This window comes from Trachypithecus francoisi, unplaced genomic scaffold (assembly GCF_009764315.1).
Source record: "Trachypithecus francoisi isolate TF-2019V2 unplaced genomic scaffold, Tfra_2.0 Lachesis_group2, whole genome shotgun sequence".
In the NCBI taxonomy this organism is placed as follows: Eukaryota; Metazoa; Chordata; class Mammalia; order Primates; family Cercopithecidae; genus Trachypithecus; species Trachypithecus francoisi.
This window is the reverse complement of record NW_022681465.1, coordinates 102,056,861-102,201,039: the sequence shown is the minus strand read 5'-3', so window position 1 is coordinate 102,201,039 and position 144,179 is coordinate 102,056,861. Positions and strand designations below refer to the sequence as shown.

The 144,179-nt window shown below is 40.6% G+C and overlaps 1 long non-coding RNA gene across 2 annotated transcripts; it reads right to left on the bottom strand.

The window, feature by feature from the left end:
• Positions 1-53,379: 53,379 nt before the first annotated feature.
• LOC117064514 lies at positions 53,380-122,751 on the bottom strand. 2 transcript variants are annotated; one of them, XR_004429505.1, is made up of 6 exons: positions 122,573-122,751; positions 60,927-61,047; positions 57,357-57,622; positions 55,085-55,189; positions 54,358-54,586; positions 53,380-53,553 (listed from the first exon to the last, which is right to left on the bottom strand). It is a non-coding gene; the product is annotated as an uncharacterized LOC117064514 (long non-coding RNA). The 2 variants fall into 2 exon arrangements; XR_004429506.1 differs by lacking the exon at positions 55,085-55,189.
• Positions 122,752-144,179: the final 21,428 nt, after the last annotated feature.

Genomic DNA, 144,179 nt, shown 5'->3' with positions numbered 1-144,179 from the left:
CAAAGAGACTGGCTTATAAAACTTATTTGTGGAAGGAGACGTGTAGTAACTTTACCATGGAGAAACCTGGCAAATATCATCTGAACAAAGTGATCAAGGTTAACATCACCAGTGTTAGGTCATGTTGATATCCACTATCCACTGATATGATGAGATGAGAAAGGCACTTCCCCCTGTGGTATTCTTCCCCCAAATCCACAACCTTAGTCTATGAATGAGAACATGTCAGATCAACCCAAACTGAGGGACATTCTACAAAATATCTAATTCCTACTATTCAAAGGTTTCAAGGTCATGAAAGTCAAAGAAAGACAGAGGAACTGTCATCGTTTGGGGGAGCCTAAGAAGACACGATGACTAGATACAATGTGGTATCCTAGGCCAGGACCTGGGACAGAAAAGGACATTAATGGAAAAACTGAGGAAATCTAAATTAAGTCTGTAGTTTAGTTAATGTTATTTTATCAATGTTAATTTCTTGATTTTGATTAATGTACCACGGTTATATAAGCTGTTAGCATAAATAGAAGCTAGGTAATGGTATACATGAACTCTCTGTATTATCTTTGCAACTTTTTGTGAATCTAAAGTTATTTCAAAATACAAAGTTTTAAAAAAATGCTCTTACTAGAGGCTCTCAGTTCTAGGCAAGATGGAATATGGCTTTCTGCAGTTTTATCTCTCCTGCTGCTTACAATAAAACCTTGAACAAAATAGAAAATACAGCCACTTGAAGATTCTAAAAAATAAAAGTAAATCATAATAGTTGAAATTGGAAGGCAAATCAAAACTTGAAGAACTACCAGGACAGCCATGGTGAGTTTCCCGGTTTCTGTTTCCTTCCTTTATCTACTAGGTTTGACCCAAGGACAAGCCAAATCAAGAAAATGTGCCATGCCATGAAAAGCCCAACCCCGAGGAAAGCCTGTGTCTCTGGCCAGAGGACTGGGAAAAGCAGCCCCTGTGAGCTGGAGACTGTGAGGAGAACCCAGGCTTTGTTTTGCTTTGTTTTCTCTTTTCTCTCAAAGCCCTTCCTGGACGCCAGTCTCTGCCCCATAGTAGCACAATTGCCAAATGTGGCAGTGTGGTGAGCATCTGAAGTTCTGGGAGAAGAGTCACCCCTCCAGGCATAGGAGCTCAGGAGAGGTGCCCCAGTCGTGCAAAGTGTAGGGGGACTTCCTATTATTTCTCTCTCACTTATTTCCTGCTTCAATGAATATAATTCAGAGGCAAACTCCATCTTTCTAGTGAGAGGATGCCAAAAAGGAGACTCCAGGTGCTGGAAAGTGCAAGAAAAATCATTCGGAGGAGTGAGCAGAAATAGGAGATCCCCCATTTTCGTGAGCTGTCACAAATCCTGAGCTCACAGACAATTTTGCATATGTAGAACACACACCAAGAAGTATAGCAAAGGCTCTGAGAACTAAGCTCCAGTGGCTTCCCCAAGAAGCACAGCTTTTAAACCTGTATGGGCATTGGTACCACCACCAACAGAAGGTGAAGCAGAACTCACAGCCTAAACCTGACTGGTGTAATTTCCTGCCAAAACACAACCTCTACATTCTCCAGCGGAGAATCTCAGGGCCCAGAGATTCACAACAAAATATAACAGGGCCCAGAGTCTCACAACACAATATACAAACCATCTTGGCTATCACCGAAAATAGTCGACATGCCGAGAGCCAGAAAAATCTAATTCTTGAGGGAAGAGTCAATCAACAAATGACAATTTTGAGATGACCCAGATATTGGAATTATCAGATAAAGACCTTGAAACATCCATTATGACCATTCTCCATGAGGAGAAAGGGAGCACTCTTGAAATGAATGAAAAGTTCTCAGAAAAGAAACAGAAATCATAACAAGATAACCAAATGGAATTTTAGAATAAATACAATACCTGAAATAAAAAATTCACCAGATAGACTCAAAGTTGCAGTGCATCTTCAAAAAAGTCTATATGACAAAAAAAGTCCATTAACTTAAACTAGTTAGAAACTATACAGTCTGAAGGACAGGGAGAAAGCAGGTTGAAGAAATGATCAGAGACTCAGGACCTGTGGGACAATATGAAAAGTTTAACGTGCATGTGACTGGAGTCCCTAAAAAATAGGAGACACAAATTGGTGCAGAAAAAAAAATTTGAAGAAATGATTACAGCAATTTCCCAAATTCAGCGAAAGACAAATTTGTTGATAATAAGAAGCTCAGGGAACCGCAAACAAGACGAATCCAAATAAAACCATCAGGAGAAAACTGTGAAAACCAAAGGCTGAAGAAACATCCAAACCAGCCAGAGAAGATGACACATTGCATATAGATTAACAATTAATTGACTCTGTAATTTTTTTCAAGCCAGAAAGAAAAGAATTGTCAACTCAGAGTTCTACATCCCATGCAATCAAGACACTCTCAGACAGAAAAAAACTAAGAAATTTCATTGCCAACAAATCTACTTTACGCCAGGTGCAGTGGCTCACGCCTGTAATCCCAGCACTTTTGGAGGCTGAGGCGGGTGGATCACTTGAGGCCAGGAGTTCGAGACCAGCCTGGCCAACATGGTGAAACCCCATCTCTACTAAAAATACAAAAGTTAGCTGGGCATGGACGTGCACACCTGTAGCCCAGCTACTTGGGAGGCTGAGGTGGGAGAATCACTTGAACCGGGAGACAGAGGCTGCAGTGAGCTGAGATCACACCACTGCACCCCAGCCTGGGCAACAGAGCAAGATTCTGTCTTTAAAAAAAAAAAAAAAAAACTTAAAAGTTACAGGAAGTTCTTCAGATTCAAGGGAAATTACCCCAGAGGGAAAATCAGAACTTCGGGAATGAAGGAAGAGCAACAGAAATTGTAAACATCTGTGTAAATATAATAAACCATTTTGTCCTCTAGAAATACGTATGACTGTTGGAAGCCAAAATTATAACATTGTTGGAAGGGAGAGTTTTCAATGTATATAGGTGTAATATATAAGGCAATTATAACATAAAGGGAGGAGGAGGGTATTGAACATACATGGTTGTATGATTTCTACATTCTACTTGAAGTGGTAAAATGCGAAATTTAAATAGAATGTGAGAAGTTAGGTAGGTATATATAATGATACATAACCCCTAGAGCAACTACAAAAATAAATAAATACAAGATGATACCAATATGAGCCTGGCTGCCTGCCCCTTCCCAAGTCTGGACTAAACACCCCCATCTGAGGCTCTTCACCCATTGCTCACCCAAACTTTACCTCTGGGGCTCAACTAGACCCCCCTCCTATTGTCACATTTTCTTTTTTTTTTCTTTTTTTTTTTTTTGAGACGGAGTCTCGCTCTGTCGCCCGGGCTGGAGTGCAGTGGCCGGATCTCAGCTCACTGCAAGCTCCGCCTCCTGGGTTTAGGCCATTCTCCTGCCTCAGCCTCCCGAGTAGCTGGGACTACAGGCACCCGCCACTTCGCCCAGCTAGTTTTTTGTATTTTTTAGCAGAGACGGGGTTTCACCATGTTAGCCAGGATGGTCTCGATCTCTTGACCTCGTGATCTGCCCATCTCGGCCTCCCAAAGTGCTGGGATTACAGGCTTGAGCCACCGTGCCCGGCCTGTCACATTTTCTAACCCCCCCCACAGCTATGGAGACAGAGGTGACTCAGCTCAGTCACATCCAGGATGCTATAGGGCAAGGAGAAGTGAGGAAATCCAGACCTTTTCAAGGGGAAAATTGCTGCTTGCCCAGGGGCCCACAGCAAGCCACTGTTGGAACAGTGTCCTGGAAGCAGATATTCCAGCACCACATGCCATCATGAAACTGGAGGTTGGGGCTCCTTCCCCAGCTCCTCTGCCCCATCCGGGAGCAAGTGCTTGTGTCCAACTATCCTCCAGGACTACTAGCAATGAATGCATACATACACATTCTATGTGCCAGGCACTATTTTAATTGATTCTATTTCTGTCTACCTGCTTACTCATCCATCCATCCATCCTTCCATCCATCCATCCATCCATCCATCCATCCATCCTTCCATCAATCCATCCATCCATGCTAAGCCTCAGATTGCCCCAATTAAGATAGGTACTATTATTCTCTATCTTTTATAGCTGGAGAAAATCAAGCATTGGGAGGTTAAGAAACTTGCCGCAGATGACAGAGCTAACAAGTGTTGGCCCTGGAATTTGTATGCAGGTCTGGATCTAGCGTCTGAGTTCCTAACCACAGTTAGCAACCCAAAGCACAGCTCTCTAAGACGTTCCGTGGTCTGGAGGCTCCCCGTGACTCACAGCCCCAGGAGCATTTCTGCTCAGGTGGAATTTGCTGAAAAGGCATATGGAGGGTGGCTTTGAAGGGAGGAACTGGGGGGTAGGAGCTAGTAAGAGGCCTCATGCTGCTGACAGGCTGGTGGAGGGAGGCGCTTGGGTACTGTTGCTAGGCAACTGCCTCAGGCCTTTGGTCCTCTCAGCGCTGGAGCCTTCCTCTTGGACTCCTCCATTCTTCCCTAACAATGGCTGAGGACACCAGCACTTCCTCTCTTCTAGCTTGCTGTTTCCTCTGAGTCACTACCATTCCCAGTTACATGGTGAAACAGCTTGGCTTTGCCCCAAGACCCTGGTGGGGGCAGATAAGGAGCCTCCCATCATGCTTGAGTCCAGCCTCACTCTCTGGAAAAGTCCAGCCTCCTGTGGCAGCCAAGCCTGGTGGGCCTCTGCGACAGGAGTTAAGCCAAGCATCCTCAGACCATGTCCCAGCTCCAACTCAGTCTGACCTGCGTGCAGAAATTAGCAGTCAGCTAGTGGAGTGAAAAGGGATCTCCTCATCTTGCTTCCCTTTTGCCTTCCTCAAAGGTATTTGCTTCGTCATTTCTGTCCAAAGATCAACAAAGTGTTGCTGCTGGTGACGCATCACAAATTTGCCCCTTGGACTTACCAGGAAGTCCAAAAGGAGGCCAATGAATCTCATTACTCTCCTATACTCCCTGTTTGCTTTAAATGTGATTCATTGAAGGTGAAAGGCTATTTTCACAGCCAACTATAAAAAGCCAAAAAAAAAAAAAATGAAATCACAGTGACCCAGCCAAGAGGGTCGGACACTATCCACTTCCCCAGGAGAGCATCCAACATTCAGAGGACAGGGGCATCTCCCTTCTCTGCCAACAAGCCCACCAGCATTGGCATGAGTCACAGTTCAGTCCCCTCCATGGCAGCCTCCCTTGGCTTCCTTCCCTAGTGACATAACAGAGAGGTCCCTCCTTCCCATCACACTGCCCCATTCAGCTCACAGACCATGTAGCCACCTTCTAAAACACTGAATTGTACCACTTTCAGTAAACAGCTTTGCTGGATACCTTTCATGGGCCAGATTCTTGACTTTCATAACTTATGTACGTGACAGCCAATGTCATGCTTGAAATCATTCTTTAATAACTTAACATCATTAGGAAACATGCCAATTTTTTTTGTATAAGAAGAACTAAGAAGAGGAGGCCAGGAAACAGCTCCCACCTTAAGTGCATCTGATGACAAATGACTCAAATACCACTTTGCAGAGGTAAAGGTGCTAGGCTGAGTCTTTATAACAACTGGACCCAGAAAGGCACTGAGAAACACACAGCTGCTTTCTGTTGAAGACTAAAAGCATCCTTCATCTCCTCTAACATTTTCCCCCAGGCATTTCCAAAAGTGGGGTTCCAATGCCAAGGTTACTAGGGAATACTAAGTATCAAGTCCACTTCCTGCTTGTTTCTCTTGAGCACACTCTAGAGTAGAACCCAGACCTCTCCTTTAGGCCTTCCTGTGGTTCTTTCCCCCAAAGGAAGGGGGAAGATACACAGGTTGAGGAGGCAGAGGACAGGGCACACGAAGCTTTCAGAACTGTAAAAGTCTACGTGATGCTAGAGAGAGCTGTGCATCTAACATACTGTCCTTTTTCCAGAAACCAACAAGTATCTGTCTGCCCATCCCCTAGGCTGGGTTCCCAGATTTGGACACCTGCCCCAAGAGAGATGGGGTCATCTTCAGGATCTAGCCTATGAAGTTCCCAGAGGAAGGGAGTCAGTAGCTCATTACTGTTTCATCCTTCTGGTAAAACACCTAGAAAGGCTAGTTTGTCTTGTGAATAAAACATGGAGTTCTTTCTCACTTATCTCAGGACCCCAATTCACTATGCCAAAAGAAGAAAACATGAAGCTGAAAGCTGAGTCATGCAAGAATCTGCCTTTCCTTTGGTTCCTAAGCAGAGAGCTACAGATAGAAGGTTAAATATCTCTACAGGAGATAACTCTATGTTCACCTTACCTTATGTAAGGTGCCAATTTACCGAGCATGAGAGGAAAACATAGTTGACTGTTTCCCTACCTGCTCCTTTTCTCTTACAACGTGTGGATTAGCATACCCTCCCTCTTTCCCCTCCAGCCTGCTTTTCCCCTTTTAATATCAAAGCCCTCAAATTCATCTTTGGAGAAAGGCACAGACCACAGACTCTTTCTGTGATTTCTGTGTTCTCTTCTTCTGGGCATGTCCTTACTCTTGGTAAAATAAACTTCTAAATTGATTGAGACCTGTGTTAGATAATTTTTGGTTACAAGCCCTACTTACCCCTCAAGAAGATATCTTGTTGGGCCGGGCACGATGGCTCACACCTTAATCCTAGCACTTTGGGAGGCTGAGGCGGGTGGATCATGACGTCAGGAGTTCAAGACTAGCCTGGCCAAGATGGTGAAACTCCGTCTCTACTAAAAATACAAGAATTAGCCAGGCGTGGTGATGAGCACCTATAATCCCAGCTACTTAGGAGGCTGAGGCAGAGAATTTCTTGAACCCGGGAGGTGGAGGTTGCAGTAAGCCGAGATTGCACCACTGCACTCTAGCCTGGGTGACAGAGCAAGACTCTATCTCAAAAAAAAAAAAAAAAAAGGAAGATATATTGAGATATATTGGTGGATTTAGTCATCTGTGGCTCTGAGTGGTCACACTGGATAACTTTCCAATGGGGCTACGTAAAATGGATCTGAACAACTACTGCTCTCAGGAAAAAGAGTGGGAAGTTCTTTAACTTCTAATCCCAGTAGCACTCCTTCTCCCGCTCCTTCTATCACATACATGGACAGACACACAGACATACCATGTATGCACAATTATGGATATAACAACTCTGTTTGCTTTGTTAAGAAAGGCAAAAATCTTCTTCAATTCATCATCAGACTCTGTTCTCTATCCTCACCTTACATTCTTCGAAACCATAAATGAGGTATGAAGGAGTGAATAAACTCAAGAGGAAAAAAGGCCTTTTATGTGATGGGATTCAGGACATGCCAGGCCAAAGTATGACCAGAATATGCCACCCTCAAATATGCCTCTTTGGCATAAGGATTATTTAAAGCGGTTCTTTTGACAAACTGCAGATATAGCAGTGGCTCTGAAAAGTTGTCTTTTTGTAAGAGAAATTTACATTTACAAAAGAAATCCCCATTTTTAAGGGTGACTTCCTCTCTGTACTGGGAGGAGAAAGATTGCCAAATTATCAGAGACTCTTAATCAGTGGAGAAGGCATCCACTTAAATCTGCATAGCAAATCTTACCCTTGGTTTATATGGTGCTTTTCCTGGCCATTGCAGCTTAACAGGGCCTTTTCCTATACACTCCCTTTTTTTTTGTTTCAGAGAAACAAAATATTTAAGCCTAAAGTCTAATTTGAGATCTATAGGAAGTGTGCATGTTATTAAACATCTGTTTGCTTTTCTCTTGTTAACCTGTCTTTTATTAGAGGGAGTCCCAGCTAAAAACTCATGTAGAATGGAGGAGAACATTGTTTTTTCTTCCCACATATGTCTCACACTCACGGCACAAAGCAAAGAAGAAGGGAAGGGAAAAATAACACTGGAGTATGTGCTCTTGGAGAACCTTGTTCACAAGTTTCAAGAAGTCCGTCAGGCCCTGGAATTAACCTGTTCCCAAAAGAGGTTGATTGAACTATGTCCCCAGATAAACCCTCAGATTCCTGAATTTCCAGTCATCACATCCTCAACCCGTAGTGGCTTTTGATCATTTTCTCCAGATACACAGAAGAATCACAGGAAATCTGGCAAGAAGCTGCAACATTTCCTACTGTGTCTGGTTTTCTTCTTGGTGTTGATGATGAGACTTAAGAGATGATATACGCAGAAGGAGAATTTCTTTCTGGAGATTAATAAAAACAATATTGAACCATTGCTGCATAACAAGCTGTCTTAAAATTTAGTGGTTTTGTTACTGGAAAGGAATTCCAATCCAGACCCCAGGAGAAGGTCCTTGGATCTCATGCAAGAAAGAATTTGGGGTGAGTCCACAGAGCAAAGTGAAAGAAAGTTCATTAAGAAAGTAAGGGAATAGGCTGGGCGCGGTGGCTCAAGCCTGTAATCCCAGCACTTTGGGAGGCTGAGACGGGCGGATCACAAGGTCAGGAGATCGAGACCATCCTGGCTAACACGGTGAAACCCCGTCTCTACTAAAAAAATACAAAAAATTAGCCAGGCGAGGTGGCGGGCGCCTGTAGTCCCAGCTACTTGGGAGGCTGAGGCAGGAGAATGGCGTAAACCCGGGAGGCGGAGCTTGCAGTGAGCTGAGATCCGGCCACTGCACTCCAGCCTGGGCGGCAGAGCGAGACTCCGTCTCCAAAAAAAAAAAAAAAAGAAAGTAAGGGAATAAAAGAATGGCTGCTCAAAGAACAGAGCCACCCCAAGGGCTGTTGGTTGGCTATTTTTATGGTTATTTCTTGATCATATGCTAAACAAGAGGTGGATTATTCATGAGTTTTCCAGGAAAGGGGCAGGCAATTCCCAGAACTGAGAGTTCCTTCCCTTTTTAGACCACATCAGGTAACTTCCAGACATTACCATGGCATTTGTAAACTATCATGGCCCTGGTGAGGTGTCTTTTAACATGCTAATGCAATATAATTAGTGTATAATGAACACTGGGGACAACCAGAGGTCGCTTTTGTGGTCATCTTGGTTTTGGCAGGTTTTGGCCAGCTTCTTTTTTTTTCTTCAAAATTAAACTTTATCAAAGCACTGTTAGAACAGTGAAAAGTCACAGCATGGGAGAAGATATTGGCAATATATATTTTTATTTCAATAGTTTTGGGGGAACTGGTGGTTTTTGGTTACATAAATAAGTTCTTTTTTTTTTTTTTTTTTTTTTGAGACGGAGTCTTGCTCTGCCACCCAGGCTGGAGTGCAGTGGCCGGCTCTCAGCTCACTGCAAGCTCCGCCTCCCGGGTTCACGCCATTCTCCTGTCTCAGCCTCCCGAGTAGCTGGGACTACAGGCGCCCGCCTCGTCGCCCGGCTAGTTTTTTGTATTTTTTAGTAGAGACGGGGTTTCACCATATTAGCCAGGATGGTCTCGATCTCCTGACCTCGTGATCCGCCCGTCTCGGCCTCCCAAAGTGCTGGGATTACAGGCTTGAGCCACCGCGCCCGGCCCATAAATAAGTTCTTTACTGGTGATTTCTGACCGCGATTTTGGTGCACCCATCACCCAAACAGTGTACACTGTACACTCACCCCACTACCATCCTTCTCCACAAGTCTCCAAAGTCCATTACGTCATTCTTATGCCTTTGCATCCTCATAGCTTAGCTCCCACTTAAAAGTGAGAACATATGACGTCTGGTTTTCCATTCCTGAGTTACTTCACTCAGAATAATAGTCTCCAACTCCATCCAGGTAGCTGCAAATGCCATTATTTTGTTCCTTTTTAGGGATGAGTAGTATTCCATAGTATATGTATGTGTATATGTGTATGTATGTATGTGTGTGTGTGTATATATATATATATATACATACACACACATATATGTATACACATAAAACATTTTCTTTAGCCACTTGTTGGTTGATGGGCATTTAGGCTGGTTCCATGTTTTTGCAGTTGCAAATTGTGCTGCTATAAACATGTGTGTACAAGTGTCTTTTTCATATAAAAACTTCCTTTCTTCTGGGTAGATACCCAGTAGTGGGATTGCTGGATCAAATGGTAGTTCTACTTTTAGTTCTTTAAGGAATTCCACATTGTTTTCCATAGTGGTTGTACTCATTTACATTCCTACCAGCAGTGTAAGAGTGTTCCCTTTTCACTACATCCATGCCAACATCTATTATTTTTGATTTTTTAAATTATGGCCGTTCTTGCAGGAGTAAGGTGGTATTTCATTGTGGTTTTGATTTGCATTTTTCTGATAATTAGTAATGCTGAGCATTTTTTCATATGTTTATTGGCTATTTGTATATCTTCTTTTTTTTTTTTTTTTTTTTTTTTGAGGCGGAGTCTTGCTCCGTCGCCCGGACTGGAGTGCAGTGGCCGGATCTCAGCTCACTGCAAGCTCCGCCTCCCGGGTTTACGCCATTCTCCTGCCTCAGCCTCCCTAGTAGCTGGGACTACAGGCTCCCGCCACCTCGCCCGGCTAGTTTTTTTTTTTTTTTTTTTTTGTATTTTTAGTAAAGACGGGGTTTCACCATGTTAGCCAGGATGGTCTCGATCTCCTGATCTCGTGATCCGCCCGTCTCGGCCTCCCAAAGTGCTGGGATTACAGGCTTGAGCCACCGCGCCCGGCCTTGTATATCTTCTTTTGAGAATTGTCTGTTCATGTCCCTAGGCCAATTTTTGATGGTATTGTTTGTTTTTTTCTTGCTAATTTGTTTGAGTTCCTTGTAGATTCTGGATATTAATCCTTTGTTGGATGCATAGTTTGTGAAGATATTCCTCCCACTCTGTAGGTTTTCGGTTAACTCTACTGATTATTTCTTTTACTGTACAGAAGCTTTTTAGCTTAAATAGGTCCCATCTATTTATCTTTGTTTCTGCTGCATTTGCTTTTGGGTTCTTGGTCATGAAGTCTTTTGGCCTGCTTCTTTACTGCATCCTGTTTTATTAGCAGGGTCTTTGTGACTTGTATCTTGTGCTCACCTCCTATCTCATCCTGTGACTAAGAATGCCTAACCTCCTGGGAACCAGCAGGTCTCAGCCTCATTTTACCAAGCCCCTGTTCAAGATGGAGTTGCTCTGGTTTGAATACCTCTGACAGTTTAAAATGTCATTGATCATTTGTTTTGCTCATTAATCTGCAATTTGAACAGGGTTCAGTGCAGCCAGCTTACTTCTCTCCACTCAGCATCGACTGGAGTAGCTTGCCTGGAACTGGAGGTTCCACTAATAGATGGCTCATTCATATGGCTGGCAAGTTAGTGTTGTCTGTCAGTTTCTCTTCAAATGGCTGGCAAGTTAGTGTTGTCTGTCTTTTCTCTCCAGAGTGTGGCTTGGGCTTCCTCACAGCATGGAGGCAGGGTTTCAAGTGTGAACATCCCAAGATAGGCAGGAAAAAGGTGTATCATTTTTCATGACCTAGCCGCAGAAGTCACAAAGTATCACTTGCCTCATAGCCACATGTCTTTCTACATCCAAATAAAGAGAACATAGACCCCCCCCCACCTCTATTGGAGGGGAGGAGAGTTATAGTTACATTGTAAAAACAGTATATTGAATGGGAAGATGCTGTGGTAGCCATTTCGGGGGAAATACAACCTCCCACAAACATTAGCTATAACTAATATATGCTGAGTCCTTACTCTCTTCTAGACTGTAGCCTGAAGTGTTTAATATGGGTTCTGATATTAACTCTCACCAGAAGCCTATAAGGTAGATCATAGTATTATCCCATTTAACACATAAGGAAACTGAGGCTGAGAGGGAGGTTAATTATTTATCAGCTTGAAAATGGTAGAGCTGGACTTTGAATCCAGGTCCATTTGGACCAAGTGGCAGAGCTCACAATTACCATACTACATGCCTCTCAGCACTGATGGGTGGTCCTGATTTGGGATGTATTAAAGTGAAACAATGGAACTGGAACAGAACTGGGGACAGGAGTCAAATTTTGGCTCTAGCTCTACCACTCATAATTAGAAATGTCATTTGTTATATGTATCCTCTCACATATTCCTTGACATTATGCTTTGCAGGAGTTATTATAGGATGCCCATTGAACAGGTCAGAGAATTCAGGCCAAGAGATGAAGTAACTTGTCCAAGTTATGCAGATGTTAAGTAACTGAACTGAGATTTAAAACTAGGTCTGTCTTACTCCAAGACTCTTAATTCCCTCAATCCGTGGCCTGGGTCCATGGACAAGCCACTTCACTCCCTGAGCCTCAAACACTTCACCTGTAAAAAGGGAGAGAACTATGATGTCCAAGGTCCTCTTGGTTCCAGTGACTCTACTGGATGGCCCTGGGCACTGGACACTGAGGCCTCTGGTGTTAAATCCCCTTAAGGCATGGTTTCCCAACCTCAGCACTATCAATATTTTGGGCTACATTTTGGGATAAGATTTTGCTGTGGGTGCTGTCCTGTGCATTATAGGAATTATAGCAGCATCGTTAGCCTCTACCCACTGGGTGCCAGTGGCACTCCCTCCCCTCAGTTGCGACCACGGAAGTGTCTCCAGGTGTTGCTAAATTTCCCTTGCGGGGAAACCTTGCTCCACTCCTTTGTCTCTTGTCCATTGAAAACCTCTGCCTTAAGTAGTCCAATTATAAGTCTTTACAGAGATCCTCGTGGTCAGTGCCTCCTTCCTGAGAAGTCCCTGTGTCTTTGCTGGTAATATCACCAGCTGGGAGAATCGAGGAGGGATCTCAATGGTATAACAAACCCATATTTTTCCTCTTGTTGAGTTATTCCTTTGCTTTGGACTCCAATCAACAATTTAGAAATTGGTGGCGCTCAGATGCCAACAAATAGCCAAATGCTAGACCAAATGCAGAGAGGCAGGCTCTTTTCCCCTCGCCTCTCCCTGCCTCTCTCCTTCCCTCCTACCCTGACTCTGTTCTCTCTCTTTCACCCTCTGTTTTCTGTGTGTGTGTGTGTGTGCGTGTGTGTGTGTTTGCCTCTCTCTCTCTCTTTCTCCCTCTCTGTCTCTCCACCTCTCTCTCTCACCAGACATTGGCAGGGCAAAGGAGATCACTGTTGCCAGGAAAGTGTTTGCATTCCTGGGCCTTTCTGGCAAGCCCTTCCTCTGAGTGGAGTCTGACGTAAGCCAGCCACCCATCTCCCAGTAACCAGGCAGCCTGGCACCAAGGGTCTAAGCTAAAAAGGGATCCTTCTAAGCTTTGCCTCCAATAGGTACTTGAGCCTGTGGGGCTAACTCCTTTACAGACAGACACTCCTTTCTCCTAATGAATTGTCTCTTCTATGATTCTACAGGGTATTAAGAGCATTGGATTTTTAAAAACAAACTTAAGGAAAAATCAAGAGATTTGCTTGCCTCTGGTCATTTGGCACCTCTTTCTCCATAGCCCTTAAAGATAACCAGTAACCCTTCTAACTCCAATGCCAATTTAGGGTGCTCTGTGATGTAATTCTTCTGGTCTTGAAAGTTGCACTCACTGTGCACATAGATCTTCTTTACCAAGCCCCACCTTCATCTTTGGATTACATTTTCCTTAAGAAATGTTTATTCTGTAAATTTTCAGCTTGGAGATCCTTCTCCCTGATGGAGTAGAGAAGAAAAACAGGAAATGAGCAGTGCTGCTTGTCTTGCTGTCTGTCAACATTACATCATCTGCTCCTGGCCTTTATTTCTTCGTTGTTCTTAATCCCTGTGTAGCTTCCTAAGAACGCTTGGTTTTTGCCCTTACCACTTTTCACGAGCCTCAGCTTGTTCTGAGATTTTACCTTTTTGGCATGATTCTTTCAGGTTTGTGTCACTCTTTTGTGTTTGTCTGGATTATATGCCCATATTTTTTTCCAGAAGAATAATATTACACCACTAACATTTTATTTAGCAGCTTCTTCTATGCCTCTTAACTGAAGCATTTTCCCTCTTAGAGCCTCTGGCTATTAGATGTTGCCTGTGTTTTACTGGTTTTAGTCCTGAGCCTTCATACGCACAGACCATACACTAGCAGAGCAGTTCTAGAAGTGCAGAGAACAAAAGAGCATAGCTGATAAAAGAAATCCCAATCCCAACAGGGTGTGAGATTAAAACAAAACATAAAAGGAAAAAGAGAGTAATAAGGAAAATTAAGGCACTTACAAACTCAAATTTCCCTGATCGCCTGAGACGTTTATAAAAAATGCAGATTCTTGGCCTCACCCCAAACCTCTTGGCTTTCTAGGACAGAAGCCAAAGCATTCGTTTTTAAACAATTCCACCGGCTGTTTTTTATGTATACTAAAGCTCAACAACAACTTCGCTAGAGGCCAAAGAAAGGAGAGCAGAATGAGGTTTGATGGCTGAAACAGACTGAAAAATCAAAGCCTATACGTTTCTCTGTACTACTGAATCACTCTGAATCGAAGCTCTACTAATTACAAAGGAATACTTCAGCCTAGGTCAGAAGGTAGTTGAACATTAGAAGAAAGAAGACTCCAGTTGAAGTATTTAGAGAGAAAGTTCAAGGGCTCAGTTGTAGAACTAAAACTTCTTGTTGACCTTAGAATAGTCATTCTTGCATTGTCTTCTTAAACCATCTGAATTTAGTAGGAAGATAACTCACACTCTGTGATAGACATCAGGGCATCTGACAGTGGAAACACGAGTTTTGAAGCCCAGCAGGTCACATTTGAGTACTATGTCTTCTACTTAATAGTCAACTGATCTTGTTCAACTTGCTTAACTATATATGCAAAATGAAAATAATAACACCAACTTTGATATTTAAGAACATCAAGTGAATAAATAGTATCTATAAAGCACCTACTGCATATTAGTTGTGCAACCTACATTCCTTTGACTTCTTCCCTAAGGAAGATGTACTCCCAAGTATTAACCATTCTTCCCATTCCTTGGAAATTCTTAAGGAAAACTGCACATCCAATTTAGCTCAATACAAAACTGCTGAAAACAGCCAAAGCTCCAGGACAAGAAGGACTGATTCTTTCTTAAGGGGAATTCTAATTTATTGACTTCAATTAATCATGCATTACCTGTTCAAATCAATTGCTGCTTGGTCATAACTTCAGAATGAATAATGATCTGAAAATCAGAAACTTCTCTGTTTTGAAATTTATCCTGGAATTCTTTTCAAGAAAACCTGCTTTGGGAATATGAAGGCTATGGGATTTTGGAATTTCCTTCATACAATTTTCTTTCTTTTGAATAATATTTTAATCTTTTCAAGTACAGCGTGGATTATAGTGGAGTACCTTGGGAATCTGTGTCCTTAACTACAGAACTACCCTTAATTCTAGTTCTGTTTTTCAACTAACAATGCCTACTCATTGACAATCAAAGGTGCTAGCTAGTTATCTACACATCTACCATGAGCTACATAACATCTAGTTTGAATTGATAGGTCACAACCTCCAAGCTCCAGAAATCCCTTCATACTCCTTCCTACACATGTTTTGGCAGAACTATTCTCAGAACTCTCATGGAAAGCTTTAGTGAACTCCATAAGGAGTTTTGGTTTGTATTCACACCTTGAATGTGCATAATATATTTACCGTTTTGGTCAGTTAAGGCTGCTATAATAAATTATCATAGACTGGTACAACAAACATTTATTGTATCAACAAACATTTGTTTCTTACAGTTATGGAGGCGGGCAAGTCCAAGATCAAGGAGCCAGCAGATCCAGTGTCTGGTGAGAGGTTACTTCCTGGTTTGTAGATGTCTGACTTTTCATTCTCTCTCACATAGAAGAGGAAGAAATAGCTAGCTCTCTGGCCTCTTCTTATAATGGCCTGAATCCCATTCATGAGGATTCCATCCTAATGACCTAATGACCTCCCAAAGGCCTCTTCTCCAAATATCATCACATTAGGATGAGCATTTTATCATATTAATTTGGGAGGAAAAAGGGGAGACACAAACATCCAGTCCATTGCAGACTCCTTGGAGGGTAAGCCGTAGGAATAGAATCTGAGGGTGGAGCATGCTGCCAAGCCCTACTGTGTGAGAAACAAGGCTTGGAGTGGAATTTTTTTTAGCCTCTGTTGTTGGAGGGATAGTAATTTTGTGACTCACACAAGAATTATCAAGGTGTTATACAAAGGTGAAAAAGCTTAGAACTTCCTCCTTATTACTATTGCAGAAAGAGGGCAGCTAGAGGGCTCTGGTAAGCTATTTTCATTAACAGCCAGTCATTTTTGTATTAATACATAATATTTTACATATTTATGGAGGGTACGTATGATATTTTGTTACATGCGTAGAAAGTGTAATGATCAAGTCAGGGCATTTGGGGTATCCGTTACCTTGAGTATTTATCATTTCTGTATGTGGGGAATATCTCAAGTTCTCTCTTCTAGCTACTTTGAAATATACAATACATTGTTGCTAACTATAGTCATCCCACTCTGCTATCAAACATAAGAACATATACCTTCTGTCTAACTATATGTTTGTATCCATTAAACAACCTCTCATCATCCTCCCCTCCCACCCACACCCCATTCCAGCCTCTGATATTTATCAATGTACTCTCTGTCTCCATGAGATCAACTTTTTTAGTTTTCACATATGAGAGAGAACATCCAAAATTTATTTTTCTGTGTCTAGCTTATTTCTCTTAACATAACGAACCCCAGTTCCATCCATGTTGCTCAAAATGACAGAGTTTCATTACTTTTTAATGGCTTAATAATATTCCATCTTGTACATATACCTCATTTTCTTTATTCATTTGTCCATTGATTGACACTTAGGTTAATTCCATATATTTGTTATTGTGAATAGTGCTTCAATAAACATGCGAGTATGGGTATCTCTTTGATATACTGATTTATTTTCCTATAGATGAATACCCAGTAGTGGGATTACTGAGTCATATGGTAGCTCTGTTTTTACTTTTTGAGAATCTTCATAGTGTTTTCCATAGTGGCTGTACTAATTTACATTCCCACTAACTATGTATAAAAATTTTCTCTTCTCTGCATCATCTCACTAGCACTGTTTTTATTTATTTATTTATTTTTGTCTTTTTAGTAATAGCCATTCTAACTGGGATGAGATGATAGCTCATTGTGCTTTTGATTTGCATTTCCCTGATGATATATATATGTGCCTGACATCACTTAGTTGTTTGAGTTTCTGACATAACCTGGATATTAGTCCCTGGTCAGATGAAGAGTTTGAAAATATTTTCTCCCATTCAGTAGGTTGTCTCTTCACTCTGCTGATTGTTTCTTTGCTGTGCAGACACTTTTTAATTTAATATAATCCCATTTTTTCTATTTTTGTTTTTGCTCCCTGTGCTTTTGAGGTCTTAGCAATAAAATCTTTGCCTAGACCAATGCTGTAAAGTGTTTTCTCTATGTTTTCTTCTATTAATTTTATAGTTTCAGTCTTATGTTTAAGTCTTTAATCCATCTTGAGTTGATTTTTATGTATGGTGAGAGATAGGAGTCTAGTTTCATTCTTCTGTATATTGATATCCAACTTTCCCTGTCCTTTCCTCAAATGTATGTTCTTGGCACCATTGTTGAAAATCAGTTGTCTAGAAATACATGGATTTATTTCTGGATTTTCTATTCTGTTCCATTGGTCTATGTGCCTGTTCTTATATCAGTACCATGCTGTTTTGGTTACTATAGTCTTGCAATATATTTTGAAGTCAGGTAGTGTGATGCCTCCAGCTTTGTTATTTTTGTTCAGTATTGCTTTGACTATTCAGGCTCTTTTTCGGTCCCACACAAATTTTTTTTTCTGTTTCTGTGAAAAAATGACATTGGCATTTTGATAGGGCTTGGATTGAATCTGTATCTTTGGGCAGTATGGTCATCTTAATGATATTAATTCTTTTGATTCATAAGCATGGGATGTTTGTGCCCTCTTCAATTTCTTTTATCCGTGTTTTGTAGTTTTCCTTGTAGAGATCTTTCACCTCTGTTCCATGGTGGGCAGGCCTATGCAAACCTGCCCCCAAAGTCTACGGAAGCTGAGAGACAAAAGAAGGAGACTGATAAATCCAGTTTCTTAGAAAGAAACATTTAATCATGACTTATGAAAGAAGTTATGTCTGTATCTTAGATGACAGCAAGACAAGATGGTGGATTCCTGCCCTTATCCAGATTCAGGGGTTATATACCACAGGAAACTGGTATGTGTGATTTGGAAGGGATATGTAGGACAGCTGAGGTACAATGACATCAAGGTTGCTTTGACCTAAGGGCAGGATTTATGTTAAGTGTCTGCTCTTATACAAGGAATAATAGATAAACTGGAAATCTTAGAGGCCTTCTTGGAATTGGGGTTAATGAGAAGTCAATATGACTGATTAGCCACCAAGATGGAGTTGCTTTCACCTCTACAACCTCCTTGGTTAAATTTATTCCTAGATATTTTTCTCTGTAGCCACTGTAAATGGGATTGACTTGATTTCTTTCTCAGCTAGTTTATTATTGGTATATAGAAATGTCACTGATTTTTCATGCTACTATAAAGACACATGCACATGTATGTTTATTGCGGCACTATTCACAATAGCAAAGACTTGGAACCAACCCAAATGTCCATCAATAATAGACTGGATTAAGAAAATGTGGCACATATACACCCATGGAATACTATGCAGCCATAAAAAAGGATGAGTTCATTTCCTTTGTAGGGACATGGATGAAACTGGAAACCATCATTCTGAGCAAACTATCACCAGGACAGAAAGCCAAACACCACATGTTCTCACTCATAGGTGAGAATTGAACAATGAAAACACCTGGACACAGGGCAGGGAACATCACACACTGGGGCCTATCATGGGATAGGGGGATGGGGGAGGGATAGCATTAGAAGAAATACCTAATGTAAATGACAAATTAATGGGTGCAGCAAACCAACATGGCACATGTATACATATGTAACAAATTTTTCTATGTTGATTTTGTATACTGCAACTTTACTGAATTTATTTATCAGATTTAAAAGTGTTTTTGGTGAAAACTTTAGGTTTTTCTAGATGTAAAATCATGTCATCGGCAAAGAGGGAAAATTTGACTTTCTCCTTTCCAATTTGGATGCCTTTTATTGTTTTCTCTTGCCTGATTGCTCTGACTAGAACTTCCAGTACTATGTTCAATAGGAGAGTGAAAGTGGGCATTCTTGTTCTGTTCCACTTCTTGTGGGAAAGATTTTTCAGTTTCTCCCCATTCAATATGACATTAGCTGTGAGTTTGTCATATATGACCTTGTTATGTTGAAGTAAATTCCTTTTAAGCCTAGTTTGTTGAGTTTTTGTCATGAAGGAATGTTGAATTTTATCAAATGCTCTTTCTGTGTCTATCAAGAGGATTAAACGGTTTTTGTCTTTCATTCTATTGATATAATATATCATGTTTATTGATTCATGTATGTTAAACCATTCTTGCATTCCTGAGATAAATCCCACTTGACCATAGAGTATAATTTTTTTGATGTGATATTGGGTTTGGCTTGCTAGTATTTTGTTGAGAATTTTTGCATCTATATTCATCTGGGATATTAGCCTGTGGTTTTCTTTTTTTGTTGTATCCTTGTCTAGATTTCGTTTCAGGGTAATGCTAACCTTGAAGAGAATATTTCCCTTTCCTTCAACTTTTTGAGAATTGGTGTTAGTTTTGGTTTGAAAGTTTGGTAGAATTTGGCTGTGAAGCTATCTGGTCTTGGATTTTTCTTTGTTGGGAGACTTTTCATCCCTAATTCAATCATGTTTTTTCTTATTGCCCTGTTCAAGATTTCTACTACTTCCGAAATCAGTCTTGGAAGGTTGTATGTTTCCAGGAATTCATCCATTTCCTCTAGAGTTTCTTGTTTGTCAGTGTATAGGTGTTCATAATAGTCTCTGATGATCTTTTGTATTTCTGATACCAGAAGTAATGTCTACTTTTTCATTTATTGTTTTATTTATGTTGGTTTTCTCTATTTTTTTCTTGGTTAGCCTAGCAAGTGGTTTATTGGTTTTCACTAAAAACAACAACAACAACAACAACAACAACAACTCAGCTTTTAATGTCATTGATTCTTTATATTGGTTTTCAGTGTCTATTTTGTTTAATTCTGCTCTGGTCATCATTACTTTTTTTCCTTCTACAAATGTTGGGTTTGGTTCATTCTTGTTTTTCTAGTTCCATGAGGTGCATCATCAAATAGTTTATTTGAAATCCTTCTAGTTTTTTGATGTATGTGTTTATTGCTATAAAGTTTTCTCTTAGCACTGCTTTGCTGTATCCCATAGGTTTTGTTACATAGTGTGTTCATTTTTATTTATTTCAAGAATTATTTCTTATTTCCTCCTTAATTTTTTCCTTGACCCACTTGTCATTCAGGAGCATGTAGTTTAATTTTCATATATTTGTACAGTTTCCAAAGTTTATCTTGTTGATTTCTAGCTTTTATTCTACTGTGGTCTGAGAAGATACTTGACTTGATTTTAATTTTTAAAAATTTTGTTGAGACTTGATTTTGTCCTAACATATGATCTATCCTGGAGAATGTTTTCTGTGCCAATGAGAAGAATGTGTATTCTGCAGTTGTTGGATACAATGTTCTGTAAATGTTTGTTAGGTCCATTTGGTCTAATGTGAAATTTAAATTCAATGTTTTTAAATTTTCACTGAAAATGATCTGTATAATGCTGAGAATAGGGTGCTGAAGTCCCTAAATGTTATTATATTTGGGTCTGTCTCTCCCCTTATGCCTAATAATATTTGCTTTACATATTTGGATATTTTGGTATTGGGTGCACATATGCTTAGAATTGTTATATTTTCTTGCTGAATTCATCCCTTTATCATTATATAATGATCTTCTTTGTCTTTTTTGTACTGTTTTTGGCTTAAAGTCTATTTTCTCTGACATTAATATAGCTCTTCCTGTTCACTTTTGGTTTCCATTTGCGTGCAATACCTTTTTTCATCGCTTTGTTGTCAGTTTGTGTCTTTAGAGGTAAGATGAGTTTCTTGTAGGTAGTATATCATTGAATCATTTTTTTAAATCCATTCAGCCAGTCTATATCTTTTAGGAAGCAAGTTTAATTCATTTACCCTAAAGTTTATTATTGATATATAAGGGCTTATTTCTTTCATTTTATTACTTGATATCTGCTTGTTTTACTTACCATTTGTTTATTTCTTTCTCTGTTATTGTTTTCATTGTGGTTTGGTGGTATTCTGTAGCAGTAACATATCAGTTTTTCTCTTCCTTGTTTGTGTGTTTGCTCTAGCAGTGGTTTTTATATTTGCATGAGTTTTCATGATGGTACTTATTGTTCTTTTGCTTCCAGTTATAGAAATCCTTTAAATACTTCTCATAGGGCCAGTCTAGTAGGGATAAATTTCCTCAGCTCTTGCTTATCTGGGAAAGACTTTATTTCTTTCTCCTTCATGAATGATACTTTTACTGGACATAGTATCCTTGGCTGGCATTTTTTTTTCCTTCAGCACTTTAAATTTCATCCCATTCTCTCCAGTTGTGTAAAGTGTTTGCTGAGAAATCCATTGTTAATCTGATGGGGATATCTTTATTGTGACTAAATGTTTTTCTCTTGATTCTCTAGAATTTTCTCTTTGTCTTTGATTTTTGACAGTTTGACTATAATGTGCTATGAAAAAGACCTTTTTAAATTCTATCTGTTTAGGGATCTTTGAGCCTCTTATATCTGGATGTCTAAATCTGTTGCTAGACTTGGGAAGTTTTTATCTATTATTTTGTTAAATAGGCTTTCTAACTCTTTTGCTTCCTCTTCACCTCCTGGAACACCAAAAATTCAAATATTGCATTACTTTATCAAAGTGCCCCACATGTTGCAAAGGCTTTGCTCATTCTTTATTATTGTTTTAATCTGATAGGATTACTTCAAAAGACCTGTCCTAAACTTCTGAGATTCTTTCTTCTGCTTGACCTAGTCTGTTATTGAGGCTTTTGAATGTATTTTGTATTTAATTCAATGTAGTTTTCAGTTTGAGAATTTCAGTTTTATTCTTTTTCATCTCTGTCCCTTTGATATGAGGATGTCTTATTCATATCCTGAATAGTTTTTCTCATTTTTTAATATTGTTTTTCAGAATTGTCTTGTATCCCAATGAACTCCTTCAGTATCAATATTTTGAATTATTTTTCTGGAATTTTGTAAAATTTTTTTGGTTGGAATTTGTTAGTGGAAAATAATTATATTCCTTTGCAGGCGTTATAGTTACTTGCTTTTTAATGTTTTCTATGTTTTTACATTGATAACTGCACATCTGGTGTAACAGTCAGTCACATCTTCCAATTTTTAAAATTTGACTTCATAGGGGAGGAATTTTTCCTGAGGTTATATCTATTGCATTGGTTTGGTAGGGCACTTTGGTTTCGATTCTGGGTACATGCAGTACTGTAGTTTCTGTATGATTACATCAGTGATATCTGTGACTTTCTTGGTGGCTTAGGGTGCATTTGTTAATAAGGTTTTGCTGGGGACTGGGACATCAGTTGGGCCAGTCTTGAAGCCTCAGTGGTGGTAGCAGTGGGCTGAGCATGCCTGTCCTTGAACCCCAGGGTGGCATACACTGGTCCTGGTGTTAGCAGCTCCAAGCTGGCCAATTCTTGGGACTCCAGGTGGCTTGCTTGGGTGCTGGGAATGACAGCAGTGAGTTGGGTGTGTGAGCAGGTTTTCAAACTATTGGGAAGCAGATGTGTGGCATGGTTGATGGCAATAGTAGTAGTGGAATAACCCCCTGGGACCCAAGTGGTCCACACTGGTATTGGCAGTCATTGCAACAGGTTGGGTGGTCCAGTCCCCAGATTTACAAGTGAGTGCCAACTTTGATGGTAGCATCAGGTTGCATGGAGCCAACCTCAGACCCCAGGAAGAATGCTCAGGTGCCACTTATGGTGGACTGGGCTGGGCGATCTCCAGGTCCCTAGATGGTGTACTCAGGTACTGGGGTGTTGGGAAGCAACACCAAGTTGGGCAGACTTCCCTCAGGGCCCCTGGTGGCAAGCATGTGCTAATGGGCAACCATTTTTATTAACAGGTAAAGGAAGCAGCCAACATTTTGCCAGGCACATTGGGAAAAAGCAGAGTTGTCTGGAGACAATTAGTAAGACTTAGTACGTAAAGCAAGTACTTAAAGAAAGAACGATCTGGTGCAAAGTGGCCTGGGGACAATAGCAACAAGGAACTCACAGAAGAGAATACAGAGACTTGGAGTAGAGACTCTTTCCTCAATTTCATTTGTTAAGGGTGACTATTCTGTAAGTAGGCAGGAACTAGAGACTGATGTGTAAACCTGTTGTATATTCTTTATACTTTTTGCAATTAACTGTGTGTTTTAAATTGAATCTAATTTCCATCAGTGATTCTAGTCATTCCCAACTAAGCCTTTGTTCATTTTCATGAACCCTTTCAAGTATGTTCAGATGGAGACACGTGGCTAAGTAAACTCTACTTGTTACAGTTAAGTCTCTGATGTCAAGAACAGTAAAATTCAGGTAGTCTGAACCTTCCTACATCCACCCTCAAAATTCTGTCTTAGTGAGGCTTAATTCCCAAGATCCCTGGGTCTTAGGAAATAAAGAGCAGAAGCACTCCATAAAATCAATAGACACTCCTAGATGTTGATTTTGGTTAATTGGCCTCTCAGGAAACTCTACTTTAACTTTTACTTAAGTCAAGAAATTTAAATGGAAAGCTAAAAAGAAGTATAAATTAAGGAAGGAGGTGATCAAGGAGGCACTAGGCGTTTGGAGCTAGTTGTTATAACAGATAACAAAATATATAATGCTTAGACATAGTAGAAGTTTATTTATCTTAGTCCAAGGTAGATGTTCCTTCTCAGTGGAGGTTGTCTTGCTTCCATCCCCCAACTATCATTCAAAGACTCAGGCTGACAGGGGCTCTGTCATCTTCCTCTACAGTTTCTAAGATCACCATAACCATCTCCATCCTAGGGGAAACAGCATGGAGGAGGACTTATGGGAAACATCTATGGGCCAAGACCACAAAGGGTTCTGTTCACATTTTTGGCTAGAACTTAGTTACATGGCATCACCAAACTACAAGGGAGTCTGGGAAAGGTGGCCTTAGCTGTGTGTCCAGCAATATGAGGAAACATGCTAGTCAGTAGCAGCTCTGACACAGAAGTTACATGATGTATTGACCATCTCCCACCCCCCGCCCACACACACAGATATATACACTAACACTCACACACAACCTGGAATACTATTGCTTCATTTCCAAGATGATTACAGAAAATCAAGAGAGAGTTTTGCTTGAAATAATAAGAGTAAGGTAAGAGCTACCATTTACTGAATACTCACTGTGTTCTAGTACCTGTGTTGAACACACACATTATCTTATTTAATCCTCATATCAACTCTGACTTTGCAGAAAAAGAAACTGAGACTGAGAGAGGTTAAGGCCAGATAGGCAGTCAGTAAAGAAGCTGGGATTTGAACCAAGGTTGTCTGACTCTAATGTCCATACCCTTAACTACCTCATTATACAATCATAATCGCATCACAGAAGGACCAAAATATAAATTGCAATCTGCTCCAAAGTTAAGCCAGGGTTCTTCTATTTTCAATTCCAGGAAAAGGAAGGAATGATTTTCAGATTTTGAAAAATCTCAAGTGAATGAACTTGAAATAGAAAAGCAGGAAAGCCTTTGGCCAAGTTTAGAAATCCTTCGAACTCCTTGGAGTCTACCATTGAAACCCAGCCTGAGCCTTTCTGGTTTATTTTTAGTTCTTACCGGGCACCATTTCCTGGATCAGTGAAGTAGGTTTAAACATACCGATGAAGTCTTTGAACCTAGTGAGAATTTTTTAACTGAGTGAGGAAGAAATGCAGCTAAACCCTGGGGGCAAAAATATCTAAAATAAGAGTCTAACATTGAAGCAGTAAGAGGCCATACCTCTCAAAGCCAGTTGGGTTTTCCTGTGACCCCACAAGTTTGAAATCCCCTTAGACACCTCACTTGTTCCTTGAGTTTGTGTCTGAGTCTGGGAAGTGAAGGCTCTGCGATTTACTTAGCACCCTTTACCAACACTGTCTGGAACCCTAACAATGTCAATGTAGATCCTTAAACTCTGCAAATATTCCTATAATCTTTGTGGTTTGATCTTGATTAATCACCCATATAGAATTCAAAATCCTCAATGGTCACTCAGGCTAACATCAGGAGACAGAAGTAGAGATACGCACCAGAAATTCCAAGTGAGGTGGGTTAGTAAATTCTGCTCACCACTGTCCACAGTCAGTGGCTTGTGATGCTTGTCAGCACTGGGACCAGGTGTACCCTTGGGTTTACTTTCAACATGTCATCATGGGCAGTGGTCCTAATTCAAGGCCATTTGCCCTCCTGCTGACACACCTTCCTCACCTGTGGAAGGCACTGAAAGACACATCACCATTTGCCTCTTCTCTGAATCCTCTAGATACTGCCTCTCTAGCTACTCATGTTAATATGCATCATGCTATGTCTTGAAGTTGTGAGTGGAATTTTTGCTTCCCATTATAATCATGAGAAAAACGAAGTAAAGACAAACTTGCCTGTTACCCATCCTCCTTTTCTTCCATGCAATTGTTTCCTCATGAAGAGCAATAGAGCGAAATGAAAACATTACTAGAATATGGCAAACTTTTCATGAAGGTGGGTGGTGGGTACAAAGGTGATCATTGTATTATTCTATGCAAACATTTTGTGATTTTTATTATTTCATAATAAATCAAATATTAAAGGAAAATAAGTTAGACTGATTTTTTTCTGGTTTTTATTTCCAACTCTATTACTCACCAGTGGATCCTGGGCTGTGGGGACGCCCACATAAAAGGCAATATTGGAGTTCTCGGTTGGGTACAAAGAGCTGACTGCCCCAGCTACTGGATATGTGCCCAAAGTTATTTTCCTTTACACTGTTTTATACCTTCCTCATATTGTCTTAGGTGAGCTTGTGTTTCCCAAGACAACCTCACAGTCTGCCACAATGTAGTTCCAGCAATGGCATAATCATTTTCCTGTTAATAATTTCATAGGCACTTTAACAGGGAAACACCTTGGTTATTGAGCTGGGCAGGCATTTCTCTTCCCCTGTCTTGAATTTTCTTCACATCATTCATTAGATTTATTCACAGGTAAACTTCTTTGGTAGAATTATAAATAATATCTTTATTAAAATGCAAATTCTGACAAATAGAAATGGAATTGACTTTTGTATATAGATTTTATCACTTGTGAACTTGCTAAACTGTCTTATTAATTATAATAGTTTTTCTTGGACCACTTTTGGTTTATTTTCTATGTGGAAAATTATACTATCCATCAATAATGACAATATGGAGCCTTTTATTTCCTCTTTCTGTCTTACTGTACAAACCAGGACCTCTAGTACAATATTGGTGAGAAGCAAAGATATCATAATTGAGTTTTCATGTCTTCACAATTTTTTAAAAGTCACGTGTATGGAGATATAATTTTCATAAGGTAAAATTTATCCTTTGTAGATGTATACATCTTTGTGTAACTATACCCACAATGAAGATGCAGAATATTTCCATCAGCCCAAAAACTTTTCTCATGTCCCTTTGTAGCCAATCCACTTCCCTCCCTACCCTCAGCTCCTGGCAATCATTGATCTGCTTTTTGTCTCTGTAATTTTGCCTAAATCAATACTTTATTGCGTTTTATAACTGAATTGTATTCCATTGTAAGGCTGTAACACAAATTTTTTAAATCCAGTCACCAGTTTACAGACATTTGGGTTGTTTCTTGTTTGGGACAATTATGAATAAAGCTGCTATAAGTATTCACATACAAGATTTTTGTGGATGTATGTCTAAATTTATTTTGGATAAATACCTAGGAGTAGGATTGCTGAATTGTACAATAAGTGTTGTTAAACTTTATAAGAACCTGCCAAACTGTTTTCCCAAGTTGCTGGACCAGCAAAATGGCTTTTCCACAAAAAATGTATGAAAGTTCCAGTTGTTTCACATCCTTGCCAGCACTTAGTATTTTCAGATTGTAAAAAATGACATGATTCTTGTATTGATGGTATATATGGTGGTATTCACTTGTAATTTTAATTTTATTTCCCTCATTACTAATGATGTTGAGCATCTCTTCAAGTACTTATTAGTAGTTGCCATCCATATTTCTTCTCTGGTAAAGATCTATCCAAATCTTTAGCCTACTTTTAAAAATTGAGTTTCTTGCTTTCTTTTCTTTTTTCTTTTTTTCTTTTCTTTTTTTTTTTTTTTTGAGATGCAGTTTCGCTCTTGTTGCCCAGGCTGGAGTGCAATGGCATGATCTCGGCTCACCACAACCTCTGCCTCTCAGGTTCAAGCGATTCTCCTTCCTCGGCCTCCCAAGTAGGTGGGGTTACTGGCAGGCACCACCATACCTGGCTAATTTTGTATTTTTAGTAGAGACGGAGTTTTACTATGTTGGTCAGGCTGGTCTCGAACTCCTGATCTCAGGTGATCCACTCGCCTTCGTCTCCCAAAATGCTGGGATTACAGGCGTGAGCCACCACACCCAGCCTTGTTTTCTTATTATGGTTTTCAGAGTTCTCTATCAATTCTAGATACCGTTTTTCCTCAGATTCTGTCTTTCAAATATTTTCCCCCAATCTCTGGATTTTTTTTTTTTTTTAATTTTCTTAGTAGTGTATTTCAAAAAGCTGAAGTTTTCGTTGTGATGACATTTAACTTTGTCTTCTTTGGTTTGTGCTTTTTGTCTCCATTAAGAAATCTTTGCCTCAATCAAGTCCTCAAAGAGTTTTTCCTATGTTTTCATCAAGGATTTTTTTTTTTCTTTTTTTTTTTTTTTGAGACGGAGTCTCGCTCTGTCGCCCAGGCTGGAGTGCAGTGGCCGGATCTCGGGTCACTGCAAGCTCCGCCTCCCGGGTTTACGCCATTCTCCTGCCTCAGCCTCCCGAGTAGCTGGGACTACAGGCGCCCGCCACCTCGCCCTGCTAGTTTTTTTTTTTTTTTTTTTTGTATTTTTTAGTAGAGACGGGGTTTCACCATGTTAGCCAGAATGGTCTCGATCTCCTGACCTCGTGATCCGCCCGTCTCGGCCTCCCAAAGTGCTGGGATTACAGGCTTGAGCCACCGCGCCCGGCCAAGGATTTTTAAAGTATTGTTGGGTCTTACCTTTCAGTGTATAGTCTTTCAAGTTACATGGTGCAGGTTATGGATCGAGATTCTTTTCATTTGTTTGTTTAGTTGTTTGTTTGTTTGTTTTTCCAATTATTATTATCCATTCAACATTTGGAACACTTCTGAAGCCAAATATGTGGGGTTCTTCCACACCAACAACAATTTTCCAACTCTCCAGGATACCAACTGGATGTTCAATGATTCAATTCAATCCTGACACTAACTGCTCAAAGTTAACACCACAGCCCATATATTAAGGGTCCAGTTCTACGAAACTGCTCCCCATTATATGTGCCATTCACAAGTCCCAGGCCTCTTGTACCTCTGACCAACCAGCAATAATACATCAGCGATTCCCATGACTCCATCCTTGGGTTGAATAACTTGCTAGAATGACTCATAGAATTCAGGAAAACAGTTTACTTAGTATTACCAGTTTACTACAAAGAATTCAACTCAGGAACAGCCAGATGGGAGAAATGCACAGGGCACACCACCCTCCCAGAACCTCTAATGTGTTCAGCAACCTAGGAGGTCTCTGACCCCGTGCTTCAAGGATTTTCCATTACATAGGCATGATTGATGAAATCATTGGCCTTTGAATTATTGGTGATTTAATTCAATTTCCAACCCCTCTCTCCTCCCATGAGGTCAGGAGATAGGGCTGAAAGTTCCAAATCTCTGATCACATCTTGGTCTTTCCGGTGACCAGCCCTCATCCTGAAGCTACTTAAGAGCTCCCCAGTCCCAGTTATCTCATTAGTACACAAAAAGACACTCTTATCACTCCAGAGATTCCAAGGGTCCTAAAGCTCTTGTGTCAGGAACCAGGGCTAAGACCAAATATTATAATAAAAGATGTTTCTATCACCCCTGTCAGTCTGAAAGTTTTAGGAGCTTTGAGCCAAGAACCAGGGACAAAGACCAAATATATATTTCACAATATCACAACAATGAGTATCTAATTTTTCCAGCATCATTGTTTAAAAAAATTTTTTTTCTCTTCATTGTATTGCCTTTACACTCTTGTTAAAAATCAATTTTATAGATATATAGTTTGTGAGGGTGTATACATGCAAACACACACAACACACACACAATTTCTATTTGGTATTGTTGATGTACATGTGTGTCCTTTCACCATTACCCCACTGTCTCAATTACTGTAGCTTTATACTAGTAAAGAAATTAGGTAGTGTGAATCCTCCAAATTTGTTCTTTTAAAAAATTGCTTTGGCATTCCATTGTCTTTGTTTTTCTACATACATTTTAGAATGAGATTGACAATTTTCATTAAAATGCCAGGTCAGATTGTGATTAAGTATTGAATCTATAGACCAGCCCGGAGGAGAACTGATATCTTAATAATATTGGGTTTTCTAATCCATGAACAGGGTATAATTCTTCATTTATTTAGCTCTTTTTGTTATCTCTCATCAAGGTTTTGTAGTTTTCAGCATACAATTTAGCCAGTATTTGTAACATTTATCTCTAGTATTTCATGTCTTATATATATAAATGGTTTTATTTTTTAGATTTCTATTTTCAAATGTCTGTTGCTAGTAAGCAGAATACACTTAATTTTTAAAATATTGACTTTGTATCATATGATCTAGCTAAATTCACTTATAAGACCTAAAAATATCTTTACAGGTTTTGGGGGTATTTTCTATGTGTACAATTATGTTGTTTGTTAATTAAGATAATTTTATTTCTTCCTTTCCAATCTATATACCTTTTGTTTCTTTCCCTTGCCTTGTTGTGCTAGCTGGGATCTCTAGGATGATACTGTATAGGAATAGCAGGAGGAGACATTCTTGCTTTATTTCCAATCTCAGTGAAACTATTTCAATGTTTCACCATTAAGTATGATATTAGCTATAGGTTTTTGGTAAATGTTCTTCATCAGTTTAAGGAAGTTACCTTTTTTACTAGTTAACTGAGAGATTTAAAACAAAGAGATATTAAATTTCTTCAAATATTTTTTCTGCATCAATTGAGATAATATGATATTTTGTTTCTAGTCTGTTAATAAGGTGAAATTGATTTATTTTAAAATTTTGAAATCTTACACTCCCAGAATAAACCCCATTTGGATAAGATATATTATCCTTTTTATATATTGCTAGACTCAATTTGCAAATATTTTGTTAAGGATTTTTGTGTCTACATTTATGTGAGTTATTGATCTTTAATTTTCATTTATACAATGTCTATATATAGTTTTGGTATCAAGGTTATGCTAGTCTTATAAAATGAATTGGGAAGTATTATCTCCTCTTCTATTTTCTGGAACAGTTTGGTTAAAATTGTTATTATTTCTGCCTTAAATGTTTGGTAGAATTTACCAGAGAAGCTGTCTCTATTAATTGCTACATAAAAAAGACCCCCCAAAATTAGCATCTTAAAACAACAAACGTGTTTTATTTCCCAGCTTCTATGGGTCAGGAATTTGGTAGCGGCTTAGCTGGGTGGCTCTGGCTTAAGGTTTCTCATGAGACTGTAGTCCTGTGATAAGTCAGGACAGCAGTCATCTCAAGATTTGACCAGAGCTATAGGATCTGCTTCCAAGCTCACACACATGGCTGTTGTCAGGGTTCAGTTCCTTGTGGGTTGCTGGACTGAGGGCCTTTTTTATTTTGAGATGGAGTCTGGCTCTGTCGCCCAGGTTGGAGTGCAGCGAGGGGTTCTCGCCATACCATGTGGGCCTCATTCTGAGAGCTGCTCACAACAATGACAGCTTGCTTTGCCTAGGGCAAATAATGAGAGAAAAGAGAGAGACAATCCAAGATAAACGCTGTTGTTGTTGTTGTTGTTGCTGTTTTTAATAACTTAACCCCACAAGTGTTATCCCATTCCATCACTTCTGCTCTATTCTATTTGAAAATCAATCAACAAATCTGTTTGACACTCAAGGAGAGGAAAATACACAACACTGCAAATACCGGGAGATGAGGATAATTGGAGAACAACCTAGAAACGGTCTATCACACCATCTGTACCAGCAATTTTCCTTTCAATTTCCTTCATGTGTATAAACTCTTCAGGTTCATTTATTCTTTCTTCAGTGCGGTTTTAGTCATTTACGTCTTTTAACCAAACTTGTCCATTTTGTCTAGGTTATCAAATTTGTTGGCATAAAGTTGTTCATAATATTTTCTTATCATTCTGATGTGGTCCGTAGTGATGCTTCCCTTTTCCTCCAGATGTAAGTCATTTGCATCTTCATTCTTTCTTTTTCTTGGTCATTTTGAATAGAGGTTTGTCAATTTTACTGATCTTTTGAAATAACCAGTTTTGCATTTCACTGATTTTTCTTGATTAATTTCTGCATTCAATTTTATTGACTTCTGCATTCAATTTTATTGATTTCTGATATTATCTTTATTATTTCCTGTTCTCTCCTTGATTTAGGTTTATTTTACTTTTTCTGATTCCTCAAGGTGGGAGCTTAAGTATTGATTTGACACTTTTTCTCTTTTTCAATACAAGCACTTAATATTGTAAGTTTCCCGCTTGCCTCTTCTTTAGCTGCATCTGACAAGTGTTGATAAGTATGTTTTCATTACTAGATTTAAATCTACCATCTTTCTAGTAGTTTTCTATTCGTTCCCTCTGTTTTTCTATAGATTTCATTTCATCTGTTTTTCTGTAGATTCTTCTTATGCCTTCTTTTGAATCAATGAAATATTTGCTGTAATTTCATTGCATTTCCATCCTAGGCATCCTAGTTATACCTCCTTTAAAATTTTTTTTATTGATTTCCCTAGGGTTTATAGTGTAAACTTTTTTTTTTTTTTGAGATGGAGTCTCGCTCTGTCGCCCAGGCTGGAGTGCAGTGGCGCGATCTCCGCTCACTGCAAGCTCCGCCTCCTGGGTTCATGCCATTCTCCTGCCTCAGCCTCCCGAGTAGCTGGGACTATAGGTACACACCGCCATGCCCAGCTAATTTTTTTGTATTTTTTTTTTTAGTAGAAACAAGGTTTCACCATGTTAGCCAGGATGGTCTCGATCTCCTGACCTCGTGATCCACCCGCCTTGGCCTCCCAAAGTGTTGGGATTACAGGTGTGAGCCACCGCGCCCAGCCTAAAATTTTTTTAATCAAACTTCACGTTCAAATCATATTATACTACTTCACCATAGCATAAAAACTTTGTAATAATATACTACCAATTCTTCCCTCCCACATTTTGTGCTGTGATTTTATTTTCATGTGGTATAAACCTCATAATACAAGTCATAAACTTTTCTTTAGGGAGCAAGAAATATTTTATAACAATGAAAAATAAGAAAAAATGTCTTTTATAGTTATCTTCATTTTTACCATTTCTGGAGTTCTTAATTTCTTTGTGTGACTCTAAGTTCCTGAATGGTCTCATATTCTTATGCTTACAGAACTTCTTTGTAATACAACTCTGGCAATGCATTATTTTCTTTTTTCTGAAAAAGTTTTTACTTCATCTTCACCTATTGAAAGTATTTTCTCTGGGTAAAAAATCCTGGCCTAACAGCTTTTTTAAAAAATTCCTTAATATGTCACACCTTTGTCTTCTGGTTCACATCATTTCTACTCTGCTATATTTCTTATAATTGCTCCTCATCTGTAAAGTGTATTTTTTCTCTGGCCGTCCTCAATATTTTATCTTTACCTTTGATTTTCAGCAGTTTTGATATAAGAAGTCATGTGTGTGTGTATGTGTGTGTGTCTGTGTGTGTGTGCACGTGCACGCTTGGAGTTCTCTGAGCTTCCATTTGATGTTGCCCCACAGATCTTGGATGTTGTGTTCTTTTTACTCTTCACTCCTTTCTTATTTCTATTTCAGTATGGATAGTTCTTATTGCTCTATCTTCAAGTTCATGGAGTCACCATAACTGTGGTGATTCTACTAATAAGCCTGTCTACTAATAACTTTCTCTCTATTAGCACCAACATTGGGATCATCTCTGAAACTTGTTCTGTTGATTGCTTCACCTATTGACTATCGTTTGGTTTTTTTCCTCGCCTTTTTGTGTCCTTAGAACTTTTTTATTGACTGCCAGACATTGTGCATAGAATAGTAGAGACTGTGTTACATAGTATTTGTGTTGAACAGATTCTAAAATAGCCCACAATTATCCCCAATTCCTGGTATTCACACCTCTGTGTTATCCCCCTGCCTAAGGGAGGGCAGAACCTATAACTTGCTTCTAACCAGCAGAATATAGGAAAGGAGATGGGATGTCACTTTGGCAGTTAGACTCTATAATAACTTCCATCTTGCTAAAGCAGACTCTCTTTATTACCTTCTCAGCTTGCTTGTTTTGATGAACAAGTGACCACTGGGAGGCCCACATAGACAGGAACTGAGGGCGGCCCCCAGCCAACAGTCAGTAAAAAAAGTGGGGCCCACGGTCCAACAGGCATAGGAAACTGAATCCTGCCAACAACCATGTGAGCTTAGAGGTGGATCCTTACCATTCAGCTTTCAGATGAGACGTCAGCCCTGGTTGACACATTGATTGCAGCCTCATGAAAGACCTTGAAGCACCGCTCCCAATTAAGTCCTGCCTGGATCCCTGACCCACAGAAACTGCGAGATAATAAATGTGTGTTGTTTAAACTGCTGAGTTTGTGATAACATTGTTATGCAGTGATAGATATTAACTAACATAGTTTTTACATCTAAATATGGGTGAGACTTCTTCTCTGTTAGGTCATCAGTGTAGGAGACTTGAGGATTTAAAGAATATTTTTGCCAGGATTCTATCACCAGAGATTCTGATTTGATTAGTTGGAGCTGTGGCCTAGATATTAGAATTTTTCACAATGACAGATGATTCTAATGTGCAGCAAAGTTTAAGAAGCACCATAAAGACAGTTTTTCATGTTTCCCTTCTGTTTCAACTGTCGCTTTTTTATATTCTCAGGTTCTCTTCTATAAATCACTTTGCCTCAATACTGACTCTTTGGCCTGTCTGGGCATGCCCAGTCATTCCTTCCCTTATGCACACCCACAATTTAGTACTTGGTTCTAGCCATATAGCATTGACAAGCCCAGATATTTGTAGGATGTCTATGGACAGTGACACTCAGAAAAGGGATAATAAGTCTCTGTGTCCCATGTCCCTGCACCCAGTGGTACTCAGCTGGGGAGGTGTAGGATGGCAGCATCTGTCAGGAGAAAAAGAGGAGTTGGAAATTTGGGATGAGGTGGAGCACTTTTGGCCCGTGAGTGACACATCCTAGCACAGTTTAAGAAGTTTCAAGAACCCATCAAATATTCTAGAGTATACCAATAATAGAGAAAGAGCAACCATCAGAAGGACATACAGTAAATGCTGGGTCTGAAAAATCCTGGAGAAACAATGACCTTGCTCCTTCCCGTGATAATTCACTCCATCATAATTGTTACTTCCTTAGTGCCAAGAATACTAATACTAATGCCTTAGTATTTAAGGGCATATGTTTGTGCATATCTGGGTGCAGTATATAGAAATATCAAATTGTTTGGTTATTTTTACTAGTTAGGCTGGCTGGTAGCTGGCTTATCCTGACTGATAAGTGTGTTTCTTATTTGTGTTCTCGGTAAGTCATGCAGGATGCTGGACAGAAATCTGCTGAGAGTGATATGATTATGATGTTAATGGTTTGAGACCTTGAAGCCCCCAAACCACAAGGGCATAATAACCTGACTTGGAGGAGAAAATCCTGCCCTGGCTGGAAGCCAAGGGGACAGCTGACAAGGAACACAGCCTCAGCTTGCATGTTTGTCACTGGCTTCCTGCTCTGCTCCATGGCATCCTGCTCTGCTGACCACCCACTCTAGAAGACCAGCCTCACTGCCCATCTCCAGACACTGCCACTGACTGTGAGTGATCATTGTCTCCTCTCCCCAACCCTAACTGCTAAGCTGTGCCACAGGTTAGGCATTGATTTATGGCTTGTTTGCTGTTAAAACTAGCCCACATAAAAAGGAAAGCAATTTAAATAGTACCTTGCTGTGAGAGTTTTTATCCTTTCTTAACAGTTCTCTTGGACAAAAGAACTGTGAGATTAAGGCAGCACTATACCTCACTCCCCACAGAGCTAAATTGCTCTGTGCCCTACCCAAAGGGCCATCTATCAGAGGGCATAAAACATAGTGGTTGGGAACATGCACTTTGACATTAATAGAATAAGGTTCCCAGCTCTGCCATTTACTACCATTTACTAGCTTTATGACTCTCAGGCAAGATGCTTAACCCCCTTAGGCCTCTGCATTCTCATCTGCTCAGCACAGTATCTGGCACATTAGTTGCTCAATAAATAGGAGCTGTTATCATCGTTATTTAGACTTTTTCACCCAGAGGTGTAATCTGTCCAGACACCCTACCACAAACCGGGGTATAGTTCACCCAGATTAGAAAATTATTACCTCTATCCCCATCCCTTCCTTCAGCATAGAGATCAATCCCTGGGTAGTGACTTCACTCATACTTAGTTACCCATCCACATATTTCTGTATATGGAAGTCAAAATGCCCATTTGTTCTTAACAAGTGCCTCTTACACATGCAAAGCATAATGCCAAGTACTGGAGGAAATAAAAAACACGTAAGACTTATGAGCTTGGAATTGGATCCTTGAGCTTGGAATTGGATCCTTCTCCATTTAAGCTTTCAGATGAGACCTCAGTCCTGACTGACATATTAATTGTAGCCTTATGAGAGACCTTGATGTGTAGCCCCCAATTAGATCATGCCTGGGTTCCTGACCCACAGAAACAGTAAGATAATAAATGTGCATTGTTTAAGTCACTGAGTTTGTGGTGACATTGTTACTAGAAGCAACTGCTTCTAAGAGCTTACAATCTCTTTATGGAAACATGACATGTCTACTACATGTTAGCCAACAGTAGGAAGTACCATTTAATAAGTGGTACAAAAATGTTTAATTCCCAAAGTGATCTATGGTTAATCTACATGTGGAATTATTACTACTTAATGATAACTAATAAACTCTAAAATACAGTATTGAGGCCTTAATTGCAAATGTTTAAATTCAGATGTTAATTGTTCAAAAAAAATTAACTTTATAGCAGGCAGGTATTGTGCTAACTTTAGTCATCTATTAAACACACAAAAGAAACAGATGTATAGATGTATAAGACTGAAAAAATCTATATCTGTGCAAATTTTACTATTGTCATAGTGTTAACTTTTGCTATCCACAATCTAGAGCAGGTTATAGTTTTGATTCATTTTGACTCATCAACCTTTCTTTTGACTACCTGTAGCCTAAGTGGAGTCTGAGTCATGGTCATTGAGAAATGATGAGGAAAGAAGACCTCTGATTCTTGGCAGCTTAGCCTCGATTTGGGCAAAGCAAAATATCACCATAAAGGTTTTTCTGGCTTCCCATAATCCTCTGCTAACTGGATTATGGAACTGATGGTAATTACTTCAAAGTCCCTGGTGATTCTTGTGTCTTTGGTGCTGTTCATTGTCAGTTCACCTCAGTCAACCAGCTGTCTCACAGACTTGCCTTTTGTACCCAACCTTTAATGAAATTGGCATTTGTGTCAATAAACTTTAAGCCCATCTTGCTGAGATAATTATCTGGGTCACTCAAATTTCAGCCACTTCAAATAATTACAGCTTTTAGCCTGGAATATAAGGTGATGATTAAAGGAGAAGGAATCAAGGGTCCCTGTGCCCAAGTCAATTAGATGAAAATGCTGGCAGGTCTCGACTCAGGCCTCTGATTTGAATGCATAAGCCTCTGGGCTATGTCAGGGCCTCACAGAGAATAAGTCACTCAAAAAATACACATTTGTTTGGCTGAACCATGATCTAATTGTAGACACAACAATTTCACCATATTAGCTGTTAAGGGGAAAAGCCATCTCATGAACATTAGGACTGCTTTGTGGTACAATGGCACTGAGGACAAACAAACAGAGTATTGTTCCATTTTCCATAAGAAGAACCAAGAGTATAGCAAAAATCTCTGTAGAGATTTTAAAGCTATCCACATCCAGGGGCTAAAGATGAATTTTATAGTCTCACTAGATTTCTTTTCCACGACTTACTAAAACTTCAAGAGACTGCCTTTGTCATTTCATGGTCCTTATATATACAATGTAACAAAATTCCCTAATTTCAAAAGACATATTCTCATTTTGGTCAAAAGCTTGAAATGTTCAGGAAAAAAAAAAGAAAATCTGTGGAGACCAGGAAATTGTGACACCTAAATCTCTTTCCTTCCATAGACTAGAAAGACAAAGCCCTTTATTAATCACCCCCACCCCCATCTCCATCTCCACCTGTCAACTTTTAAAACTGGAGACTAATGGCAGACAGCCTTCTCCTGCAGATTGTAATTGCCTTTCCAACAGAGAAGCTATCTCCAAAGCAACCAAGATATGAGCTATGAATTCAAGCTGAGACTCGATGTAAATTGCTTGCAGTGAAATTGAAATTTCTAAAAGAAAGCTGTACTGATTTAGTCTATTAAATGCATTCCTATCTCAAATCCAGAGATGTGCTCTAGCAGCTAGGAAACTGTCCATACTTCGTACATTGTACATGGAGATAAGACCCAAGTGCTTTATAATCTGGTCTTAAATTTAAAAAGAAATGCTGCCATTATTGATAATACAATTCAATAATCATTGTTCATTATCTAAAGCAGTCTGACTGTCCACAGCTGCCCACATTAGTCCCAAAGTGAAAAAATGGTGTTTTACACACCCGCACTTCACATTGGCTTTCTTATTTTCCACATTAATTTTCTCATGCTTTTGTGCAAGGTAGTTTTGATCTTTGGCATGTTTTGACTACTTAGTATCAAATATTCCTATATGTTTTCCCAATTTGTTTTGTTTTCTTAATATTTCTTCCATAAATCCGTCTATCCCCAAAACAGGATCTAGGGTCAGATAATGTTCTATTGCACTAAGCAACATTATTGTCCAATCATAATAATAAACAATTTGCCTAGGAAACCCTGCATAGGGCACGAGATATGTGAATCCTTGGGAGCACAAAATTTGATGAGCACTTGACATAAACCGTTGAACTACAAACACTTTAGGCTACCTCCATCAGCCATTCACAGCCCTGCCCTCTCCTAAGTCCACCTTACTTCCCCTACTTCCACATCCCCTACACACTCAATAACTTTAGGTTCCCTCAACCTTTGCTTATGAAAATCATAGAATGGGGGAATAAACATCAGGGACTCACTCTGTAGCATTCCCTGGACTTCATTCTCCCCTTTTCCCCTTACAACAGGACCCTGATTTTTAGGAGGTCCCATGGCTGCTTGGAATAGACTGTATGTCCCAGCCTTCATTATAGTTAGGATGACCTATGACAGGTTCATGCCAATGGCATATAGACAGAAGTTTATTTTAGCACTGTTTGGGAAAATCCATTACAACTTAGCTGGCCTGGGCTCTTAACCTCCTTTCTTATTTGTCCCTTCCTCCATCCTGCTGTCTGGTAGGTATGAACACTAGAGTTCCAGCCACCCTCTTGGTGCAAGAAATTGAGAGCCATTCCCTAGGTATGGTGGAGAATTCTAGCAAACAGCCACCATACGGGCCCTGGATTGTCCTCTTCCAGATTTTAATGTGAGAGGGACATTGTATTAGTCAGGCTTCTCTAGAGGGACAGAACTAATAGGATATATATATCAGCTGATTTGATGGTGCCCACCAGATTAAGGGTGGGTCTGCCTTCCCCAGCCCACTGACTCAAATGTTCATCTCTTTCAGCAACACCCTCACAGACTCACCCAGGATCAATACTTTTTATCCTTCAATCCAATCAAGTTGACACTCAGTATTAAGTATCACAAGTCAACCTTGTCAACCTGAACCCATACACATCTCCTGAGATCATACAAAAATCTTCAAATAAAGACGATAATAAGGTCATTATTACGCCTAACATAACACAACTATTCTTCATACAACTGGAAATGCACCAATCCCCAACCCAAATATCATTACATAAAGTTAATAATACTTAAACGCTGATATGAAGTCAATAAATTTTATGTCACATGATAAAGGAGAAGGAAATAAAATGAAGATGTTTTCTTAGTACAAGTGCATAAATGCACAAACATGTTTTTAACAAAAGAAGGAGGAAATATTCGTGACAGTTACAGTCCTCATTTCTGCAGCTGGTCACACGTGGTTGTAGCTCATATTGATGACTATCTTCTTCTACTCCCCATTCTGTATACCCTTTGCCTTCAGCAAGCACCTCAGTAGGTCATGGTTTTTTTTCTTGGTGGAGTGACCCAAACCTTCAATCCTGAGGGGTCTGGACCATTTGTAGTCCTGCCTGGATTGGGCTGTTGTAGTTTCCCTTTGACCTTAATCACAGGGCATGGTAATACTAAGAGACACCCTAATGGATCTCCTGTATTCCATGCATACTATTCCTTACCTCCATTGTGGAGTAGTAGACTGATTTCATCTTGATAGTCCAGGTCAGCTACCCTAGCCAACACTGTAACTCCCTTCTCAGCCTGTTGACTTAAAGGTAGAAGGAGCCCAAAGTATCCAGGTGGCAATCGTAACTTCCAGTTTAATGGAATTGTTGTGTCTCCTGGTGACGGCATTCCTCCCTCTGGAACTAAGACCTCTAGGTCAGTAGAACATAATGCAGCAGGAACAGAAAGCAAGAATTTTGCTAATGCATCACTAGGGGTGATGATGAGTGGTGCCACTTCCACTTCCACCCCTTGATTCCTGGACCTGTGAATCCTGGCTATGGGAGAAAGAGTACCATATATTGGATGCTGATTCAGAGCATACACGGCCTTCTGGACAACTCTGCCCGAGCCCTGCAAAGTACTGTCACCTAGTTGGCGTTGTAATTGTGACTCCAAAAGGCCATTCCACCATTCTATCAATCCAGGTGCTTCAGTGATGGGGGACATGGTAAGACCAGTGAATTTCATAAGCACAAGCTCACTGCCACACTTTTTTTTTTTTTTTTTTTTTTTTTGAGGCGGAGTCTCGCTCTGTCGCCCGGACTGGAGTGCAGTGGCCAGATCTCAGCTCACTGCAAGCTCCGCCTCCCGGGTTTACGCCATTCTCCTGCCTCAGCCTCCCGAGTAGCTGGGACTACAGGCGCCCGCCACCTCGCCCGGCTAGTTTTTGTATTTTTAGTAGAGACGGGGTTTCACCGTGTTAGCCAGGATGGTCTCGATCTCCTGACCTCGTGATCCGCCCGTCTCGGCCTCCCAAAGTGCTGGGATTACAGGCTTGAGCCACCGCGCCCGGCCTGCCACACTTTTTTAGCCATAAAGTGAGTGCCTTGGTCAGAGGCAATGCTGTGTGGAATACCACAACAGTGGATAAGGCATTCGTGAGTACACAGATATTAGTCTTGGCAGAAGCATTGCGTGCAAGATAGGCAAGCCCATATCCAGAGTAAATGTCTACTCCAGTGAGGACAAACCTCTGCCCTTTCCATGATGGAAGAGGTCCAATATAATCAACCTGCCACCAGGTAGCTAGCTGATCACCCCAAGGAATGGTGCCATATCAAGGGTTCAGTGTTGGTCTCTGCTGCTGGCAAATTGGGCACTCAGCAGTGGCCGTAGCCCGGTCAGCCTTGGTGAGTGGAATTCCATGTTGCTGAGCCCATGTGTAACCTCCATCCCTGACACCATGGCCACTTTGTTCATGGGCTCATTGGGCAATGACAAGGATGGCTGGGGAAGGAGGCTGAGTGGTGTCCACAGAATAAGTCTTCCTCTCCACTTGATTATTAAAATCCTCTTCTGCTGAGGTCAGCCTTTGTTGAGCACTCACATGGGATACAAATATCAGCATGGTTTTTGATTACTCAAAGGTCAATCCACATACCTCTTCCCCAAATTTCTTTGTCACCAATTTTCCAATCATGCTTCTTCCAAGTCCCTGACCATCGAGCCAAACCACTGGCTACAGCCCGTGAATCAGTATATAATCACACATCTGGCCATTTCTCCTTCCATGCAAAGTGCACAACCAGGTACACTGCTTGAAGTTCTGCCCACTGGGAAGATTTCCCTTCGCTGCTGTCCTTCAGGGATGTCCTAGAAAGAAACTGTAGTGCTGCAGCTGTCCACTTTTGGGGTGGTGCCAGCATGTTGTGCAGAACCATCTGTGAACCAGGCCCTAGTCTTCTCTTCCTCTGTCAACTGATCATAGGGAACTCCCCATGAAGCCATCAGTGCAGGCTGGGGAAAAGAAGGCAGAGTGGCAGGAGTGGAGACCATGGGCGTTTGAGCCACTTCCTCGTGTGACTTACTTGTGTCTTCAGGACCTGCTTGAACCTAATCGCACATATATCACTTCCATTTGATGATGGAATGCTGCTGTGCGTGATCCACTTTATGGCTAGATGGGTCAGAAAGCATCCAGTTTATGACGGGCAGTTCAGGTCACATGGTGACTGTCTCTACTAAAAAATACAAAACTAGACGGGCGAGGTGGCGGGCGCCTGTAGTCCCAGCTACTCGGGAGGCTGAGGCAGGAGAATGGCGTAAACCCGGGAGGTCATCAGACCCATAGTCAAACATTCGGTTTCCATCCAAGCCCAGTAACAGGCCAACAGCTGTCTCTCAAAAAAACAGTTGTTATCTGCAGAAGATGGCAGGGCCTTGCTCCAAAATCCTAGAGACCTCCACTGTGATTCACCTATGGGGGCCTGCCAAAGGCTTTAAATAGCATTCTTTTTTTTTTTTTTGAGACGGAGTCTCGCTCTGTTGCCCAGGCTGGAGTGCAGTGGCCGGATCTCGGCTCACTGCAAGCTCCGCCTCCCGGGTTTACGCCATTCTCCTGCCTCAGCCTCCCGAGTAGCTGGGACTACAGGCGCCCGCCACCTCGCCCGTCTAGTTTTGTATTTTTTAGTAGAGACAGGGTTTCACCGTGTTAGCCAGGATGGTCTCGATCTCCTGACCTCGTGATCCGCCAGTCTTGGCCTCCCAAAGTGCTGGGATTACAGGCTTGAGCCACCGCGCCCGGCCTAAATAGCATGCTTATCTGCCACTGACACCTCAAGCACCACTGGATCTGCTGGGCCATGTGGCCCAAATGGCAGAGCAGCTTGCACAGCAGCCTGAACCTGTTGAGGAGCCTTCTCCTGTTCTGGATCACACTCAAAGCTGGCAGGCTTTCGGGTCTCTTGATAAGTGGGCCAGAGTAACATACCCAAATGAAGAATGTTGCCTCCAAAATCCAAATAGGCCCACTAGGTGTTGTGCCTCTTTCTTGGTTGTAGGAGGGGCCAAATGCAGCAATTTATCCTTCACCTTAGAAGGAATATCTTAGGCCGGGCACGGTGGCTCAAGCCTGTAATCCCAGCACTTTGGGAGGCCGAGGCGGGCGGATCACGAGGTCAGGAGATCGAGACCATCCTGGCTAACATGGTGAAACCCCGTCTCTACTAAAAAATACAAAAAACTAGCCGGGCGAGGTGGCGGGCGCCTGTGGTCCCAGCTGCTCGGGAGGCTGAGGCAGGAGAATGGCGTGAACCCGGGAGGCGGAGCTTGCAGTGAGCTGAGATCCAGCCACTGCACTCCAGCCCGGGCCACAGAGCGAGACTCCGTCTCAAAAAAAAAAAAAACAAAAAAAAAAAAACAAAAAAATAACAAAAAAAAAAAAAAAAAAAAGAAGGAATATCTTGACAGGTCCCACACCACTGGGCCCCTAGAAATTTTAATGAAGTAGAAGTTCCCTGAATTTTAGTCGGATTTATTTCCCATCCTCTGGCATGCAAAGGTCTCACCAATAAGCCCAGTGTGTTTGCTACTTCTTGCTCACTAGATCCAATCAGCATAATATCATCAATGTAATGGACCAGTGTGATATCAAAATGAAAGCGAAAAGCGGTCAAGTTCTCTGCAAATACGATTACGACACAAAGTTGGAGAGTTGATGTACCCCTGAAGTAGGGCATTAAAGGTATATTTCTGGCCTTGCCAGCTGAGGGCAAATTGCTTCTGGTGGGCCTTATGGACAGGATGGAGAAAAAGGCATTTACCAAGTCAATAGCTGCATACCAGGTACCAGGAGATGTGTTAATTTGCTCAAGCAATGAAACCGCATGTGGTGCAGTAGCTGCAACTGGAGTCAACACTTGGCTAAGCTTATGATAATCCACTGTCATTCTCCAAGATCCATCTGTCTTCTGCATAGACCAAATGAGAGAGTTGAACGGGGATGTGGTAGGAAGCACCACCCCTGCATCTTTCAAGTCCTTGATGGTGGCACTAATCTCCACAGTCCCTCTAGAGATGCGATATTGTTTTTGGTTCACTATTTTTCTAGGTAGAGGCAGCTCTAATGGCTTCCATTTGGCCTTTCCCACCATAATAACCCTCACCCTACCAGTCAGGGAGCCACTGTGGGGATTCTGCCAGCTGCTAAGTATGTCTATGGCAATGATGCCTTCTGGCACTGGGGAAATGACCACAGGATGAGTCCGGGGACACACTGGACCCTCTGTAAGTCAGAGCTGAGCTAAAATTCCATTAATTACCTGACCTCTGTAAACTCCTACTTTAACTGGAGGACCACAATGACATTTTTGGTCCCCTCGAATTAGCATCAGCTCAGAGCCAGTGTCCAGTAGTCCCCGAAATGTCTGATCATTTCCCTTTCCCCAGTGAACAGTTACCCTGGTAAAAAGCCAGCAGTCCCCTTGAGGAAGGATAGGAGAAAGATTCACTGCATAAACTGTCAGTAATATGGTGGGGTCCTTCGTCAAGGGGGTCCAGCCTTCCCTTCATTCAAGGAGTTCTGGGTCTGTAAACTGGCTCAAGTCTGGAAATTGATTGAGGGGGCTGTGACTCTGTTTTTATAGTTCAAATTAGTCTTTGTCCATTTGACCTAAAAGTTTCCTGCTTGTATAAATTAAGTAGGAATGCAGTAGGCTTCCTATCAGTTTCACTTCTAGGAACATGGTGATTAATTAGCCAATACCAGAGCTCTACTCAAGTCAGACTATTCTGACAGACACTTTTCCTCTACTGTCCATTATGGTAGCTACACCCACTTTGCCTTTGACAATTGAGGGATGCCACTTAGTCCCTGCCACCTCGGGATCTAATTATTCCCATTGTATTTAAATTTTGTAGCTGAGTGACTGTGGTTCCCATTGTTATATCTGATATATAGAGAAGAGCAATTACAAGGCTCTTCAAAGATGCAGGTGCTGCCCTCACAAATCTATTTCTCAAGGTGTTTGTCAAGGGTATATCTTCTGGACCCTCCCAGCTGGGATGAGGTCTAAAGTGACTAATCCACTCCACCATTCCAATCTCCCTAAGCCTTTTGATCCCTTCCTCTACATTTAACCAAGGGAGCTCAGGCATTTCTAGCTCTCTCACAGTGGGCCATCTTTTAATCCATATTTTAGCTAACCAAGCAAATAAACTCTTAGAACCTTTTTTAACTCCCTGAGCTACAACATTGAAAGCAAAGTCCCTACTTAGTGAGCCCAAATCAATAAATTCAGCCTGATCCAACTCTATGTTCCTTCCACCTTTATCCCATACCCTTAATATCCATTCCCATGCCTGTTCTCCAGGTTTCTGTTTCTACAAATTAGAGAACTCAAACAGTTCTTTTCCAGTGTAATGCACCTTCTCATGGGTCACACTCTCAACCTCACCTCTAGGGGACCACTGGGACTTTAGTCTAGTTATATGTCTAGAAGCAAACAGGGGTGTTGGGGGTGGGTCCTGAGGAGAATCAACATTATTTTGCCTGGCAACTGCCTCAGGGGAGGCCATCACTGTTGCCTCAGGCAGTGCAGGGTTTATCTCCTCAGACAAAGGTGAAAAGGCTGATGGCAGCATGGGTTGGGGAGGGGATGTTGCCACTACTAGGGATGGGGAAGCTGCTCCTTCTGGCAAAAAAGGTTCATCAGAGCTTACAAACTCTGTCCCCAGCTTCATCAGGGTCCTCCCACATGTCCCCATTCCACGTTTCAGGGTCCCATTCTTTTCCAATCAATGCCCTCACTTTAACAGTAGACACCTGGTGAGGCTGTGCACGCATTTTTATTGCAGGTCAGCCACTTGCATGATAAGAGCTTATGTTTCTTTTTCCATAATTTCAGCTCTTTTTCCACAGAAGAAAAGATTCTCACTCAGGGCAATCTTAGCAGATTTGAGTATCTATTTCTGAGGCCAGAAGACAGAATCCCTGAGTTCATTATTTTCTTTCATCAGTTTGTCCACTGAACTTTGGAGCAACCAACCAGCTTCATTATGTTCCTTGGTTCTCCACATATGGTCAAACGTATTATGTATACAGTCATTAAATTCCCTGCCTCTCACAAGTGGTGAATCAGGAGTGTCAAATGCATTTATTTTGCATAACTCTCTAAACAGTTCACGCCAAGGACCATGAGTGTTCTGCATACTATTAGAAGTAGAGTCCTTAGCATTTTGGGGTCAATTATATTAAGCAGTCAACTCCAGGAACCCCAAAACCAACAAAATAACTCCGTCCTTAATATTCTGCTCCTCTAGAACCACTCCTGGTACCAAAACCTGTATTAGTCAGGGTTCTAGAGGGACAGAACTAATAGGATATATATATATAAATGTGAGTTTATTAATTATTAACTTACACAATCACAAGGTCCCACAATAGGCTGTCTGCAAGCTGAGGAGCAAGGAGAGACAGTCTGAGTCCCAAAACTGAAGGACCTGGAGTCCGATATTTGAGGGCAGGAAGCATCCAACATGGGAGAAAGATGTAGGCCGGGAGGCTAAGCCAGTTCCTCCTTTCATGTTTTTCTGCCTGCTTTATATTTGCTGGTGCTAATTAGATTGTGCCCACCAGATTAAGGGTGGGTCTGCCTTCCCCAGCCCACTGACTCAAATGTTAATCTCCTTTGATAACACCCTCACAGACACACCCAAGATTAATACTTTGTATCCTTCAATCCCATCAAGTTGACACTCTGTATTAACCATCACAGACATGTAGTACCATTTTGTTTAAGCCACCATTACTTGGGAGTGTTTATTACTTGTAACGGAATTTAATCTCAATTATAGGCACTCTCTGATTTTCATTAGCACCAAAGACTGATGTTTATTGTATCTACATTCAGATCATGAATTTTTAATGCAACTGGTAAGATCATGTGCTTAACAAATATTTGACAAACTAATTAAAAGACTAACTCTGTAACTAAAGACTCATTTTTACTCATTTACTTAATGCCAAAAATATCAGAATTTTTACAAATGAAAACTGAAAAGTATGTCTTACTTTTTTGTAAACAACTTGTTATCAAACTCTAGAATCTAGGCTCACCAACCATGTGACTTCATTTTCTGGAACTCACTTTGCTCATCTGCAACATGGGCACCTTATCTTAGAGGGCTAGAAGATGGAAAAGAACAGGGCAAAAGGAAAGCCGAGTGGGAGAGCCTCTGGCCCTGGACCCCCTGCTGCCTCCCAAGAGTTCCACCTTTAAAAGTCCACCTAAGATTGTGTTTTATAAGAGAGTTTCACTAAGGAAATGAGGATCTTAAAATCCACTGGACCAGATAATCTGTAAGAGCCCTTCCAGTTCTGACATGTTACGATTAGAAACATTCCCACATGGCCAGAACGAGGCAGGTAGTAGCCCTGCTGTGAGCAGAGCCGATTTGGGAGTGGCATTGTCCTAGATGTGTTGTCAAAGGCAAAGGCCACGTTGTAAAGGCAGAATTGGGATGGGAAGACAGCAGATCCAGCAGGAAGGTGATAATGCAGGGCTGTTTCTTCCATTTGGTTTCATTATGCATGAAATACAAGGACAAGAACATGTTAAAGAATAGACATTTGTGCTGGGCACGGTGGCTCAAGCCTGTAGTCTCAGCACTTTGGGAGGCCGAGACGGCCGGATCACGAGGTCAGGAGATCGAGACCATCCTGGCTAACACGGTGAAACCCCGTCTCTACTAAAAAAATACAAAAAACTAGCCAGGCGAGGTGGCGATTGCCTGTAGTCCCAGCTACTCGGGAGGCTGAGACAGGAGAATGGCGTAAACCCGGGAGGCAGAGCTTGCAGTGAGCTGAGATCCGACCACTGTACTCCAGCCTGGGCAACAGAGCGAGACTCCGTCTCAAAAAAAAAAAAAAAAAAAGAATAGACATTTGCTTGATAGATGCATATTAAAGGTTATATATTGAGAAACAGTTATAATATTACAATTAAACAGAAGAGATGTCACCCGGATATATCTCATCTCATTCATCTGTGAAACATTTAACTAAAGAACGGAGTAGCAAGGCTGAGTGTCATCCCCTACATGCAATGCTGATAGGGATGGGCCTGGCTGGAGATGTTCACGTCCCTAGAGTATGACCTGGAAAAAGCCCTGCCAGCTACACCCTGGACATGAAACAGACACAGGTCCAGGAGCCAGGAGACTGTGTTTGAGTTTCAGCTCTTCCGCTTCATCAAGTCATTCTCCCTCTGAGTCTATTTCCTCTTCTGTAAATGAGTGGGTTGGTCTAGTACCTTTAGTTCAAAAACTAAAGTACCTTTAGTTCTAAAACTCCAGGGTTTCATATGCAAGATGGTGGCTGGGTGGGGGTAGAGGTTGCAATGCTTCTTCCGCACTCATGCTGTGTGTCTGGATAGAGGAAACCTCCTCAGTGGGTGAGACTCTAGATTCCCTTCACCTTGTACTCCCACTGCACGTGTGGAGGTGGAAACTTCTCTGCTTGGTAAATGGGGGAGAATGGGTGGTCATGTTCAGCTCCATCTTCTTTCTTGACACTGGGGCAAGCAGTCAGTCTCTACTTCTGCTCCAAGAGCAGCCCTTTCCCTAGAGGAGGCCTGCCTCCAACCAACATTGGTGTTCCTCATCTGGGGGCTCAGAATTAGCAAGGCCTCTTGGCTAGCGTGCTAAGGGCACATCTTTCACCTGGCCTAGGTGTGACTTCATTTACTGAATGCATGATACAGCTGACCTGGCAGAGCTGACTTGAGGTGGGCATGAGCCTTCACCCCATGTGCCAGCATCAAAGGGGCTTCCTCTGTCCTGGCTACTCGTTCATAAAAACACCCTTATGGTTGTTTTTATAAAACACCATACCACTATTATCCTCATTTTATCGGTGATGAAACTGAGGCTCAGAGTTTAATCAACCGGCCTGAGGTCTCACTGCTGGCTGATAGTACCTCCCTCATAGAGTCTTTGTAAGAATTGTATGCACTGTCTCTGAACGTGTTTTTTGAGATTGCATCTCCCAGGCCTGGCTGTGTGACATGAAGGGGCACCATGGATGTAGCCTGTCTGGGGAGCAGCCTCCATCGGCAGCCTGATGGGTGAAGGGAGAAACCTGTCTTCAAAGTCACACCTCCAAGAATCCTGGATCTACTCCTCACCCAGCTCCTACACAGTAACAGCTGGCTGCACAGAGGCGACAGGTGGAGCCATCAGTTCCCAAGGAAACCACTTCTCTCCACCAATGTGGGGCAGTGAATGTGGAGGGAGGGGTGGGCAGCCTTGCCGTCTGGCTGAGTTTCTCTCAGGAGGTGCAGCTCACCTGGGGGTCCCTCCTGACCGTGGTCTCCAGCCCTCCCTGTCAGAAGAGAGAAACGTCTACCTGGCAAAGCTGTCAGCTGCAGTTAGAATGAATTCTTCAAACTCCAGCAGCCCCTAGCTTAAATGTTACCTCCCTGGGGAGGTGTCTTCATCATCTAGATCAGCAGGTCTGAATTGTGGTGGCCCATTGCAATCCCAGAGGGCTTTAAAAACAACGATGTCTGGGCCCCTTCCTTCCCTGGTAAATCAGAATCCCTGGGAATGGCCAGGTTTGGAAACCACTGTTCCAGACAAAGCTCGTTCCCTTACCCCCCATCCATTCCCACTCTTGGGCTCACATCCCACTTGTCATTTTTACCTGGGTGGTTGCATTAACTGCTGACCTGTAACCTCCACTGTAACCTCCATGAGAGCGGGGGTTGCAGCATGCCCTCCTCTCCAGTGCTTGACATGGTTCTTCACACTCAGCAGCAATTCAAAGAACATTTGGCAGATAAGATCAAACAGTGATGACTTGGCATTCAGGACTTTTTCTCAAAAAAAATTCAAAATACTTTTACATGGAAAATCGTTTGCATGCGTATTTCATAATCAAAAAACACATTCATAAGCAGCTTATACAACTCTTACATAAACCTTGTGAGATAAATACTGTCACCTAGCTCTGAGACCTTACACAAGCTAATTAAAGTCAACCTCAGTTTCCTCATCTTTAATACAGGAATAATAGTACCTCCCTCTTAAGGTTATTAAGAGGAATAAACGAAATAACCCTAACAGCACATTGCCTGGCCCACAGTGAGGGTTCGAGAATATTAACTATTATTGTTGATAATTCCCCTCATGTTACAGAAGGTAAACTGAGATTCAAACAGGCAAAGTGCCTTGCCCAAGATCCCACAGGGTTAGGACTCAAACCAATGTCTTCTGACTCCCAATTGTGTATTCTTTCACATTCCAGTGGAGAATGTTTTTGTAAGCTAGGATCTACAGTATCAGCCTAGTTTTCCAGATGGGAAAATTCACCACCAAGAGAGAGGAATCAGCACAATGCACTGGATTAGGCATGAGTGGACGTTCCTCTGCTCTGGCACGGGCTAGGAGTGGGCCTTCATCCGGCCCCGTTTTCTCCCTGTGCCTCATTTTCTGCCTCTGTAGACTTGAGAGGCTGATCAGGTGATCACGAGGTCTTCTCCAACCCTGACTATGTGAGATGTGTCCAGCAATCCTCTGCATGCTGTGTGGGTGCTCTGCTCCTGCTCCTGTGCAGAGCAGCGTCCTTCCTCCCACAGCAACCACGCTAAGCCCAAAGAGAGATCATAAATCATCCCTCCCTGCCCAGAATGCCTTGCTTTGGAAGGAACCAGGGAAAGATGAGGCTGCCCCTGGGACCACAGGCCCAGCATGCGACGCCCTCCCCTGCCCAGGCTGCTGCATTCATTATGCACATCCTGAGTGAGGAAGCTCTGGGGAGCCCCATTCCAGGAGATGACAGTCTCAGGTTCTTCTTCTGGAGCGTTCTGCAAGGTAGTAAACAGACACTAATGAGCCTTTGGCTTCTTAATGTGCCAAAGTGTCTCTCTCGCTGGTCTTGCCAGTCGCGGAGCATCATTCTTTCAGAAAAAGCAGCTCTGGCCTTCCTCAAGTCCAAAAACAAAAGAAAGTAGGCAGAGAGTATATTAAAAACCAGGCAGAAGAAAAGAAAAACATGACTCTGAAACCACACCAATTTGGTGATTTTTTTTTCTTTTTGCTGTCCTAGGATTTTTTTAAATATTGAGGAGGTATGACTTTTCCAGGGAGAAAACATACACGACAATTTTTTTGTTTTCATTCAGGCAGGAATTAACAAAGAGGTAAATTGCCTGTTATCTTTCCTGACGCCTTGAGCATCTAAATTGTGAACAGGGAAGAGTAGCCAGAAAAGGCCAGCACCAGTGGACAGGCAGGACCCTTTTAGCTGGCCCAGGCCACTGAGAGTCACAGACCTGAGAGCTAGAAGCTGCTCACTTAGATGAGACGACTGGAACAGCCTGTCCCTCTCACCTGAGGTCACATGTAAGTCAGCACATGCTTAACATTTCTTCCCCTCAGCTTCCCTGTAACTGCACAGGGCTGTCAATGGCTTGCCTCTGGCAAGGCACAAGCTGCTTCCCTTACCCATTCACACCCATCATGAGCCAAGTGTTCAGAACAGGATATCCACCCTACATCTCATTGCCAACCAGAGGCTTTAGGATTTCACCTGGTAATTCATTATCTCATCCTCATACATCCAGTGACAGATCCTCACAGGTCCTAGAGCAGTGAGGAAGAATGGCTACCCTTTACAGATCACCTCCTGTATGCCAGGATCTTCACGTACCTTCTGTCATCCATTCATTCTGCAAATATCTACTGACTCCCTGCTATGGGCCAGGCATTATGCTATGCTTGGTACTGGGGATACAATACTGAGTAATCTAGACAAATCCCTTACCCTTACAGAGTTAATAGACCTTATCTCAGATCTTCTCAAGAAATCTATATGGGAGGATATTATTATTCCCATTTTACAGATGTGAAAACTGAGGCTTAGAGAGATTAAATAATTTGCCCAAGATCACACAGCCAGAAAGAAACAGTCAAGATTTGAACCCAGATCTATCTTTACCCAAAATCTGTGTCATTTTTACTACAGCACATTATTTTTTAGCAAACATAGGAAAGTGGGTCTCTTGATCCTGCAGTTTTGGGGCTTTACTCATTAAATTTTACACATTGGAAGGCATGTCTCAAGTTTCTTTATACCTGGTGCCTAGCACAACATGCTGCACAACAGGCACCTAATAATTAGGTGGATGAATTAATTTAATATCTTCATTCACTGTGAGCCCCGGGCCAGTCACCTGCCCTTCTCGTCTTCCTCTCTAGCCACCTTTCCCACTTCACAGCCACAGGTTTAGGCTCGTCTTCACCCTCCACACCAGCTTCCTCACACGCCATTCACTCCTCACCCCACCAGAGATGCTTTCTACAAGACAGCCACAAAATTCTTTGTCATTAAATCCAATGGGCAGCTTTCCATACTCATTCTCCTCATCCTTTCACAACATGTGACTCCCGGGAATTCTGCTGCCTAGGCTGCCAGAACTCCTACATCTCTGGCTGTTCCTCCTTGATTCCTTTTTAATTACTCTTCCATTGCCTCTCAATAAACACAGGTTTCCTGGGGTTTTGGTGCAGGCTTTCTCCTCTCCTCAACTCTTTTTTTCTTCTTTTTTCCTTTTGAGATGGAGTTTCGCTCTTGTTGCCCAAGCTGGAGTGCAATGGCGTGATCTCAGTGCCTCCCGAGTTCAAGCAATTCTCCTGCCTCAGCCTCCCAAGTAGCTGGGATTACAGGCACATGCTACCACTCTCGGCTAATTTTTTGTATTTTTAGTAGAGACGGGATTTCACCATGTTGGTCAGGCTGGTCTCGAACTCCTGACCTCAGGTGATCCACCCGCCTTCATCTCTCAAAGTGTTGGAATTACAGGCGTGAGCCACTGCGCCCGGCTCTCAAGTCTTTACTCTCTCCCTGGGCAACCACACTCCCACTCAGCTCTCTCAAATCTCTATCTCACCCAACATTTAGATGGTGAGCCTAAACTCAACGCATCCTGCCACAAGGCTGTCCTCTTTCCTATGTTACATGCAAGAATTAGTGACACCCTTGTCACTCAGACACGGAAGCCTCCTCCTCCCTCACTTCCATATTCCATCTAGCAACAAGCCCTATCCATTCCACTCCTCGGGCATGTCTTGAACTGTCTCCTTCTCTCTTTCACGACCACTACCTAATGCTGGGTCTTCACCATTGTGTCCTACCATCACTGTGACAGCCACCGACTGATCCCATTTCCCTCAGTGAGTCTGACCTCCTTCAGTCCAGCCTCCACCCTGAAGCTGGAAGAAGCTTTCAAAAACTACAAATCTGCTCATCACTCTCCTGCTCTAAATTATCTTAGAGGATTTCCCCTTGGTTCAAACTCATTACCACAGCTCCTAGGACTTTTGACGATCCTGCCCCTGCTCACCTTTCTGGCATCATTTTTTTTCACCCTCCACCCCCATCCTGCATGCTATGCTCTGACTGTACTAAAACGGATTGCAGTTCCCATACCGTGCCAAATTCTCCACCCCAATATGTCTCTGTACTTGCTGTTTCCTCTACTTGTTAAGCCTTCTCTGACCCCCTATATCCTTCAGGATTCCGTTCAGTCTCATCTATAGGAAGACTTCCCTGAACCTTCAATCTTAGAAGAGGGGCTGTCCTCTGAGCTCTCATCCTTCTCATGCGTTCCTTTCTCATAGCATCTAACACCCTGCTATATAAGACCACATTATTGGACTTCAAGGTCCTCATGGGCATAGACTCTCTTTTTCATCTCTGTGCTTGCAAACCCTCATACTGCTGTGAAACTTGGTATATAGAAGATGCTCAGTGGAAGAATGAGTGGGAAGGCATGGATGGGTGGGTGGATATGAATGAGTATGTAGATAATTGGAACCAAGATGAAACCGGAGTTAAATAAGTCTTCTGTCCAAACTCCTTCCACAACTCCCCATCTTCCCAGAGCGAAAGTGGAACCATGCAAAATGGTTCCAAAGCCCCTGTGCTAAGCAAAGTTCTACAAGCTATCTGGGGAAAGCACATGGCACAGATGGAGAAACAAAACAAACAGAGTTTACTAACCAGCCATAATTTTTAAAAGGGGTATGTCTGGGTTGGCACAAAAAGAAATTCAGAAAACGCTGACTTTTATTTAAAGTCATATTTATATGTACATTCTACAAGGGTGCAGAGAACAGAGTTCTCACCCAACCAATGACCTAAATGTTCCACTGGGCACAGCTCACACCACCCCACACCAAGTCACGGAATCTTTGACAAAGGGAAATCTTCTAAAAATATCCAAGCACCTGCTTTGACAAGAAAAAACAAACCATCGTTAATTAGTATGATAGAAAAAAAAGCATTTCAAAATCATAATTGAATCTGTACTGAAGGCCTGGAAATTGAGGAAATCAACCAACTGCAACCATCATAATAGAAATAACAGTACTGAGTCCCACTGGATGCCAGGTGCTGTGCCTCCCTGCCCCAGAACGCAGCGATGCACATGACAGCCACCCTCATACCTCCTCTTGCATCTGATCTCACAACAACCCTGAGAGAAGAGCAGGGTGGGGCATCCTGGGTAAACAGACAAGGAAAATGAGTGAAAGGGAAGGACAGGACTCTGAGCTCAGGGAAAACTGACGCCAAGCTCTTTTATCAGCACTGGTTTGGGGAAATTTGTATGGAAAGTTGCCAGAGGCAAACATTAGGGAATACCTGAAGGAGGCAGATTCTGCCATTTTATCTGATAAAGATGTCCCTCCAGTGCTAAATGTAAGAGCTGCCTTCCTTTTCTCATCTTCTCCTTTTTTTCCCTCCTCTCATTTCCCTATTCCTGGAAAGCTTTATATAAGGAACTCTGTCTAACCCTTCAGGTCTCTATTCAAGTATTAGTTCCCTAGAGACACCATCCTTGTACATACTTGCTAATAAGTCATGTGACACCCCCTTCTCCAACTCTCTTTCATTCATATTTTGTCTCTACAGGATAGGTCCTGGGTCCAGCGGGGAAGAGTTAGGCTTCCTGATAATTTAATGTGACCTCTATGCTTTCACATATTTTTATGTGCAACTGGATTTTCTCTTGGAAAGGATTTTGTGTTCACCTTTCTATGTCCTAGAAAATGATGCTGATCTCTCTGCCATGAGTCCTGACAGTGCTGATATCCTTCTCTATCCTTGCATAAGTCAATCCTGTGTGATTTATCCAAGGATTGTCAGAGCCTGGTCTTTCCAGCAATGCAGTCCTACTATTGACATTGTGAATGTAGCAGTTGTGCAACTCACCATTGTGCTGATACTATTAGTTGCCCCTCAATATCTGTCCTCTTCTTCCTTCATTTAAAGAAAAACATTGTTTTTGTTTAAAGAAAAAAATGTAAAACATTTTTTAAGCTAACTACAAGTCACTGGGAAATGAAGACTACATTTCCCAGACTACCTTGCTAGATTCTAGGATGGTCATATGACTAAGTACTGGCCAATGGGATGTGAATTAAACAATGTGCGCACCTTCTAGGTCATATTCTTAAAAGGAAGAGGAGTGGCCTTCACTTTCTCTTTCCCTTCCTGCTTGCCTGAAGAGATGGTGATTGATCTGGAATCTTATAGATGACCACAGATCCAGTACTGACAGGTCAGCAAGATAGAAGGAACCTGGGTCTCTGACACTATAGGAGTGCTCATCCCACCCTAGACTCCTCACTCACAATTGTTATTATACATGAGAAAGAAATGAAGTTCTCTCTTGCTTAAGTCATTGCTATTTGGGTCTCTGTGTTATAGCAGCCAACCTATAATCTAACTAGTAGAATCTGAACTTATCATATTTACTTATTCATTGTATATTATTCTCTGTTGCTTCTAGAAAACAAATTCTAAGAGGGCAGAAACCTTGATCCTTGATCACCACTGTATCCCTAGAATTTGGAGCAGTGCCTGTAGATAAGAGGACACATTAAGCAATGAGTAACAGACAATAAGTGGATATTTGCTACATTAATGAATACATGAAAGTATACACGAGTCACTTGTTTTCACTGACTGACTTTCTGGGCAGTCTTTTGCTTTTCTCATCCCTTTCTGGTCCTCTCTCTGACCCTGTTATAACAGACCGCCCAGTACTACATCTCTCCCGCGTACTCCTTTGATCTTAATGTGGAAAATGAAGTTTTCTGGCTCAGGGGTCTGAACTTTTCCTTAGTGCTTTGTACACCTGAATAAGTTTGGAAAGGTCTTGTGACACAAGATTACACTTCAAAGAAATTCACCGGGATATTGGATAGCATCTGATCCTTCTGCCCCAGCACTACCAGGGTGCTCAGTTTCTTCCCTTTCATGATGAAATATCAAAACATGAAAAACAGGGGGTTATCAATGTTATATTTTTTTCTCCCCTCCTAGCGGCCCTGGGATGATATGAGGGCTGTCTTGGGGTAACTTGAGGTTGTGAGTCTGAAAATATCAGCCTTAGTTTAGAGCAGTTCTGTCCAGTAGAAATATAACCTGGGACGCAAATGCAAGCCATACATATAATTTCACGTTTTATAGTAACCATATCACATTTAAAAGTAAAAAGAACTGTCATATACTCACAATAATTTACAATTTTAAAAAATTTAAGTAAAAAGAAACAGGTGAAGTCAATTTTAACAATAGGAAAACATTCAAAATATCATTTCAATGTGTAATCAGTGTAAAATTTAACAAAATATTTGACATTATTTTTCTCATGCTATCTTTGAAATCTTATGTGGATTTTATACTATTTATAGCACATGTCAATTCAGTACATTTGCAGTGCTTACTAGCCACATGTAAATTCAAGTGCTTATGAGCAACATGTAAGTTCAAGTGCTTAAGTGTGCTGTAAGTCCACATGCTTACTAGCCACATGTGCCTACTGACTATCATTTTGGACAGTGTAGATTTAGAGGGAAAAGTATTAAATTAGACTATGTTCAAGTTCTGTTCAGTTTCTTCATCCAAAAAATGGACCTAATTATACCTGCTTAATAATATTTTGGGGAGGAATTATAGAACTAATATAAATGAAAATGTTAAGTGTAAGACAATATGTTTTTTATAAAAAAAACAGATATGCTAGCAGAAAGTGTGCTATCAGGTCCTAGCACACTTTCTGCTACTCTTCTCCATTAATATCAGAGTTATTCTGCAAAAGAAAACAAAAAAAAATAGACTCACCTTCTTGGTGCATGGATCAATCCTAATTGACTAATCTGAGGAGTTTGGCTGGGGGACATCGTAGAGTGAAAGCATTTGGCTACATCATATTACAAAACAATAAATAGTTAATCTGGCACATTTCCTCTGCCCTCCCAGTGGTGTAGACTCTGAAATGAGCTATCCTCACACTAATCAGGAGGAGAGGGAAGGTACTGGTGAAGTAGGAGGTGGGACATGACTCCAGAGGCAGGGCTTGAACTCCAGACCAGATTGAAGACTAGCTGAAACAGGAAAGAGGCAAAAGCACCTTTCCGTAAGACGTGCCCACCAGTGCCATGTCAGTTTACTATTGCCATGGCAATATGCAGAAATTACTGCCCCTTTCCATGGCAATGACCTGGAAGTTATCACTCCTTTTCTAGAAATTTCTGAATAACTTTCCCCTTAATTTGCATGTAATTAAAATTGGGTATAAATATGACTGAAGAACTGCCTCTGAGCTGCTACTCTGGGCACACTGCATATGGGGTATCCCTACTCCACAAGGACCAGTGCCTCTGCTGCTACCATACATGGCCTCTTCAATAAAAGTTGCTATCTGGCACCACTGGCCTACCCTTGAGTACTTTCCTGGGTGAAGCCAAGAACCCTCCCAGGCTGAGCCCCAATTTCAGGGCTCACGGGCCCTGTATCACTGGCAATGACTTGAGAAAAGGATCCGAAAAACATAGGATTCCTTTTGTTCTATAAAGAAACACAACAATGCAGTGCATACATAAACACTTTCTGATTTTGTCTGGATATCATATTTATGGGTGTATATCAAGTTATTGTTAGTATTGTTTCATTAGTTACCTATTGTTGCATAACAAATTGTTCTAAAACTTAGCAGCTTAAAACAGTAAGCATGTATTAGTACCTCATAGTTTCTGTAGGTGAAGAATACAGGATTGGTTTAGGTGGGTGCTTCTGCCTCAAGATTTTTCATAACATTGAGGTCAAAATGTCAGTCAGATGTGTGGTCATCTGAAGGTTTTACAGGGGCTGGAGGATCCACTTCCAAGATGATTCATTCACAAGGCTGTTGGCAGGAGGCCTCAGTTTCCCACTATGTGGACCTCTTCAAACAGCTAGTTGACTGTCCTCATGACTTCTTCTCCCAAGGTCTCTCCTAGAATGAGTGATCTAAGAGAGCAAGGCAGAAGCTACAGTGTCTTTTGTGACCTAGGCTCAGATGTCACACGCCACCATTTCTTCAATATCCTCAACCCTGTTCAATGTGGGAGGGAACTCTACAGGTGTATCAATGCCAAGAGGCCAGGAATCTGCAGATCATCTTGGAGGCTGTCTGCCACAATTGTCAACTGATGCTAGCTGAAAATGGGGGCTCATTTATTTTTTCAGCATGATTAATTCTGGAAAAGAGTTTCTGAGTTCCTTGTTTGTTTCTAACACATACGCATGCACAAACACACACACACACACACCACAGTATTATTGGTGATTTGTATCATCACTTACATTGAACATAATCTTATGTGATAAGAAGAGGCCTAAGTCTGTCACCCCTTTTGAAGGCTCTTTCCCGGGACCCTAAAAATTGGCTGCAGTTGTCCCTTGGGTTCCTGTTCATTCCCAGCCCTTCATGTCCCCCATCAGCTCATGGACCTCAGGCACTGAAGAAGACCTTACCACAGAGCTTGCCCAAGCTACAATACAAGAAAGATGATGTGATGTGATTTGCATCATGTTAAGTTTCAGATTATGGAGAACTACCAAGGTGAAGTTGACCAGGAGACGTTTCGAGACATAAAGAACTTCTCTTCTACTGAAAGATAAGAACTGAAATCAACAGCATAAACAGGATAGTCTCTGTTTTTCTAATTGTATTAGTGGATATGCTCTCTTAAGGAGAGACGAACAAAGCTGAAAAAGCAGAGGAATCAGAGAGCTCAGGAAGGGGTGGCCAGGTATTTCCAAATGTCATCAGCTTTCCAAAACTGATTCTCACAGTGCTAGACCCAAGTATGTATATGTTTTTCCTGAATTTGGAAGTTTCTTCTCTTTCCTTTCATTCCAATTTTCTTTAAAAAAAAAAAAAAATCACCAAATCTCATTATTCTCATTATTCTTTTGAAGGATCTCTAACGTCTGCTCTCTCCTACTGCTTGCCACAGTCTAGCCTTCGTTAGACCCTGAGGATCACAATCCCTCCCTCACCCCACACAGGCTATAACAGCAGATCAGCTGTGCTCCTTGAATTAGCCCCAGAATTATGCTACTTGGCCAGTCTGTTCACTCTGCCATCTCTGGCCACTCTGAGACCAGCCTGAGGTTGCTCTCCAGGGCTTCTCCTGTGGGATCCTAGCCGGCTTCCTTCCCAGCTGAAGATCATTGGTCTTGCTCCTCAGGCCACAAGGAAGCCCTTCCCTCTTATTCTACCTCTTTGAAAACTGATAAACTGATAATGCACCACTTTCCTGCCTGGACCCTGGCTCCGCCCCACCCATAAATGACTCGGCTGCGCAGCTCACACTGATCACTGCCCAGACCCGGGTGTGAGGCTTAGACACCCATGCCCACTACCAGCATCATGATTCCCACTAAATGGGTCTCAGTCACTGTCCTCTGCCTGTCCCGCCTCCATGCTTAAAATGCAAACACTCCTGAGGTTATTTATAGTGTGATTCAGCAAGCCTTGGTGTGGAACCTGGGCAACAGTGTGCTTAACCAGCATCCATGGAGATTTATGGAGCACAATTTGAACAACACTGTCCTCAAGCCTCAGTATGATCTTGTTTCTCTAATGCCTCAGTATTATCTTGTTTCTCTAATGTCTCAGTATGATCTTGTTTCTCTAATGCTTTTCTCCTGTGGTGGCTGAGAACACAGACTACTGGCAGGTCTGGCTTCCCTGACAGTCCTGCCCCAAGGTCCCGGGGCACTGAGCAAAAAGAGCTCTGCCCGTGCACACTCGCCACAGGGTGCCTGGACACGTGCACACACACATACTTGCACCTGCACACATATGTGTCTACATTCACACAGGCACACACATTCACACATGCACACACACACTCACACTCACACAGGCACACACAATCGCATGCACAGCTGCTGAATGCAGTGTCCCTGCAGGGTCCAGTCTGAGCCTCAATGCTAGCCTGCCTCTTGGGCCCCCAATCCTTCAAAAATACCAAGTAGGTCACAGCCCTTCTCCTCCCACACGAAAACACGGTTCAGAAGCAGTCATCAAATTCCTGCCTGAGGATACATATCTCTGGGCTGATTAAATAAACACAGCTTAATTAAATTAAAGTAGATCAGAACCTGCATAAACTCTGCTGGCAACCCAGAGGAGTTTCTCATGAATCTTTCATTTTCATAAATGAGTGATGGTTCACCTGCTCAGGGGCTTCTGCACAGACACGGCTCCCTCTGGCCAGGGGAAAGCATTGATGAAGTATTTTTATTGAGGGGACCAAGTGAATTTGGAAACTTTTTGTGCTTTCTGGGGGAGTAGACATCATGTCCAGTTGCTGAGCACAGGATGAGTATGACTCAGGCTGCTTTCCTAAAGGCAGAGGGTGGTGAGAGCCCTGGCACCGCTGATCAGGTGTATGGGAAAGAGGGAGGGAGACAGAAACAGAGAAAGAGAGAGACAGAGACAGAGAGGGAGAGAGATAGAGGAAGAAACAGAAAAGCAGAGACAGAGAAAGAGAGACAGTGACAGAAACAGAGAAAGAGAGAGACAGAGACAGAGAGGGAGACATACAGAGAGAGGGAGAGAGATAAAGGAAGAAACAGAAAAGCAGAGACAGAGAAAGAGAGACAGTGACAGAAACAGAGAAAGAGAGAGACAGAGACAGAGAGGGAGACATACAGAGAGAGGGAGAGAGATAGAGGAAGAAACAGAAAAGCAGAGACAGTGACAGAAACAGAGAAATAGAGAGACAGAGAGAGACACAAATAGAGACACAGACAAGGAGAGGCACAAACTGAGACTCAGAGTCAGAGACACAGGGCACGGGTAAAGCTTAAATTTAGCCACAGTTAAGGGTATTACAAATACTCTCAGCACATTCTGAGAGATTTTGAATGGTGTTGGTTGCTGCAAGGAGTCAGCAAGGAGAAAAAGGCACCTGTTCTAGCTAATTTTCTCAAGGGAGAAGTGGAAGAGAAAAAGAAAAAAGCAACTGTGTAAACCTCATGGAGCAAATAGAATTCCTTTGCTCTGCAGGGCAAAACCCACTTCTGCTTTCACAAGGAGCGCCTCAGAGGCCCATGGGAAAGACCTGCTCAGCACAGCTGTGGACCAGCGAGGTCTGGGGCCCTTCTCCAGAGCCTGGTGTACTTTTGCTGTGTGATTTCCCTGTGCTGGAGGAGAGGCAATGGAGAAACAGCACACCACCGCTTTAAGGGAACCTCTCAGTGAGCCTAATGCCTACCCCCGACCTACGCCCCATCTAAAAACGAGATTGAGTGGCACCTTGTGAAATGGCCCAGTCTCCAGTGTGCTGGAGCTGATCACACAACTTGGGGGTCTCTCTCATCTCTTCCTTTCTCTCCAGGGACTTGCCAATTCAGCCTTATTCATCTCTGCTAGCAGGCTGGGGAGGGAAGGACAAAGAGGTAAAATGTACATTTTGCAAGTTCCAGCGGAAAGTCTTTGGGGAAGGAAGTTGAAACTAATGGGCAAGCTGTGGCTTCCATTAGCCAAGAAATGTGAGAGGGGGGCTGTGCAATCTATCACTGTCCTTTGTATGTGCCGGTGACACTGCTGACAATGTTATTTTCTGGCTTCAAACTTACCCTCATCAGCAGGACTTTTGCACAGATTTCTTCTGGAACTGATAGCTTACATCACCTTATAGACTCTTCAAGCCCCACCGCTGGCCGCCCCACTGGCTGCTGACATAGCTGATCTCTCATCTCCCCCTACTACCAACTCAGGCTCTGAGCAACAGCGAGGCAGACATTGCTGTTCCTAGAGCCTCTCACCTGTTTTCTCCTCCAAGCACTAACCTGAGCCTTATCCCAGCCTGGACTACCTCTCCATTAGCTTTCTGACAAATAGTAGAGGGTCTTTTTGCCCTTGTGATCCTGTTTCTTATGCAGTGAAGCCTTTCAGATGTCTTCTCCAGCTCCATTCAGTCCAGACTCCCCTGTGACTCCAGGGTCGTGAAGACCAACTGGAAACATTACTATAAATCAGGGGACATTGCACTAGTCTGGGGAATACTGTCATGGGTCACACTGACTCTAAACTTTGAGCATATTAAAGAGTCATTTAAAACCCAGAGGCTCTAGGGCTTCTAGTTGAAAGCGACAGGCTCAGCCCTTGGGTTTAATCTCCTGTCTCTGCAAATAATCCAAGAGAACCCTATCAGGAGACTTAAGATTTCAAAATCCTTCTGTAAGACTCAAAGCAGATGGAGGAGTATTAACTAGGAGCTGAGCAGAAGAGGCTGCTGAGAAGGTAAAGGCAATGGAAGGCGGGCATGAGATATGAGAGTGGAGACGGGGTCGGTGGTTGAAAGTCTGTGTATGGAACAATCCCCCTGAGGTTTCCCCCTAACATCCCTGCTTACAAACGTGCTAGTACCCAGGTATTTAGATCCCAGCCCAGGGCAGGAAAAAGCCTAAAATAAAACTGAAATTCTGTCTCTGCAAGAAACATGAATGGACTTTCTGAGAAGAACTAGGGCCTGTAGCATGGGGTTACTGTTTGCCACAGTAAATCCTTCTCAATCTGACATTGAAAGACGCTCCAAAAAATGAGTGACTGCCTTCCCACTCACAGTAACCAGCCCCTCCCCCACCCCAACCCCCAATGCAGGACTCCTTGGCGACCTATCATCTCATTCTTAAATATCCAAGATCTCCAAACCGTTGAGTCCAAACTGTGAAATGAAAACACCAACAGAAAAAAAATAAAATGTTCTTTATTTTTCTTGAAAGAAAAATAAAGAACAGAAAAGAATTAAAGAGAAAAAAAAACTCAGACTTCCAGAGAGTTATGAAAAGATGCTGTATCCACAAAACATAAGTGGAGAAAACAGACCATAAGAAAAAAAGAAAAAAATTTAGAAAGTAAGACTATGACTGCTAACATTTTGGGTGCTTCTTGTTTTTGTTGTTGTTGTTTTTGTTTCGGTTTTTGTTTTTTGTTTTGTTTTTGAGATCGCGTCTCACTCTGTCACTGTCAGGCTGCCAGGCTAGAGTGCAGTGGCACAATCTCAGCTCACTGCAACCTCTGACTTCCTGGTTCAAGCAATTCTCATACCTCACCCTCCCAAATAGCTGGAATTACAAGCATGTACCACCACACCTGGCTAATTTTTTGTATTTTTAGTAGAGATGGGGTTTTGCCATGTTGCCCAAGCTGGCCTCGAACTCCTGACCTCAAGCAATCCACCTTTCTCAGCCTCCCAAAGCAATGGAATTATAGGCATGAGCCACCACGCCCAGCTGTGACTGCTAACATTTTTTTTTTTTTTTTTTTTGCTGTTGTTGTTGTTGTTGTTGTTGAGACAGAATCTTGCTCTATCGCCCAGGCTGGAGTGCAGTGGTGTGATCTCGGTTCACTGCAAGCTCTGCCTTCCAGGTTCATGCCATTCTCCTGCCTCAGCTTCCCGAATAGCTGGGACTACAGGTGCCCACCACCACACCCAGCTACTTTTTTTTGTATTTTTAGTAGAGATGAGGTTTCACCGTGTTAGCCAGGATGGTCTCGATCTCCTGACCTCGTGATCTGCCCGCCTCAGCCTCCCAAAGTGCTGGGATTACAGGTGTGAACCACCGTGCCTGGCATATGTATAATGTATATAGCATATGTTTATATACCATAGTGAGATAAAGAGAGAGGAAGGGAATAAATATATTATATATATATATTTATAGCAGATGTAAAACCATATAGATATATGATTTTAAATGGCTCTTTAATATGTACAGTGTAGCAAGAAAATAAATTTGGGTAAATCTTGTGATCTTTATTTCTACAACTGAACACAGGTCAAGTGACCCTTCCTGCTCCTCAGCTGGTAATGGTAATAGGCATATTGTAGCTAGGAAAATAAATCTAAACTTAAAATAAAAATCTATTTTAGGCCGGGCGCGGTGGCTCAAGCCTGTAATCCCAGCACTTTGGGAGGCCGAGACGGGCGGATCACGAGGTCAGGAGATCGAGACCATCCTGGCTAACACAGTGAAACCCCGTCTCTACTAAAATACAAAAACTAGCCGGGCGAGGTGGCGGGCGCCTGTAGTCCCAGCTACTCGGGAGGCTGAGGCAGGAGAATGGCGTAAACCCGGGAGGCGGAGCTTGCAGTGAGCTGAGATCCGGCCACTGCACTCCAGCCCCGGCGACAGAGCGAGACTCCGCCTCAAAAAAAAAAAAAAAAAAAAAAAAAAAAAAAAAAAAAAAAAAAAAAATCTATTTTAGTGAGGATAAATTACTGCCTTCCATATGATAGAAAGAATCCAAAATAGGCTAATGGGATTCTATCAAACAAAACATATTCTGCACAGCAAGGGAAACAATAAATAGAATGAAAAGTCAAACTACAGAATGGGAGAAAATATCTGCAAACCATTCATCCAAGAAGGAATTAATGTTCAGAATATATAAAAACTCAAACAACAGCTAACGAAGCAAATAACCCAACTTTTAAAACAGGCAAATGAACTGAATAGATATTTCTCTGAAGACATACAAATGTCCAACAAACATATATATAAATGCTCAACATCACTAATCATCGGGGAAATGTAAATCAGTACTACAATGAGATACCATCTCACCCCAGTTAGAATGGCTATTAACAAAAAGACAAAAAGTTACAAATGCTGGTGAGGACATGGAGAAAGGGAACTCTTCTATGCTGTTGGTGGGAATATAAACTAGTACAGCCATTTAGGAGAACAGTATGGAGCTTCTTCCAAAAAACACAAATGGAACTACCACATGCTCCAGCAATCCCACTACTGGGTATATATCTAAAGGAAAGGAAGTCAGTATATCAAACGGGTATCTGTATCCCCATGTTTATTGCAGCACTATTCACAATTGTCAAGATATGGAATCAATGTAAGTGTACATTAACAGATGAACGGATAAAGGAAATGTGGTGTATATACAAAATGAAGTACTATTCAGTTATAAAAAAAAAAAAGAATGAAATCCTATCATTCATGGCAACATAGATGGAGCTGGAGGACTTTATGTTAAGTGAAATATGCCAGGAACAGAACGTTAAACATCCCATGTTCTCATATGTGGAAGCTAAAAAAAAGTCAGTCTCATAGAAGTAGAGAGTAGAATATGAGTTACTAGAGGCTGGGAAGGTGAGGGGGTTGGGAGGATAGATATTGGTTAAAGAATATAAAATGTAGAGCTAGATAGAAAAAATAAGTTCTGGTGTCCTATAACACTGTAGGGCAGCTGCAGTTAACGGGAGTTTAGCATATATTTTCAAATAGCTAAAAGAAAAGATTTGAATGTTCCCAACACAGATACATGATAAATGTTTGAGATGATAGATATGCTGCTTACCCTAATCTGATCGCTCTATATTGTTTGTATTGAAACATCACTATGTACCCCATCAGTATGTACAATTAAAACTAGCAAACAAAAAAGTATCAGAAACAACCAACCTGCCACATGGTTCCTGTCTGACCCTCTCTGTGCCATATAGGAGATTCAGGGTTGTACTGCCACACTGGGAACTGGGAACCTTTGCAAATGAGAAGTGCTTCTGTTTATCTGATTTTTGAGATCCCCCTTTGTAACAAGGAGCCTTTGGTGAGCAGCCTTGTGGAACACAAATATTCTCACACTTTGTTCGTTCTAGAAGCCAATGCATAGCTCTTCTCTAAACTTCCTGCTCTCCTGCTCTCCAGTTTTGCTTCCTTCATGCCACTATTCATGGGCTAAAGTACTGTGTACTGCCCAGAAAGCAGCGTACACTCTTTCCTCAGGACACTCTTTTTCCAAGCAAATGGGCAGTGAGATGTTCTGTTAAAAACTCTGCCCAGTATGAGGATTTATCTTCCCCAAGGTCCTTCAGGGCTACCACATGTGAAGCTTCTGTGCCTTCAGAACATCTGTCTGATGCCAGAGCATTGAGCCCTGTTTGACTTATGTTCAGTTTTCAGTATTTGCTAAACATGTTTCCCTTTTCCCCCAGCCACAGACACTCAAAAAATGATGTCTACCATTCTTCAGTTTCAAGTCCAGTCCCTGAGCACTGGGAACAAGCTACCATTTTATAGATAAAAATGTATTTGTAGAGGCTCAGAGGCAGACCTTAGAGTTCATCTGGTTCAGCCATCCCCCAGCGATTCTTGCTTCAAGGCTACTCACAGCCCTCAGTTAAAGATCAGTCACACAGTGGGCACACATTCAGTTGCTTCCTTACTGACCATGATATCCCAATAATGTGGACCTTTGATATACCAGATATTTAAGGTCCCAGACCTTAAATATAAATAAATTATATTATTTAAAAATAAATGTACTATAGCAAGTTGAGTTTTCCAGGAAACATACTCTGAGATGAATATTAGGGGGCAGAGGTTTATTCAAGAAAACTCTTGGGCTCAACACTTTTGGAAAGAAAGGGAATGATGCAGGATTGGGCCAAAGGAGAATATGGACTGTGGTGCAGAATCAGCGAAGGCTTCAGGGACCCCAGCAGGAAGCTTGACACTGACATGGCCTTTCAGAGTTGTCTTCAGCTGGAGCAGAGGGTGTCCAGCCTGCAAACACTAAATGTTCGCTGAAATACTTGATCTATATTTAGATTTCATAAAACTTAAAGTTTAAAAAGTTGATTCATATACCTGCATTATTTCAAACGTACTTAAAGTTTTTCAATAAACAAACTGCCTATCAGTTTTTAAATTTAAATTAAGTAAAATTAAATAAAATCAAAAGCTCAGTTCCTCAGTCATACTAGCTCCATATCAAGTACTTAATAGCCACATGTGGCGAATGGCTGCCATAGCAGACAGTGCAGGCCTACAGCACTATAAAAATCACATGCAGGCTGGGCATGGTGGTTCATGCCTGTAATCCCAGCACTTTGGGAGGCCGAGGTGGGTGGATCACTTGAGGTCAGGAGTTCAAGACAAGTCTGGCCAACATGGTGAAACCCTGTCTCTACTTAAAAAAAAAAAAAAAGAAAGAATTAACTGGGTGTGGTGGGGCAGGCACCTGTAATCCCAGCCACTCAGGAGGCTGAGGCAGGAAGAATTGCTTAAACCTGGGAGGCAGAGGTTGCAGTGAGCTGAGATCACGCCACTGTACTCCAGCCTGGGTGACAGAGCCAGATTGCATCACAAAAAAAAAAAAAAAAGAAAAAGAAAAAGAAAATCAGATGCATATATTCCTTGTACTAAAAAGGATATGGCTTTAGTTGCTAAATGCCTTGTCTTAGTCCATTTGGGCTGCTATAACAAAAATACCTGAGACTGGGTAATCTATAAACAATAGAAATTTATTGCTCACAGTTCTGAAGGCTGGCAAGTCCAAGATCAAGGTGCCAGCAGATTTGATGTCGGATAAGGGCCCATTCCTCGTAAATGGTACCTTGTAGCTGTGTCTTCACATGGCAGAAAGGGCAAACAAGCTCCCATTATATGAGGACATTAGTTCCATTTATGAGGGCAGAGCCCTCCTCCCAAAGGCCCCACTTCTACACAACGAGGATTAAGTTTTAACATATGAATATTGGGGGGACACATTCTTTCAGACCACAGCATGCCTCAATTTCCTCATCTGTAAATTGGAGCCAATAATGTAGAGCACGTATACAGGTCCCCACTAACTCACCAATGGTCAACTTACGAAGACAAATGTATGCAGGTGCCCACTTCTGCTGCAAAGCTTTTAGAGAGTCTATGGGTCCCAAAATGAAAATAGAGAAGAAATTGAAGAGGAAGAACAAGTTACAGGAGGTGACCACAGCAGATTCTAAGCAGTGTCACAAGCCAGTCAGCCTGTCTGTGGGGTTTTGCCTTGACCAAAAATCTTAATCACTAATCTCAAAAGGTCAGAATGTCCCACTTCACTTTTTTTTTAGTGGTATTCATAGTTCTACCAATTAAAAAATCTCTGTTTTTCTTTTAAAAATTCAAACATTCGAAGATATGAGATTATTCATCATTCACATCTTAGAGATTGTTTGATCTTTACGCCTTTGCTCTTTACACCTAACTCAGATCAACAGTGACTTCAAGACCTTTCACCAAAAAAAAAAGGAAGATGATAATATATGGGCATGAGACATCTTCAGAGGGTGAACAACTCTGAGTGTGGCACCTCCATGGGGAGCTTAGAGTAGCCTGGGAGCTCTTGGGGGCCTGAGAAGCTTTGACAGAGGCATCAGAAAGTGGAGGAGGCAGAAATAGGAGAGGCTGCCAGGGAAATGTCACTGAGCACAGTCCTGTTGTAGGAAAGAAAAAGAAGACCATTTTTTTCCTCCTTTTCTTCCTTGTTATTTTTCTCTTTTTTCCTCTTTGACCTTCTCTTTTTTCCCTCTCCTCTGCCTCCTCTGTCTTCTCCTTTATCTTTTCTCCTCTTTCTCATCTGCTCTTCTCCTTTCTCTTCTCTGCCCCTACTTACCCTCCTTACCTCCACTAAAGGACTTTCTGCTCCCAGATATAAGGAATCAGCCTAGGATTCGAAGCAGTACAGCTCTACATACTGAGTTAAATCTCCTATTTTGGACTATCCTAAGACTGTACCACTGTGTGTAGTATTACTTTTGTAAGAAAATGAGTTCCTAATTCCAAGCCACTATTTGCTCGGCTGGCAATCCCCTGTAGACTCTGATATGCAGTGACCATAGTAAAGCTCATTAAAGATTAGTTTCTTAGAAAGAAATAAATGCATTGAAATTCTTCAGTGTAAGTATATTCCTTCACAAAGAAACTAACCAAATTCATTCAATATGTGTAATGGCCAAGTTTAGACCAGACTGTGATTAAAACATTCATTTGTCAACTCAGAAGCCACCTTTGATATAGCAATAACAAAAATCTTCTCAATAGCTGGAGGCCATATGTTAAACAAACTTGAAGAAATATTTTCAGCAGTGAATGCCAGCTTTTCACATCTAAGACTGTCAGAATGATGAGTTCTGAAATTTGATCTAAATTCAGTTTCATATTTATAAATGGAAGGTTATTTTTCTGTTACTGACACTGAAAATACACAAATGGCACGTTCAAATTTGACCATGTTCCCTGGTAAAATTTCCAAATTAGTTAAGAAATGTTTATATGTATAATAATTTGTATAAAATGCTGGTTTAGTAGGGTCTTTTTTCTATTGTCTGAGTATGCATGCAATGAAAATCATTCTTTTGTTTGTGTTTAGTGTTATTACTGGTTACAAACACAAAAACATTGGAACAATATTAAAAGAAAAATTTGCTCACAATTTCACCACCTCTACAAATCAACATGTTTTTATTTCTTTTACTTTATAACGGACACTTCCATCTGGATATAGGCAAAACTGTCACACACAGATGATTCATGAACAATTTAATTATGCACGTAATTCCTACTCAAATACACACAGGTGTATGATCATTTTTACAGCTTCATGGTTGAGAAAATAAGTACTGTTGTTACTGTGCAGCCAGAGCACAATTCTGCACGAGTTCAGACTTGACCCTGCCTCCTACCCCCTCGAGCAAGCTGGGATCTCAGCAAGCTCTTCCTCTAGCTCTCTACCAACTGCCATGTCCAGATGGCAGTCAGATACCTGAATCAAGGAGAGTCACTCAAGCTTTGGAGCAGGGGCCTCCTGGCCATTAGCAGCACAATTATCTTTAGAAATTTAAATGTGGCAGAGGAAAGCTGTCATGAACTGGGAAGTACTAAAGTGGACTGTGCCAATCAAAGTAAAAGAACATCTGGCCTTAGCCCAACTGGGCCCTACTTCCACTCTCAGCATAGACTTGCAGAGCCTTGCTGCATTCATTTACTGTACTGTCACTTCAGCCAATTAGTAATAATGAGCTCCCTCCAGCACGGGTGATGTTAACAAGGGGGTGAAAAGAAGAGGGAGCACAGTGCCCATGCAATCCTACATATACATGTTAGGTGCTTAACAAGTGTTTGCTGCTTGAGCTACGTGCAGAAAAGTACACAATTAATAAGCTCGATAAATTATCTCAAGTAAAGGCATCCCGGCAGCCACAGATCAAGGGATAGAACGCTCTCAGCAACCCAGAAACCTCCCTAGAGCCCCTTTCTTCTCCCCAAAGGTTAACATTATTCTGATTTCTAAAACCGTAGTTTATTCCATGGTACCTCACACAGGAGAGACATACATGTTTATTTAAACATCATCATTTAGATTTGACTGTTTTTGAACTTTATTTAAATGGAATTGTACAGTGTGTTTGTGAAATTATTTCTGTTGAAGCACATAGTTGTAGTTGATTCATTTTTCACCCCTCTATTCAATTGCATGCATATGTCATGATACACACATATGCCTTTTCTTCTGTCGAAAGACATTTGGGTTGTTTCCAGCTTTGAGCTATTACAAACAATGCAGCAATAGCATTCTTTTGTATGTCTTTTGGTGTACGTATATATGCATTTCTATTAGATCTATATCCAGGAGTGAGCTGCTAGATCCCAAGGCATATGTGTATTCCAAAGTAATTATGTCAGTTTGTATTCCCACCAGGTGCCTGTGAGACTGGTTTCACATCCCCAGCTGCACTTGGTATTGTCAGCCTTTTTAATGTTAGTCTTTCTGGCAGATGTGTAGGGATATTTCATTGTGGTTTTAATTAAACATCCCAGACCACTAAAATGACTTGATTTGCTCTTCGTATATTTAGCAGACATTGAATATTCTCATTTGTGAAGTTCTTTTTCAGGTCTTGTTTCCACTGTCTTTATTCAATTGTCTGTCTTTTTCTTATTGATATGAGGCTGTCTTTCTATATTTTGGTAATGAACTCTTTGCTGTATGTACTGCAAACATCTCCCATTCTGTGACTGCCTTTCCAACTTGTGTGTCTTTTGATGAACAGAAGATCCTAATGTTAACGCAGTCCAATTTATCAATCTTTATTTTGTGGTTAGTGCAACTTGTGTTCTGTTTATCCTTGTTTACTCAAAGTCATAGATACACTCTCAAATGCAGTCTTCCAGAAAATTGGTTTACTTTTCACATTCAATCTACAATCTACCTGGAATTTTTTTATGGTACAAAGTAGGGGTCAAGATTTCTTCTCCCAAATGTATATCTAATTGGCCCAGTAACATTTATTAAAAACATCATCTTTCTCTTATTGATCAAAAACCTTGTTTCTAAGGTCTTTCTATTCCATTTTTTTTTTTTTTTTTTGCTGTTGGGGAGTTATCCTTGTACTAACACTCAGCTTTTTAAATTACTAAAACTAGAATAAGACTTGGTTTCTATTAAAGTAAGTCCTTCAACCACTTTCTTCTTCATCTTTAAGATTGTATTGGTTCTTCTCGGCCCTTTGCAATTCCACATAAATTTTAGAGCAAGCTTGTGAATTCCCCACAGAACAGCTGCTTGGATTTTAAATGGGACTAAACTTTTTTTAAAATTTTAACTGAACTTATAGGTTAATTTATAGAGAACGGATATCTTTATTAAATTGAATTGTTTAGTTCATAAACATAGACTAACCCTACATTTATTGAGGTTTTCATTGTGGTGGTCTTACACATCTTTTATTAGATTACTAGGTGTTTGGTATGTTTTTATGTTATTGTAAATGATATAATTTTTAAAATTAGTTTTCTAATTCTTTGGCCCTGGAATAGAAAGACACAATTTATTTTTACATATCGATCTGATAGCTAGTTATATTGTTAAATTTATTTATTAATGCCAATAATTTATAGATTTTTGTTTTCTGTACACACAATTATATCATCAGTAATAATAATAGTTCCAATACATTTACCCTTATAAAACATTTTTATTGCTTTCTTGCACTGCCTAGAGTCTTTAGGCATGTTGAACAAAAATAATAATAGTAGGGATACTTGTCTCATTTCTAGTTCCTGAGGGAAAACACTCAATGTTTCACCATTAACTGTGATATTTGCTGTACACACCTTTTATCTAATTAAAAATATTCTCTTCCATTTTAGTTTTCTAAGAAATTTATGTTTATTAGAGTAGTAGTTGTATCAACAGGTGTTGAATTATATCAGATTATTTTTCTATGCCTATTGAGATGATTGTACAATTTTTCTCCTTTATTTTGCTAATTCTCCCTTATTTTGTTAATAATATGAATTAAAACAATTGATTTTTGAATGCAACATCAATATTGCATTGAACATAGTCATGGTGTATTGTTCTTTTTATAGATCACTGGATTTAATTTTTAATATTAGAATTTTTAATCCTAGGATTTTTGCATTTATATATATGAGAGAGATTAATCTGAAATTTTTCTTTTTTGTAAAGAACTCATCAAGTTTTTATGTCATGAAATTGGTTGGAAAGTTTTGCTTCTTTCTATTCCCTAGATAGATTTATGTAAGACTGATGTTAATTCTTTTCTTTTAAAGTAATTTGGAATTTGGCTGATGTAGCCATCTAGACCTGAAGTTTTCTTTATAGGAAGTTTTACTTATAGATCCAATTTCTTTTATACCTATAGGACTATTAAGATCTTTTATTTCTTCTGTGTCACTTTTGATAAGTTTTTTTCTAGGAATTTATCAATTTCAACCAAGTTGTCAAATGTATTGGCATAAAGTAGTTCATTATATCCATTTATTATTTGTTGAATGTCTGTAATATTTGTCTTGTCCCCTGTTTCATTCCTGATATTGCTATTTGGTCCCTTCTTCTTTGTGATTGGTCTCGCCAAGAGTTTATCAATTTTATCAGCCTTTTTAAGGAACTACCTTTTGACTTAGTTGACCTTCTCTTGCACATTATTTTCCTATAGCATTCATTTCTGCTCTCAACTTTTGTATAGTCTTCCTTCTGCATTCCTTGGGCTTAATTTGCTATTATTTTCCCACTTATTAAGATGAATTGAAGTGATTGATTTTCAGCCTTTCTTCTTTCCAAATATGCACATTTAAGGCTATAAATATGCCTTCCTATGCATGATTTTAGCTGCATTACATGTTTTAATGTGTCATATTTTAATTACCTTTCAGATAAAAATAACTTCTTATTTCCATTGCTAATTTCTTCCTTGACCCATGGGCTATTCAGAAGTTTATTGCTTAAACGTCAAACAATTAGGAACTTTCTAGTTAACTTTTGTTATTGATTTTTACCTAAGTTTCATTGTGATCAGCAAATATACTCTGTATTATTTCAGTCCTTTGAAGTTTATTGAGACTTGACTTATTGCCCAACATGTAATCAATTTTGGTCAATGTTTTACGTGCACTCAAAAAGAATGTGCATTCTGGAGTTATGAGTGCTGGATTCTATACATGTCAATTAGATCAAGTTTGCTAATCATGCTGCTTACTAATTTTTTATGGGCTTGCTCTAATAGTTACTGAGGAAAGGTGTTAAAATTGCTCACTATGGTTGCGGATTTATCCAGCCCTCCTATTATTCTTGTCCATTTTTACTGGCACTCTAGCCTATAAAATGCACATGAGAGAAGAACTTTAAGGTATAAAAATGGAGAGGTAGAGACAAAACCAACCCTGTTTGCAGATGATAGTATTATTTCCCTAGGAAACCCAAGGAAATCAATTTTTTAAAAAGACTACTAAAAGCAATAAGAAAACTCAGTAATGTTGTGGGGCAGAAAACATATAAAGAAGTCAATAATTAGAAGCAAAAAGATTATAATGGAGAGAAAGAGTCCATTTACATTAGCCAAAACTGAAACAACAAAAAAAGATATTATTTTTTAGGAATAATTTTAAGAGACATGGACCTAAAAAACTGTTTCAAATATTCCAGGACACACAACAGAAGACATAAACTAATGGGAAAACATACCACATATTTTGACAAGATGACTCGATGCTGCTTTCCTTCTTGTATCAAGAGTATGCTGATCTTTCGAATTTGATTTTTAAATTTAGTATAATTTCAATAAACCTAATAAGTAGTTCTCTTTTTTTAAGCTAGAAAAAAATCCTAAGGTTCATATTGAAAATAAGCAAAGAAGGTTTTCAAAGGAAGCTCTGATTTTAAAAAATCAGTGAAAAGGGATTACCAGATATAAAAATATTCCACAAGGGCTCAGTAATTAAAACAAGGTAGTACTGGTTCATGAATAGATGAAACAATGGAATAAGAAAGTACAGTAAAAGGAGTGGGGCAAACTTAACTTTTGAATAGTGGTGGGGCAACAAGGTAGCTATCTGGGAAACATTAATGTTGGACTCATCATTCTGTGTTCCATGATATATTCCAAATGAACTGAATCTTTAATATTAAAAAATCAATAAATGTAGTAAATGAACAGATGGGATATTTTTCATAATCTCAGAATATGGAGGGCTTTTTAACTATCCCCAAATCCAAAATTATAAAAAACATAAGTTCAACTATATAAAAAATTTGTTTAAACCTTTGCATGACAAAAATAAACTTCACCATAATAATAATAATGATAAAGACAAACTTGGAAACATAATTATAACTAATCATAGACAGAATACTCTCTCTAATATACAGAAAGTTCTAGAAATGAATAAGAACGAGACCAATAACCCACTAGAAAAATGGACAAATATTATAAACAGACAATTCAAAGAATATGCAGATTATTCTTAAACATATTTGTAATGGTCTATTTTACCCATAACAAGAAGCATGAAAATTAAAACTACTAAGATACCATTTTTCACCATAAAATTGGCAAAAATCCAAAATTGATAGCATGTTCTGTTGCCAAGTCTGTGAGAAATAGGCACTCTCATACCTTGCTGGTGGGAGTATAAATTTATACAACCCATACAGAGGGTTGCACTTAGGAAGAGCTATCAAAATTACAAATGGATGTGCTCTTGGATTCAGCAACTACACTTTAGGGGAATTTACCCTACAGATATATTTGCATATCTACAAAATGGCAGGTATACCATCTATTGATTGCAGCATTGCAGTCAACAGCGAAAGATTAAAAGGAACCTGGATACTTGTCAGTAAAGGAGTGGTTAAATAAATTCAGTGGAGTACTTTGTAACAGTAAAAAGAAATAAGAAAGCACTTTACATACTGATATGGAAAGCTCTCTAAGATATGTTAAGTGAAAAAAGCAAGGTACAGAATGATGTGTACAGCATGCTAACATTTACATTACAAAAGAGGGAAAATATATTTTGTATTATAAATATAAATATATAATATATATATATGACAAGGTCTCACTGTCACCCAGGCTGGAGTTCAGTGGTGCAATCACGGCTCACTGCAGCCTTGACCTCCCAGGCTCAAGTGATCCTCCCACCTCAGCCTTCCAAGTAGCTGGGGCTACAGGTGCACACCACCACATCTAGCTAATTCCTGTATTTTTTGTAGAGATGAAGTTTCCCCATGTTGCCCAGGCTGGTCTCAAACTCCTGGGCTCAAGCGATCTGCTCACCTCGGCCTCCCAAGGTGCTGGGATTACAGGCATGAGCCCCCGCGACTGGCCATATTTATTTTCCAAATTTCTGAAAGGGTAAGTCAAAGACTAAAAGTAGTGGTTAACTAGCTATTGGGGCCTGGGGGAATGGCAACATGAATGTCCAATGTGAAAAGGAGCTTTTTCACTGTTAGATTTTTCATTCTTTTAATGTTTTACTATGTAAATGTACTACACTTCCAAAACATTTAAAAATATTTTAAAGCAAAGAACCATCCTAACAATGCCATCAAATACATTTACTGCCACACATGACTTAAATGCACTATAACTCTAGCGAGGCCTCTGCCGTTACTAGGTACATCAGTTAGGATGGCTTTGACTGTAAGTGGTGGGAGGCTTGAACAATGAGGATAATGTATTATCCCAATTAACAAAATATCCAAAGTCAAACTATCCCAGGACTGCAATTGCTTCTGCAATTTCAAGCATCACATAGAGACCTGACTATGAGCAGCCAAAATGTGTACCGTCCATGTCCTCTTGTGCATGGCCCAGAAGTTTCCCAATAGTCTTCCCCTCAGGTCCAATTGGCCAGTAATGTGTAACGTATTCATACCCAAGCTGCAACAGAGACTGGGGTGTAGTAGCAATAAGAATAATCACTAGGCCGGGTGCAATGACTCATGCCTGTAATCCTAGCACTTTGGGAAGCTGAGGTGGGTGGATCACCTGAGTTCAGGAGTTCAAGACCAGCCTGGCCAACAGTGCAAAACCCTATGTCTACTACAAATCCAAAAATTAGTGCATGCCTGTAATCCCAGCTTCTCAGGAGGCTGAGGCAGAAGAATTGCTTGAATGCAGGAGGCAGAGGTTGCAGTGAGCTGAGATCATGCCACTGCACTCCAGCCTGGGCAACAGGGCGAGACTCTGTCTCAAAAAGCAAAAAGAAGAATCGCTAATATTTATTGAACACTTTATATGCTCCAGATACTACATAAGCACTTTACATGCATTAACTTGTTTACATTTCAAAGCTACCAGCTAGAGAAGTAGTTTTGTTATATTCATTTTACAGACAAGGAAACTGAGGCACTGAGAGAGTAAATAACTTGCCAAAGGTCACTTAGTTTTAAAGTGATGGAGCTGAGACTCACACTTTGGCAATACTGGCTCAAAAATCAATGATCCCAGTGATCCTATTATGTATATTATCTGAAAATAAATCTTAAACAGCTATAGCAAAAGGTTGATTCTATCAGCAAGGAAGGGAGAAGAATAATGTTTATTGGATATGCAACCAGCAATATTTTTCCCTAGAAACAGATTGCCCAAATGACAGCCCTTGACTGACACTGGCCATTCATGAACACCTCCCTAGACCTGTTTCTCTAGTTATCAGGAAGGAAAACACCTTGGGTAATGACTGGGATCTTTCTAAAAGCAACAGCAGCAGCGGCTCCACCTATAGAAATCTCCAAATCTGTAGTCACCATGCTTATCAGGGAACATTGTGATGAACTCCAGGGAACAGACATGCTTCCTCCCAGGAGCAAGATGGCAACAGGAGCCTCAGATCCTCATGGAAGACTCAGGTGCTCTCATGGGCTACCACATATCCACAGTTCAATTGCAGCCCAAGTTTCAGTGCTTCCTTCTACCCAGGCAGAAGTGGTGCAGGACTATTGACCCAGCATTTCACAGGCATTGGCAGAGGCACAGCCTGGGAATCACATGAAGTTTTTGGTTTGTGAGAAAACCGGTCATGCCTGGATTTCACGGACAGATCCCCCAACCAGTCTGCACTGCTACTGATCAGATTATTACTGGGCATTTTCCTATTTCAGAGTCCCCCACCCTCAAGTGCCACAATTGCCACTTTAAAGCTCCCTACGCTAATTAAAACATTAAAGACAAATAGCTCTTATTTTAAATTAAAACTTCCATCCTCTAGGACTTCATAGCAGCTAACTCTGCCCTCATGTGCTAAAAATACTTGGATTTTTCTCCCCCGTCATTAATCTAGTAGTTTTTTTTTTTTTCATATATTTGTCTTCTCATAGAGTCAGAGATGCAGTGAGTCAGTTTCCTCACCTCCCAGGCACATCGCCCAGGGAAGGGGGTGGATATATTCTTAGCCTGGAGAGCACTTTGCTCTGTCTTATGTAAACCCCCAGGAGATAGATGCCTCTAGGCTATGACAAAGAGGAGACCAGGATGAGCAGAGTTGGCAAGAGAATGAAACCCCTGAACAAGGAACCGATCTCTTATGGAACATGCTTGCTGCTTGCAGGTTTAAAATAGAGCCACCGGCCTGTAGGAGCCCTGCCTTCTCTCAGAGAGGAATGAGCAGAAGGGAAGGATTCCTCTCCAAGTTTCCTCTGCCAGAGGTGTCAGAACAATTGATACAGTGGACTCCATGTCTATCCATCAACGTGGAGGGTCGTGGCTATGCCAAGGAGGGACTAAAAGATCTGGCCACCAGGACACCCAGAACTCCTAAGAAGAAATTGTGAGAATTGTAAGTATTAGAAGGAGTAAGTCTTGCTGGCCATCAAGACCAACTTTCTTCAGGTTGCAGAAAGACGACCGTCATGTTCATATATGCCCCAACCCATAATGTTAATTGATTTGTATTTCCTAAAGCCAAGAAAGCCATAGTCATTTATTTTTTCAAGGCTGTGCAGTCTGGCTGATCCACCTGGCTTTGGAGGTTGATACGGTTTGGCTGTGTCTCCACCCAAATCTCATCTTGAATTGTAGCTCCCATAATTTCCATGTGTTGTGGGAGGGACCCAGTGAGAAGTAATTGAATCATGGGGGCAGGTCTTTCCTGTGCTATTCTCACGATAGTGAACTAGTCCATGGGATCTGATGGCTTTATAAAGGGGAGTTCCCCTGCACACTCTCTCTTGCCTGCTGCATGTAAGACGTGACTTTGCTCCTCATTTGCCTTCTGCCATGATTGTGAGGCCTCCCAGCCTTGTGGAACTGTGAGTCAGTTAAACCTCTTTCCTAATTATCCAGTCTCAGATATGTCTTTATTAGCAACGTGAGAACAAACTAATACAGAGGTTAAGTGCCAAAAAGACCAAAGATCTGAGAGATGTGTCCATGTCCTGAAAAATCGTGATCAGGCTTTACAGTGGCTTCTTTCAGCTCTGAAACTTCCCCAGTAGTCTTCCGCTCTGGTGTGGCCACTGACCTTGGCCAAGTCCCATCACCCCTCTAGGCCTCCATGGCCCCATCCTGAGTGAAGAGATGGATCCCATCTCCACAAACCTAATCCAGATTAAAAGTTCAGAGATCAGAAGAGGCCTGTGCTTCCCTTTGGAGGATGAAAGTGTCTTATGTTCAACCCCTATGTCTAGCTTCAGGTTCCTTCACTTTCTCTCTTTGGCCCTGCCCAAAATCTAGTGGAAATGCTAGGCAGATCCCCTGACAAAGGTTGCAGCAGTTAGTTACCCTCAGGTGGCCAATATAATTAACAAATTATTTATAGGGTGTGGTAGGTCGAATAATACTACTCCCAAAATTACCCACATCCTAATTCTTGGAACCTATAAATATGTCACATTAATCACAAATGGGACTTTGAACGTGGAATTAAGGTTGTTAACCAGTGACCTTAAAATAGGGAGATGATCCTGGATTATCCATGTTGGGCCAATCTAACCATGAGCCCCTAGAAGCAGTGAAGTTTCTCTGGCTGGAAGTTGGAGAGATGTGGCAAAAAGGAAAAGCCTGAGAGAGTCAAAGTGTGAGAAAAACTTGACTCCCCATTGCTGGAGGAGGCCACGTGGAAAGCACGAGCTTCCAGAGGATGACCAGCCCCCAGCCAACAGCCACCAAGGCAATAGGGACCTCTGTCCTACAACCACAAGGAACTGAAGTCAGCCAACAACCTGAATGAACTTGGAAACAGTCATTCCCAGAGCTTCCAGGAAGAAACTCAGCCCTGCCAACACCAGGGAGATGCTAGGCAGAGGACACAGTTGAGCCCTGCTGTACCCTGGCTTCTGACCTACACAACTGTGAGACAATAAATGTGTGTTGTTTTAAGCCACTAAATTTGTGGTGATTTATTATAGCCATAATAGAAAACTAACATACAGATGTTCCTGACAATTGCATTACTTTAACATGAAAAGTTTGTCATTCCAGAACACCTCCTTCTGCATCTGGTAGTGGAACGGCAAGGCTGGCCCGGGGGCTGTGCTGTTCCTGGACACTGAGCTCTGTCTTTCTTCCAGAAATTGACATATTTCCCTGACAGAAGGAAGAAACAACAGAGGGAAGGAGGGAAGGTGGAAAGGAGAGAGGGAGGGAGGAGGAAAGAGGGAAGGAAGGAAGAAGAAGGAAGAAAGGAGGAAGGGAGAGAGTAAAGGAGGGAGGGAGGGAAGAAAAGAAGGAGAGATGGAAGGAGGAAAGGAATAGGGAGAGAGAGGGAAGGGAGGGAGGAAGGAAGGAAGGGAAAGAACTGGCCCTGATGTTGTTATTACTATAACTCCCAAAAGCATCTAACCCCCAACAATGCCATCTTCATAAAGAAATGTGAAGTTGGTTGCATGGCCGTATGGAAGAGGAGGGACCAGGAGTGCCCTGGGGATGCTTTGGAATCCAGCAACTTAAATATCTGCACAAAACATCTTGTGAGCAGCCCTTTGGCTGTGTAAATGCAAATGACTCAGACCGGCTGCCAAGTGTCACCTGGGAGGCTCAATTGGCATAGGAGTCAGGGCTATGCTCCATTCTTAACTCTCCATCGCATAGAGCCAAAGAAGCAGAACACTCAGGTTGTGTCCAAGGGTTCTAAGTCCAGGATGTATAAAGAAGATGGTCTGTTTCTCTCCCTGTCTCTCTTTCTGTCCCTCTTTCTCTCTCTTTCCCCTCCTCTCTTCCCTCCCTTTGAAGTTCTAAGGTCAAAACTGAAAATTAACCCTACCCTCTCCAGCTCTCAGCTTTATGCAATGAGATTATACCATTAATTTTTATTCCTCATAAACAGGAAGAGAAAAGAAAACACAATTTAAGAGTTCATCCAAAAGTCAACTTCCTCTAGCTCTGGGAAGTTCTCCCTGCCTACAGAGTCATGCAACTTCATTCACACTCACCCCACACCTCTGACCCTCTCCTAGCAAGCGCCTCTTGCCAGCCCAGGCTCCAGGGAAGCAGACAGCTGGGGAAGCAGAACAGGGGTGACGCCAGATAATCCACCGTGGGGAAAGACATGTTATGGTCATCAAGAGCCTTTAGGCTCTGAGAGAGTCCAAGAGTTCTTCCCATCTGGTAAAATAATTATAAAAACTGATCTCATTCTCCAAACAGCCTAAGCACTGAGCAGGGACCTGTACTCCATTTTAAAGGTTACAACACAGAGATTAGGAATAATAATCCATGATCTAGGCCTGTGCTTCCAGAAATGTCAATGGATGTTCATGCACTTCACATACAGGAAAGAGTAATGTAATAAGGATTGGGGAGCTAAATGAGATTCATTTGCCTGAATGCTTCCCTATCTGGCTAAATACCACTTCATCCATTTGTCCATCTAACCACCACATAGATCCATATACACACTGTATGTGTATGTACACACACATGTGCACATACACACACATACACATGTGTGCATACACATGCATGAGCCTCCTGCATCACTCCTCCAAGCCCAAACCTATCTCAGCACCAATTCCAGCCTCTTTGGGAATGCCACTTAAGATATAACACAGTCTAAAGGATGATCCTTCTCATACAAGTCAGCTTGCAAAAGGAAAAACTTACCAACCTTACAGACACTATTACCAGGCTAGAAGAAAAAGAACCTTACTGACATTAGCACCAGGCAAGAAGCACCAGGCTAGAAGCAGGCTATGAGCAAGAGAAGAAATCAGGAGACCAGTGTGGGTCCTGTCAGCCAGCCCCATCTCCAGGAAGGAAACCTCTCAGCCTTAGTATAACTTCAAGATCAGTCAAGCCCTCCCCAATCCCACAGAGCTGCTGCTGCCCAGCCCCACTGATCCCAGAAGCCCACTTGTCTACTGTAATGTGACTTTACTCGTGAGACTCAGGGCAAAATCTGTCCTAGCATTTAGAAGAGCATGTCCCCCTGATTTGATCATTTTTGATTTCTCCAATCCCATCTGTTGAATACTATTACTCTGCTGAAACACAAGCTGTGGTGGTATTAATTTCTTTTTCTCTCTTTCTTCCACACCTTATGATATGTAAGAATAATTCTTCAAAAAGAGATTTTTAGCATTTGAGTCACTGCCCTGTGAAAAACAACAATAGAAGAGTGAACACTGAGCCATGATCATGTGCCAAGCACTTTACATGAATTCATTCATTTACTCCTCACAACAAAACTATGGAGTGGATTCAATTATTATCCCCATCTCACAGTGTAGGACACTGAGGCAAGGGAAGTTAAGTGACTTACCCAAGGTCATAGGGTTACTAACCGGCAAATCTGAGATTCAAATCCAGACAGCATGGCTCCAGAATGCATTGTCTTAAGTCTCAACCACTGTGCATGCAAGCCTCTCCAGTGATTTACCCAAGAAACGGGCTAATGCCTACAAAGGCAATAAGAAAATAATGCAGACCAATAGCACATTGTTCATAAGAGAAAAGAAATGTGTGTCCTCTGCAATACACACTTTCACCTACACACATACACACACACACACACACACACAAACACTTATTCACACATTCCTTCCATACCTGGATCAAAGAGGTACCAAGGCTGCATGGGCACAGACACAAGCCCCTTCTCCTTACCTCATTACCTTATGCTCTAGGGAACAGACTAGCCCAGAGGGCAACAGAATATGTTTTCAGTATGCTTTGGGAAATAAAGGTAGAGGACAAGGCAGGGCAAAGTGGCTCATGTCTGTAATCCTCTGCTTTGGGAAGCAGAAGTGGGCAGATTGCTTGAGGCCAGGAGTTTGAGACCAGCCTGGGCAACATAGTGAGACCCCATCTCCACAGAAATAAAAATTTAAAAATTAACCTGGCATAGTGGCTGGTACCTATAGTTCCAGCTACTCAGGAGGATGAGGGGAGGATTGCTTGAGCCCAGGGTTTCAAGGCTGCAGTGGGCTATGATTGTGCCACTGTACTCCAGCATGGGCAACAGAGCAAGAACCTATTTCAAAAAAAAAATCTAGAGGGCAGAGAGAAGAGAGGTTGACCTCTGACCCCTAAGAGCCCCTCTTTGTTATGTGGCCGAGGACCAGGGACACCTGCATGATCTGCTTATCAGAGGTAGGCATGCTGCGTCTCTCCTTTATCCTGCATCTTCTTCCCTCCTCAGCTCCTACGGTGTGTACATATGACCACCCTGATCACACCATGATCCAGAAGTACATTGTATGCAGATAAGAGAAACGAAGGTTTGGCTTTGAATAACATTTGGGACAACATGAAGAGGGGAAAGGATAATGGCCATTTTACCTTTTTTTTTTTTTTTTTTTTTTTACCATTTTAAACCATTGTTTATCTTTCAGCATTCTACTAAATGCCACATATAGGAGGACGAAAGAGTTCAAAGAGATATGAGGGTGCTGATGACATACTTCTATCTAATTGAATAGCTTGCATCTCATTGAAACCCACATTGCTGTGACCTCAGCAATTAAAAGACAGGGCTATTATTGCTACCTGTATTAGTTTTAAATCCATAACTGACAACTATATAACTAATAGGATAACTGTACCTAACAACTTCAAAATCTCACAATCAACTTTTGTTTTCTACCCTCCTGGGTCCGTGGGTCAGCTAGGCTTGACTCCAAGCCACAGGTTGTACTTGGTTGGCTCCACGTGTCTCTCAGTGCAACTGTACTAGCTTCCACTTGAGAAGCTTCTATCATGTGTTCACACTGCAGATGCCAGAAGCCCAAGCAGTTATGGCAAACAATGAAAGCACATGCAAACTTTCTCAGATCACCTGTACTAACCTTTCTTTCACCAAAGTCATGTGACCAGGTCCGACTTCAGTGGAGCAGGGAATATACTCCTCACAGAGACCACAGAGGCACAAATCAAAGGGCATGGATATTCAATTTTGTAATCTGAAGGGAACAAAGAATTGGGAACAATAGAATCTCACTACTTTTATGGCCTTCATATTGGATTTTCTCCCCAGAGTCTTTTCTCAATGATCACATCTCAAAACCAGAAGAGCATTGAAGAAAAGTCAGTAACACATAAAGCCCATTAGGGTGAAATGGGAGTGCAGGCATGTCTCACAGGCTCAGGATCCTAACTGTGGTTTTGCAAAATCAGAGCTAGACTTTTTGCAATGTGGCAGTGTAGCTGTGAGGTAGAAAAGGAATTAAAATTGGAATTATACTGTACATACTTTTATGTAAACATACTTTTTATCTAGTAAAGTATGTCAATAAGTATATGTCATTTTCAATTTTTAGTAATCACAGAATGTTCCAGTCTCATTATGTGTCAAACTTAATTTAACAATTCATTATTAGATATTTTTGACCTTCCAACTTTTTACTGTTACAAACAACGCAATACATCCTTGATTGCAATGCAATACAAACAACTGTAAATCTTTGCACACTTGTCCTTATCATTTCTTTAAGATAATTTCATAGAAGTAGAATTTGGGGGTCAAAGAGTAAACACATTTTTAGGTTTTTTAGATCTACTGCTAAAATGACTCCAGGAAAGCCGTATGGATTTAGATCCCACCAACAGATATGAGGATTAGCCAGTGAACTGATTTTAAATGTTGCCCTAATAGACTTATGCAAACCCTCATCAAACTTAGATAATAAGCAAGAGTCCAGAAACACCGTGCTTCCTGGATAATCCGATCAAAAGGCAAATGTTATTACTCTGCATCACCTCTAACCCAAGAAAGAGGATGAAAGATGAGTGCAACTGGTTATCCATCAGCCAAGACACTGAGGAAAAAGTGAATCAATTGAATATCAACAGCACTCCATGGTTCAGTAGATCCTTCCAAGACAAATTCATTTCATGAAAAACTTTTATTTATTACAATGATAGCAACACATATCATGGATTTTAAGACAGAACACAGCCAATAAGCTATCAAGTGAAAAGTAAAGGCCCCTTTCCCAGTCACCATTTCCATTTTCAAGAAAACTCACTATTAATTGTTCCTTATGTAAATATCCACAAGTTGTCTATATAGTAGACGTATATAGGGATATATTATCTTTAAATTGCACGACACTTCCACTTCTGGGAAGATGGAGTAACAGGGACTGGCTTTACTCTACTGCTTTGGACAACAGAAAAACCAGATACAACATGTGAAACAAGACACTTGGTATGAGGCAATGAAGCACACCAATCTTTAAGAGTTGAGAAATAAATAAGATCAGCCTGTGGTTTCACCAGCTTATTATATGAACAACATTTCCAGGATGTGGAGCAGGGACAGGGAAATTAGGCAAAGCTGAGGGATCTTCTAAGTTCAAGAGATGATGCTGGGAGTCTAAGGAAGCCAAAGTGGCTGGAGTTTTCAGGTAAGAGTACTAGAGAAGACAGAGCTCAAGAAAGAGAAGGAGAGGGAGACAGAGGGAGTGAGCTATGAAGAGTCCTCCTTGAATTTTTAACTGAGTTCTTTTTTTTTTTTTTTTTTTTTTTTTTTTTTTTCTGAGATGGAGTCTTGCTCTGTCTCCCAGGCTGGAGTGCAGTGGTGCAATCTCAGCTCTCTGTAACCTCTACCTCCTGGGTTCAAGCAAGTCTCCCACCTCACCCTCCAGAGTGATTAGAGGTATGTGCCTCTAGCTGAGATTAGAGGTATGTGCCACCCACACCTGACTAATTTTTGTTTTTGGGTTTTTTTTTGTTTCATAGAGGTGGAATTTCACCCTTTTGTCCAGGCTTGTCTTGAAGTCCTGACCTGAAGTGATCCATCCACCTCAGCCTCCCAAAGTGCTGGGATTACAGGCGTGAGCCACCACACTTGGCCTAGCTGAGTGTTGATCAGTATATGTGTGTGAGGAAAATAATTGAAACAGGAAAAAAATGCTCCTAGAAGCAAAGAGGGCTCAAAGAGGACTGGAAATAGTTCTTGTTCCCAACAACCAGAGTTGTAACCACCTCATAACTCATACAATATCAGGTAGAGTACTCAAAAGGGATTTGTCTCAGTAGTGGGGCAAAATTAACCCTAGCTAAACATTGTTCTGGTACTACCTAACAAAGCTGAAAACCAATATCTGAAATAATCAAACTATTTCCAAAGAACCACAGCTCAGAACAAAGCTCAAGAATCTTTATAGAAACACACAAACACACACACACACACACACACACACACACACAAAGCCAGGCAAGGTGGCTTATACCTGCAATCTCCACACTTTGGGAGACCGATACCGGAGGATCACTTGAAGTCAGGAATTTGAAACCAGCCTGGGCAACAAAATGAGACCTTCATCTTTAAAAAAACAAAAAAAATAGTCCTATAGTCCTCAATACTTGGGAGGCTGAGGCAGCAGGATCACCTGAGCCCAGGAGTTCAAGACTACAGCAAGCTCTAATCATACCAGCCCTGGTGACATAACAAGACACTGTATCTAAAAAAAGCAAAACAAAAACTCACACAATATTTGACATTTAAAAAAAATTACCAGATTACCAGACACAAGAAGAAACAAAAAAATGCACCCCACAAGAGGACAAAAATCAATCAGTATAAACTGACCTATAACTGACACAGAGAATTAGTACACAAAGACATTAAAACAATTATAACTATATTTAATATGTTCAAGAAACTGGAGAAAAAATTAGCCAGGAATATACAAAGAAGAAATAATTGGACTTTTAGAGATGAAAACTATAATCTGGGCAAAATACGCTGGATGGATTAACAGTAAATTAGACATTACAGAAGAAAAGATTGGTAAACTTGAAGACAAAGTAATAGAAAAAGGCTAAAAATAGAATTAGACTCCGTAAGCTGTGGAAAAACCTAAATCAACCTAAAATATGAGTAATTGGAATCCCCCGAAGGGAGAGGGAAGGGCAGAAGAAAACCTTGAAAATATTATAGCCAAAATTTTTCAAATTATGATGAAAAAAATAAGTCCATAAATTCAAGAAACTCAACAAACTCCAAGCACAAGAAACATGAAGACAGATACATTGAGGAACATGAAATTAAATTTCTTAAAACCAGTGAAAAGAAGAAAATTTTAAAAACATCCAGAGAAAAAATGGCAGGGGAAAAAAGGTAAGAATAATGGCAGTTTTCAAGTCAGGAAAAAGAAAATGCAAGCAAGGAGACAGAGAAGCAACATATTTAAAGTACTAAAAGAAAAAAAAGGACTGTCAAGCTAGAATTTTATGCCCAGCAAAAATACCTTTCAAAATAAAGATGAAAAACTATTATGATATGATCTAGCAATTCTACTGTTAGGTATATACACAAGAGAAATAAAAAATGCACATTCACTCAAAAATTTCTACACAAGGCCGGGCGCAGTGGCTCAAGCCTGTAATCCCAGCGCTTTGGGAGGCCGAGATGGGCGGATCACGAGGTCAAGAGATCGAGACCATCCTGGCTAACACGGTGAAACCCTGTCTCTGCTAAAAAAAAAAATACAAAAAACTAGCCAGGCGAGGTGGCGGGCGTCTGCAGTCCCAGCTACTCGGGAGGCTGAGGCAGGAGAATGGCGTAAACCCAGGAGGCGGAGCTTGCAGTGAGCTGAGATCCGGCCACTGCACTCCAGCCTGGGCGACAGAGCGAGACTCCGTCTCAAAAAAAAAAAAAAAATTCTACACAAATGTTTATAACAGCATTATTCACAACAAATAAAAAGTAGAAACACCCCAAATGCCCATCAACTGAATAATGGATAAACAAAATGTGACATAGCCATATAACATAAAAAGAAATGAAGTACTGATGCATGCTAAAACATGGATGAATCTTTAAAACAGAATGCTAAGTGAAAGCCAGTTACAAAACACTATGTATTGAATGACTCCATTTATATGAAATTTCCAGAATAAACAAACCTATAGAAGCAGAATATAGACCAGTGGTTTCCCAGAGCTGGGAAAGGTTGCAGAGAATAAGGGAGTGACTGACAATGTGTATGGGTTTTTTTGGGGGGGAGGGGTAATAAAAATGTTCTAAAGCTGATTATGGTGATGGTTATACAACTCTGTAAATATCCTAAAAATCACTGAATTATAAACTTTAAATGGGTGAATTTTATAGTATAAGAATTATACCTCATTACAGTGTTTAAAACAGAATTTTTTAAAGATAAAATAAAGACTTTGAAACCTACAAAAGCTGAAAAAAATTATCACCAGCAGACCTGCACTACAAGAATTGTTAAAGAAAGTTCTTCAGGCAAGGCAAAATGGAAATCTGGATCCCAGTGATGTAATGAAAAGCACCAGAAATGACAACTTTGTGGATAAATATAAGACATTTTACTTATTTTATGAATCATTTAAAAATATAATTGACTAATGATAAAATAAAAGCAAGGCACTGTGGGGTTTATAAATGTATTACAATAGCACAAAGGTCAGAAAGGGAGAAATGAAAGTATACCATATTGTAAGTTTTTATATTATACATGAAGTGGTATAATATCATTTGAAGATAGATCTCGGATTTTTTAAAAAGTGTACTATAAAACTGAAAATGATCACTAAAAACACACACGCAATAAAGAGTTTTCACTAATAAGCCAACAAAGCAGGAAGAATGAAATCTTTTTTTTAATTAAAGCAAAACAAGACAGAAAAGAAAGACAAAGAACAGAGGAGACAAATAAAAAACAAAAAGTAAGATGGTAGATTTAAACCCAGCTATGCCAATAATTCCATTAAATATGCATTGTCTAAACACCCTAATTAAAGGCAGAGATTGCCAAACTGAAAAACAACAACAAAAAAGCAAGACCCAAATAGATATAAAAACCCACTGATATGGTCTGGCTCTATTTCCCCACCCAAATCTCATCTTGAATTGTAATCTGAATTGTAATCCCCACATGTTGGGGGAGGAACCTTATGGGAGGTGATTGAATCATGGAGGGAGTTCCCCCATGCTGGTTTTTGTGACAGTGAGTGAGTTCTCATGAGATCTGATGGTTTTTTGAGGGGCTTTCCCCCCTTAGCTCTGCACTTCTCTCATTCTCCTCTTTTCTGCCACTTTGTAAGAAGGACATATTTACTTCCCTTTCTGCCATGATTGTAAGTTTCCTGAGGCCTCCTCAGCCATGCTGAACTGTGAGTCAATTAAACCGCTTTCCTTTGTAAATTACCCAGCCTCACATATGTCTTTATTAGCATCATGAGAACAGATTAATACAGTAAATTGGTACTACAAAGAGTAGGGTGCTGCTATAAGGGTACCTAAAAATGTGGAAGTGACTTTGGAACTGGGTAACAGCCAGAGGTTGGAACACTTTGAAGGGTTCAGAAGACAGGAAAATGTGGGAAAGTTTGGAACTTCCTAGAGACTTGGAGGGCTCCGAAGACAGGAAGATGTGGGAAAGTTTGGAACTTCCTAAAGACTTGTCGATTGACTTTGACCAAAATGCTGATAGTGATGTGGACAATGAAGTCCAGGGTAAGATGGTCTCAGATAGAGAGGTGGAACTTGTTGGAAACTGGAATAAAGGTGACTCTTGATGTATTTTAGCAAAGAGACTGAAAGCATTTTGCCTCTGTCCTAGAGATCTGTGAAACTTTGAACTTGAGAAAGATGATTTAGGGTATCTGGCAGAAGAAATTTCTAAGCAGCAAAGTGTTCAAGAGGTGACTTGGGTGCTATTAAAATATTCAGTTTTATGTATTCACAGAGATATGGTTTGAAATTGAAACTTATGTTTAAAAGGAAAGCAGAAAATAAAAGCTTGGAAAATTAGCAGCTTCACGATGTGATAGAAAAGAAAAACCCATTTTCTGAGAAGAAATTCAAGCTGGCTGCAGAAATTTACATAAGTAATGAGGAGCCAAATGTTAATCACTAAGACAAGGGGGAAAATGTCTCCAGGGCATGTCAGAAAACTCCATGGCAGTCCCTTCCATCACAGGCCTGGAGGCCTAGGAGGAAAAGAATTGTTTCCTGGGCCAGGTCCAGGGTCCCCCTGCTGTGTGCAGCCTCAGGACTGCATCCCAACCACTCCAACCATGGCTAAAAGAGGCCAAGGTACAACTCAGGATGTTGCTTCAGAGGGTGCAAGCCCCCAGCCTTGGCAGCTTCCATGTGATGTTGGTCCTGTGGGCACACAGAAAACAAAAAATTGAGGTTTGGGAACCTCTGCCTAGATTTCAAAGGATGTATGGAAACACCTGGATGTCTAGGTAGAAGTCTGCTGCAGGTGTGGAGCCCTCATGGAGAACCTCTGCTATGGCAGAGCAGAAGGGAAATGTGGGATCAGAGCCCCCACACAGAGTCCCCACAGGGGCACTGCCTGGTGGAGCTGTAAGAAGAGGACTACCATTCTCCAGATCCCAGAATGGTAGATTCACCAACAGCTTGCACCATGTGCCTGGAAAAGCCACAGACACTCAATGCCAGCCATGAAAGCATCTGGGGTGGGGATCTGTACACTGCAAAGCCACAGGGTTGGAGCTGCCCAAGGCCATGGTAGCCAATATGTTCCATCAATGTGACCTAGATGTGAGACATGGAGTCAAAGGATATCATTTGGGAACTTTAAGGTTTAATGACTGTGCTACTGGATTTCAGACTTGCATGGGACCTGTAGCCCCTTTGTTTTGCCGATTTCTCTCACTTGGAATGGGTGTATTTACCCAATGCCTGCATCCCCATTGTATCTAAGAAGTAACTAACTTGCTTTCTATTTTACAGGCTCATAGGTGGAAGGAACTTGCTTTGTCTCAAATGAGACTTTGAACTTAAACTTTTGGGTTAATGCTGGAATGAGTTAAGACTTTAGGGGACTATTGGAAAGGCATGATTGTGTTTTGAAATATGAGGATATGAGATTTGAGAGAGGGAGGGGCAGAATGATATGGTCTGGCTCTGTATCCCCACCCAAATCTTGAATTGTAACCCAAATTGTAATTCATGTTGGGGGAGGAACCTCATGGGAGGTGATTTAATCATGAGGACAGTTCCCCTGTGCTGTTCTCATGATAGTGAGTGAGTTCTCATGAGATCTGACAGTTTTGTGAGAAGCTTTTCCCTCCTTTGCTCTGCACTCCTCTCATTCTTTTCCTTCCTGCTGCCATGTGAAGAATAATATATTTGCTTCCCCTTTCACCATGATTATAAGTTTCCTGAGGCCTCTCCAGCACTACAGAACTGTGAGTTAGTTAACTCTTTCCTTTAGTCAGTCTCAGGTATGTCTTTATTAGTAGTGGGAGAACAGACTAATACACCCACATTAACTAGGAACACAAATAAATTATAAGTAACAGGATATAATATACTATGCTCAAAATCAAAATAAAACTGGAATGGCTATATCATCCTCAAAATTATTTAGAGCAGACAGTTCTGTATGGAGTCTAATGCTCAAATAGTTTTGAATTTTTTTTATCAATGTTACCATATTAGGGGGTCATTTAAAACCCAAAAGGAGAGGAGAACTCCCTGTTTGGGCTGAGTCAAGTTGGAGAAGAAAAGTGACTTCCTCTCAAAGACTAAATGTAGGTGTTCTAGGCAGTCCCAGCTGAGGCTTCAGCCAACAGCCAGTGTGATCTGTTGCACATGTGAATGAGCAAGACCAGTTTCTTACTTTTCATTTGCCTCAGCTCACATCAAATAGAGCACAAATTGGCTATTCCCACCAATCCTTGCCCAAATTGTAGATGTATAAGGTTATTGCTTTGAACCACTGAGCTCTGGAGTGATACCTGCAATAGATCACCACAACAACTTCCTCCACTCCATCCCCAACTGCTGCCAACAATCATCACATTCAATATCCTGAGATGCCAATAGATGTCAGATAACAGTATGTTAACAATTTATACTGTCTGGGCTTATAGTATGCACTCAAAAAATGATAAGAAATGCCAAGCATGTTGGTTCACATCTATAATACCAGGTCTTTGAGGGGCTGAGGGGGAGGATCACTTGAAGCCAGGAGTTCAAGACCAGCCTGGACAACAAAGTGAGATCCCCATATACACTAAAAAGCATGTGTGTGTGTGTGTGTGTATCTATCTATCTATCTATCTATATATATATATTAGGTGGGTGGAGGTGGGAAGATCATTTGAGCCCAAGAGTTCAAGGCTGCAGTGAGCTAGAAATACACTTTGGGAGGTCAAGGCAGGCAGATCATGAGGTCAAGAGATTGAAGCCATTTTGGCCAACATGGTGAAACTCCATCTCTACTAAAAATACAAAAATTAGCTGGGTGTGCTGGCATGTGCCTTTAGTCCTAGCTACTTGGGAGGCTGAGGCAGGAGAATCACTTGAACCCAGGAGGCGGAGGTTACAGTGAACTGAGATCACACCACTGCATTCCAGCCTGGCGACAGAGTGAGACTCCACCTCAGAAAAAAAAAAAAAGAGGTAAATATGCAACATGTTTGGCACAGAGCCTACACTTATAATGCTCTGATAAATGTCATTAAATTTTGTATTAGCACAATTATCTTTGCAATTTAAGAGAAGTCAGGGTGAGCTTTACGGACACATGACTTATGCAGTCAATTAGAAAGGACCCAGTCCTGACATACCTCAATGTAATAAAAGCCATTTATGACAAACCCGCAGCCAACATAATACTGAATAGGGAAAAGTTGAAAGCATTCCCTCTGAGAACTGTAACAAGACAAGGATGTCAACTCTCACCACTTCTATTCGACATAGTACTGGAAGTCCTAGGCAGAGCAATCAGACAAGAGAAATAAATAAAGGGCAATCAAAATCTGTAAAGAGGAAGTCAAACTGTCACTGTTTGTTGATGATATAATTGTATACCTAGAAAACCCTAAAGACTCCTCCAAAAAGCTCCTAGAACTGATAAATGAATTCAGCAAAGTATCCAGATACAAGATTAATGTACACAAATCAGTAGCTCTGCTATACACCAACAGTGACCAAACTGAGAATCAAATCAAAAACTCAACTCCTTTTACAACAGCTGCAAAAAAAAAACAAAATACTTAGGAATATCCCTACCTAAGGAGGTGAAAGATCTCCAAGGAAAACCACAAAACACTGCTGAAAGAAATCATAGGCAATACAAACAAGTGGAAACACATCCCATGCTCATGGATAAATAGAGCCAACACTGTGAAAATGACCATACTGCCAAAAGCAATCTACAAATTCAGTGCAATCTCCATCAAAATACCATCATTGTTCTTCACAGAACTAGAAAAAATAATTCTAAAATTCATATGGAACCAAAAAAGAGCCTGCATACCCAAAGCAAGACTAAAAAAAATAACAAATCTGGAAGCATAACACTACCTGATTTCAAACTATACTATAAGACCATAGTCACCAAAACAGCAGGGTACTGGTAAAAAAATAGGCACATATACCAATGGAACTGGATAAAGAACCCAGAAATAAACCTAAATACTTACTGCCAACCTGATCTTTGACAAAGCAAACAAAAACATAAAGAGGGGAAAGGACACCCTATTCAACAAATGGTGCTGGGATAATTGGCAAGCCACATGTAGAAGAATGAAACTGGATCCTCATCTCTCACCTTATACAAAAATCAACTGAAGATGGATCAAGGACTTAAATCTAAGACCTGAAACTATAAAAATTCTAGAAGCTAACATCAGAAAAACCTTTCTAAATGTTGGCTTAGGGAAGGATTTCATGACCAAGAACCCAAAAGCAAATGCAATAAATACAAACATAAATACTTGGGACTTAATTAAACTAAAGAGCTTTTGTATGGCAAAAGGAACAGTCAGCAGAGTAAACAGACAACCCACAGAGTGGGAGAAAATCTTCACAATTTATATATCTGACAAAGGAGCAATATCCAGAATCTACAATGAACTCAAACAAATCAGCAAGAAAAAAAATCCCATCAAAAAGTGGGCTAAGGACATGAATAGAGAATTCTCAAAAGAAGATATACAAATGACCAACAAGCATATGAAAAAAATGCTCAGCATCACTAATGATCAGGGAAATGCAAATCAGAACCTTACTTACATCACTAATGATCAGGGAAATGCAAATCAAAACAATGCAATACCACCTTACTCCTGTAAGAATGGCCATAATCAAAAAATCAAAAAAATAATATTGCCAGGGATATGGTGAAAAAGGAACACTTCTACACTGCTGTTGGGAATGTAAACTAGTGCAACCACTATGGAAAACAGTATGGAGATTCCTTAAAGAACTACCATTCAATCTAGCAATCGCACTACTAAGTATCTACCAGAGGAAAAGAAGTCATTATACAAAAAAGATACTTGCACACACATGTTTATAGCAGCATAATCCACAATTGCAAAAATGTGGAACCAACCCAAATGCCCATCAATCAACAAGTGGACAAAGAGACTGTGGTATGTGTGTGTGTGTGTGTGTGTGTGTGTGTGTATATATATATATATATATATATATATGATGGAATACTAATTAACCATAAAAAGGAATGAATTACTGGCATTCACACAACCTGGATAGGATTGGAGACTATTATTATAAGTGAAATAACACAGGAATGGAAAAGTAAATACCATATTTTCTCACTCATAGTGAGAGCTAAGTTATGAGGATGCAAAGGCCTAAGAATGACTCAATGGACTTTAGGGATTCAGGGCAGGGAGAGGGTGAGGGATAAAAGACTACAAATGGGGTTCAGTGTATACTGCTCGGGTGATGGGTACACCAAGATCTTACAAATCATTACTAAATAACTTATTCATGTCACCAAATACCACCTGTTACCCAAAAACCTATGGAAATAAAAAAAAATTTAAAGAAAGAAAAGGCCCAGTCTTTCATCTTATGCTTTTCTGTTACCATTTTGTTATTAATAACAATTTCCTCTTTAAAATTATATTTTGTAAGTGAAATCCAATAGGATGATGGAGGATTCTCATGAGCAGAGGACATACACACAATATGCATGTCTGCCACCATTCCTTACCCCTACTTTCACATGTATCATTGCTGATGCCCTTTCAGCACAGACCTCTGGTGGACCTGCAATGTGGGAGGGTTCGGTGAGACTCAACAGGAATATAAGATGAACGTGTTATATCTTCGACTGAGTGAGTGAACGTGCTGACAGCCCCAAGAGACCATGCTTTCATTTCAAATCAGATCTTGCTTCAAATGCCTAAAGAAGGCAATGGCATTCTAAGGAACATAAACCACCAAGGAACCCAACCATATTTTTCCTGACCCAGGTTACTTCCCCGTATTAGTCAACCACTTACTCTGAAAATGATTGCATATAAGGAAAAGAAAGATAAGGCAATACATAGTTTCTTTTTCTTTCAGACCTTCCTTACACACCAGTAAGCCAAAGGTAGAGAGTGCTGGTAGAATGTGTACATATCGATAAGTGAAATAAAAATAGTTCAGTTAGTTTTGTGTAGCATTTCCATCGTTCTGGTAAGAACAAAATACATATTCATGTATGAGCTATGAAATACAATTTATGTAATTTCAGGGACTATGCGTGACAGTTAAATGTTCATGTATTTGCATTTAAAACTAGCATTGCACCATATAAAGATGAACTGTAAAATTCATGCTAACAATTTAAATTTTTAATCTTTCTTTACTTAGAATGACATTAAATAGCAATTAAAAAAAAATACCACCATGACAAGTCAAGGGAGATGCCATGGAAGAAACGAAAAAGCTTTACATTTTAGTGTATACCTTTAACAACACTTATTTTCTATTTTTTAAGAAAAGACAAAAGGCCCTGCATTTTTTTTGGACTAGACCCCACAAATCATGTAGCTGGTCTTGAGAGATGAAGTCTATTCTGCCACAATGCAATAACTGCAATAATTATAATTCTTAAGAAATCACACAGTAAAAGATGTATTGTAAAAATAATTGCTTCATTGGAAATAAGAAGCTGTAAACCAGAGAACTTCAGACTTATCAAAGACATTTTCCTATAAAAAATTTTCACTGATAGAGGGAGGATTTTTAGCTATAAATATATGGCTACAACACTTAACATCACCTAGTAAATCCAGCATATGAATAAATCTACCGTTTGCTCAAGAGCAATGGCCTTTCTTTTCTATTGCCACCAATATTATCAGTAGTAAGAGACTCTTTCATGCTCTTATCACCCGTTTCATCTATTAATCATGTTAAGCAAAGCAAGAAGCCATTCCAACAAAGAACTGTTTCCTCCATGGCTTGTTTCCTTTCTCTGTGGGTACTACATCCTTATTGCTATTTATTCCCTATCATGATAGCTTTATCATCTATCTGTGTAATGCAAATCACATTCTTAAAATAACATACCACTTACATCTACTTCATATCATGAGACACTGAAGAGAAATGTCTATAATTATGATACTTCAACATCTCGACAGACTGAAAAGTAAGGAAACACCAAAAACTGAGAACCTAGAAATCAAGGTGCTATCTGGAAGACAGCAACCCAAAAACTCAAAGAAACTTTAAACTGGTTCCCTCGTGTTACAGCTAGAAGGTAACTTGTCAAATCAAGTCAATTCTTCTCATATTATCACTGTGCAACTTGAAGGCTGGGGACTTTTAACAACTTGTACAGCTACTGAACTCATGAGGGCAGAGTTTACATACATATATAAATATCTTCACTTCTGATTGAGAACCCCTCTACCATACTTCAGTGCAATATCTATGTTTGCAAAAAGAATTCCTTGGGTTAACCTCTCCAAAAGGGTGCCCAAGTCACTGAAAGGAAAATTCCGGCATCTCTGTCTAATTAAATTTAATTTAAAATGAAGCAGATATTTTCTTTGGAAGAAGTTAAAACTATTTGAACTACCCTTAAAAAAAGAACTTTTACTTTTTACCTTAAAAAAAGATTTTAAGGACCTTGGGTCTCTGGTCAGCACTTTGGCAATGTAAGCTAAACTTCATTTTGAGTTTCTTAAAATTAATAAATTGTACCAGGATTAGCAAGTGCCTTTGCTTTGTGCCCTCTTGGTACCTCAAATTAGTTGATGAGGCAGCCATAAACCCCAACGCAGGCACATGGGTTCAATCCTGTGGATGGAAAATTACTATTTTCTGAGTCAAATTGAATAATGATCATTTGCAGTGTGGCTAGCCATGTGCCAAACACTACCCAAGCTCTATGATTACACACTGGCCACTGAAAGAGAAGACTCCAGCCCTTGTGATCATAACTAAGGAGGGAAGATAAGCACTTGAACATCCGAGCATGATATAATGCGGTGCCACACCCTCTCCGTAAGCTGAGTGCTGTGGACCACTCAACTTGAAGGATATTTGCAATCTGCTGATATGCAATGGTGAGAAGGGAAAAAAAGTTTGTAGTCATCATTTTAAGTGTGAATGCTTCTTATACTCCTTGGAGGAATAATAGCATGTTTATTTATTAAGCTTATTTATCTAACCTCTGGTCATCTCAATGTCAGTGAGTGTGTGTCAAAGATCAGAGATGCAGAGCACTGAGGAAAAAGAAGGAAAGGAAAGAAAAATGAGAATCCTGCTAAGTCAATTTAGTGAGAATCCCAAAACCTTTATATCTCATCACCCTGGCCCACCTTCAACAAGAACCTTAAGGCAATTTAGCAAGAATCTCCTCACGCTTAGTCATTTTCCATCTACCGACCCTGTCTCTGCTCATTGGCTGTAAATTCTCATCTATCCTTGCAGTATTCAGAGTTGAGCCTGATCAGTGTTCCCTGTTGCAATAGTCTTGACACCTATTGCAGTAGACCTGAGTACAGTCTTCCTTACCCTTTTAACAAGTGTCAGAATATTTTTTCTTTATACTCTTTCAAAATCATCAGCTCCTGGATATTCTTTTACCTCTTACCAAGATTTAGAGTGGTGATTTTTCAACCAAGTAATACAATACACATCTTGATTAATTATGAAATGAGAGGTAAATAATTTTAATCAAGTAATTCCTAAAGTATTGAACTTTGTGAATGATTTACCTTAAAAATTGAATTAGAGTGGATTCAAAGTTATTCCTGTAATTGCAGCCCCTTAGATTGTAACATCCTCTCTTGAATGAGAGAAAAAGAGACAGTTATAACTGATGCTTAGGAAAATGTGACATAACCTTTAATCAATCTTAGGTCTATCACAGCCCAGAAAGCACGCCAGTATCAATGTACTGTTAATCAAATGATTGTAAACTTCTTTCCATGAAACATACACACACATATGCACACATAAAAACTACACATTAGAACTACACAATAGAAGCAAACATTGCTAGTGATCACTAATATCTGGTTCTCCTCTTCCTACTCCCCAGCACATAGGAAGAAAACGTTATTCAGCCTCCTTGTAATTCAGTGGGTCACATGATTAGGTCTTACCAATGAAATGAGGGTGTATGAGATATATGTCACTTCCTGCCTGAGGAAATGAAGTCAGATTCTCCTGTCTCTCTCCTCTCTTATGGACAGCCAAGGAGGCCCTATGTTACCAGTGATGCAAGTACAAGTTAGTAAACCCTCTGTTAGCCTAATCCCCCTAGCGACTGTGTAGGGCAGAAACCCCCATGACCCTCAGTGCCTGTGTACTCTGAGTGAGAAATAAACATTTGCTATGTTAATTACTGATATTTCAGACTTAATATGTAATACCTGGCATTAAACGGACTATTTAATTTTTCCTAAAGTATTGGCAGCAAGTAGGATGAGGTTGTACATATCAAGCTAAGCCCATGATGGAATACCATGTATTTGTCACCTATTGTACTGGGCAGGCCAAGCCTCAGAATGGTTTTCATGCTAAAATTCTTTTAAACGTGTTTCCTTCTGTGCATATATCCCCATCCTGCTATCAGAAGAGCTTGATGACCCTGGACCCAAATAATTGGATCAAGGACAGGCACTTGCCCTAAAGATAGCCAACATACAGAGTCTGCCCATCAGTTTCTCTTTCTCAGGAATTCAAACTGGAAATATGGGTGGAGACAACACGTAGAGAGATAAAATGATACCTGGAGAAGCAGAGGAAAAGAAAAGACCTGAGCTTTGTTAGTTATGGAGCTCTGGAGTGGGGACCACAAACATCTTCTCCTGAGGGGCTAACAAGATTACCAGCTGCTTGGATTGCCTTTTGTATTAGTTTGGTAGGGTTGTCATAACAAAGTAGCACAAACTAGGTGGCTTAAGCAACAGAAGTGTATTGTCTCATACTTTTGTAGGCTGGAAGTCCAAGATCAAGGTGTCAGCAGGGTTGGTTCCTTCTAAGGGCTGTGAAGAAGAATCTGCACCATGCCTCTTACCTAGCTTCTTGTGGGTTACTGGCAATCTTTGCTGTTCCTTTGCCAACAATAGCCAACAGGAAGAAGCAACCCAAATATTCACTGACAGATGAATGGATAAACAACATATAGTACATACAGATGATGGAACATTATTCAACCTTAAAAAGAAAGGAAAGTCTGACACATGCTACAACATAGATGAGCCTTGAGGAGGTTATGCTAAGTGAAATAAGACAGTTGCAAAAAGACAGATACTATATGATTTCACTTATATGACATGTCTAAAGTAGTCAAATTCATGGAAACAGAATGTAGAATGACGGTTGCCAGGAGCTGAGGGGAGGAGGAATGGGAAATTGTTGTTTAATGGATAGATGAAGAAAGTCTGGAGATCTGGTGCACAAAAATGTGACTATACCTATCACTACTGACTTGTACACTTAAAAATTGTTAAGGTGGTAAGTTTTAAGTTACATTTGTTAAACCACAATTATAACTTTTAAAATTATTTTTAAAGTATTACATAGTACCTGAAATGAATCTATTGTTACTCTTACCAACTAGGAAATATAACTTAAAACGAATTTTGGCAATTTTATAAAGATACTCACACCAGATATGAACACCACTTAATTCTTTGATACCACTTGCTCTGCTTCTCCCTGATCCATTTATCCCTTCACTCTGATCCCGGGATCTGCCATATACTACGAGTCCCTAACTACAGTGGCTTCCTGAACCCTTGAAATCTTATGCAAAATAATATATACTGTAAATTTTTCTGACAAGACGTCCATAAAGGTCATCAAATGACAGATTTGATCAACTGACAAATGTCAAATAACAGATTCAAAAAGAGCAAATAACTTGTCCAAAGTCTCATAGCTCATAGATGGTGACAGAACTGGAATTGGAACCCAAGTTTGTCTTGTCCAAACCCAAAACATTGGGTCACCTCCACAGCAAGGCATTAACTATTTGGGTATAATAAAGGGAACATAAGGAGAAAAGAACCCAAAGCCACAGATTAGACCTCATAAAATTGTTGTGAGGACTAAATAAAGATGTTGGTAAAATGCATGGGACATTGTAGGTATCCCCCTCTCTCCCCATACTGCCCAGCAAGACTCCAGCCTGACACCATAGTGGAAATTAGTTTAAATTGCCGCCCTTCCCAGCAGTATCTGCATTTTAAGTAAAAGACACAAAACTGTGGGCATGAGGTCAGTTGGAAGATAATGTGGGACCCTGTCTAGAATCTCAGATCATGGGAGAAGGCCATATTCCACTCTTCCTGCTCAAAAATGCAGCCAAGGTCAGCATCGCCCTCCTCCTTGAACTTCTCCTCAGGTTTTGCTCAGGGAAGGAATTCTTGGCTCTCTTGTCCTGGGGGACAATGGGCTGACTATCACTGGCTTCAGGGTCAACTCATGCCCCTAAACAAGCTCCTCACTGGGGTGAGGCCTGGGCCTGCATCTGCTCTGAGGTCTGTTTCCGCAAGCCTGCTTAGGGAGTGTCATTTAAAATCTGTCCATCTCCAAGGACAGCATCTTGTCACATGACAGTTGAGCCTGGGGGAGCAGGATGTTACAGACAGAAATGTCCTTTCTAATGACACATGCAGAGCAGCAGGAAGAGCCTGCCAGGGAAGAGGCCATGGAAGTGAGCAGTGACTAACACAGCAGCCTGGAGAGCGCAAGCCTGGGGACCCTGCTGCACGAAGGAACAGCCTCGGATGGGTGTTGAAGAGGAGCTACAGATAGCAATTTAATTGCATCGACTCAGGCCTTGTTTCCCCAAAGTGGCTTATTCTATAATTTGTTCAAACTTTTGTTGCAAAAGGAAAGTAATTCTGCATTCAGGAAGCACTATTGATCCTGGCTAATTTGGTCTATAAGGAACAATTTAAACAGACAGTCAGGTTGTCATGGTAACGTGCCTGTTTTATTTATAGTAACAAGTTCAAGGTATGGGATATGAGAAGCAGTGCCTCTTATTGCTGTGATTCTCGAGCTGTGTTCTAAAGAGATGAGAGTGTGAGGGAAATACTCCAAAGCTATGAGATAGGGGTGGGATTCTGGCTTCCACCTCCATTATAACTAGAACAGCCTTGCTTTCATCTCTTTTACATTTAGCATTATTCTGCTTTATAAATAAATAAATAACAAACAGAACTGTCTAGGAAGAGGAAGAGAAGAGCAGTAGAGGGGGGAGAAAAAGCCACAGCAGCTAAGGTTGATCGAAGAAAAGCTGCAATTGTCATCCTCAGCTCTCTGTGCCGAGACTTGGGCTTGACCACGTGCTACACTCATGCCTGTGTGGTAGGGATAAGAGTTTGAGCTCTTCCCTTTGTTGTTGTTTCTCTCTGTGTGTCCTATCTGACATTGTGACCCCAGGGAAGGCGAAGGTGAATACTAGTGCAGGAAGTTAGGAGAACGTAGCATAAGGGAGGTCTCTGCCAGGCTCGAAGAAAAGAAAAGCCCGCCCCGTCTGCCACCTCTGAGGGGTGGGGAAAGGAAAAGTGGAAGGCAAAGGCAAGGATTAGACACAGGAACACCCCTGGGAACAAAACCCAGGAGATAGGGGTGGCGGTCTTAGATGGGTTTTAGAAAGGAGGCTTTGTATACTACTCTCTGTCTAGAACTCTATGGGAGAACACCTAGCAGGTTTCCAAAGACAGCTGGAGTGGTGGTGTCAGAGTAAAACCGGAGGCGTGGAGGAGACAGGCAAAGAGCCGGAGATGGCCTCCAGAGCAGCTTCATCTCCCGAATGCCTATCTCATGCGTCAGAGAAGGGGCACGGAGTCATTCCCTGTCCTGGAGGGTAGCTGCTGCTGATAGCTGTGGGTTGAATTATGTCCCTTAAAATGATATGTTCAAATCCTAACCGCTAGTATCTGTAAATGTGACCTTATTTGGAACTAAAGTTTTTGAAGATATAATCACATTAAAAGGAAATCATACTCAATTAGGGTGGGCCCTAATCCAATGATTGGTGTCATAAGAAAAGGGAAATTTAGACACAGACACAGGAGAATTCCAAGTGCAGACAGAGACAGAGATTGAAATGATGCATCTACAAGCCAAGGAATACCAAAGATTGCCAGCAAGCACCAGGAGCTGGAAGAGGCAAGGAAGGATCCTCCCCTAGAGCCTTCAGAGGGAGCATGACCCTGACCTTGATTTCAGACTTTTAGCTTGCAGAACTGTGAGAAAATAAATGCCTATTCTTTTAAGCTACCAGGGTATATTGATTTGTTACAGTAGTTCTAGAGGACTAACACACCAACACACACACACACGCACACACAGTATAGGCCCTACTGTCCTAGTGAGCCACTATTATAGATAGAAGCAAGTTTGGGAAGACAGGTGGGGGGTGAAAAGATTGGGAGATGGACTGCTTTATTGAGTGGGGTTCCCCTACACTTGGAACAAAGATACCATTGTATCAACATGGAAGTATAGGATAAGAATCCTCCTCTAAAGCCATAGCCCACATGCATATCTGAAAGGCAATCCTGATTTCACCAGATGTGGAAAGCAGGTGATCTCTTTAGCACTGGTAGTTGCTGAAGGAGCTATATATCTCTAGCACAAATTGGCACGCAAAGAACTTTTCATTGATTTACTTGGTGTACAGCTATGCTGATTTTAAAGCAGCTAGAAAATCCATTTCTAAAATAGAAGGGCTGTCTTCTAAAAGCATATCTAGTTACCAAGTTCATAATGTTCTTGGATCAAAATGGTTTGGAGAGGGGAAAGGAACCTGCCTCTATTTTCCCATCTTTCCCTCAAGCCATAGATCTGTGAGTTCTTTTGGCCCACTCCTCAGGCAGCTTCCACCCAGAACATTTCAGCATATCATTTGCTTCAAGGGTCATCCTTTTCTTTGCCAGGTTTCCCAGAATTAAACAGAAAAGGCCTGGGAGTGGGCAAGTTGGCAAAAGGAAGAGAGGCCCGTTTGGCTGTGACATGTGGGTGGAGGTAACAGATAAAATGATGCCACAAGTCTACAGATACTGTGAGGTTTTAATCACTGGCTCCAAAGAAACACATTTTCATGGTCTGGTATCAAAGAAACTATTCTCTGCATTTCCCTGGGCAGTCTTTCTCCAATAGAGGGAATTTAGAAATTACAAAACACAGATAAGGAGCAATGACAATTCTAGTCTTGAGTAGTCTGGATGGAGCACCCATTTTATTGGCTATTAGGGAAGGTGATCAGGAAATACAATTGAACATTGTGCTTTGGCCTGGGCTGAAAAGCAGACTTGCCTTGAGACAGGAGACTCAAGCCACTGACCCCTGGGATTCCTTTCCACATGACTGTGATGTGTGTTGAGTAATACTAGTGGTTTCTTCTTTGTCTTTAGCAACAGAGAAGCTTGCACATTTTCTAAGACCACGTCCTAAGTCACATGGCTAGTTATATTCAGAAGCATTCCATGGGCAGAAAATTGTAATGCCTTTTCCAATTACATGAAACTTCATGTCAAAACACTGTCAGAGATGGGGCTTTTAGTTGCAGAATTTTCCTACTAAAACCTTGCAAGGCTAAACATATGCTTTTTTTTTTTTTTCCCCCCCCATTCTGATCTGTCTCTGGAGGGCTGGGAGAAAAAGGCAGCCTAACAATGAGTTTTATGGCACTGGCTTGTTCTGCCTTAAGCCAAACTCTCAGCTACTATGGCTTCAGGGCTCATCTTTGCATGATGTTTATCTAGGTTTCAATCTCCAAGTTTCCTCTTTGACACCAGCTTAGGAAAATGCAGAGGCAATAATCAGGCAGTAACTGCACGTTTGCAGGTTTTGCCCAGAGGTGATTTCTTTTCCCTCATCAAGATTCATCACCATCAAGATGGTAGGTTTCTTCATTAATAACCATGACAGTGACCAGTCCTTCTCATTTATCAACTTATTGCTCATCCAAAAATGTCAAGTAATCTAATAGGATTAGGTGGCTGTATGCAATGTCTCCTGTCTGGGCCCCCTTCTGGACAATCTAGGAGACAATCTGGCTTTATCTTGCATAAAATTGAATAATCATTAAAGAATGTTCACAGAACTATGGAATCATGGGGCTCAGAGGGATGCCAAGATGTTAGTCAATTCATTCTCCCCAATTGTAGACAGAAGTGCATGCAAGTCACTTGGGATAGTAGTCACATCTAATCCATATGCCTGACTACGGAGATTACATAAAAATGTAAATACATATGTAAATATGAATAGTGTATAAAATTAAAGGAAAAGTGCCTCATACTGCATTAAGTATTTTACTTACATAATAACTACTCTATGAGGTATTATTATTCCCAATTAGTAGAAGTGTAAATCAAGATTAAGAGAAGTTCCTAAAACTCATCCAAACCAGTGGCAGCAGTAAGACTCAAACACAGGCATTACTGCCATCCCAAAGGGTCCTTGTTACTAAGAGAATTATGTTCTTATTGTTGTGTTTGTTCTTTTCACATGAATCCATACTATCCTTATTTCAATACCATTTAGCAAATATTTGGAGTGTCTAAAAGCTGCACGTTCTTTTCTTTTTTTTTTTTTTTGAGACGGAGTCTTGCTCTGTTTCCCAGGCTGGAGCACAGTGGCGCCATCTTGGCTCACTGCAAGCTCTGCCTCCCGGGTTCATGCCATTCTCCTGCCTCAGCCTCAAGTAACTGGGACTACAGGCGCCCGCCACCGTGCCCTGCGAATTTTTTGTATTTTTTAGTAGAGACGGGGTTTCAACGTGTTAACCAGGATGGTCTCAATCTCCTGACATCGTGATCCGCCCGCGTCTGCCTCCCAAAGTGTTAGAATTACAGGCGTGAGCCTCGGTGCCCGGCCTTTTTCGTCATTTTTTAAATCAGTTTGAGTCTACAAACTCTGTAGAATCCTTGGTGTTTCCTAATCTTGGTGTTTCCTAGTTTAATTTTAATGCCTCCATCGCAGTGCAAGCCCACTTTCCCGTAATTTGTCTTATGGGAAATCATAACAAATGTTTCCGATTTTTTTATATGGTTGAAGATTGCTGACCACGTGTGCACATGCATGTGCACATGTGTGTGTGTGTGTGTGCGCGCACGCATGTGCGTGTGTGTGTGTCGGGGGGCGGGTATTCCTAAGTACAAAAAGTGAGATGATTTTTCCATCAGTAATTTGGAAGAGACCTGCCCTTGGCAGATAATCTCCAGCTTCTTTACCTATTCAGATTGTTTCAGTTGTGTTGTTAAGTGTCACAGTCGAAATGGAGGACTTACACATGACATTTATCCTACCACCATCACCCCAGTTAATCCTCTTTTGAGATTCATGAAGTACCAAGGACACGCTTGTCTTATGAATAAACAGTTTCTGCTCCTTGCAGCCTACAATCCACGGCCCAGATGGATCAAAGTGGAAAAATTTAACGTAACATCCAAGCTTTGAGTAACGAGAACTTAAAGGAACCTCAGAGAAACCATTTGTCTCTTAAAAAGTCTTCCAGAAATCAGCGGAATTAACTTTATCAGAAGTAGCAGCTAATTTGGTTTTGATGGCAGATTCATTATTTCAAAACACAGGATGCATTTATGAACTTCTTTATTTTAAAGTTAGAGACATTTCAAAGGGGAAAACATTGCCTTCAATGACTCTGTTTTTTTGAATTGCCATAGAAAATATGAATATATTTATAGCGTACAATGTAATCTTTTGATATATGCATATATTGTGAAATTATTAAATTGAGCCAATTAACATACCAATCATGTCACATATTTTTTGTGGTGCAAAAAGAATTCAAATATATAAGGCATTATTATTGTTATTAAAATTTAGCAATTTTTAAATATACATTATATTAACTATAGTCACCATGCTGTACAATAGGTTTTCAGAACTTATTCATCCTGAAATGACTCTGATCTTTAAAATTCATTTAAACTCTTTGTTTAATTACCTATTTCTAGAGCGGTCTCTGGAGGACTAGCTAACTCAATGTTTACAATAGCTCACAGCTCTGCATCATCAGCAGTAGCGCTCCACTGAGTACCATTACCAGTTCCAATTCTCCTTCAATGGACTAACATATCATGGAAGTATTCACAGTCCAAGAGTGTTTCACATTTCAAACACTCATCCTAAGACAGTAGGATGTTTTCCAGGTGTCAGAGCATTAATACTGGCCCTTTGGAACACATGGAAGCAGAAACACAACTACTCTCTATAAAAAAGAGACCAGGGCTACAGGAGAATTTGTATCTCTTTTTTTTTTTTTTTTTTTTTTTTTGAGACAGAGTCTCCCTCTGTCACCCAGGCTGGAGTGCAGTGGCATAATCTTGGCTCACTGCAACCTCCCCTTCCTCTTCCCAGGTTCAAGTGATTCTCCTGCCTCAGCTTCCCGAGTAGCTGGGATTACAGGCACCATGCCTGGCTAATTTTTGTATTTTTAGTAAAGACGGGGTTTCACCATGTTAGTTAGGCAGGTCTCGAACTCTTGATCTCGTGATCTGCCTGCCTCAGCCTCCCAGAGAATTTTTATCTTTAGGGAACCAGATGAACTATATTGTGTTCAGTCAGGTTCTTAAAGGCTTTTTCACTACCATCACAGTCAGAATTCTGACCATTGTGTATCATGGTATTTTTTCCCAAGCTGAGTGAACACCATTACCTGGACAGCTGACAATGCACCAGAAGTTATAGGCCTGGGAGTATGCATGTTTTTGAAGTTCCTCTAAAAATATGATAATCAACTAGGTTTGGGAACCATTGGTCAGTGGTGCTCTAGACTGTGCAGTCCTTAAACAGAATTGAAACCTAGGCCAAGGGAAGCACAGGGATGAGCAATGTCATTGCAAGGAATAGGAAAGAATCAGAAAAAGAAGAGTGGAGTGGGTGGGCAGATGGGAGAAAGAGGGGGCTGAAAGTGAAGGGCAGAAAGCCAACACTGGCCCAGGTCTCTACTCTGTTTAGGAACAGCTCAACCTAGGAGCAGTCCAGGGTAGGGAATGAGTCAATCCACGTGGATTGGAGGCATTGGAGTACAGTAGTGGAGAGGATCTGACTGGAGTCAGACTGCCTGGCTGGGAATCCTGCCTCTGCCTCTTATAAGCTGAGGGACATTGGGCAAGTTATGTAACCTCTCTAGGCCCCAATTTTCTTATTTATAAAACGGAGGTATTAAAAGTAGTGGCAAAACCGCAGTCACTTTTGCACCAACCTAATACTATAGTAGCTACCTCATAGGGATATTAAACGTATTTAAAAAGCTTTAAGTGCTTAACACAGTCCCTGAATCCTAGTACAGTCATGAGTCTCTTGCATTATTCTGTGATTTTGTCATTGTGCACACATCAAAGAGTGTACTTACACAAACCTAGGGACTATAGCCTACTACACACCTAGGCTATATGGTACAGCCTACTGCTCCTGGGCTACAAACCTGTACAGCACATTATTGCACTATACTAGGCAATTGTAAGACAATGGTAAGTATTTGTGTATCTACACAGATCTAAACATTTAAAAGGTACCATAAACATATGGTATTATAATCTTATGGGACCATCGTCATATATATCCTCTATCGTTAACCAAAACTTTGTTATGCAAAGCATGACTGTATTGTTCTCTCTGCCCATTGTGACCCAGCTGTTGAGATTAAGTTGTAAGTGTATAAAACTACATGTTGTTGAAGAGGAGAAATTTTTCCTCCACTCTCTTGGGCTTAGTCAGTGGGGGCTTGTGAATTTAACTGACACAAGACAGACTAATAGTAGAAAAGAAATACAAATGCATTAACTTTTTAAAATTTTACACTCCTGGGAATTCACAGAAAAGAAGTGAAACTCAAAGAAGTGGTTAGACTAGGGAGCTTATATATCCTTCTTAACAAGGGAAAGAGGGTTTGGACTTCAAGGACAATAAATTAACTGAAAGTGACTAGGAAATGTATGAGAGAACTAATGAAAAATAAGGGTTATTTTAGAAGGTTTGTTTATGCAGACTTGGTGCTGGTTCTCCATCACCAGCAATAATGGTCATGTTCCTCATCCTGGTTCAGGAGAGGGGAACTTATACAACCTTCACCAGGGGAAACTCATGCCCTGTTTTTAGGCAGATAAAGGGAGAGCGGAGACCTCTTCCTGTATATGTTGATCTTTAACTGCCTTCAGCTCAAAATAATCCTTAAGCTAAATAGGTGCGTTTTGAGGTGGCATATCCTGATCTCCTTCAACATAAAGACTAGCTAATATGTGTTGATGGTGAAACCAATGGCCTAGATTTCACAAGCGCCTCACACTGACCCACCAGGCCATCTGTTCACCAGTATGTGAAGCAGGTCATAATGAAGGAAAAAGGTTTGAAAACGACAGTGATCTAGGGGAACTTGGTACAACTTTTCAGTAAACTTTTTGGCACGTATATTGCATGAGTGGAGGCTATGGGTAGTAGGAGTTGAGGGATGTCTGCAGCTGCCTGTAACTGACTGATACTGGTGTAGTGGGAGGACCACTCGACTGGGTGGGATGATGGAATGGTGTGCCTTTGATAGGCATTACACTTCTCTGAGTCTCACTTTCCTCACCATCACATAGGCATCCCATTAGGTTGGTGCAAAAGTAATTGTGTTTTTTGCCATTACTTTTCACGTCAAAACTGCAATCATTTTTGCACCAACCTAATAATACCTTCTACAGAGCACTGTGAGGGTTAAATAAAGTAGTGCTGGCGAAAGAAAACTAAGAAACATAGGATCATTCTTACAGTTTCCTCACTGCATTCTTTTACCCAAATCATTTTTCAGGGATTCCTGAAACATGAATTTAAAGATTACCAATAAGTAGGCTGTAAATCTCCCGTGCTTAGTAACTAACTCCAAGAGTAACTGGGAAAGCTTTGCTTTATTTATTTTTGTGTTTTGGAATTTTATTTATGTGTTTTGTTTTGCTTTGTTTTTAGGAAGACCGGGAAGAAGAAGGGGAGAGGAAATATTTACAGACAGCAAATAGGCTTTTCCTGAGAAATCTGTGGTGACCAGGGAAGCAGCGAGACAAATGCCCAAGTTTCATTCCTGTCTCATTCCTCCTGGGTTTAGTCCCCAGTGAGGAGTTTAGGACTCAGGCCAACCCGAGCCACAAGCCAGGCTCCCTCAGGACTATTTATAGAGCTGGGCTGCTGGGTAGCTCTCATTCTACGTGGATATTTCCAGCTCTTTCTGATTCAAAACAGCTCTTGACAGCTCTGGCCCATAACAGTGTGTGTTTTAGTGCTTTTACATATCAATATCCTGGGTCTCACTGGATGCGTAAATTAAAACAATTTAGTCATTCTGGTTTATTCCATTGAGTAAAATAAATTAGTCAGTAGCAGCCATGCATTGTTCTCCTTTGTATTATAAGGAGAAATATTTAGCTCGTTGTCGCTGACTTAGCCTTTTCCACCTCCTAGAAAGATAAAAACCCATCTGTAACAATAGCTTCAACTGTACTTGTTTTAAGCATGTTCTAAGATTTCTCCTCTCCCTTAAAAAGGATTCTGAGATTACAGTGTCTCCTCTCTCCAATTTAGATGGCATTATGAATTATGGATATACCATCCGCTGAGGCCCCCAGTCACTGATATTGAACAGTTTTGATGAAATACTGCTACCAGTTTAAATTGTTTTTCAGAGACTCAAATAGACTATTGATAAAACAGCTCCAGCTGCCAGACCCACCCCCGGTAAGGAGTGTGTCTTTATTTGGTGAGAAAGTGTGGGCTTGCTAGGCTAGCCTTGAATTGTCACCAAAAGTGAAAAAGGGAATGGAGATAGAGACCTCATGGGACTAAGGATGAGAGGCCCTTAAATCCTCTTTTTAGGGGCTTATCTTGCACAAGGATGAATTGACTGGGGAAAGAGTGGTACTTATTCTCAGTGTTTTCCTTCTGGCTACATGACATAAAAATCTACACTAATATCAATTTTCGTGGGAAACTAGTTACCCAAGTGACACCAAAATGAATTTCTTAGTAGTAAGAATGTATCATATTGAAAAACAGCTTTTCAAAAGAGTGGCCTAGAACCTCATAGGCTTTAAACATTTATTTGTTATAGTGTAAGAGGTCACCACAATATCAGACCACAGTACATACTTGCTACTCTATTTTTCTAAATTTATATGTAAACTTGAAACCCAAAACCTGAGAGTAGAGGTCAACCGAGTCGTGGAGTCCCAAGATTTCCTTCATATCTTCCTCATATTTCTTCTTTTCATATTTGTTTTCCTTTTCAAATTATAAAACTGATATATGTCATGCAGAAAATTTGGAAAACACTATAATCCACACTCAGAGGTAACTATTATTAACTGATACGGTTTGGATCTGTGACCCCATCCAAATCTCATGTTGAAATGTAATCTCCATTGCTGGAAGTGGGCCTGGTGGGAGGTGATTTGATCATGGAGTGATTTTCTCATAAATGGTTTAGCACCATCTCCTTGGTGCTGTTCTTGTGATAGTGAGTTCTTGTGAGATCTGGTTGTTTAAAAGTGTGTGGCACCTCTCCCGTCTCTCATCCTCCTTCTTGGGCCATGTAAAGTAACTTATTCCCCTTATGCCTTCTGCCATGATTGGAAGCTTCCTGAGGCCTCCCCAGAAACAGAAGCCACCAAGCTTCCTGTACAGCCTGCAGAATCATGAGCCAATTAAACCTCTTTTCTTTATAAATTACCCAGTCTCAGGCATTTCCTTATGGTGATGTGAGAACAGACTAATACATTAACATTGTATGTCCTTCTAGTCTTTTTTCTTTGCCCATATATGCAGATATACAGTTATACATATATGTGCATTTTTTTACAAAACTGATGACATACTCTATGTTTTATTTTATTTTATATATAACTTTGTCACTTAGTAAATTATTTTGTAAACATTTTTCTAAGGTGATACATTTGATTTCTAATGGCTATATAATAGTCCACCACATGGGTGTACCATAACTTACTTAACAAATCCACTATATCAATATGTTAGGTGGTGTCACTATTACAAAAGTTCTATGATGAACATCCTTTTGCATATATATTTGGCTGTAACTCTGCTAATTTCTTTAGGTTGAGTTCCATAAGGCATACTTTTAAAGCTTTAGTCATAGTATCATCAGGAAATGATGTAGCAGCTAACCCTCCCTCAACTATGTATTAAAGGGCCTGTTTTGCCAACATCCCCATACATGGATATTGTAATTTTTAAATGACAACTTGTCAGTTTGATACCACAAAGTAAAAATGGAAATAACATCTCATTGCTTTCACTTTCACTTTTTGTTTCTTAAACAGACTCTATTGTATATACTATTTATTAATATTTTTTCTTTTGTGACTAGTTCATTTGTATTATATGCCATTTTTATACTGATCTGTTTATATGTTTTTCACAGATTTGCAGGAGCTCTTCATAAAAAAAAAAAATCAGAATGACATCAGCAAGAGGGCTAAATAGAGACAGTTGGCACTCATCTCTGCCAAGAAAAAGGACCAAGGCAATGAATAAACAGCTAAGATATGACTGAAGTGTAGAAGAGACAGCACTGGAGTGCAGTGAGTGTGGAGGCACCTCCATGCAGCCCCATCTCTTTCACCCAGATCAAGTTGGCCCAGAGACAGGAGGTAGTTCTCCTTGCAGGGAAAGGGTAAGCAGAAGAATGCCACCAGCCCCTGTTGCCACTACAAACACTTACAGTTCTTACAACAGGAGAAACCCACAGTCCACACAAGCCCTGAGCCCAGTTTGGAGAGCTGCCAAGGTGTGCACTCTACACACCCCATCCAGCCCCTGTGAGCCAAGCTACAGCAACATGGTTCCATGTTGAGACCAGAGCCACCTCTGGAACATGCCCTCCCTGGGGGCCTCCCTGTCCGACACTGAGGTTTCATCTTCATTACACCAAGCCCACGTGGGTGGCTGAATTCCACAACCCCAGCATAAGCCGATCATCAGCTGAGTCTCTGATCCTACACACTAGGGAACAAACCCTAGCACATTTCCAGCTAGAGAAATAGTCTGCCAGTCCCACCCAGGGCAAACCCATCCTTGAGCTAGCCAAGCCACTGTGTGTCCTCCCCTGAGTGGGAGAAGTCCGTGAGTTATCAAGAAGCTGATATGTCCCCAAAGCCAGTGGTGTAGCTCCATGCTTGTGCTCAGGGCCTGAAAAACAGCCCAGTGGCATCCACCTGTCCCCCTTGGACACATCTCTGGCCTGCCCAAAGGCCTCATGCCCACATCTCAGGCTTGAGAAACAACCATGCAGGTCATGCCCAGAAGACATGTTCCCAGGACAGCTGAGCAGCTGTGCACCTGTGTCCCAGGCCAGAGAAATAGCCCCATGGGCTGTGCCTCACAGGCATGCCCCAAGGTTGACTGAGCAGCTGTGCACCCTCATCCCAGGCCTGAGAAACATCCCATGGGCCAGCCTCAACAGACATGCATCCAGGCTAGCTAAGAAGCTATGCAGCCATGTACTGGGCCTGAGAAACAGTTCCACAGGCTTTCCCTGGCAGACACACTCTCAGGCTGACCAAGCAACCCATGACCCCAGCCGGTGTAATAGCCCCATGGTCCCAACCCCAGCAAGCCAGACCCCAAGTTGGCTGACCCACTCTATGCACACATGTGCCCCTAACCTGAGAAACAGTACAGTGACCCAGTGAGCTCACTCCCAACAAAGCCACACCACCACCATCACAAACTCTCTCAGCCTAAGCCACTGAGACACTCACAAACATCGCTAGTATGGATTGCAGCTGAAGAAACTACACAGAGACTACACTACTGTGTCTACCTAGAACCAAAGTCAACACACTCCAACCAACACCCAAGACCCATATATATGAATAAGTCTTTCCCTATGAAACCTACTCCATAAAATTGGAAGAGGCGACTATTCCACCAGATGTATAGAAATCAATTTTAAAACACATCAAACACGAAAAAGCAAAGAAATATCATGCTTCCAAAGGAACACAATAATCATTCCATAGCAGACCCAATCATAAGGAAATACACAAAATGCTAGAAAAGGAATTCAAAATAATAATTTTTTTTTTTTTTTTTTTGAGACGGAGTCTTGCTCTGTCACCCAGGCTGGAGTGCAGTGGCCGGATCTCAGCTCACTGCGAGCTACGCCTCCCGGGTTCACGCCATTCTCCTGCCTCAGCCTCCTGAGTAGCTGGAACTACAGGCGCCCGCCACCACGCCTGGCTAGTTTTGGTTTTTTTTTTGTATTTTTTAGTAGAGACGGGGTTTCACCGTGTTAGCCAGGATGGTCTCAATCTCCTGACCTCATGATCCGCCCGTCTCGGCCTCCCAAAGTGCTGGGATTACAGGCTTGAGCCACTGTGCCCGACCCAAAATAATAATCTTAAGGAAACTAAGTGAGATACAAGAGAATACAGATAGACAATTCAATGAAATCAGGAAAACAATTTATTATTTGAGAAATGCAACAAAGAGACAGATAAAAAAAAAAAAACAGAAATCCTAAAGCTACAGAGTTCAATAAATGAAATTTTAAAACACAACTGAGAGCTCAAACCACAGACTAGACCAAGCAGAAAAAAAAAATTTCTGGACTTGAAGACAGATCTTTTGAAATAACAACAATAACAAAAATTAAGAATAAAAAAGAATGAAGGAAGCCTATAGGATTTATGGGACCTCATTAAGCAAACAAATATTCACATTATCAGCGTTCCAGAAGGAGAAGAGAAGCGAACAGATATGGAAGACATATTTAATGAAATAATAACTATAAACTTCCCAAGTCTTGAGAGGGATATGGACATCTAGATGCAGGAAGCTCAACAAACTCCAAATGGATTCAATCCAAACAGATTCTCCTCAAGGGACATAATAGTCAAACTGCCAAAAGTCAAAGACAGAAAGAATTCTGAAAACAGCCAGAGAAAAACATGAAGTCACACATAAGGGAATTTCCATTAGACTAACAGTGGATTTATCAGCAGAAACTTTATAGGACAGGAGAGAATTAGATTATATATTCAAAGTACTGATTTAAAAAACAAAACAAAAAAAAACCTTATAGCCAAGAATATTATACCCAGCAAAGCTATCCTTCAAAAATGAAAGAGAAAATCTTTCACAGACAAGCAAAAACTAGGGGAATTCATCACCAGTAGACTGACTTTACAAGAAATACTCAAGGCAATCTCACATTTGGATATGAAAAGATAATAACCACCATCATGAAAAAACAAAACTATAAAACTGACTGGTAGAGATGATACACAAAGGAGGAAATGGAAGGAATCAATCCTTATCATTACAGAAAACTGCCTAACCACAAAAAATAAAATAAAAAAGGAAGTAAGGAATAAACATTGCACACAACAACCAGAAAACAATCAATAAAATGAAAGGAGTATGCCCTCACCTATCAAATAATAATCTCAAATTTGAACAGACTAAATTTCCCATTCAAAAGATGTAGAGCAGCTGAATAGATTTTTTTTAAAAGGCCCAATTATGTTCTGTCTAGAAGAAACTCACCTTACCCATAAAGACACACATAGACTGAAACGGACAGTATGGAAAGAGATATTCTATGCAAACAGAAACCAAAAGTTAGCTGGAATAACTATGCTTGTATCAGACAAAACAGATTTCAAGTCAAAAGCTGTAAAGAGACAAAGAATGACATTATATAATAATAAAGGGATCAATTCAGCAAAAGAATATAACAATTGTAAGTACATATGCACCCAACACTGAAGCCCCCAGATATCTAAAGCAAATATTAGATTTAAAGGGAGAGATAGTTCCTAATACAGTAATAGCTGGGGACCTCAACATCCCTCTCTCAATGTTGAACAGATCACCTAGACAAAAAATCAATAAACAAATGTGGGATTTAAACTATACCATAGAGCAAATGGACCTAACAGGCATTTACAGACCATTTCACCCAACAGCTGCAAATACACATTCTTTCATCAGCACATGGAACATTCTCCAGGATTGACCATATGTTAGGACACAAAACAAGTCTCAAAAACTTTTTTTAATTCAAATCATATCAAGTATCTTATCTGACCACAGTGCAACAAAAGTCGAAATAAGTAATAAGAGGAACATTTACAACAACACAAATATATGGAAATCAAGCAACATGCTCCTGAATGACCAATGGGAGAAGAAAAAAATTAAGAATAAAATTTAAACACCTGTAATCCCAGCACTTTGGGAGGCCGAGGCAGGTGGATCATAAGGTCAGGAGATCGAGACCATCCTAGCTAACATGGTGAAATCCCGACTCTACCAAAAATACAAAAAATTAGCCGGGCGTGGTGGCAGGTGCCTGTAGTCCCAGCTACTCAGGAGGCTGAGGCAGGAGAATGGTGTGAACCTGGGAGGCAGAACTTGCAGTGAGCCAAGATCTCGCCACTGCACTCAAGTCTGGGCAATAGTGTGGGACTCCATCTCAAAAAAATAAAATAAAATAAATTTTAAAATTCCTGAAACAAATGAAAATAGAAACACAACATACCAAAACCTGTGGGATAAAGCAAAAGCAGTATTAAAAGGTAAGATTATAGCAATAAATGCCTACATCAAAAAACTAGAAAGGGCCGGGTGCGGTGGCTCACATCTGTAATCCCAGCACTTTGGAAGGCCTAGGCAGGCAGATCACGAGGTCAGGAAATTGAGACCATCCTGGCGAACAAGCTGAAACCCCATCTCTACTAAAAATACAAAAAATTAGCTGGCCGTGGTAGCAGGCACCTGTAGTCCCAGCTACTCAGGAGGCTGAGGCAGGAGAATGGCGTGAACCAGGGAGGCAGAGTTTGCAGTGAGCCGAGATCGCACCACTGCACTCCAGCCTGGGCGACAGAGCCCAGGCAGAGACTCTGTATCAAAAAACAAAACAAAACAAAACTACAAAGGTGCAGGCATGGTGGCACATGCTTGTAATCCCAGAATTCTGGGAGGACAAGGCCGGCAGATTGCTTGAACTCAGGAGTTTAATCCAGCCTGGGCAACATAGCAAGACCTTGTCTCTACAAAAAATGCATAAATTAACCGGGTGTGTTGGCATGTGCCTGTAGTCCCAGCTACTTGGGAAGCTGAGGTGGGAGGATCACTTGAGCCCAGGAGGTTGAGGCTGCAGTGAGTCGAGGTCATGCCACTGCACTCCAGCCCAGGAAACTGAATGAGACCCTGTCTCAAGGGAAAAAAAAAAAAAAAAACTAGAAAGATTTCAAGTAACAACTTAACAATACTTCTAAGGACTAGAAAAGCAAGAACACATCAAACTCAAAATTAGTAGAAGAAAAAAATAATAATTAAAGCAGAACTAAACAAAATTAAGAATTAATAAAATGAAAAGGATCAACAAAACAAAAGTTAGTTTTTTTGAAGATGAACAAAATCAATAAGCCACTTGCTAAACTAACAAAAAGAAATAGAGAAGATTGAAATAAAATCAGAAATGGAAAAAGAGGCATTACAGGCCAGGCACGGTGGCTCCAGCCTGTAATCCCAGCACTTTGGGAGGCCAAGATGGGCAGATCACGAGGTCACGAGATCGAGACCATCCTGGCTAACACAGTGAAACCCTGTCTCTACTAAAAAACACAAAAAACTAGCCGGGCAAGGTGGCAGGCGCCTGTAGTCTCAGCTACTTGGGAAGCTGAGGCAGGAGAATGGCATAAACCCGGGAGGTGGAGCTTGCAGTGAGCTGAGATCCAGCCACTGCACTCCAGCCTGGGCGACAGAGCGAGACTCTGTCTCAAAAAAAAAAAAAAAAAAAAGAGGCATTACAATGATACCACAGAAATAAAAAAGATCATCAGAGACTATTATGAACAACTATACACTAACAAACTAGAACCCCTGAAGGAAATGAATAAATTCCTAGAAGCGTACAACCAATTAAGATTGAATCAGAAAGAAACAAAAAATCTGAACAGAGTGGTAATGAAATATATGATTAAATCAGTAACAAAAAGTCTCCCTATAAAGAAAAATCCGGGACCAGGTGGCTTCACCACTGAATTCTAACAAACCTTTAAAGAATAATTAATATTAATTATTCTCAAAGTATTCCAAAAAAGTGAAGTGGATAAAATTCTTCCTAACTCATCCTACAAGGTCAGCATAACCCTGATACCAAAGCTAGTCAAGGACACAAGAAAAGAAATTACAGGCCAATATCCTGATTAACATAAATGAAAAATCTGCAACAAAATATCAGCAATCCAAATCCAACAATACATCAAAAAAATACATCATGATCAAGTGGGATTTATCCCAGGAATTCAAAGATGGTTCAACACATACAAATCAATAAATGTGGCTGGGCGTGGTGGCTCAAGCCTGTAATCCCAGCACTTTGGGAGGCCGAGACAGGCAGATCACGAGGTCAGGAGTTCGAGACCATCCTGGCTAACACAGTGAAACCCCGTCTCTACTAAAAAATACAAAAAGCTAGCCGGGCGAGGTGGCTGGCGCCTGTAGTCCCAGCTACTTGGGAGGCTGAGGCAGGAGAATGGCGTAAACCCAGGCGCCAGAGCTTGCAGTGAGCTGAGACCTGGCCACTGCACTCCAGCCCGGGCGACAGAGCAAGACTCCATCTCAAAAAAAAAACAAAAAAAAAAACAAATCAATAAATGTGATGCATCGCATAAAAAGAATGCAAGATAAAAACCATATGATCATTTCAATAGATACAGAAAAAGCATTTGATAAAATTTAATAATACTTCATAATAAAAACTCTCAATAAGTTAGATATAGAAGGAAAGTACCTCAAAATAACAAAGGTAATAAATGACAAACCCACAGACAACATCATACTGATTGGGGAAAAACTGAAAGCTTTTCCTCTAAAAACTGGAACAAGACAAAGATGCCTACTCTCTTCACTATTATTCAACATAGTACTGGAAGTCCTAGCCAGAGCAAACAAGCAACAGAAAGAAATAAAGCATATCCAGATAGGAAAAGAGAATGTTAAACTGTCCCTGTTTGCAGAAGACAAGATCTTAAATCTAAAGCCCTTACCAGAAAACTCTTAGAATTCATAAACAAACTCAGTGCAGTTGCAGGGTACAAAATCAACCTACAAAAATCGGTAACATTTGTATATGACAACAGCTAACAACGTGAAAGAGAAACCAAGAAAATAATCCCATTTGTAATAGCTACAAATAAAATACCTAGGAATTAACTTAACAAAAGAAGTGAAAGATTTCTGCAATGAAAACTATAAAACATTGATGAAAGAAATTGAAGAGGACACCAAAAAATGGAAAAATATTCCATGTTCATGGATGAGAAGAATCAATATTGTTAAAAGGTCCATACTACCCAAAGCAATCTACAGATTCAATGCCCCTATCATACCAATGACACTCTTCACAGAAATAGAAAAAACAATCCTAAAATTTATATGGAACCACAAAAGACCCAGAATACCCAAAGCTATCCTAAGCAAAAAGAATAAAACTGGAAAAGTCATATTTACCTGACTTCAAATTATGCTACAGGGCTATAGTAATCAAGAGAGCATAGTACTGGCATAAAAACAGACACATAGGCCGGGCGCGGTGGCTCAAGCCTGTAATCCCAGCACTTTGGGAGGCCGAGACGGGCGGATCACGAGGTCAGGAGATCGAGACCATCCTGGCTAACACGGTGAAACCCCGTCTCTACTAAAAATACAAAAAAAACTAGCCGGGCGAGGTGGCGGGCGCCTGTAGTCCCAGCTACTCGGGAGGCTGAGGCAGGAGAATGGCGTAAACCCGGGAGGCGGAGCTTGCAGTGAGCTGAGATCCGGCCACTGCACTCCAGTCCGGGCGACAGAGCGAGACTCCGCCTCAAAAAAAAAAAAACAGACACATAGACCAATGGAATAGATAGAGAATTCAAAAATAAATCCACACACCTACAGTGAATTCATTTTTGACAAAGGTGCCAAGAACATACACAGGAGAAAAGACAGTCTCTTCAATAAATAGTGCTGGGAAAACTATATATTCATATGCAAAATAATGGAAACCGGACCCCTATCTATTGCCTTATCCAAAAATAAAATCAAAATGGACTGAAGACTTAAATCTAAGGCCTCAAACTTTGAAACTACTACAAGAAAACATGGGGGAAAATCTCCAGGACATTAATCTGGGCAAAAATTTATTGAGCATTATGCAACAAGCACAGGCAACCAAAGCAAACATGGACAAATGGGATCACATCAAGTTAAAAAGCTTCTGCAGAGCAAAGGATACAATCAGCAAAGTAAACAGATAACCCACAGAATGGGAGAAAATATTTGCAAACTACCCATCTGACAAGGGATTAATATCCAGAATATATAAGGAGCTCAAACAACTCTATGGAAAAAATCTAATAATCCAATTAAAAATTGGCGAAAGATCTGAATAGAAATTTCTCAAAAGAAGACATACAAATTGTAAACAGGTATGTAAAAAGGTATTCAACATTATTGATCATCAGAGAAATGCAAATCAAAACTATAATGAGATATCATGTCACCCCAGTTAAAATGGCTTTTATCCAATAGACAGACAATAACAAATGCTGGTGAGGATGTAGAGAAAAGGGAACCCTTGTACACTGTAGATGTGAATGTAAATTAGTACAAACACTATGGAGAACAATTTGAAGGTTCCTCAAAAAACTAAAAATTGATCTACCATATGATCCAGCAATACCACAGCTGAGTATATGCCCAAAAGAAAGAAAATCAGTGTATGAAAGAGATATCTGCACTCCTACATTTGTTGCAGCATTGTTTACAATAGCTAAGATTTGGAAGCAACCTAACTGTCCATCAACAGATGAATGGATAAAGAAAATGTGGTACATATACACAATGGAGTATTATTCAGCCAGAAAAAGATGAGATCCAGTCATTTGCAACAACATGGATGGAGATCATTATGTTAAGTGAAATAAGCCAGGAACAGAAAGACAAACAACACATGTTCTCACTTACTTGTGGGATTTAAAAATTAAAACAATTGAACTCATGGAGATAGAGAGTAGAAGGATGGTTACCAGAGGCTGAGAAGGGTAGTGGGAGGCTGGGGGATACTTGCAGATGCTTAATGGGTACCAAAAATTCATTAGAAAGAATGAGACCTACTATTTGATAGCACAACAGGATAACTAAAGTCAATAATAACTTACTTGTACATTTTTAAATAACTTAAAGCATGTAATTGTATTGTTTGTAACTCAAAGGATAAATGCTTAAGGGGATGGATACCCCATTCTCTATGATGTGCTTATTTCACGGTGAATGCCTACATTAAAACATCTCATATGTCCATAAATATATACTCCTACTATGTACTCACAAAAATTAAATTTTTTTAAAAAATGAATCAAAGACATAAATGTAAGCCCCAAAACTATAAAACTACCAGAAGAAAACAGGAAAAACACTTCAGGACATTGGTCTGGGCAAAGATTTTATGAATAAGACCTCAAAAGCATGGAAATAAAAGCAAAAATAAACAAATGGGATTATATCAAACCAGAAAGCTTCTGCACAACAACAGGAACAATCAACAGAGTGAAAAGACAACCTAAATGGGATAAATTACGTGCAAACTATGCATCCAACAGATGATTAATATCCAGAATATACAAGGAGCTCAAACTCAACAAAAACAACAAAAATCTGATTTTAAAATGGGCAAATTATCTGAGTAGACATTTCTCAAAAGAAGACACACAAATGGCCAACAAATGTATATAAAAGTGCTCAGTATCACTAATCATCAGGGAAATGCAAGTGAAAACTGCAATGAGGTATTATCTCACCCCAGTTAAGATGGCTATAGTCAAAAAGACAAAAAAATAACAAGTGCTGGTGAAGATACAAGGAAAAGAGAACTCTTATACACTGTTGGTGGGAATGTAAATTAGTACAGCCATAGAGAGGACAGTATAGAGGTCCCTTTTAAAAAAACTACAAATAGAGCTACTGTATAATCTAACAATCCCACTATTGGGCATTTAGCCAAAGGAAAGGAAATCAGAATATTGAAGAGACTTCTGCACCCCTATGTTTACTGCCCCACTATTCACAGTAGGCATGATATGGACTCAACCTAGGTGTCCAACAACAGATGATACAGAAAATGTGGTGTATATACACATGGAATATTATTCAGCCACAAAAAGAAAAGAGTGAAATCCTGTCATTTACAGCAACATGGAGAGAGCTGGAAGACATTAAGTGAAATAAGCCAGGAAAGGAAAGAAACATCGCATGTCCTCACTCATATGTGGAAGCTGAAAACGTTGATCTCATAGAAGTGAAAAGCAGACCAGAGGATGCCAGAGGCTGGGAAGGGGAAGGGGAAAGGGACAGGGTGATTCTGTTTTAAAGGATACAAAATTTACATCTAGATAGCAGAATAAATTCTAAAGTTCTATAACACTGCAGAATGACTGTAGTTAACCTTAATATATTACATACTTTCAAATAGCTGGAAGGAGGAATGTTCCCAACACAAAGAAGTGACAAATGTTTGTGATTGTGGATATGCTAATTACCCTAATCTGATCACTACACATTATATGTATTGAAACCGCACTAGGTACTCCATAAATATGAACAGTTATTACATGTCAATTAAAAATAAAAAATCTTCTACACACATATCAGTGTTTTGTCTATAATTTATTTTATAAATGTGTTTCCCAATTTCTGTTTTGTTCGTGACGTTTTACAACACCAAACATTTCTAATCTTTATGTATTTAAATCTACTGTTCTTGTTCTTTGTTTTCTGCCTTACATAGACTGTCTTCCTCACCTCAAGATTATATATTTATATAATTTTACCTTTTCTCACGGTTTCATATTTATATGCTTAATTCTTAAACAGTTAAGAATTTATTTTGGAGTAAGTCATGGGATAGGAAAGCTAACTTAATTGTTTCCCAGGTGATTAGTCAGTCACTGAAGTCATTCATGGGACTGTCTACCTTTTCCTCTGATTTGAAATGGAAACTTTGTTACACACTAACTTTTAAATACATATGTAAGATCTATTTATAGACTTTTAAGGTTTTCCTACTTTTTTCTGTCTATCCACCAGTAAAAATATTTAAAACATGTTGACATTATAAATGTGTTCTGACATCTGGTGATAATAGATACCCCATGATTCTTATTTTAACATTTGTTATTACTGTTCTCATTGTTTATTCTCCCAGATAAACGGGGGGATCATTTTTCGGTTACAAAAATATGTTTGAATTTTGATTGGAACTGTGTAATAAATTTTTTAATTAATTGTGGAAGAATTGCTCTCTCTCCAATAGTGATACTCACCATCCAGAAATAGTACCCCATTTGTCTCAGCTGCTCTCAAAAGTCTGCAGTTTCCCTTACAAAAATATTTAGGCCTTTGTGAGGTTTTCTCTCCCCATTTATTTTATATTTTAGATGGCTATTGCAATGGATAAGGAAACTGTTGATTTGGCCATTTCACTGAATTCTCTTTTTAATTTTACATAGTTATTCATTGATTTTTTTTTTTTTTTTTTTCCAGGTGGCCAACTACATAACCCATAAATAATAATTTTGTATCTTCTTTTCCAGTATTTGACCTCACATATTTTTTCATATCTAATTGTTTTTTATAATTTCCAGAATAATGTTGAATAATAATGGTTAGATTTCTTGCTCCTTTTTAAGTTTTCATAGGAATAATAAGAGCTAATTTTTTTTTTTTAGTTGAGATAGGGTTTCACTGTGTTGGCCAGGTTGATCTCAAACTTCTGACCTCAAGTGATTCTCCTGCCTTGGCCTCCCAGAGTACTGGGATTACAGGCGTGAGCCACTGTGCCTGGCCTGATAATAGCTAATATTCTTTAGGGGTTTATGTGAGGCACTGTTCTGAGCAACTTAGTGACTCACCTATTTAATCCACCCAACAGCTCTTTGAGGTAGGTACTACTAATATTCCCATTTTACAGAAAGAGAAACTGAGACACAGAGATACTGAGTAACTTGCCCAAGGTCATACTGTAAGTAACTGATGGAGCCAAGATTTCAATCAAGGCATTCTGATGAGTAGGTTGGTGATGATGACCCAATAACTCTTTCTAGCCATGGATTGAATCCTTAGCAATACCTTTAGTTCTCATACTGCTAATGCCAGCCTGCAGAGAACAGCCACCACTGGGCTCCCCAGTGTCAGTGAGGATGATGAGATTCCAAAAGAGCTAAAGCCAGATAGCAACACTTAACCACCAGCAGCAAGGGTGGGGCATAACTGCCATAATGGGCAGCAAGGTCACAATGGAAGTTGGGGCAGCTATGGTGTTCCCAAGGACAAGATAGATGGTCAACCAACAAGTGTACTGCTTGAGACATAAGATCACAAGAGGTTAAAAGTGGATGAGCAGAAAGTTGACATGAGCTCCCCAGTGGAAAGTCATGAGGACTCACCCAGTTTCCAGACCTGAGCCAATTCTCAGACCTAGAACTGACCAATTGAAGGAGTGCCTGAGTTCCCTTGTGGAGAACTCTGTAGCATCACAGCAAGTGTCCTCAGTCATGATTCTACCAGTCCTTCCCAAAACAACAGAGTCATTTACCTGAGTAATCGCACACTGGAGAAAGAAGAATATCCGCATGATTTTTCAAGGGCTCTTGGGTACAGGACCTAAGTTGACACTGACTTGGGGACCCAAAACACAAGCAGGGCATCCCTGTTATAGAGAGGACATTGGAGGTCAGGTGATAAGTAGAGTCTGCCTTATTATAGACTCCATGTGTTTGTAGACCCACCCTGTGATCATTTCTCTAGTACTTGAGTACATAATCTGGACCAATATGGACTGGTAGAAATTTGTATTGGTTGCCTGATCTCTGGAATAAAAGCCCTGTAATAGCTTTTAAGCTATTGTCTCTCGGCTTCAACCCACCCCTACCTCTTCCGCCTCCCACACACACACTTCTATGTTCCGCTTTGTGATGCTGGGACTGGGGCTCTGCAAGCCACATTTCTGCTTTGCCAGCTGGCTCTACATTCAGCTCTTCCAATACGGGAAACTTGAGGAATAAAAAGACTTGTGCTTCGTGTTCCTGTCGCAGCACCTCAGTCTCACTGCTCCCCTTGGCATTTGCAGTCACAGCATGCATTCAGTTTGCAAGATTTCCAACACTGGCAGGACCAGTCTCACCGTGGTCCCCAGAAACACCAGCACAGCTGACCAGGACCTTTTCCTCAGAGTTCTGGGTCACAGCCTCAGGGGATGCCTCCTCTGAGCTCAGAGTCATCAACATAAGCTGAGTAGTGGCCCCCTTTCAGAGATATGAGATTCAGCTCCTCTGCAAGCTTTTACCTATCAATAATTCCAATTTCTTCCCTTGTTCCCCCAGGTGTAAGAGTGGTAGCTGAGATATCTTAGTGTTCTCTCTTTGCCTTTCCAGTTTTTTAATAACGACTTAATAATTCCTTACATTAAGTCCTTTCTGTTAAAATAACATGTTCGGTGTCTCTTGACTGAGATATTATAGGAAAAGCCTGGTGAAAACCTTGAAATTGCCCCCCTCTGCCCTGACAAGAAAATGAGAAGCAATGCTCCATCACAGGAAGAATGGCAGAGATTGGGGCTACCCTCAAAGACACAAAGGAGGCTAGGATGGTGGTCCCATCGTATCCCCATTTAGTGCACCAGTCTATCTTCTAGAAAAAGCCAGTTAGGTCATGCATTTTATGGTGGACTATCATGACCAAGTATTCACCCCAACCACAACTGCTGTTTCAGATGCAGTATTTTTACTACAACAGATCAACATGGTCTCTGGTACTTGGTGTAACACTATTAAATTGGAGAATGCATTCTCTTCAATCCCTACTAGAAAGGAGCATCAAAAGCAATTTGCTGTCACTTAGAACAGACAGATACATACATTCACTGTCATGCCCTCATGGTTAGATTACAATAAAGCTTAACAGGATTGGGATCATCAGGATATTCTGTAGGCAATCTCAAGGTTTCACTGTGTTGGCAACATCATTTAATCGTGCCTAGGGGACAGGAAGTGGTAAGCATTCTGGTCAGATACATCTGGATCAGAGAGTGGAAGAGGAAGCTTACACACAATCAAGGGTTTTGCTGTGGTCAGTGAAGCTTTCAGGGGCCCTGTGGTTTGAGACATGCCAGGTCACTCCTCCAAGGGACGAACAAATTTGTGCACTTTGTACCTCCTACCACTAAGAAAGTGGTACAATGCCCAATGGACCTCTTCAAATTTTGGAGACCACATCCACCACACTTGTGAATACTGCTCCAACTCATTTAGTAGTGAGTCAGAAAGCTTCTAGTTTTGAGTGGGTGTTATGGGCCAAATGCGTCCCTACAAAATGTATCCATCAAAACCCTAACCTCCAGTACCTCAGAATGTGAGTGTATTTGGAGATAGGGCCTTTAAGAGATGAATTAATTAAAATAATGTCATTAAAATGGGTTCTAATCCAATCTGACTAGTGTTCTTATAAGAAGAGGAAACCTGGACACACGAGGAAGTGCCAAGAAGCTCACGCACAGAGGAAAGGCCCTCAGAGGGCACAGCAAGAAGGCGGGCCATCTACAAGCCAGGGAGAGGCCTCCAAAGAGACCAGACCTGCTGACACCTGGACCTGAGACTGTCCAACCTCCGGAACTGGACAGGTTTTTGTTGTTTAAGCCACCCAATGTGTGGTATGTTGTATGGCACCCCAAGCAAACTAATAGAGTAGGCCTGGAGCAAGTGAGGGCACTGGAACTGGTCCAGATTGTGGCACAAGCAACTCTAGTGTTTAGCTCTGTGACCCAGAAGATTCCATGCTGCTAGACTCTCTAGAACTTTTGACAAGTCTCAACAGGAGAACCACAATGAGAGCCCCAGAGGTCTAGAGCAAGCCCATGCCACCCACAAAAGGCAGCTCTTCATTCAGAAAGCAGCTCCTGAGTGCTGCTGTGGCCATGAAGTGACTGAGTACCTGAGCTTGGGACATCAAGTGACTGTGCAACCAGTACTGCCTTCTATGACATGGATACTATCAGATCTGCCAGGACATAGGACTGCACAGAGAAAAAAAAATAAGAAAAAAATCCATCCTAATCTGGGACTTAGACCTCTCAGAGACAAAGGTCTGAGTTATTCCACAACGTAAGCAATCTAAACCAATAGAAATGCTGGCCAAGGGGGAGGAGGGTCTAAAAAGGTAGAATAGAAGCGAGCTGATCAATGAACATCATGGGAAAGACTGCAGCAGTAGACAGTGAGAACCTGGCCCACTAATGCTCAAGTTGTCTTTTTTTTTTTTTTTTTTTTAATATTTCTTTGTGACCTTGAAGAAGCAGTGATAGGATAGAGTAAGCCTAACACAGGACACAGGTGGATCTGAGTGGAACAAGGTCTTGACTGCAGTTGACACTGTCAGTGCCCCGCCCAGATCCCCTCACCCTTGACACTTCAGAGCATACCAACCTTCTACCTGTTGGCACCTAGATTCATTTTCCTGGGGGTTTCCTCTGACCTACAGAGCCACTCTGCTTCTGTGCACAGCAGGCCAGATGTGCCAGGGAAATTACACCATGGCCCCAGGAGCAACCTTTGATTAATAACTGATGGAAACTGGAGTATAAATATCCCAGTTCCCTTACTTCCTAGGTGGGATAACTCCAAGGCCTATGTTTCAGATTACCATTCAGTGTTCCTCAGAGAGATTAAACTCTGGTTACCACAGCAGTAACTTGTTTTGTAAGAACCATTATTTGCTGCCCTCTCCCCCGGATCATTTCTTCCCTACCACACCTGTTGTGATCCTTCCTCCATCCTCCACCCCCCAAAAAAGTGATTGACTTTACTGTCTCAATGTCTGCTGCTGGGAAAACCCAAACCAAGGTAAAACACTACTCCTACAAAAATATAGACCGTCTCTCTCTCTCTCAAGTCTCACTCCCACCACCCAGACTGGAGTGCAGTGATGTGATCTCAGCTCACTGCAGCCCAGGCTCAGGCGATCCTCCTACCTCAGGCCCCAAGTAGCTGGGACTACAGGCATGCGCCACCACACCCAGCTAATTTTTTGTATTTTAGTCTCCCCATGCTGGGAGACCTTAACCTTGCCCAGGCTGGTCTCAAACTCCTGGACTCCAGGGATCCATCCACCTTGGCCTCCCAAATTGCTGGGATTACAGGTGTGAGCCATCACGCCTGGCCCAAAATATAAATAATCTGTAATCAACAACACACTCCTAATTCCTTCCCACTGTTGTCTGGGATAGCTCCCTCTTATTCATGCAGAAAAATGAGGTAATGGACTGTGGAAGTGATGGGAAAAGAGTACTTGGCCACTTGAAGGGTAAACACCTGCAAAATAAGGCAGCTACACTATATTCTGATGGACACAAACCTTGGGTCTCTGCCTAAGGGAGTAAAGAACAGAGAAGGTCTAGACTCTACATTTTTCATGTGTCACTCTTGTGTGACCTAAAACCTGGGTGTGCCATAAGGCATTCCTTAAATCTCCTCCATTTGTCTCTCATATGATGAGCAGAGATTCCTTCAAAAATCTGGCATGTGTCATCCATTTTTACTCTTTTTAAGGCATCGTTTCCATATTTTCTCTGTCTTCATTTTCTATGCTGTTGTACATATTTTAATGAAAGTTGAATGAGATTGCATGGTGGAGGATGCTGGCCATATGATATTTTGATCTGAACAACTGCAGTATTCCTTCTCATGAAGTGGTGAAATGATAAAATGGAAGATGGAGTTGCAGAGGTTCATGAAGACCTTCGTCCTGGAATAAGGCATTCTTTCCAAATAGTGCCACAGTAGAGATGTACTGTCAATAAGAATAAGCTACATTGTGTAAAGTACTGGAAATTCAAGTCCTCATTAGCATGGTTCCTCAATGATTCCTAAGAAAATTATTCATGAGCTTGGGGAGACATAGAAAAAGAGATAAAAATAGAGTGAGCACACACGTGAGAGAGAAGAAAAAGAGAATGGCAGGGTCTCCATTTCAAAGAGGATGTAAGTCATATTTATTTCCCCAGAGACCTAATAAACTGGTCATTCAATAATGCTTAGAATACTTTGAGAAGAATTAGGAAACAATTTCATTTTATAGTCAGCATTCCCAACTATTTCATTCCGCAAGTGACATGTTAACAGCCAATCACAATTTTGCAGTAAATTCTGGAAGAGTAGAGGTTATTTTCATTTTGATTTGATTTGAGTGATTTTTCATTGGTTAAGTTCCATTATTATCTGGGTGACACCTCTTGTAATAATAACCTTGCTTTGCTCCACATCTTGTCATATTTATCTTTCCTGACCAGCTGCCATTCACACTCTGACCTGTGATAGTAGCTAGTCTGCCCTGACCTTTGCAGCTGGGAAACTCAAAGGGGCTAATGAGCTACCAGTTCATACCTATCCTAATTAGCTATCTTTAACAACTGTAGGAAAGAGTCAGTTCTTTGTGATCTTTCTAGTACAAAAATTGAAAGAAAGTTAAACTAAACTGGAAGCAGAAAAAAATTCACCTCGGAAAATCCAAGGAGCTTCTCAGTCAAACTGAAATCCCATTTTAGCACTTCCAAAGCCTCCCAGTGTGACTCCCAACTCTCACTCTGGGGCTGATGATATTGATTTAAAGATTCAAGCACATATTCAGTGTGCTATACTTAAAAGTACTAGGAAGTGAGGATCATGAGACCATATAAATGAGCCATGGCTAGCAAATAAGATGCATTACACATTTTAATATAAAACATTTGAGTCACCCAGATACCTAATTGCCCTGAATCCTCCATTTAATACTCTCTAGGGATGTGCTTGAAATCACATCACATCTTATTCAGTAACAAAAATCCCATAAAATAGTGTTTATTTGACTTTAACATGCATTAAGATTACCTAGAGAGGGAATCTCAAGCCCAGCCTGAGATTCGTTTTCTGACGGCAAGGGTGGGACCTGAGAATCTGCATTTAAAATAAATATGGATCAAGTTTATCCCGAATTCTGGCTTTCAAAGTTCCAATGAGAGGATCAGGAAAAACAACTAATGGGTACTAGGCTTAATAACTGGATGATGAAATAATTGGTAAAACAGACCCCCAAGACACAAGTTTACCTATGTAACAAACCTGTACTTGTACCCCTGAACTTAAAATAAAAGTTAAAAAATATACGTATATTTACAAGCTGAATTTTTTAATTGACACATAATACTAGTGCATGCTTATGGGATACATGTGATACTTGGTTACATGCACGGAACTGCAATGATCAAGTCACGGTATTCAAGGTATCCGTCACCACAACTATTAATTATTTGTATGTGTTGGGAACATATTGAGTCCTCTCTTCTAGCTATTTTGAAATACATAATACATTACCATTAACTATGGTCACCCTACTCTGCTATCGAACATTAGAACTTATTCCTTCTATCTATCTATCTATCTATCTATCTATTTATCTATATGTTTGTACCCATTAACAAACTTCTCTTCATCTCCCCACCACATACACATACTCTTCCCTTACAAGCCAGATTTTGATTGTAGAATTTTTCTAGTCAGTCTGATTTTCTGAGTGGTGAAGTGGAAGGCACTTTGGACTCAGAATAATGGACTTGTATTCAACTCTGGTATTCCTACTATGGAATGCACTAATGTATATAGTCTTATTTGGTGAAAGATGAAGAAATATGACAATAAAAAAGTTCCAATGTCTAAAAGTTGAAACTGAGAACTGTGATAAGACACAAAGCTTCATTGTGATTTAATATCATTATCGAAAGGTCACAGAAATGCAAATAGAGCATCTGAGATGAATGAGATGAGATGAATGAGACAGGTTAATCCAGCCCATAGGCCTATGGCTGTTGAAGCTTTGATCACATTTTTCAACTGGCCCTTTTATATCCAAACTGCTTTCAATGTAAAAATTATCCCGAGGACTAAAAAGGCCAACTAACTCATCAAGCACCTAATTTGCCTAGCACTGTTCTAGTTATCACCGGAAAGTCAAAAGTAGAAGATACTGTCCCTGTTCCTCAAGAAAATAGAAGAGATTACATCATCCCCATGAAATCAGAAAACAACGATGAAATGCTAAATTGGCTCCTGACCTTAAGAAGAAAGAGATCCATGCAGGTTACAGTGTCTGGAGAAGGCTTCATAGCAGGAGGTGGGAGTTACACTGAAATTTGACTTGGAAATATTTGAATTGAATTGGGAAAAAGAAGAAAGCAGAATATTATGTGAATTATATGATATCGGAATGAACACAGATGTCAGAAGTCTAAGTCAAATGCATCAGATTTCACAAGCTTCTTAGGTGTCTACGTGTGCCTCAGGTCTCATTTAGCTTTAGAAGTGAAAATCTAATTGGAGGTGGAAAATGTACCAAAATTACAACCTACAGAGTGATTTTTGGAGGAAAAAACAAGTAGATAGTGGGAATGAGGACTGAACTGGGATAGCCTCGAGTTCCATGCCTGGATCTACTGTTGCCTGCTGCACTGCATTGAATAATACATTTAACTTCTCTATGCCCTGGCCTCCCTTCTCCCTTCTCCTCCAAGATGGGGCCAATATTGCTCACTTCGTAAGGAGTTCTGAGTAAATGACAGGCACGTGCAAATATCTGAGAACTAGCCGGGCATGGTGGCTTACACCTGTAATCCCAGCACTTTTGGAGGCCAAGGCAGGTGGATCACCTGAGGTCAGGAGTTTGACATCAGCCTGGCCAACGTGGTGAAACCCCATCTGTACTAAAAATACAAAAAATTAGCCGGGCATTGTGGTAGGCGCTTGTAATCCCAGCTACTCAGGAGGCTGAGGTAGGGTCATTGCTTGAACCCGCGAGGTGGAGGTTGCAGTGAGCTGAGATCTTGCCATTGCACTCCAGTCTGGGCAACAAGAGTGAAACTCCATCTCAAAAAAAAAAAGCTGAGAACTAACACATAGAAAGTTTGAGAATCTACAAAAGTAAATAGTGAGAGTAACAAGTCACCAGAGGGAACTGCTCCCTAGCCTGTGCAGAGCTGCTGCAGCTGCAGAGCCCGAGGCAGCCTACAGGCTGGAATAAGAGGAGAAAACCAAGGGCCCCACTCCCTGGAATGAGCTACCTGAGAGAGAGGGCCAAGCCCCAGTTATGAGCAGGAGAATACAAAAACAGTACTTTGTCAACATCTTATGAACAGGCCTCAAGACAACCTTATAATTAAACTGAGAGGAGACCAAGTATGTTTGATTGTCAGTGGTTAAAAGGGGCTTTAGAGTTTCCTGCTACCTTCCAACTCCCCATGAAAAGATCTTTTCTCCTCCCTTTACGCATGGGACTTTCACATGTCATTCCCATCAATGCATATCAAACTTCCTCACCACCCCCACCATCCTCTTCACAAATCAGCCTGAGCCACAGTAACTCATAGGAGCATGGCTTCTCATTTCCCAGTCTAGCAGTCAAAGAAAACTATTTTTAAAGTCCCAAATCTTTATAATCAACTGAACTATTACCGGATACAAACTGTCATTTGAAGCAAAATATTGTTAGAAAACAGAAACAAAACATATATACCTTGTGCTATTGGGTTAATGGATGCTTCTGAGTTCAAAAAAGCTGCTGTGGTTTTTATCTCCCTTCCACATTTAATTTTAGCCTGTTTCCTGCCCTTTGATTTACTTGGCCAACAACTCCCAGAGTTAATTGGCTGGGAGGCTGAGATGCCAGAGACTTAAGTAGCTGTCGCCCACAGCTCTTCTGCAGGGGCAAGCACACAGTCTTAGGTGATGGATCAGTCCCTCCAGTGGGCAGGGAGGTGCAGCTCAAGGCTTCTTTTCACAAGGGTCATAAAGGCCAGGTGGGGAATGGCAGTGTCCGGCTGAGGGAGGGAGCTGCCACACTGCCTGATCACTCACGTGGCAGCAGTGGGGAGGAGCTCGGCAGTACCTTTGGCCACAGAGGTATGCTTCTGTCACAAACAGTAAGGCAAGGAGGCTCTGAGGACTGAATTCAGCCTCTTTTTCACTGTGGAGGCCGTTTCTTGGTGAAGTGTGGACCTGCTTCTACACTAAAATGAATATTTGGACAGGGGCTCATTTTTGCTACATACTCACCTGGTTTAAAATGAACCAGGCCCTAAGCGGTGTGTAATAATCAGCAGTTCACAGAGAAATTCACAAATGACTCTTGGCAAAATCAAATTAGCTCAGCATACACAATACATAAGGCTAGAAACGTCTATGCAGATAAATCTCAGTCTAAAAATAAAGCTAGTTCTTTTTAAACAAGGTAATGGGGCGAATTATTTTGGTTTTCTGAGTAATGATCTTTTAAAGAGCAACATCTTTATCTGTGTGCTGGAATACAATGGACTTAACCCGAGTGGGCCTGCTGACTCATCCAAGCCAGGCAGATAGAAGACCAGCGAATGAAGCTCACAATTCCGCTTTACAGGAATCAAGTTCTGATTTACAGAAAAATTCAATTGTGATTTCATCACAAAGCAAAACATAATTAAAGGACTCTTATTATCTGTCTGCATGCATAGAGCTGAGCTCAGTGCCAAGCCAGCAGTGTTTTTTCTTTGGATGTAGCTTTTGGCAGGGCTCACGCCATTATAGCACCTTCATTTTAGAATTCAACAGGGTGACTCAATTTTTCATTAATTATGGGACAGTTGCTATTTATCATGACAGGGAGCCAGTATCCAAACCTTCATTTTTCAAATAAGAAACCGAAAACACAATCAAGTTCAATGACATGGCCAAAGTTATATACAAAGAATAACTCTCTGGAAACACTAGTCTTTCAGTTTCTCAAACTCCTCTATGTCTGAAATGTTCTTTGTGCCCTCCTTCCCCACCTCCTACCCGCAAGTACCTTTTCACCTCGTTAACTCATTCATTCTTCAGATGGCTATGTAAACATCCCTTTCCTTATTATATGCTTTCATACAGTTGTGTACGTATTTTTCATAGTACTTACCATAATTTGAAACAATATGTTTGTTTTTGTTTATTCAATTAACATGCATCTCCCTGACTGACTATAAACTCTGCTAGGGCTGGGACTGGATCTGTTCTCGTCCATCACGGCATCTCAAACGCCCAGCACTGCACCAGGCTCATAATAGGCTCACACTGAGTATGCGTTGAATGAATGGATGGATTTGTTTTCTGCATAGCATACAATTTTGCATGGCAGACCTACATATTTAAAGGCTATTGTAGTACTAACCAAAAAGTTATGCATGGTTTTCTAACTGATGCAAAAGTGAAAACAATGATTTCAAAGATAAAAGCCAGTGTGGCCTCTCTCATCAACACCTACTGACTGCTTGCCACTTTGTCACCCCTGCCATGAAAGAATCCTTTGTTAAAGGGAAAAGATGACTCTTTCTCCCAACGTGAGCACATGGTGTTTACACACATATAATAACACTGTTACTATCAAACCATAAAAGTTAATTCGCTAAGTTTCCAGTTTTCAGTGATATCTACAATCATAATCCTTAGTCGTGGAGCAGCTGAGCTGAACCAGGAAGCGCTAGAATCCCCCAGGTGCATCTCTAAGATTGCATTGTGCCTCAAGAATATTAAGTGTGCCCTCACATTGCAGTTTTCAATTACTTCAATATCCAAAGATCTCTAATAACAGTACATGTCAGGCAAGTAAACAAGGTCTCTGAAGAACATTCCTATGAAGAATTTGCAATACAGGAGCAATGGGAAAAGCACATATTAAGCTTCTACCTCACCCTTTCTTTGATGCAGACTTTCCCATGCCAAATTCAACATTGGAAAACTAATGAAATTTGCCTTAGGTCCTCTCTTACCTCTTTCAGCAGCTGTCCCTACCCTCTTACCTTTGGAGATTTTCTGTATATTCTGTTCCTCGCCTAGCTCAGTGCTCGGCCCCCAACCCCATGGTTCAGAATCCCCTGCCCACTCCACTCACCCTCCCACCTAGTCTCCTGCCACCAGCCACTAACAAAGGCTTGCTCTCTCCATCAATGTCCATGTGTATTTTAATTAGAAGCAGTATCATCCCCCAAAGAGTGATTTTGCTAATGGTGAGACATCAGGCATCAGTTTTGAGATGTAATATATCCCAAAATTAGAGTAAACTGTGACCTAATCTTCTTACACATAAGACAATTTCATCCATTAGTCTCAGATAAAATTCTTTCTAGCATAACAAATAACCCAAGTGACTGGGATTACATCATTGTTTTGTTTCTGCAATTCCCAAGACTCTTTTTACAGCTGTAGATACCCTGAGAGGACCTACCAAAACAACAACAACAACAGAAATCCTGCCTGGGTCCTCAGCAACTCCCTCCATTCCCCCAATGCCCATGTTTATCAGCTCAAACTATTCAACAGCAAAGTGGTGCTTTGTATTTTTATCATCTTAATATACCTCTGAGCTGAAAGGGTACAACACAACACAACAAATTTAGCCAATAATTCAGTATGCGACTAGAATTAGCAACCAGCATTTTGCTCTTTGAAAAAATAGACGTCGTTGGTGTGATTCTTAATCTGCTTCTGACATCTTTGAAGGTGAAGTCCATTTCAGACAGCAGGGAACAGGATTCACACAGATTAGATAAAAATTTCCTCTCTGAGCCTGCCAGTGGGGGCTGGACAGACAGTCTTAAATGTCTCAATGAAAGGGGCTTCAAGAGAGCCCCTCGCCCTACGGCCTCCTCACTGTCAGCTCCCAGTCCAGATCCACATCTGCAGCAACCTCCTAGCTGGTGCCCTGCCACCAAGCTAAGAACTCTCCCATCAATGCTTACTAATGACTAGCTCAATCTGTCTAAATGTAAAGCCAAACACACCCAGCAAAGAGGCCAGCACATTAGAATGTCTGAGTAAATGTCCACTCATCGGTTGAGTGAAAATGTGCGTGGATAAAATCCTGGACCAAACACCCAGAGCTTTCTTAATGTGGGCAGAAATTTAGTCTCATTTTTCACATCTGTTGAACTGGTCCAGGCAAAAGGGGTGACATTTTGAATTAGATGTTCATAACAACTGCATCATGTTTTAATTACCAAACTAGTATGCAAAACAAATATCCCTCCAGTACAGGGTGAGGTTCAGAGAAGGTATGTGGGCTGGAGCAGTGTTAGACATCAAATAGGCAATGCATTCTTATGATTCAAACATATTTTTTAAAAATCAAAAATATCTACAGTCAAAAGTCTTCTCACTACTGTCTTCTATCCAACTGCTTTTCATTATTCAAGTAACTCCTATTCTTATTTTCCTATGAATTCCTAGAGTTTCTTTATAAGTACGTCAAGAATATGTATTATCCCCCCACCACGGTTTTAAATAAAAAGTAGCATATTATCTATACAGTTCTGCACATTCTTTTTCATGGTTGCATAAAATTTTGTTGTGTAAATATACTACGATTAACCAGTCTCTATTATAAACTTTTGTGTTGCTTCCCATCTTTTATTATTTCAAATGATGCTACAATGAATAAGCATGTACAAAATTCTTTCTGTACCTATGCAAGTGTATCTGAAGGATGAATTCACAGAAGTGGAATTACTCTGTCCTTGTTTAAGCTACAGTCTTAACTACTTGCTTTTAGTGGGCATAAAAACATTCCTGGGTCAAGATCACTTCATCAAAACAATCATATCAATGTTGATACAAGGAAGGAAACCCATTTTAACGGCATTGGCCAGTGTTGGAAAAAATGTTGGTTAACTTTCAAAGGCTACCAACCCCTTTCTTAAATGTTTTGGACATTTATTGGGTTTTGGCCACCCAGAATTAAAACCCTTAAAAATGGCCTGGATACCAAACTTTAAATATTGCATCTCCTGTTTACAATTCTCAGAAACAGAAATGACCTTAGGCAAAAATCTACACTGAATCACACAAGCGCTTAATGATTCCTTTGCATAGTCAAGAGACTTGGCAGGAGCCAGATAGGAGAGTGATTTTAAAAAGAAGGATGATTTTAAGTGGGTTCACATGTATTAGAACTACAAAGAAAAGTGAGGGAATGCTGAATTCAACTTTCACAACAGTGGTGTCCTCCTATAGGAGGTGTGGTGAGGGAGCCAGGAGCTTCAAAGGCACTGGTAATATTTTATTTTTTAAGTTGAGTGGTTGGGAACATGGGTGTTAATCTTATTAATATCATTTATGCCATCTATACACTACATAATATGTATGTATGTATATTCATAACTTTTAAGAATATAAATGTAGTCAATAATTCTGAAAAGAAAAATAATGAGAAGTAACGACTTACTAGATGTGATATATAATTTTAAAATATTGCGATAATGATATAGGAAGAGAGACAGAAAAATGGAACATAAAGCATCAAGACTGCAGAAATTAACCCAAAAAATGAATTATCATGTGATAAAGATGGCATTTACAATCAGTAAGAAAAATATAGACTATTCAATGATATGTTGGAGACAGGCTAGAAATATGAAAAATATAAATGAATCCCTAACTCATTCTTATGTCAAAATAAATTCTAGATGAATCACAGACTTAGATGCAAAAAAATGAAACTATTAAAAAAATTAAAACCATAAAATCATAGCAATCCTAAAATAAAATTTAGCTGACTATATATATAAAAATTGGAGTGAAGGAGGTTTTTATAAGCAAGACACAAAAGCAGAAGACAATAAAAAACATCTTTGGGAGGCCGAGGCGGGCAGATCACCTGAGGTCAGGGGTTCGAGACCAGCCTGACCAATATAGAGAAACCCCGTCTCTACTAAAAATACAAAATTAGCCTGGTGTGGTGGCGTATGCCTGTAATCCCAGCTACTCAGGAGGCTGAGGTAGGAGAATTGCTTGAACCTGGAAGGCAGAGGTTGCAGTAAGCCACGTCATTGCACTCCAGCCTGGGCAACAAGAGTGAAACTCCATCTCAAACAAACAAACAAAAAATCTTGATTATATTTGATTATATGATTGACTGAACAACCTAAAAATTAAATATTCTGTGTGGCAGACTGAATAATTGCCTCTCAAAGATATCCATGTATGTGAATATTACCTTATACAGAAAAGGGATTTTCTATGTCCTTTAAGTTAAGAATCTTCAGGTGGGGAAGTAGCCGAATTGTCCAGGTGGGCCCTAAACGTAATCACAAGAGTCTTTCTAAGAGGGAGGCAAGAAGGTTAAAGGACTCAGAAGGAGAGGTGGAGACAGATGCATAAAGTGTTGCAAGGAAGGGGTACAAGACAAAAAACGCCACAGCAACCTTTAGAAGCTAGAAAAGACAGGGAGACACTCTGCCAGAGTCTCCAGGAGGACTAGCCCTGCCAACACCTTGACCTTAGCCCAGTAAAACTGGACTTCTGGCCTCCAGAATGGTGAGAGAATAAAATTATGTTACTTAAAGCCACAAGCTTGTGATACTTTGTTATAGTAACAATAGGAAACTGACACATTCTGTATTTCAAAAACTACCACAAATATTTTAACAAAATGACAATACTTTGATAGCCCTAATAGGTAAATAGTTTTCTAAAAATCAATTAGACAAACCCTTCAATATTAGTAGAAATACAGGAGAAACTAACAGGCAATATAACAAAAGAAAAAAATAGCAATTGGCCAACATACAGGTAAAAAAAATTAAACTTTATTAATAATCAAACATATAAAGAACAAATGTTTTTCACTTTCCAGACTGGCAAAAAAGAAAAAGTTTGCTAATACTCTTTATTGAGAAGTGTATTGGAAAAAGGGCAGTTTTGCATACTATGGATGGGAGTATAAACTTCTCTCATTAAACATCTTCTGTCATTAAACGTCTCTGAATGACAATTTTTCAAAATGGTTCCAAATTTCAAGCAGGTTCACACTTAATTTACATACTCTACTTTTATGAATTTACCCAAAGTTGCAATTCCAAAAATTGTGTAAAGAAATACATATGGAATTATTCATTTAGCATTATTTGTAGTGGTGAAAAATCATGAACCACCTAAATGTTTATAAATAGGAGATTCACCAAATAAGTTACTGTACATCTGTATAATAGAATAATACTGTTACTAAAAATATTATTGACACAAAAAAATATGCAGGCACATCTCCTTTTATTGGGCTTTGCTTTATTGCGCTTTGCAGATATTGCAGTTTTTACAAATTGAAGGTTTGTGGCAACAGTGGGTCGAGCAAATCGATTGGTGCCATTTATCCATAGCATGTGCTCACTTCATGTCACATTTTCATAATTCTCATGGAATTTCAGATTTTTTCCTTACTCTTATATCTGGTATGGTTACCTGTGACCACTGATCTTTGATGTTACTATTGCAGTTGTGTTGTGATGCCAAGAACTACGCTCATATAAGACGGCAAACCTAATTGATAAATGGGTGTGTTCTGATTGCTCCATCGACCAGCGATACCCCTACTTTTCTCCTTCTCCTTGGGCCTCCTATTCCCAAGGAGATACCAATACTGGGATTAGGCCAATTAATAACCCTACAATAGCCTCTAAGTGTTCAAGTGAAAGGAAGAGTCACGTGTCTCTCACTTCAAATCAAAAGCTAGAAATGATTAAGCTTTGCGAGGAAGGTATGTTGAAACCCAAGACAGGCAGAAAGTGAGGTCTCTTGTGCCAGTTAGCCACATTGTGAATGCAAAGAAAAAGTTCTTGAAGGAAATTAAAAGTGCCACTCCAGTGAACACACGAATGACAGGAAAGCCAAAGAGCCTTATTGCTGATGTGGAGACAGTTTGAGTGGTCTGAATAAAAGATCAAACCAGCTACAGCATTCCCTTAAGCAAAAACCTAATCCAGAGCAAGGGAAAGAAGCTGCAGAAGAAAAATTGGAAGCTAGCAGAGGTTGGTTCATGAGGTTTAAAGAAAGAGGCCATCTTCATAACATAAAAATGCAAGGTGAAGTGCCAAATACTGACGTAGAAGCTGTGGCAAGTTATCCAGAAGATCTGGCTAAGAACATTGATGAAGGTGGCTACGCTAAACAACAGATTTTCAATGCGGATGAAACAGCCTTAGGGTGGAAGAAGGTGAGATCCAGGACTTTCATAGCTAGGGAGGAGATGTCAATGCCTGGCTTCAAAGCTTCAAAGGACAGGCTGACACTCTGCTTAGGAGCTAAGGCAGCTTGTGACTTTAAGTTGAAGCCTATGCTCATTTACTATTCTGAAAATCCCAGGACACTTAAGAATTATGCAAAATCTACTCAGCCTGTGCTCTATACATGGAACAACAAAACCTGGATGACAGCACATCTGTTTATAGCACGGTTTACTGAATGTTTTAAGACCAATTTTGAAATCTGAGAAAAAAGATTCCTTTCAAAATAGTACTACTCACTGACAAAGCACCTGGTCACCTAAGAGCTCTGGCAGGGATGTACAAGGAGATTAATGTTGTTTTCATGCCTGCTAACAAAATATCCATTCTTCAGATCAAGGAGTCATTTTGGCTTTCAAGTCTTATTTAAGAAATACATTTTGTAAGGCTATAGGTCCCATAGATAGTGATTCCTCTGATGGACCTGGGCAAAGTAAATTGAAAACCATCTGTAAAGCATTCACCATTCTAGATGCCATTAAGAACATTTGTGATTTGCAGAGGGAGGTCAAAAATCAACATGAATAAGCCATTACAATGGTCTATGCCTGTAATCGCAGCTACTCAGGAGGCTGAGGTAGGAGGATTACCCAAAAGACTATAATTATGCTTATGAATAGTCACTACACTCCAGCCTGGGCATCATAGTGAGATCCTGTCTCTAGAAAAAAAAATTTAACAGGAGTTTGGAAGAAGTTGATTCCTACTCTCATGGATGATTGTGAGAGGTTCAAGACTTCAGTGGAGGAAGTGACTGCAGATGTGGTGGAATAGCAAGATGACAAGCATTAAAAGTGGATCTTGAAGATACGACCAAATTGCTGCAATCTTATGATCAAACTAACCAACAAAGATTCTTATGGATGAGAAAAGAAAGTGATTTCTTGAGATGGAATCTACTCCTGATGAAGATGCTATGAACATTGTTGAAATGACAACTAAGGATTTAGAATATTTTGTAAACTTAGTTGATGAAGGAGCAGCAGGGTTTGAGAGGATTGACTCCAATTTTGAAAGAAGTTCTACTGTGGGTAAAATGCTATCAAACAGCATCACATGCTACAGAGAAATCTTTCATGAAAGGAAGAGTCCATCGATGCAGCAAATTTCATTATTGTTTTATTTTTTTAAATTGCCACAGCCACTCCAGGCTTCAGCAACCACCACCATGATCAATCAGCAAACATCAACATTGAGGCAAGACCCTCCACCAACAAAGATGCCAGTTCACTAATGGCTCAGATGATCATTAGCATTTTTAGCAATAAAGTATTTTTAATTAAGGCATGTACATTGTCTTTTAGACATAATACTACTGCACACTAGACTACATTGTGGTATTAACATAATTTTTATATGCACTTGGAAACAACCTCATGTGACTTGCTTTATTGCAATAGTCATTTTATTGCAATGGTCTCAAACAAACTCACATTATCGAGGGGCATGTCTGTATACTGAAAAGGTATACAAAATGGTATATATGTTGTCATCCCATTTATGTAAACAATATGTGAAATTCTGTATTATATATTGTGTTAGGTTTGATTATTATTTCAGTTCTTCACTTCTCCTTTGCCATGTGACCTTGTAGTGCACTGGAGTGGGGAGAGGTGCATTTCCCATCACCATTAATCTTCAGCTTGACTATTTGATTTGTTTTGGCCGAGGGAATGTAGACAAAAGTGACAATGTGTCAGTTCTAAGCCAAGCCCTTAAGAGGCATTACATGGTTCTGCTCACACACTTTCATTTCTGTTATTGCCACAAGAAAAATATGTCCTGGGAAACTGCTGATTTAAGAGGAATGTAAAAGCAAGTGAAGCAGAATGAAACCAACCCAAATTTTGAACCAAGCCAAATTAACCCACAATCTAAGAAAAGGCACTCAAGCCAAATCATAGACCCACGCGCAAGAAAAATAAACCTGTGTTATAAGCCATTGAATGTTAGTTGCTGTATTATGAAGCATTATTGTGACTATAACAAAGGCATACATTGTATTATTTAATTACGTACTAGAAAGAGAAATCTGAAGAAGAAATTGCCATCGTATTAACCTTGCCTGTCTCTAGATGATAGGATTTAGTACTGATCATTACTCTTTTAGTAATTTCATCTAGTCTCATTACTTTATTTTTTTCTTTATATATATATATATATATGTATATTCTTTTTTTTTCTTGACACGGGGTCTTTCTCTGTCACCCAGGCTAGAGTGCAATGCTGTGATCACAGCTCATAGCAGCCTCGACAAACCCAGGCTCATGTGATCCCCCCACTTCAGCCTGCTGGCTAGCTGGGACTACAGGCAGCCCACACCACCAGCCCTGGCTAATTTTTTGTATTTTTTGTAAACAGGGGGTTTTGCCATGTTGCCCAGGCTGGTCTCGAACTCCTGGACTCAAGCAATCTGCCCACCTTGGCCTCCCAAAGTGCTAGGATTACAGGCATGAGCCACCATGCCTGGCCTAAAATATATATATTGAGACAGGCATCCTGCTATGTTGCTCAGAGTGATCTCGAACCCCTAAGCTCAAACAATCCTCCTGCCTCAGCCTCCCAAGTAGCTGGAATTATAGGCATGCTCCACCACACCTGGCTCATTACTTTATCTAAGGGCTAACAACTCAGCCCAGCCTCATTTCTGAACCCCAGATCCATCCATCCAATTGCCTACTCAACATCATGTGAATCTCTCAATCTTAATATGTCCAAAACTGAGCTATTGATATTCCCCTCAAAAATCTGCTCTACCTACAGTCTTCTCCATCACAGTTGAAGGTAAAACCATTCAATTGTTCAAGTCAAAAAATGTGGAGTAATCTTTCTTTTTCTTTTTTTTTTTTTTAATTATACTTTAACTTCTGGGATACATGTGCAGAATGTGCAGGTTTCTTACATGTGCCCTGGTGATTTGCTGCACCCATCAACCCATCACCTACATTAAGTATTTCTCCTAATGCTATCCATCCCCTTGACCCTACCCCTCAACAGGCCATGGTGTGTGATGTTCCCCTCCCTGTGCCCATATGTTATTGTGCAACTCCCACTTACAAGTGAGAACATGTGGTATTTGGTTTTCTGTTCCTGTGTTAGTTTGCTGAGAATGATGGTTTCCAGCTTCATCCATGTCCCCACAAAGAACTTGAACTCATCCTTTTTTATGGCTGCATAGTATTCCGTGGTGTATATGTGCCACATTTTCTTTATCCACTCCATAATTAATGGGCATTTGAGTTGGTTCCAAGTCTTTGCTATTGCGAATAGTGCTGCAGTAAACATATGTGTACATGTGTCTTTATAGTAGAATGATTTATAATCCTTTGGGTATATACCCAGTAATGGGATTGCTGGGTCAAATAGTATTTCTAGTTCTAGATCCTTGAGGAATTGCCACACTGTCTTCCACAATGGTTGAACTAATTTACACTCCCACCAAGAGTATAAAAGTGTTCCTTTTTCTCCACATCCTCTCCAGAATCTGTTGTTTCCAGACTTTTTAATGATCACCATTCTAACTGGCATGAGATAGTATCTCGTTGTGGTTTTGATTTGCATTTCTCTAATGATCAATGATGATGAACTTTTTTTCATATGTTTGTTGACTGCATAAATGTCTTCTTTTGAAAAGTGTCTGTTCATATCCTTCGCTTTTTGATAACTTTTTGATAAGGTTGTTTGTTTTTTTTCTTGTTGATTTAAGTTTCTTGTAGATTCTGGATATTAGCCCTTTGTCAGATGGATAGATTGCAAAAATTTTCTCCCATTCTGTAGGTTGCCTGTTCACTCTGATGATAGTTTCTTTTGCTATGCAGAAGCTCTTTAGTTTAATTAGATCCCATTTGTCAATTTTGGCTTTTGTTGTGATCGCTTTTGGTGTTTTAGTCATGACATCTTTGCCCATGCCTATGTCCTGAATGGTATTGCCTAGGTTTTCTTCTAGGGTTTTTATGGTTTTAGGTCTTATATTTAAGTCTTTAGTCCATCCTGAGTTAATTTTTGTATAAAGTGTAAAGAAAGGGTCCAGTTTCAGTTTTCTGCATATGGGTAGCCAGTTTTCCCAACACCATTTATTAAATAGGAAATCCATTCCCCATTGCTTGTTTGTGTCAGGTTTGTCAAGGATCGGATGGTTGTAGCTGTGTGATATTATTTCTGAGGTCTCTGTTCTGTTCCATTGGTCTATATATCTGTTTTGGTACCAGTACCATGCTGTTTTGGTTACTGTACCCTGGTAGTATAGTTTGAAGTCAGGTAGCCTCATGCCTCCAGCTTTGTTCTTTTTGCTTAGGATTGTCTTGGCTATACAACTCTTATTTGGTTCCATATGAAATTTAAAGTAGTTATTTCTAATTCTGTGAAGAAAGTCAATGGTAGCTTGATGGGAATAGCATTGAATCTATAAATTACTTTGGGCAGTAAGGCCATTATCATGATATTGATTCTTCCTATCTATAAGCATGGAATGTTTTTCCATTTGTTTGTGTTCTCTCTTATTTCCTTGAGCAGTGGTTTGTAGTTCTCCTTGAAGAGGTCCTTCACATCCCTTGTAAGTTGGATTCCTAGGTATTTTATTCTCTTCATAGCGATTGTGAATGGGAGTTCACTCATGATTTGGCTCTCTATTTGTCTAGTATTGGTGTGTACAAATGCTTGTGATTTTTGCACATTGATTTTGTATTCTGAGACTTTGCTGAAGTTGCTTATCAGCTTAAGGAGTTTTTGGATTGAGATGATGGGGTTTTCTTTTTTGTTGTTGTTTTTGTTTTTGTTTTTTTAGGCAGAGTTTCACTCTTGTTGCCCTGGCTGGAGTGCAGTGGCACAATCTCGGCTCACTGTAACCTCCACCTCCCGGGTTCAAGCAATTCTCCGGTCTCATCCTCCTGAGTAGCTGGGATTACAGGCACATGCCACCACACCTGGCTAAATTTTGTATTTTTAATAGAGAGAGGGTTTTATCATACTGATCAAGCTGGTCTTGAACTCCACCTTAGCCTCCCAAAGTGCTAGGATTACAGGCATGAGCCCCCACGCCCGGCTGAGTTTTGTAAATATATAATCATGTCATCTGCAAACAAAGATAATTTGACTTCCTCTCTTTCTTTCTGAATACCCTTTATTTCTCTCTCTTGCTTGATTGCCCTGGCCAGAACTTCCAATACTATGTTGAATAGGAGTAGTGAGAGAGGGCATCCTTGTCTTGTGCCAGTTTTCAAAGGGAATGCTTCCAGCTTTTGCCCATTCAGTATGATATTGGCTGTGGGTTTGTCATAAATAGCTTTTATTATTTTGAGATACATTCCATCAATACCTAGTTTATTGAATGTTTTTAGCATGAAAAGATGTTGAATTTTATTAATGGCCTTTTCTTCATCTATTGAGATAATCATGTGGTTTTTGTCATTGGTTTTGTTTATGTGATGGATTATGATTATTGATTTGCATATGTTGAACCAGCCTTGCATCCCAGGGATGAAGCTGACTTGATCGTGGTAGATAAGCTTTTTAATGTGCTGCTGGATTTAGTTTGCCAGTATTTTTTGAGAATTTTCACATCAATGTTCATCAGGGTTATTGGCTTGAAATTTTCTTTTT